Source organism: Pinus tabuliformis, chromosome 9, assembly GCF_031772625.1.
Source record: "Pinus tabuliformis cultivar Carrire ecotype Pingquan chromosome 9, CPIR1, whole genome shotgun sequence".
Lineage (NCBI taxonomy): Eukaryota > Viridiplantae > Streptophyta > Pinopsida > Pinales > Pinaceae > Pinus > Pinus tabuliformis.
In genome coordinates, this window is record NC_142307.1 from 727323052 (window position 1) to 727467230 (window position 144179).

A 144179-nucleotide genomic window follows, 5' to 3' on the forward strand; every position below is an offset into this window, starting at 1 on the left:
TATGATGGTCAAGCCACTCTAGCTGGTTTCACATTCATTTTAACACCAGAATCTATTTCACTAGCAATCGGTATTCCTAAAATTGGAGAATAATGGAACAAGAGGTAGCAAATTGACAGGCATCATTATGAACCATACATCAAGCTCGGTTATTTGAGACAACTTAGCAGAGTTTTTCCTTTTCGGTACCTCAAATATTCTTATGCTCCTTGTTGTTGGGAAAAGTATCCAATATGGAATGACCCTATCCCACTCTAAGGAGTGATAGTACCTCAGCAACAAACAAGAAAAAACTATCTAAGTGTTCTTCTTTATGAAATGTAAAGAGAGGAGAAGGAGTTAACTAACCGATGTCTTCTGCTAGTTTGTTGATCCAATCTCACTCCTTGCTGCTTGCCCCCAGCTCCTTGCTCCTTCACTGGCCCAGCTACACCAAGTTCCTGCAAAATGGCAAGAGAGGGAAACTACAAGAAGCATACATTCATAACTAGTTTAAGGATTAGAATAAACTAAATATGCAAATACAACAAAACATCATTGAGATACATGCATATAGAAGAAACTCAAATGGCTTTATTGATAAAGAAATAAAGTTCAGGAAGTGATACAACCATAAGAGGCCCAATCCAGCATCACCTTCCCAGCAGAAAGGAATCTCCTCTTCACCTCCTTCAAAGCAAATCGCCCAATAGCTCTAAACTCAAACCAACAGCAATTCTTTGCATTCACAAAATTCCAGCCTCTAGATCTCATGGGAGAGAGATCCATATATAGATGTTTGGAGAGAGGATGAGTCAGCCTGAGATGTGACTAGTGTCCTCTCCCTCTTTCAGTTCTTGATTCCACTTGGAGGTTCTTGCTTCCACTTGGAGATTTGGAACCTCTTACTCATCACCAGTCGAATTCCCTAAGGCAAGTGTCATTTTGGAAGCTTCCTGGGCTCTGACACCTTGAGAAATGAACTTGCCACTTGTCCCTTCTCACTCAGCGCAGGTAGCCAGTGTAGCATTTGACATTCACGCAGGTAGCCAGTGTTGGCTTTGACATTCAGCGCAGACAGCCAGTGTAGCCACTGAAATGATCCTAAATTGACTTGTTCTGATCAGTTTTTGGTGGAGAACTTCTCTGAATTGCTGTGGTTTTTTGGCCTTGTTCCTCTAGGGGTAGGAACAACATGTTTAGGGACTTTGGATCCCTTAGATTATGGACATTTCATGCTCAATGCTGTAAGGCACAAAAATGTCTATAACAGTTGCCCCCTAAAGTATGAGGCCGTTTATCGGGTGAAATGCTTTATCAGGAGGATCCGAAGTTCATCCAATGCTGGGAGGAGACCTGTAATAAGATACAATACAATACATTATTTTTCATACTGCTTTCATGATCTAGCTGAGGCGGGCATTCCCATGCTCAGCTTTATAAATTGATTTTTCTGTACATAGAACAGACAATCGTCTGATGGTAGACTAATAATTTTTGATGAAATTATCATCCTTTGAGTAGGATGATCATCTGCTGCACATGTCAATGTCTTTATTTCCTGAATATATATCGCAGCCCGGATGGATGAAACTAGATCCGGGGTCTTCAATCTCGTCCGATCTTCACTCTAAGTACAAGTCTATCCACGTGAGAATTTTTTGAAGTCGAACGTGGAAAAACATCTCTTGATTACCAGTCAATGATGTAAACTGTTAACAAGCGCGAGAGGAATCACCGATAATGATGATGACCCTCAAGGTACTGCAGTACAATTCACGTGGTGTGAATAAAGGACTTGGCGTCGAACACCACGTAAAATATTTCGGTCGAAGGTCATTGATGTATACCTGTCGCCGGAAGTGAGAAACTTGCCATTGAGGCATGAAAGCTTCAAAGTACTGAGGGGGGTGTCCCTAGATCAACTTCTTGGATAATGAGCTGATGTCGACAAGAAGCGATCTGTCAAAGGAGGGCCTTAATGAATCCCACATCAGTGACATGGAACGGAGCTAATGATTGTGATGGAGGTGAAAACGATCTGTGACATATGATTCAGGGTGGCGGTCATGAAAGGATGAAGGATAATGTATGGCAGTGGATGGGACACGGTTGACTCTTTCTGAACAACATCTCTTGAACATATGGCGACACTGATGCGATGGATCGGTAGCATTACCCAAAATATGGATGGTATGGCGAGACCATGGTGATGTGACCGGTGAATGAAACAACCCAACCCGATTGTGGTACGGAGGAAAAGTGTCATGTTCAAGAGCGACTTGCTACCATCAAAGTTTCTTTGAGTTTCTCCCAATTTTTCCCCAGTCATTGCTGACCAGTACCTCTTTATTTTTGTCAAGCTTGAGGAGGATAACATATGCTTTTTCTATAACCTGCCCTTCGGGCAAGCCCATCGCCATGTTTTAACGAGCCTAGCGATAGGGAAACTCGTTCTCGTCTAAAGACAATTTTGTCGCTATTTAATGTATTTAACAAGTCTAGCGACAAAGACAACTCGGTCCTTTTCATTTTTAGAGAGTCTGAAAAGGTACATAAAGTTAACTCCAAAGGTCCTTTTTCGTCATCTAATCCCTTAAGTCCGAAAAAGTATAAAACAATACAGAAGAGATGAATTTTCGATAGTTTTAACGAGCCGAACTAAACAAGCGCTCGATCTTTTTGTGCAATAATCCCTCAGGTCCAAAAAGATTAAAATCTAGAGGAGGGATAGCTCTTCCGGTCGCTTTAACGAGCTGGAAGGTCAAAACTCGACAAACTTTTCATATTTTATGAGTCAGTGAAAAGAGCTCAAAGAAGACTCGTCTTTCGAGGAACGAGTGATAAACAGGGATAGCAGCAGATTCCAGGTATAGGTTGGAATTTTCCAATCACGGCAGTGTCACAACGATGGCTAGGTGAAATCACTCTTCGCAGCTGTTCCTCAAAATGGGTAAACAATCAAATGGAGGTGAACGATCGGCCAAATGAAAAGTGGAGGTGACGGTGCAAACACGACCAAGGCTTTTAATGGCTGATGAATTTACGATCACAATGGTTATTTACCGGTTCATTTTTTCTAGATGAGCTTGAACTCTAGGGGAAAGCTTGCTCACAATCGCTTTTCTATTTTTTAACGAGCATAAATTCTGCGGTAAAACTGCTCGATCTTGCGTTTTTTTTTTAACGAGCATGAACTTGTGCTAAAACCGCTCGAATCTTTTGCATTCCCCCAGCATCATAATAACGCATGTCAAGGTGCATGCCCCCCAAGCTTCATTGCATTCAACTTGGTGGTTGGAATGAAGGTTTACCTTTGAGATTTGAAAAGGGGATTTGTTTCATTTTTTAATGAGGTTGACATAGTAAAAGAACTATCCTCATGACTCCTTGTTTCATTTTTTAACGAGGTTGACACGAGATAAGAACCGTCCTCAGAGCCCACTGTATTTACAGTATTTCAATTAGGGCGATGATCCATGCTGACAAAATGTTTAGGAATCTTTCGAATCCATTAGATATAGAAGATTTCATTTTGTAGGTTTCCACTGTGGCCACTTCCGCCAGATTATTTGGAGGCGGTAGGGCAAAAGTACCCATTAAGGCAGGGTCTTTTAGGAGGCCTACCCCAATATTTTGAAGCGAATGATCGCTTCCATGGATCATTAGGATGCTTCCCGTAACTTGTGAACTATTGGGGAGAAATGTTTGTTGGTCGACAATTGTAATTCTTCCTTGAAAGGGAAATGCAATCTTCCTGAAGTAGGTCGACACGACTGCGGCCATGGCATATATCCAGGGCCTTCCCAGTAGGATGTTGTAATCGAGGTTTCCGTCGATTACTTCAACATCAAATTCTACTGTTTTGCCCCCCAGTTCAACTTGCAAGTTACTTAAAATCCCGTATGGAGTGTATGATCGTCCATCAAATGCTTTTAATGTCGTTGACGATCTAGACAAGGGTGGTGAGCCTAATTTTTTCCAGCAACTCATCGACATAATACATGTAGATGCCCCCTCATCAATAATTGTTCGATGAACAGTTTTGTTGAGGGCTTTCACTTGAATAAGGAAAGCTAGTTGAGCTGGCAACTGAGGGTCATATCCTTTATGATCAAAGGCCACAAGATTGGAATCCATTGGGCCAATCCCACTTATTGCTGATAATAAAGCTTGCTCTTGGGAGGGGCAATTTTGCAGTACCTCAAGTGTCGACATAACGGATGACGATTGAGCCAGGTCCTCTATTATATTATAATTCTGTGCTATTTTTGCACGAGGATTAAATGTCGATTTGTGTACTACTCCCTTTGGCGACTTTATCATTGGCTCAGGAACGATGGGTGGCACAACTTCGGTCAAAGTTGTTGTTGAACTACTAGGTTGTTCATTAGCCTCGTTGTTCAACGGCTTTGGATTCCCGTAATCTTTATTCCTCGTCAAAGCATCATTTTGCTGCTTTGATATAGACAACATAAGAACTTGGGATCGGGAAGCATTTTGATTAGCAACCAGTTCGGTTCCCGGGTTTGGAAACAGATCAGTCAATACTACTGAGGTTTTTGAACTCTTAAAGAGTTTCTTAACTTCAGGTATATGTGGACAATCTCTCGTCCAATGATCCTCATCGCATATATGACACCCTGCAGGGGGTTTCCTTTTTCTCCCTTTCTTTTTCTTCTTGCCCCATGGTTGCTTCAGTTGTTTGCCCTTGTCGGTCGACATGACATTTACTTCCGAAGCAAGAAGTTCCTCATTTGCATTTTGACTAGAAATATTACAGGCCTTTTTAGATGTAGCCTTTGTCGATTGCATATCTGTTTTTGCCAATCACTCCATTGACGGCGTGAGAGTCATTGTTTGATTTAGGAGGAGGAGGAATTGAGAATTCCGGTCTAGGGGCATCAGGTATTTTGTCGTAGAGCGTGCCAGACTGAGTATAGAACAAGTCCAGATATTGCGCACGAGCGATGACTTGCTCTTCTGTTACGACTCCCCCTTTTGCCACATCTTCTGTGATGGCTGGAAGTAATGACTTGATAAACCATTCAGCTAATAGCTGATCGGGGACGTATGTTTTTACCATCCTACGATGACGTCGCCACTCATGTATATGATCAGATATGTGGGTGGTGGTCGTCTGTTTGAAGTTGGTAAGGAGTTCTGTTCCCGTTTCATACCTTATCGGTAATTGAAAATGGGTTAAAAAGGTTGTGGCTAAGGTACTAAAGTTATCGAACGAAGCTCTAGGCAATTCAATGTACCATTTTGCCGCTGGACCCGTTAACGTCCTCTGAAAGAGGCGAAGTCTTATCGAATCATCATTCAAGGTGTTTGATGAACACCATAGATGGAATGTCATCACATGATTCGACGGATCTTCACCCGGATTTCCATTAAATTTAGGAATATCTGACGGAAGTTTATGCGGAATCGCTGGCCACCAAGGGGCATAAGCAATTGGATCATTCGTCAGCCGGTTTAGATCTGGTAATTCTAGAGTTGCTACAAAGGGAAACTGCTGATTCAGGTTAGGCGAAGCATACCCAGGATAAGATGGGATCGTCTGAGCAATGGGTCTTTGTAAACCAGCATAATGCTGGCAACTTTGACAAGGTTTATGGGCATAACCATTATAGTATGTTTGCCCATTACTTACAAAGACTTGTTGCTCAGGTCCTTGATATGATTGCTGGAATGGCGTTTGTTGAGATTGAACCAGCTTTGGTTGTTGGACCATTTGCTGTTGACCAATATTGGATGATTGACCAAGATGAGGAGTCACAGTACTTGTTTGAGCCTGAGTCGCTCCAGATAAGGAGGCACTAACCTGAGATTGTGATTGAGTCGTTGAGACAAGAGGCTGTTGTATTGCAACCTAAGAAACTTGGGGTTGACATACAACAGGTAGCGCTTGTACTTGCGACGCATTGACCATAGCAGGTGTGGTGGGAATATTCAACACAGGGTGTACTGGTTGCATTGAATATACAACCCCTGGTTGTTGAGGTAGTATTGGTACCCAACCGCTGGATGTAATTCCAGTTTGACCTGAACTTTTTTGTCAACTCCCATATGGTTGTTCTCTAGGAGGGAACAATGAAAGAGTATACTGCCCTCCATATGGTGGAAATCCAGTACTTAAAGGGTAAATTGGCCTTTGAAGACACATTGGATCAATTTTTTGAGTTTCAACATAAGAAATACCAGATGATAATCCGGATGAAGAAATAGGAACTAACCACGTCATCGTCCTTGATTGGACTCCGGCTTGTTGTTGATAACTTGCCGGGACAGATGGTATACCGGCGTACATTGTTGGAATAGCAGCAGGAGGTTCTGCTGCTGCCGTGTCGGATGACACAGTCCTAGATGTCGATGTTTGTTCAGACATATTGAGTCTATCCAATAGATTTCCTAGCGATTCTACAGGAACTTCCACTGGTGATAGACTAACTTCTGATGTAGAAGGAAATAGAGTGACCCCTACTCCAAAATGTGTTGGAGTAGTTGCTTGCGGATCTTCTACAATTTCCTCTATCGCAATCAAACCAGGTGGAAGAGGAAGACCGTCAGGTCTGTAAAATATTTCTGGTGCCGAAGAAGGGGTTGATTCGACAGCGACAGTTGTTTGAGGTGCAAGACTCTCTGAACCAATCACAGATGGAACCGATTCAGTAACGCAAGTATTTGCTCTCAGACTAGGATCAGTGTTACTGTCCCTCTACGGCTGTTGAACTTCTTCAATAGAGGAAGGGTTTCCAGAAATGTTTGGAGTAACCGCAATCTCAGATGTCGTTGGAACACCTGTTCTAACTTTGATAGGATATTTCGAACCGATTAAACGAGTCCGCTTTGTCCGTACTGTTTTTGATTCCGGAGACAAAGACGGTTGATTCGTAAGCCTCCGTGAACGACGGGGTTTCAATTGACTTTCTTCCACGATTGCGGATTACTCGATCAACCAGAATACAAAAGGGGGAAAATGTGTTTCCGAATTAAATGAATTTTTTAGACGCTTTTAGACACAACTTGCTTTTTCACTTTTAAAGAGTCGAGAAAAAGCTAAATATGACTCTAGTCTCCTTCGATGTTTTAACGAGCCTGAAGTGACAAATGCTCGGATGGACTTTTTTTGTTATAGAGTCTGAAAAAGGCCAAAAGGAACTGCTCTGGAGTTCTAGGTAGAAGGTGTGCCAAACTTTTCGCAAAACCGCAGAATACTTTTTAGGGTACGGGCGGTCGATCTTCCTGAATGCTGTGTTCAGTGCATTGCGATCAGTAGGGCGGCCGACACGGCTTCCTATGGATAAAGGCTTTATTCCTATAGGGGTCTCCCAATATATACACGACGGTATGTGGGAGCACAGTCCGTATTGATACTTATCGCTTCACCGTGGAGGAATCACCCAACCACTCAACGGTAAGATATCAGGTTTAACGACGCCGGAACACATCTCTAGCCTAGACCTCTATGTGTGCGTTATGTTTCAAAGCGTTTTTATGTTCATTCAATTTATTTTTGGTTGATCTTGTTTAGAATTTTGCCTTTATGGATCACCACGAGATGTATGGTACAACTCCTAAATGCAGTCTAAAGATGATAAGCAAGCTTTTTCTATCTTTTCAACATATGAAAATCCTAACTACTGAGGGAAAAGAAAGACATCATCTTTTCTCACAGAGCATAGAGCACACAGTAATGCACTTTTCCCTAAATCAACATGCAAGCTGTCAAAATGCAAATGCACAAATGCAGGTATTTCTTTTCTCTTTCTTAATATTGATGTTTATATAAAGAAAGCTGTTGTATAACTTTGAATTCGATTTCAAGTGAAAACACAAACAAGTTCTTTGTCCAAAATCAAAAGACACCTTATGATTTACTTGTTTCGACACTAGAAATGCATAAATTCAAACCATATGACGAAAATAAAAGCTAAATCAACTGTGAACAGCAAACAAACTTACTCCTAAGATCAAAACGACACTTATGACAGGTCTAGATCTAAGAGGCCACAGTAAGACTAGTTTACTTTCGTAATGGGAAACTGCAAATGATGTAAGAAATACACAAAGAACAAATACAGTTTCTTTACACAACCGAGGCAGAATTGAGGCAAAGAAAGGTGGTTTCAGATAGGTACATTGACTGATAACAGGCTGCAAAAAACAGGGATGAAAACTGAGCAAAAGACACAGGGAACCACAGCTGCACAAGGCAAGGACTGTTTCAGCGCAGGTCTAACACAGAGGTTTTGACATTCAGCGCAGGTAGCCTTCACGGGACCTGCGTTGAAATGCAGAACCTCTTCACTGGGTCTACGCTGAAGCAGAAACGAGAATTGTTTATGGGTTTTGAGCTACGGTTTGCAGTTAAAATCACAATTTTTGGCCAAATCAAAGCTAGCAATCAATTACAACCTAAAGGATGATTCAAAGGAGGATGAAGATCTATCACTAAGAGCTGTTAGAGCACTTGTGGATCAACTCTTTAGATCATAAACAAGCCCAGTTATTGGACTAGAGTAGCTGCCCTCTACTTTGCATTTGAAAAATCCAAATGCAGTTTGATTCGGTACTCCTTGAGTTTATGAATTGAATAGCAAAAACACAAACAAACCAACAAGATACGGTCCCCAGCGGAGTCGCCAATTTGTTGGCGACCACAGTGGGAGAAGTATCCAATACGGAATGACCCTATCCCACTCTAAGGAGTGATAGTACCTCAGCAACAAACAAGACAAAACTATCTAAGTGTTCTTCTTTATGAAATGTAAAGAGAGGAGAAGGAGTTAACTAACCGATGTCTTCCGCTAGTTTGTTGATCCAATCTCACTCCTTGCTGCTTCCCCCCAGCTCCTTGCTCCTTCACTGGCCCAGCTATACCAAGTTCCTGCAAAATGGCAAGAGAGGGAAACTACAAGAAGCATACATTCATAACTAGTTTAAGGATTAGAATAAACTAAATATGCAAATACAACAAAACATCATTGAGATACATGCATATAGAAAACTCAAATGGCTTTATTGATGAAGAAGTAAAGTTCAGGAAGTGATACAACCATAAGAGGCCCAATCCAGCATCACCTTCCCAGCAGAAAGGAATCTCCTCTTCACCTCCTTCAAAGCAAATCGCCCAATAGCTCTAAACTCAAACCAACAGCAATTCTTTGCATTCACAAAATTCCAGCCTCTAGATCTCATGGGAGAGAGATCCATATATAGATGTTTGGAGAGAGGATGAGTCAGCCTGAGATGTGACTAGTGTCCTCTCCCTCTTTCAGTTCTTGATTCCACTTGGAGGTTCTTGCTTCCACTTGGAGATTTGGAACCTCTTACTCATCACCAGTCAAATTCCCTAAGGCAAGTGTCATTTTGGAAGCTTCCTGGGCTCTGACACCTTGAGAAATGAACTTGCCACTTGTCCCTTCTCGCTCAACGCAGGTAGCCAGTGTAGCATTTGACATTCAGTGCAGGTAGCCAGTGTTGTCTTTGACATTCAGCGCAGACAGCTAGTGTAGCCACTGAAATGATCCTGAATTGACTTGTTCTGATCAGTTTTTGGTGGAGAACTTCTCTGAATTGTTGTGGTTTTTTGGCCTTGTTCCTCTAGGGGTAGGAACAACATGTTTAGGGACTTTGGATCCCTTAGATTATGGGCATTTCATGCTCAATGCTGTAAGGCACAAAAATGTCTATAACACTCCTTTGATGAAATTGATAATGAAGTATTTCAGCTGTGAGGGACGGTTTTCCCGCTTATATGCCTACCATATCAGGCTGTTGATGCATTTTACTAGGGTGAGGATGATGAACCTCCCATACTTCATGTGCCGAAATATTGAGAAAATGACCACCCTAGTGCAATGCAAGACTCCTCAGCAGACGTTCAACAATATCTACCATTATGCGCTCATTAAGATTGTGGTCATCCATTAGCTTGGTATGCAGGGCATCACTTGGGAGGACATTTCTCGTGAGTTTTTCACAGCTCCTCAGGGACCTCCCAAGGTTTTGCATGAGATAGGTGAACCTTCATATCAGCATGAGGGTCATGAGGCACAGACCGCTAGTATGCTAGTGTTTATCACTTATTAGAAGGGCACCAGACGGTTGTTCGCAGTAGCTAAGCGAGTATTATCTCCATCCGGTGTGGAGGGGGTCTCGCTTCTGTCATCAGCACAATAGGTTCAAGACAAAGGCTAGAGGCCACTACAGGATGAAGGACCATCAGGTGAGTGGGAGACTGATTTCATTCTCATTGAGGGTGATGATACTAATATGGGCTCGCAAAGCACAAATCTCAAAGAAGTCATTCAAGAGCAGCAGGCGGACATCAATGCCTTGTCCCTCAACTTGGAGAGGGCTAAATGGACAATAAAGTACTTGGAGCAAAGAAATAAGCAGCTCGAATATCAGCAAGTGATTATGGAGTTGCAAAACATTCGGGAGAATCGCCAAGCTACACAAAGGAGGAGGGTGGAGCTCACGTCACTTGAGCAAGAGATCAATGCCGATCGGGAGTCATGGCTTGAAAGAGCCAATATCCACTTAGAGAGGTTGTTGGACAAGGCAAACAAGGAGAAGAAATTATTGAGACATATGGCATATCATTACATGGCGAGAAACAAAGTCTACAAGGCGAGAATCAGGAGCTTAAAGGCAAAATTGGAAAGGGCATCAAAGAGGCGAAAGGAGCATGATAGACTTCATATATTATCTGAGGCCTCCTTGGCCCAACACAATGCTTGATGGAGAAGACTCAACCCAAATTTCAAAAAATTTGGGGCATTTTTGCATTTTTGGAATTTTTGGAACAAAAAACAGGATTTTCTGCTCTATGTGCCATGCCACCTGGCGCTCATTCTTGATAGGAGCCTCCAAATGACAAAAAATTAGCATTTTTGGATTTGGCATGGAAAAATATGCTTTCCTACCAATGTACAAGAAATTTGGATAGGTTTTGAGCCCTCAAAAATGTCAAAAACACTCAAAAAATGACCTTATTGCCCCTATTTTGACACACAGGAAGCGGTGTTGGGAGAACTGACCTTTGGAGGGGCAAATGGAGGCCAAATTGGAAATTCCACTTGGGTTGGAAATTAAATAGGCATAAATTTCCAACAAGAACACTTGGAGTGAATTAGGACACCGGGAAGGCCTTCAAAAGTGGCTCCAAACAGGCGCTACGCATAGAGAATCAGGTGCAACGCATAGAGGAAATTTTTCGTAGTTTGACCAAGTATACTTTGTTTTTCGCCTAGCTCTTGCTAGTTTGACTTATTCACCTTCTTAGTGTAAAATTTGTGATGTAATTTAATGTACATTGATGGATCATGATGTAAATATGTCAAATTTTCACTTATGGAGGTAGATTCATATGTTAAAAAGTTGTTTGAAACTGAATGAATCAGTTCCCTTGTTTCTAGAGGCATGCTGTTCCACTGCCTAATTTCTAGTTCTCAATTTAGAATTAGTTGGAACAGCTGCTAAACATGTGTTCTCGACCCCTAGAGGATAGGATGAGCTATGGTTTGTCTATATTATGTGGTCTTTCAGTCATTAGCATGGTTGGACTCTTGAGAAAGCAAGGAGCTTCATTGTACACCCATATTAGCATTTTGGCTAAGGAATTGAGACCAGGGTTTGCAACACTCTTTGGGATCCCTGTGGCATTTTGTTTTGGTATAGTGATTTTCTTTGTAATTTTGAATTTACTTATGTGTTATGTATGAAACTATCTAACTTGTTTCTTCCTAACTAAATCAAACAAGAGTGAAAGTAGAATCCATTGAAATTGCAGTGCTTTACTTGAGGTTTGCTTTAGTTTCTTAATGTTTTCAGTTGTTTGGAGAGGATCCATGGATTCTCTTGCCCTCTTCAACTCCTCACCTATCTAATCCCTCCATCTCATTCGATTTCAAGTGCCAAAATCAGTTGCCTACCTTGCCCCATTGAGATCTCTGCAAGACTGAACCTCATTCTCTGCACCCAAGATCTGCCTTTTCATTAGAGCCAACAAAACATCATTTTATTCAATAAAACTATATGCACTTATACCTAGCCTAATATTAGTAGTTATATCAGTCATCTCAAGCCTTGAGATATTTTGCTGAGATTGACTAGGAGAGAGCCCTCTCCCGACCTAGTAGGGCTAGCTACCAGGTTAAGCGTGGTTTGATGTTGGCCCTGGATCCTACCTTTCTCAGCCTGGGGTAGATTTAGGCTCTAACAACTATGACATTAACATTTTTTTACAACGATGAAATGATGCTTGTGAATCTGCAAAATAACTTACATTAAACATTTAACCAAATACTACAACAAGAAATCATTAATACCAAATGTAGAAATCCAAAGAAACAAGAACAAGAGATGCATGTGTATAAGTAGTGAAAAGAATAAAAACAAATTCTACAAAAGGGATGTGAGGCTCTTGGGATGGCCAATCTCAAGGAAACTTAGATACCTATGGAGGAGAACAAGATTTAGAAGTTGAACATGACACCAGTCTTAATTATTTTCATCAATACAATTACATCCATGCAAGAAAATACAATGGAGCTACAAAAATATGAGTTCTCTCCACAAGAAGACTAATATAAGATCTCCCCCTAGAGGAAAATTAGACTTGGTACTTATAAAAAATGTTTAGGAATCATTCCCCATGAAAGGACGACACTTTACCCATCAAAATCCCTTCATTAGTGGATCTGGTTCCAAATGCTAGGAATCTGCATTAAATGGGAGGGAACACATTCCTAGATTTTCTCAATCATTTGAGTTCCACAATTTGTTCCATAATTCTATAATATCTTGTTGATTTATTATTTAATATTGATCGTCCTGTAGTAGGGAGAAAGTCCCTAAATTATCTTGCTGCCAAATCTTCATAATCTACCCAATATTCTCATAATATTCCACACAAATAAATAATATTAGGCACAAATATGAAATTATTCATAAACCTTACTAATGAACATATTAAAGTTAAAAATACATAATCTAATGCACAAAGGGAGGTTTAATATGATGAAAGATGGTTAGATAGGCCTTAATTTATGTCTAATTTAGAGGCCCATCACTCATTTCCCCCCCTCTTGTCGGTGCTTTAACTGCATCAATTGGCCATTCCTCTTCTCTTGCTAAGGCTTTAAATTTGTTACTATTGGCACTCTTGTTTGGCATATTTCTCTGTCTTGTTTGTGTTGAGGCATTTTGGTTGCATTTTTATTAACCACTGGTTGAAAACCCTCCTCATCCTCTTAGGCTTTTCCTTTATTAGCGTTGGCTTCTTTCTTTGAGATGGCTAGTTGATTCAACAAGAAATATCTAAAGAGATGACCATATTCGTGAAATCACTGACATCAAAAGAGAACATGTTCCTAATCTAGTGGTTGTTGGCATATTTGATCCTCATACTCTAGCTCATTAAATTTAGGGAGCACCTCTATGATGTTCATGTATACATAGATGCAGGCATAGGATCTGTATCTACCCCTCTTGGTGGATTTTACTACTTTTATGAATCTTTCAATGGAATTTCTAATCCATTCTAAGATCTACGAGTCCCAAAAAACAAGTAAGGATAATAAACAAACCCGTATTGAGGTAGCTATGAGATTCTCCTCACCTGTGTTGTAGCATTCCTCCTAGAAATGCATGAACAAACCTGCATTGTAAAAGAAATATGGTTCATTCCCAAAAACCCATTATTTTTCCTCCATATTGGTGAATACCACTGTGAAGTATCCCCTTGCTCCTAGCTTCATGTTGCTTTTTCCTTTCAGTTGTCATCTGGTTGGATCCATTTGATCAGCACCCTTTCCAAGCGCTATATTCCAATGAATTTACAAATTAAGGCATGGTACGTCATGTGCTTCTTGTAATTTTCTAGTTTGTTGCTTGGAATAACATATCTAGGCTTCTTGGTGGCTGTCAGCAGGCATTAGCCTTGCCCCCTAGCATCCAATTGTGCCCCCATTGTTGATGCTTCATTTTCTCTTTCTGAAGATTGGGCACTCTTGGCCTTTCCTCCTTGTCCCCTACTATCTTCCTTTATGATATTCCTCTAGGAGGGGATATCTCCCCTCCCTCCCACACCACTCATTCTATTTTTCAAACCACGATGGATTTAGGGTTACTGCAAAAAGTTGTTAGATCTGCAAGTTTACAACATGGTTCAGCAGTAGTAGAGCATGACCTAGGGTTTCTCGAAAAGACAAAACTTTTGTTTATAATAAAAATATAATTAAATTACTAAAATAAACTAATAATAATAAGCTATAAAATAATTATTATTAATATTTTAATATATCTAATAAAACTTAATATATTATTAATATTATTAGAATAATAAAACATTATTATTATTATTTCAAAATAAATAAAATTATTATTATGATTATTAATGTTGACTAATATAAGTAACCAAAAATATTATTAGTAATTACATTATTAATTATCACAATTATAATTATGGTATTTCAACTTTTCCAAGCTCTTGAAAACATAAAAATAAATAAAATAAAAATTACTTTAACCAACACTTACATCTATACATTTAAAAATAGGCCTTGCATATGCAGTTGCATTCCTTCCAATCACATTTGGAAGAATAGGATTCATAGGGAATTTTTAGATTAAAATCATTGTTAAAGGACTTTTACATGGTTTTCTTAAATTAAATTCTCAAATGTTGTTTCCCATAGAACAAATTTTATGTTGTTTACATTTCATTTCGATAACTGCTTAAGTAGATTAGCTTTGAATGGTTTTCATAAGTTAGAATTCTTAGCATTCAGTAGATAGAATTTCAATTTCCATGCATTTGATAAATATGATTTCTTTCATTTCTTGGGAATAAATTCTATAGTTCAACTGTTAAATTTTTCATAGAATAAATTCTATGTTTTCCCATGGTATAGATCTATATTCTTTCATATAATAAATTTTCCTTCCTATATTTCAAAAGTTTTTCTACAATAAGTTTCCTATTTTCCTAGCTTAGATTTATATCATTTCCTAGAAAGCATAATTTCATGCTTTCATATATTAAAATTCTGTGTGCTTTTACTTGTATTAATTTCAATTGTTTTCCTACAATTAGACACTATTTCTTTTCAGATAAGCATTTCCATCAATTTTCATAGATTAATATTTGATTTCATGTTATGTCCTATGCTTTCCATCAATTTTCATAGATTAATATTTGATTTCATGTTATGTCCTATGCTTTCTTAAGAATATATTTTATGTTCTTTCATACATGAATATATTACTTCTTGTCACTCAAAAATATAGGTTTTCTTTTAGTACCATAATTCAAAGCAAAACTCCTAGCACATACTCTTCCACGTAATGCAAAAGAATACATACCTATATTGATAATTTAATGCAATGAAATTTAAAACATAATTAAATTGAATGGAATTTTTGGCATCATCGTTGGGGAAGTATACATAGGGTTTAGATTTAAATTTATATTTTTCTAGTCCCGTGTTCACCAAATACATGAATGAACCCACAAGCTGCTTGTAAATGGTAGCCTCCACTACTTCTCATAAAGTATCATCATATTTTCTCCACTTTCCTAATGGAGAAGTCTCTTTTGGTTTACGCCTATCAATGTCGAACCTATGAAGTGTCTTGTTCGCATACTTTCCATGAGAGACAAATAGTGTCTGATATTCTTGCGATACTTCCAATTGAAGTATTGCATGATTCCCATGTACATCATCTCAAACTCTCTTTCAAGGTCCTCCTTGCAAGATCTGATCAGCTGTTCAACACCAATAAGGATCAAGTCATCAAAATATAACATAGAAATCAATAATTTACCTTTTGCCATAATGTGATAAATGTTTTTATCTACTTCACATTTGGTGAAACCCAAACTGGTGAGATATTGATTAATCCTAGTGTACCAAGCATGGGATGCTTGCTTTATTCCATATAGTAGTCGCTTGAGTGTGAACACATGCAAATCTCTATCAAAGGTCTCAAACCCCTCTAACTACTCAATATACACCTCCTCCTCAATAAATCCATTGAGGAATGATGTCTTCACATCCATCTTGTGGATCTTCCACCCCATCTGTGTTGATAGTGCTAGAATTGACTTCATGGATGAGTACCTTTCTATTGGAGCAAAGGTCTCCTCATAGTCAATTCCTTCCACCTGAGAGACTCCCTTGTCCACAAATACGTCCTTTTTTTCTCTATGCTTCTTTTTTCTGCATGTTTTACCTTGTAAATCCATCTCGAACCAACTAGTAATTTGTCTATTGGTATTTGGACCACATCCCAAACACTATTTCTGATAATGGAATGATATTCATCTACACTAGAATCAACCCATACTATTTTCTCTAAAAGTTCCTTGAATGAGGATGGCTATGTCTCTACAATCTCTCTTATCATGGCCATGTAGCTAATGTATTGATTTTTTGACCTCCCTTTCCTACACTATGATGTGGGTTCTACAAATAAATCATTGTGTTGCATGATTCAACCCATAAGTGTAGAGGTAGGCTTTATTCATGCAACATCATTCATGTTTCTCCCGCAATACTTCTTCTCTTCATATGAGCTACCCCATTCTGTTGTGGGTTATGGATATTCTCAACTACTATCCATATGGGAGCGCAACTCTCTCTGAAAAGTAATTGTAGCAATACCGATCAAGTTATACCTTACATCATCTACCATATTGATATGCATAAGGAGATCCTTTTCCTACAAGTCACTAAAAAATTATGTCTTTCCTATCATGTGGAATTAGGCACCTTGTTGAGATACCACACACTACCCATCACTGTGATTTTCATGAATTCATTGAGAGTAAAAGGAAGTTCAAAATATGAAGCCAAGGCTTCACCCACTGCTCCTTCTATGTTATTATTTCTTTCTTTCTTGTGTGGAGACTTAGTTGTATAGTGCCCAAATTCATGACAGTTAAATCACTTGATTCTCGGAAAGTCTTTATTCTTTGCCCTTGACTCAAATTTTCTTTGCATTGTGATTTCTTCACCTTGCCTTTCTTTTCCTTTCTAGCCAAGGCACATTTTTATATTCATCCTCATGCTTGCATGAGGTCCTATCTTTTTTTCTCCATGCTATCTCCTCTTATCCCAAATAAAACCAAAGGCATTCCTAATTTGGTAGCTTATCCCTCCCATTTAGTGAATCTTGGTAGTTGTGCCAACTTTTGGGAAGGTCTAGAAGGGTTAGGCTCACCAGATCATCCTCTACTACAGTAATACCAACTTGAACAAGTTCATGATGGCACAATGTGAACCTGCTCAGGTACTATGGAATGATCTCCTTCCTCTTCATCTTGGTATTTCGAAGCTTGTCGTTGAATGCCAATTTCCTGTGGTGATTACTATTCTGGAAGAAATATATTAGTGCTTCCCACATCACATACATAGTCTCTTTCCCATGGATATTAGAGCCAATATGGTCTTGTACTCCATCCAATATGACCCTCCTCGCCTTCATAACACACTTCTTCGAATCTTCTATATTATGAGCATCAATTGCAGTTGATTTCAGAATATCATTATCAATGAATTCCTTCAACCCATTATCCTACAGCATTACCTCCAAGCGGTCCTTCCATGCAACATAATTTGAGTTTCACATAAGGTAATACTTGAGTCCTAGTCCATTTAAAGTGATGTTTTGAGTCACGAAGAAAAAATGTAACTTGATTTGCAACCTCGAACCTCCTCGAATGAGAACTTTGAAATCTCTATTGTACAATGATTCCATCTCTAATACCATGTATAAATTAATGTGTAGATTCAAAATTGCTCATGAAATTTACTAAATCACAATGCTTGAAGCTACTATACTAATATTCAAAAGTTAATTCACCATCTTAAACAAGAATGATTGACATGAAAAAGTAAACATCACACGTACACAAATATTTATTTAGGGGAAATGAACATCTCAAAACGCCTTACTATATATATTTCATTAATCAAAGAAGAGAGAAGAAATATAATGCTTGTTTAAGCATGAGAAAACCTTGCAAGTGTATAAACTATCTCTCCACCTGACTGACTAAATGTGGCCCAACACTTAGCCAATTTCAAGCCTTCAAAAACCCTTATTTCCTTCTGTTGTTCCCTTGGGAAAATTTTCCTATTATTTAGGAATTTCACACCAATGAATTGCACAATACCATAGGCCAATCCTCTGATAGAATGCACCACCTGTACAGCTTGGATTAGTTTACAACTTTTAATACACTTCCCTTTAACTCTAATCCAAACTGGGTAACTCAAATTCTTTGCATGCAATGATTAGTTTGGACTGATTGACCAGTTAACTAGGAACCCCATACAGAAATTACCTGCATACGAATTCTAAAACACATAAAATAAGCAATGCGAGAGCATAACACATAAAACACATATACACAAAGATTTCCCCCTGGATCGCAAAACCAGGACTAGCAGCTTGATTTTTCATTATGTTCCTATCAATGTTACAATACATATTTATACATGCCGAAGCATCTAATACCATGGATCGAAAAACATCACATCAAAAAACATGGACTGAAAACCATTGCATCCAAAACCATGTGTGAAAAATCATGCATAAAACCATAGGTAGGTCTGCCCAACCTAATATAGGGTCCAAAAACAAAATTTTCCGGGGCTTTGCCTTAGACCCCATAGAGTGGGGTTACCGACACCCCTCAAACCCCCTGTGACCCCCCCCGCTACACAATCAGAGCAAAAACGGTGGGGGCTCCACCCCCCTTCTAACCTCTCGGTTAACTATGTGGGCTAGTCATCGAAATAATATAACAAAGCACAACATAGCTAAAGTTCCACACCCACAACTTGACCTCCACTAGTTCCTTTGATAGTGATAACTAGCTAAACTGATAATAATTCAAATTAACTAAAATATATTTTTAGAAATTAGCAATCAATCATGTATCATTTAACTCAAGTGTCTCCCACCTGAATTTACCGAGTAAAATGAGTGACAAGAGCTATGTCACTTTAGTTAATTACCTCTAAATATTTTGCTGAAATTGAAATTCGAATTTAGTCTAATTTGACTGAGGCAAAGTCAAAACTAGATTTTCTTGATGCATTTTCAACATACGTAAGTTAAACATCATTAATTTTGGAATGCATATATAGTGAAAGACACTCTAGAGGTAGATTTGTTAGAGGATGAACTTCAAGAAATCACCTACCACTCCCATTGGACCAATTGGTGTACTAAGGGGCACATCACCGTCCACATCACAAATTCCTTCTTTTGTTGGTAGAATAAGATAACTAGAGGCACAAAGATTAGAAATGGGAGCTAGAGAGAAGACAACTTCTTCTGTAGAAGAAATAGTAGATGAGCCTACATATTTAGTAGAGGAATTCATCATTATTTCTTCAACAGGAGAGAAATTTCTTGGAGAAAATCTTAAGATACCAACTGAAGGAGAAGAAGAGGAAGAAGGACATGGACTTCTCCTTAGAAGACTAGTGGTAGAAGAACTAGAAGAAGAGAACCCAAATGAAGAACCTTATTATTTTAGCTCAAATAAATCAATGGAATAATGTGAAGGAGAATTGTTTCCTCCCAATGGTCATGAAACGTTATTGGGAAGAGGAGGAAGAGGAGAAACACCACCAAAATTAGGTGGTAAGGGAGGAAGAGGATGAGGAGAAAAGGCAGAATATGGTAATGAAGGAGATCCTTCTATATTTCCCATTCAAGATATTGATGTGAATGTCAATATGAAAGACATATCTCCATCTCTACTTCCAAATTCTCACAGTATGAGAATATAAGACCTATAAAACTTTTTTTATTTATTTCAAGAACCTTGTAGATCATAAAATTACATAACTGATGCTCAAAATTTTAAATTGTATACAACATGATTTTAAAGAGGAAACTTTTGAAATGACTCAAAAAGAGGATGAGATTCTTGAGGATCTCATAGAAATATTTGTGTATAATGTTAAGAGGGAAAAATTGAATAATTTAGGATGCAATATACTAAAAAGCCTCTTACTTAAACAAATAAACATTAGGTCCAGTAAGTCAAGCTGAGCCTCCAAACATACTATATAGTCTTAAAACATATGTTCTTGGTAATATTAGTTGAAAAATAGGTATGTTCAGAAACAAAAATATGAAGAAAAACTAAAAATGCTTATTGTTCTATATTTTGTCCTATGTGTAGAAATAAACATGCAGTAAGAGAACACCCACTTGATAATATTGAAATATGTGGCATTGTTGTAGAATCATAGTACAAATACTAGCCATCACTACAATAGATGAAATAAGTTTTCTAATAAGATAGCAGAGAAAATCAAACACGGGAACAACTTTATTTCTTTGGCCGAAAGAGATCTTGGCAACCTCATCAACAAGTTAGCATGTAACTTCCTAATCCATAGTTTCAAACTTACAAAAAAAATTATCAAAATAATTTTAATACTCCATTCCTAAGAATATTTGGCCTCCCTAACGGAAAATTCCATCTTCCAAATAGTGTTGGCAAGGATCTTATGGAAGGAATCCACCATATTACCCACCTTTCGCTCACTATCCTCAATATTCCTAATTCCAATAACCATACCATCCACCTCATCTATAACCCTAGTTACACCCACAATTGAATCCTACTCAACCTCTTCCATTACCACCTAAAAAAGCACTTCAAAGACCCACTTAGCTACCTACAGGACCACTTTAAAACCTTAATACAAAACACATTAGCCCACTTATAATTTTGGAGTGAATTTTGTTCAAGAATACATGATATCTCCTCTTTATTTTAATGATATACATCTTATATTAGGGATAATTTTTCATGAAAAGGATCCCCGTGTTGTCATTAAGTAATGTAAATAGGAAGAGATTCCTGCAAAGGAAGAGGTTCCTTAAAGGGAAAATAGATGACACAAAAATAACACCAACTACTCATACTCCCTTAGTAGAACAACCCTCTATATCCTTACAAAACCCTTATTTATTTGAGGTATTACAAATAGATAAATGTGTATAGAAACAATTGATTTTTCCAAAATATAATATGCTAGATTAATTAATAAATATTTGCATTAAAATTCCTTTACTACAAGCAATAAGTGATATTCCAATTTATACATAAAAATAAAGGAGTTTTGCAATAAAAAGAAAGAACAAAATGAAAATAATTTCAAAGAGTTCAACTCACTGGAAAATAGCTAAAATCATGATGGAAAAAATAGATGTAGAAAAATATCTTGATCTAGGAAGTATTATTGTGAAAATTCATATTAACGATCTAAAAATCCTGAAAGCATTAACTAATTTAGGTGCAAAAAGACATGTTATAAAAAAAGTAACTATGGATGAACTGTAACTAACAAACATTCAATTACTATATTGCAATTAATAGACATGTATACTATAAAATGAGAGGGCATATTAGAATATGTACTTGTATCTCAAGAGTCATGGGAATATGTAGTTTATTTTATGTTGTTGACACCGAAATCCAATCTAAAAGGTCATCCATTGATATTAGGTATGCCTTGGTTAGCCATCGATGATGCATTTAATAGTTTTATATCTGGTGACATGAAAATTAGTAATGGAAATTCAATAAAAGGCTTACATTATATCCTCCAATAAGAGAAATAATTGTATTTTGAAAGGAAGGATTGATTGAATATGATGAAGAAGAATATGCATATGTACAACGTGTTCTAACTCTCCTACAAGAAATTTCTATTGAGAAAAATGAAGAGGAAGGTCAGTTAATGAATCTGATGAAAAATTGTGACTTTTCTCAAAATTCAAAACAAAACTATTGTGTGCACAGGTTAGAAAAACTTTTTCAAGAAAAAATGCAAGATTGAATATTTTTTATCATAGAAATCTATTTTATCACCAAATAATATGGAGAAACTCTTGGTATTACTTGTGTGGAAATTAGTATACGAAAAACTTTGGTATTAACAATAACTTGGAGAATTTTCCAAGATATCAATTAATTAAAATGCTACAAAAAGATTCCTCTACTTTTTCCTGTGACTACAATGATATGAAAGGAATAAAGCCTCATATTTCCATCCATAATATATAATTTCAAGAGAATTCTAAACACATAACAAAACCTCAAAGGATGAATCCTAGTTTGTGGGAAATATTGAAGGAAGAATTACAAAACTTGCTTAATGTAAAATTTATCTATCCAATCTTAGGTATCCACTAGGTTTCACTATTGGTTATTGGGCTAAAGAGAAAAGGTAAGTTATGAGTTTGTATATATTATAGGGAATTAAATAAAGAAACTTTGGAATACCATTTTCCACTTCCATTCATTGACTAAGACTTTGATACATTAGGAGTGAAAAAAACAATCTCTTTCCTTAATGGCTTAATTGGTTATAATAAAATCCAAGTAGCACTAGAAGATCAAGATAAAACTAAATTTACATGTCCTTAGGGAACGTATGCTTACAGAGTACATCTTTTTGGATTATGTAATTCCCCTAGTACATTTCAGAGAGTAGTACTAGGTATCTCCTCTGACTTGATTCATGGTTTTGTTGAAGTATAAATGGATGATTCTACAATTTATAGAAATACTTTTGAAGAATCTTTAGCAAGATTAGAAAACATCATTATTAGATTACAATAAAATAACCTTTCATTAATTAGTGAGAAATGCTTTACGATGTTTAATGAAGTTATCGTTTTGAGGCATCATATTCAAAGCCTTAAAATCATAGCGCACTTACAAAAGGTTGAAGGCCTTGCAAAAATTTGCGTATCCATATATCAAAAGGACATAAGAAGTCCTCTTAGATTTGAAAGCTGTTATAGAGGTTTTATATAAAACTTTACAAAAAAATATTCACCACTTTTTAAGTTACTCAACAAATATTATGTATTTCTTTGGGATTTTTCATGTCAAATTTCTTTTGATTAATTAAAATAGAAAATATCTCAAGCACATATATTAGTAGGGCCAAATTGTTCCCTCCATTAAATATTTAGGGGATGTATTAGGACAAAACAAATATAACTCCATCTGCAATTTTTTTAAATGAATTATATTTTCTTTGATGGTAACTTGTTGATCCTAGGAGTATTTATATGCCTGTCTCAAAGATTGAACCATTAATGTATAAGTATTATAGAAGAAAAAAATTAAATCCTACCAAGTTGACTTATACAACCATTGAAAATGAGTTCTTAACAGTATTCCATGCCATCAATAATCTTAGATATTATGTCACTACATATGAAACTTTTATTCATATTGATCATTCCCCCATTAGATATTTAATGAATAAACCTATAACTAATAGTAGAATTAATCACTGGATTTTATTATTAGAGGAAGTCAATATTTATATGTTGGACAAACCTAAAAAAAAACACAGTTGTTGACTTTCTTTCCATGATGAAAAATACTACTATAACAATTCTTGTGGATGATAGTTTTCCTAATGAACATCGTTTTGAAATTTCTTCTAAATCTCCTTGGTTTGTAGATATTGGTAATAATTTGGAAATGGGAAGGTTTCCTCCTTAATTATTAGAGAAAGAAACATGAAGGGTTATTAAATATAGTACACCTTACTCTTAGATAGAAGGATAATTGTATTGAACATGGCAAGATCTAATCATTACAAGCTGTGTAAAAGAATGTGAAATACCTAATATAATCAAGGCACTCCATGATGTACCTTATGGAGGAAATCCAAATGATATAAGAACTACATACAAATTCCTTTTCCATGGCTATTATTGGCTTTCCTATTTTAAGAATGCAAAATAATATGTCAACAGATGTGATAGATGTTAGAGAATGAGTAAATGTGTTCAAGTAGGTGAAATGGCTCTAGAACATCAGGTATTCATAGAGCCATTTTAAAAATTGTCTCTAGAATTTATAGATCCAATTAATCTATTTTCCAAGTAGAATATCTACATTCTTATTTGCACTGATTATGTCACTAAATTGGTAGAGGCTAAAACATTGATTTTTTATATTTAAAATGTTGTTGTAACACTTGTTTTTAAGGATATTTGTACCTGTTTTGGTGGCCTAAGAGATGTTTTTATATATATTGGAGCACAATTCAAATAAAAATTTATTCATAATATCATGGAGTAGTACAAAATCAAGCATCATATATCCACTCCATATCATCCACAAGAAAATGGACAAGTGGAACATATAAATAAATTTCGTGAACCCATATTGACCAACATTATTCATCCAGATTAAATGGAATAGGTATATAGACTCTTTTAAGAACTAGAGAAATATCAAACCACATATAAAAAACCTACTAGATACAGTCGTGATTTATTTATGTAAATAAAGTTCTACATCCTATTGGTTTTCATGTGGAGACATATAAAACAACAAAAAAGTTAGGACTAAACATTTCTGAAGCCCAAAAAAAAATATTGGCACAACTTCATGAGTTATATTAAATCAAGGAAGATGACATTACAAGGAAAAATATCATTCAACAATACATATTGAGATAACAGGACAAATTTATCAAGATCGAGTAGTTCAAACTAGGTATTCGAGTCCTTTTGTTTGATTCAAAATTTACCGATTTTCAAGGGAAATTACAAACACATTGGTTACACCCTTATGAAATAGAAACTATTTTTATAATGGAGAAGTGAGAATCAAGACCATTGAAGGGTAAGGAATCACATCTATTGTTAATGGGAATAGACTAAACCTCTATCATAAGGCCTTAGAAAGAGAAGAGTTCATTCATAATTTAGAGGAGAGTATATAATCAAAGTTGGTGGAAAAATAACATTATTATATTTCACCACCAATTTAATGCCATTTAGCTTACTTTCTCTAAAACAAAAGACAGATTAAAGAGAATACAAATATATAAAAATTAAAAACTTAAGGTATAATTATGAAAACTAACATGTTGGCATAACTATACAAAAAACCTAAATGAAAACCAAGTTCTTGCCAGCCAATATTTCCCATCTTTCTTTCATATTTGTAGATTTTTTATCCAAAATTATTATCTTGGTGACTGTTATGAAACCAGCTCAAGAAAAGATAGATCAATGCCTTATAATTCAGCCTCTTCGAGGGGGCAACCTCCTTTACATTACATAAATGAACAATTCTTGGATGATTCAAATGACAAAACCTCCTTTCTATATATAGGAGTCACAATATAACCCAACCGACATAACAATAATAATAAAAAGCCACAAAAATAACAATAGAGGGATTCTATGGGGCACAATAATAACAATATGGGGATAATAGGGGAGCAACAATATTAATAAGGGATGCAACTACAATAGTAATGGGGTAATCACTAGTATTATAGGAACCCAAGATGCCCCTCTCCTTCAAAAAAATGTTTTCCTCAACGCTTGAGTAGTTCTAGATGCTTCTGTATAAAATTGTCATCCTCCCATGTGGAATCTTCAGCGGATAAGTTCTTCCACTTGATAAGATACTTCGAAATTGATCGATTTCATAGCCATCGAGTTCTTGTTTCTGTGACTGCTTCTGATTCCAATATAATTTTTCCTTCCTCGTCAAGTTCTGGCAATATTGTTTGAACTGGGAGCTTGTTGCCTATAACTTTCTTTAAACATGAAACATTGAAAACTGGGTGCAATCGAGAAGCTGCAGGAAGCTCCAATTTGTATGCCATAGTACCAATATTTTGCAACACCTTATATGGACCATAATACTTTGGTGATAATTTATTATCCTTCTTAGCTTGCTTGAGGGACATTTTCTTATATGGTTGTCGCAGTAGGAATACCCAATCACTTACATCAAAACTTCTTTTGTTGTGATGTTGATTTGCCTATTGTTTCATTTTATTCTGTGCCAACACGAGGTTATCCTTTAAGAGTTGAAGGACTTGTTGTTGATGTTCGATGTGATGTTCCACTGCTTGAACCTTAGGATTTTCTCTCAAATATGATGTGATGGATGGTGGCTGATATCCATAAAGTGCCATAAATGGGGTCATTTTTGTTGCTGTATGGAAGGAAGTGTTATACCACCATTCAACCAGAGGCAACCATTTGACCCGTTGTGTCTGTTTATTAGATACAAAGCAATGAAGATATCCTTCCAAATATTTGTTTACTATCTCAATTTTCCCATCAGATTGAGGATGATAAGATGAGCTATGAGCTAACTGAGTACCAAGACAAGAAAATAATTCTGTCCAAAAATTTGCAGTGAAAATGGGATCTCTGTCACTTACAATAATCTTTGTGTTTCCATGTAGCTTTTGAATTGTTTCCATAAATGCAGTAGAAATTGTACTGGCTTTAAATGGATGTGATAATGCACAAAATTGTGCATACATGGTAAGTCTGTCAACTACCACCATGATGATACTCTTTCCCTCAGACTTGGGTAAACCTGGGACAAAATCCATTGAAACCTCCTCCCAACATTGGCTTGGAATGGATAAAGGTTGTAATAGACCCGGTGTCTTAATTGTTTCAACTTTATTTTGTTGGAAAACCAAACATTCCGCCACAAATTTTTGAATATCCGATTTAAGGCCATCCCAAAAAAATTACTTCTTAACCCTGTGGTAGGTTTTTAAAAATCCTGAGTGCTATCCTAAGGGATAAGTGTGCAATTCCATAAGAATATTTTGTTTTAGTTGGGAATTCTTACACAGGTATAAGCGATATTTGTACCATAAATAATCATTTTGCCAACTAAATGTATCAGACGTACTGGAATCTTGTTGTAACTTTCGAATAACTGCCCACACTTCTTCATCATTCTTCCATTCCTCCCTTGCTTCGTTTATCCAATCTAGTTGGATAATAGAAGTAACGCACAACAATGCTTCCACATCCTCATCGTTTCTTGAGAGTGCATCTGCCACCACATTTTTCTTCCATTTTTTGTAGATGATTTCAAAGTCATAACCCAACATCTTTATGACCCAGTTTTGCTGCTCTTCAGAGGATAATCTTTGTTCTAAAAAGTATTTAAGGCTATCATGATCTTCTTTTACCTTGAAGTGTCTTTCCATTAGGTAGGGTCGCCATTTCTTAAGTTCATGGAGTATTGCCAACATTTCCTTCTCATAAATAGCTTTGTGTAAAAACTTTGCGTTGATTGGACGACTTTCAAAAGCAATGGGTCTTTCATCTTGCATTAAAATAGCAGCAATTCCATTTCTTGAAGCATCACATTCCACTATAAAGGTTTTTGTGAAGTCCGGTGTAGCTAAGACCGGTGCTTGGCACATTGCCTCTTTAAGATGTTCGAAGGCCTTTGTTGCTTCTGGAGTCCATGAAAATGCATCTTTCTTCAATAATGTTGTTAGAGGTGCTACTATTCTTCGATAATTCTTAATAAACTTGCAATAATACCCTGTCAACTCGAGAAATCCTCGCAGATGCTTTATGGATGTGGGGATTTTCCATTCCTTAATGGCTTTAATTTTGCTAGGGTCTACATTAACTCCTTCATGAGATACAATATGACCCAGATATTCCACCTCTTGTACTCCAAAGAAACATTTGGATCTTTTTGCATATAATTGTTTCTCCTCCAATAGTTGTAGCACCCTGTCAACATGTTCAACATGATCCTTCCAAGACTTGTTGTAGATTAGTATATCATCAAAAAATACTAACACAAATTTTATAAGGAATGGTTTGAAAATGGAATTCATCAAACCTTAAAATGTTGAAGGTGCATTGGTAAGGCCAAAAGGCATGGCCAAAAATTCATAATGACCCTCATGAGTTCTAAATGTTGTTTTCAGAATGTCTTCAGTATTCATTCTGATTTGATGATATCCTGAATGAAGATCCAACTTGGTGAAGTAAATTGATCCATGCAATTCATCCAGTAATTCATCAATGATGGGAATGGGAAACTTATCTTTAATAGTGATCTTGTTGATCTCCCTATAATCCAGACACATGCGCCATGATCCATCCTTCTTGTGCACTAATACCACTGGAGTAGAGAAAGAACTTTGACTCTGTTGAGTTATACCAGCCTCTAGCATTTTTGCAACCATACGTTCAATTTCACTCTTTTGGGCATAGGGATATTTGTACACCCTGATGTTTGGAGGAACACTTACTGGAATCAAATGAATATCATGATCATGATCATGAATAGGTGGGAGACCTTTGGGAGTCTCAAATACCTTGGAATGATTGTCCAAGACTTTTGGAGATCTGGAGAAATAGATGATTGCAATGTGGAAACATCTAGCGAACATAATTGTGCAATTAAACCCCTTTGTTCCTTTTTTAGAATCTTTGTCATACCATTAGAGCTAATTATCTTTCCCAGATTCCTTGCAATACACCTTAATTCAACTTCCTTTCCTTCCGCGGAAAATTTCATGAAAAGTTCTTGAAAATTAAAAGCTATTGTACCCAAGGATTGTAGCCATTAGACTCATAGTACAACATCAGTACCTCCCATTGGAATGGAAAGCATTGGGCTAGTCAATACATATTCTCCCATCGATAGCTTGATATTATGGCACTTTCCAGAGAAATTTATTGTTCCTCCATTGGAAACCATGACTTGACACTCTGGTGCTGGATATAAAAAGCAATTCAATTCTTTTTCTACCTTACAGTGAATAAAATTGTTGGTACTTCCTGAATCAATCAACACTATTACCCTTTTCTTCTTGAATTTTCCTTCTATCTTGATGATTTTAGGAGTGGTAATTCCCACCAATGCATTACAAGATATGGTAGGATTCATTTCTTCTTTATCTAGGCTTTGTTCTTGGAGTATATCCTCTTCTTTTGACATTTCTTGCTCATTTTCTTCTTCCTCTTCGAAATCTATGTAGAATAATTTCTTCTCAGTACACTTATGACCTTTAGTGTATTTTCTATCACAACTGTAACAAAGCCCTTTTTCTCTTTTTTCTTCCAACTGTTGTGGTGTCAACCATATAGGTTGTGGAAGACTAGGGGCAACCACAATTCCATATTTATAGTTGTGAGTTGTATGCTTCCTGGTTGCCATAATTTTGCTTTCCATTTTTCTTGCTAACTTGAATGCCTTCTCTAATGAATCAGGTTCCCAAAGGTGAATATCATGTTGGATATTATCCTTTAAAGTCCCTATGAACACATCAATCCTATGCTCCTCTGGAATATTTTTTACACTTATGTTCAATTTTTGGAACTCCTCAATGTGCTCCATTATTGAACCCTTTTGTTTGAGACGTATCAATTGGCTAAAAAAATGTTGTTTTTTGTATCCTCATAATGTGCTATCAATTCTTCCGTAAAAATTGCCCAAGTGATAATTTGTTTACGAGAGAAAAGCCATTGATACCATACAAACTGATTTAGTTCCAAATATAAAGTTGCAATACGTACCTTTTGTGTGTTTTGCACATTATTGAGATTCAAAAATTGCTCCATTTGTAATATCCATGTTGTGGGATCCTTGCCATCAAACTTCCTCATATCGATTTTTGGAATATGGTGGGTCTTTGATCCCACATTAGAGTCTAAGAAATCATGATTAACATTTCTTTTGTTCGCATCATGAGTTTCCTTTACTACCTTTCCACCATTAGTAAGTATTTCTTGTAGAAAATTTGTCAAATCTGTCTTCAAATCTTCCATGCCTGTCTTCAAATTTGTGTTCAAATCTATCTTCAAGTTGTCCTTCTTAGCTTCCATGCCATTCATCTTAGCTTCCATGCCATTTATCTTAGCTTCTGTTAGCTTTTGTGAGAGTGACATTTGTTGCACTTGTTCTTGTAATTTTGATATATCATGTAGCATTTCTTCCTCTTCTTCATGAGTCATGCTAGAGCTTTCAGGTTGCTTACTTGGTGTTTGAATTTTATTTCCTCAAGGCATCAGTTACCGATAATAATTCTCTACTATGCCCTTTGAATTCCTTCAAAGTAATTTTTTCAAACCAAGCTTAAGCAGAAATTTAAAAAATCTACACACCCTTTTTCACTTTGTAGGAGCTCGATATTTCCTCTGATGTATCTCTGTACTTTCTGATCATCTAGTTCTAAAATTGTGACCTACAGTAGCCCTCTGTGTCCTCTTTCTAATGCCACCAGTCTGACCCAAATTAGATTCTCCAAGGAAGAGTTATGCGAAATCTCCCACAGTGACTTGGTTATAGACTAGTTCAGTAGAGCGAACTTGTATGACATGCCACAAGTCACTGTTTTGAACTTTGGCTTTGGAAAATATCTACAAGAAGATATATTCCATCCTCTTTCTATAACTTCTTACTAAATTTCAATCCAATGCTCAAAGAGAAAGTTATGACGATTTTCCCCAGGTCACCTGTTTGGAATGTAATTCAGGAGTCTGCAAAAAGACCAACTTCCTCATATCATATCTCCACAAATATAGCGCGAAAAGCTCTGAAATTTAGATCCGATGTTTAGCACGATGTCTTCTCAAATGGGTTTTTTTAAGCGTCTGAAACGTCGCATAAAAAAAGTTATACCGAAAATGCCACGATGACCTATTTGGAGCAGAGAAACCCTAGAATTCAAGGCTCTGATACCAAATGTTATGAAACCAACACAAGAAAAGATAGAAAAGATAGATCAACGCCTTAGAATTCAGCCACTTCGAGGTGGAAACCTCCTTTACATTACATAAATGAATAATTCTTGGATGATTCAAATGATAAAACCTCCTTTCTATATATAGGAGTCTAAGGAGTCACAATATAACCCAACCGACCTAACAATAATAATATAAAGCCACAAAAATAACAATAAAGAGATTCTATGGGGCACAATAATAACAATATGAGGATAATAGGGGCAAAGAAATATTAATAAGGGATACAACTACAATAGTAATGTGGTAATCACTGGTATTATAGGGACCCAACTGTGACTTTGTTTCTCTTTTAGTAAATATCATAATCAGTTCTAGAAACATCATCAATTTATATTTCAGAAGATGTATAGCAAATTTCTCAATATTCTTAGCATGATAAATTTTCTAGCTCGAGAAAAAATTCATTGGCTAGCTAGTTTTGTCAAAGTAGCAGTCATGGTGCAATTTCCAAATCAATATCAATTTCATTAGCTAGAATTACTTAGACAACGTGAGAGGTAATATAAGAAACACATGTTAGTATTTTTTATTAAAGTTAAACTAAAGGCCTAGATTATTTCAACTTATCTTTTATTTTCTAACTTAGCTCAACAAAGAAGATTATTTTAATTAGCCCCATATTAGATAACGATGGTAAGTTTTTTTTCATGTTTCTTACCCCTTGAATCATAATAACCCTAATCCCATTTAACAATATAATCGTAACCAATCACTGTATTATTTACAAAATCATTGAGATTTTGTTAAGGGATTATGTAATAATTATGGATTAGATATTCCTATCACTAAACCACCACCTCTTATAAATATAATAATTTGTCTCCTTTCTCATTTAATCCAGTTACTCCCAAACTTGTTTGAATATCCATTACCTTTACCATACCATAATGATTCATGTAGTATTTTAGTGAAATTGCATTCTGAAGCTTAGAATTCCCAACAATTGAAAATGGTTGTTGTCCTTGATTTTGAATCTATAGGTTAGAACTTTATAGAAGATTTCCCAAAGTGTAAGAAACAATTGCAAAGAGTTTTATGGGTGACTTTCTTTGAAGAAATAAATTCTATGATGTAGAGGTGATTAATGTGTTTGCATGGGCCTTTGATGGAGTTGAAGTAGAGATTAAGTATATTAGAGTAAATGTAGAAAAATAATTTTTAAAAAAAGCTATAAGCCTTCAATGATATGAGAAATTTAGTTAAGAGTTAGTGGATTGTTGGAAATAATACTGAGAGGGGGGGTGAATCAGTATTATCAGATCAATCAAACTTTTCAATGCTCAGAAACATATACGCTACTTCAGTTAAGTGAACCAGCGTGTACACGCTACTGTGACTAAGTAAAACAGCGTATAAGAAGAAAACTCATAATTTAGTTAGCTTATTCTTCAGTTAAGTGCATCAGGACATTATTCACCACATTAACAGTAAACATGTGCAGTATAACAGAACAGATCAAAAGCCACACACATGAACACCAAGATATAAGGTGGAAACCCAATGTGGGTGAAAACCACCTGCTGCAAGTTGTCTCTATCTTTCTTTAATATGAAACTTCAGTTTACAATCTTTTGTACTGGTGCAGCCTTATACCAGTACGCAGGCTACAACCTGCAGAAGGCTACAACCTTCTCTCGTTCTCCAAACTTCCTTGGAAGGGAGCTCCAACCCCCTTTGCTCTTGTACTAGCCAAGATACTAGTACGTAGGTGCTGACCTACAATCTTCTTTCTTTCAGGTATCACTTTTCATACATTTTCAGACTTGGATATTCCTGAAGCACAACATTACAATCTGAAGACCACAATTCATTCAATTTCCACAACAGATCATTGAAGCATAAAACAACCAAACTTTGAATCACTGAACCACTGAACCCTGTCAATCACCAGTTACCAGAACACAGAGCAGACTACAGAACTCTGCAATAACAGTCAGACCCCACTGTAAACCCAAAATCAAGCTTCAAAAGATATACGCTACTTCAATGAGCAAAACCCGCGTATACACGCGCGTTTACCGAAGCCAACCTGCGTACAGATCTAAAAATAAACTTTCTCAATTTGCAGCTGTACCAGACATTAGTTAGACCCAGAACATAACATTGCGACAATATGCAGATCTAGAAATACGCATAATCAACCATATCATGATAGTGCATTTCAAACCATTAGATCCCGATCTATCCTTAGATCTAGTCTTCCATCAACCGATGTGATCTCTCCTTGGCTTAGATCAAGCAACCCAGAACCTGCATATCAGATCTCTTTCTCTCTTAGATATTCAAGCCTTGTCAAAAGATGATTTTTCCTAATGATCTTCTTCTCCTTATATAGTCTTAGGCCTAGCTCAATACCAAGAGCCAAAACCATAGTAACACAATACCATCAACTTCAAAACTAGGGATCGACACGCCCGTCGAGACACAATGGTCCGAAATCATAGGCACAACTTCCAAGGACTAACCACCATGGACCAAAGATACTTTTCCACATACACGCGCTTTTTATGAATCCAACTAGCGTGTACACGCGACTTGGGCTTAACGAACATGCGTATATGAACTTCCTTGGCATGCTGTACTAAGATCTGTCTTCTGATTAAGTTGCCATCACCTGTACCAACCTCTGAGCACCTGTACCAACCTCTGAGAGAGTTGCCATCAAGGACAACACTTGAATCATAATGCCAACAATCTCCCCCTTTGGACTTGATGGCAACCACCACACCAAGTCACTCTCCCCCTTTGACATCAAGGGCAAAGGGCTGTGCTCCCCCTGAGGACATGCTGATACCTCTGCTTGGCTGTGCTGACTCGTGCTCCCCCTGACAGTAGGCCAGATCTGCAAAAGATGTTCTTCAACAAGAACCAAGACTTATACACCATAAGAGACCTTACTATCACCAAAAGACTCAATACATACATCCATACTCCCTACCAAGAGGGGACATATCAGAACCAACAAATTATATTACAGCATTCATCCCAGGCATAGAGGGGAAACCAACATAGGCCGTTACATGACCTTGACACCATAAAAGAGATATGACAATAGAGATACATGACATAGAGACAACAGATCTAGACCAAGACTTAGGAAAGGCACCAGCAGCATCGGATAAACATCTTGTTAGATCAGCAACCAGGATTTCTTTCTGAGCTCCTTCTCCTGAAACCAACAACCAAAACATCTGAATGCCAACAATGCTTTATGAGACTTTTAAGCTGCTCCCCCTGAACCTGTGCCTGTTGCACCCCCTGAAACTGTGCCTGAAGAATTCTGACATTCCCATTGCTGTTCAGAACTCCAGAGTTTTCCCTTGTTGTTCAGAACTTCATATACACGATTTCTCCTGCATAAAACAGCGTATGTACGCGGATATAATTTCTGCAACAAGCGTACACCTTACACGCGACTTTCCCAGCAAAAATCCGCGTGTATACGCGTATATACCTTTCGTAACTTGCGTATACCAACTTTTCTGTAGAACAGACAAGCTTCAACAGCAGGATGAAGCATCAACTACTCCCAGCTTTTGTCTGAGATATTCAAAAGTTTCCCTGGGCAGTGGTTTTGTGAGAATATCAGCAACTTGTTCCTTAGAAGGAACATACTCCAACTTGACTTTCTGTTCAAGTACTTGTTCCCGGAGAAAATGGTACTTGATTGGTATGTGCTTGGTCTTTGAGTGCATGACTGGATTCTTTGAAATGCTGATTGCACTAGTATTATCACATAAGATAGACACTGGTGGAGTGCAAGTGATTTGAAAGTCCTGCAAGGTCTGCATCATCCAAAGAAGTTGTGTGCAACAAGATGCCGCAGCCACATATTCTGCTTCAGCTGTAGATAAGGCAATCGAACTCTGTTTCTTGCTGAACCAAGATATTAATCTGGAACCCATGAAGAAAGCACCACCACTTGTGCTTTTCCTATCATCCACACTTCCAGCCCAATCTGCATCTGTGTAAGCATGAAGAGTGAGATCTGTATTTCTAGGATACCATAAGCCATAGTTTTGGGTCCCTTGAAGATATTTGAAGATTCTTTTGACTGCCTGAAGATGAGTTTCCTTTGGGTTGGCTTGAAATCTTCCAACCATTCCTACTGCATGTGTAATATCTGGTCGAGTACCTGTCAAATAAAGCAAACTCCCAATCATGGATCTATAAGTGGGTTGGTGAACTGCTGCTGATTCATCATTAGCACTGAGGCTGCATCCTGTAACCATGGGTGTACAAACTGGCTTTGACTCTTCCATGCCATACTTCTTCAAGATCTGCTTGAGGTATTTGGTTTGAGACAAGAAGATACCTTCTTCATTTTGTTGGATTTGCAATCCAAGAAAATATGTCAATTCTCCAAGAAGTGACATTTCGAATTCTTTCTGCATAACCAAGGCAAAGTTTTGACTCATAGTCTCTTCATTGCTGCCAAAAATAATATCATCTACATAAACAACAAGAATTAGCAATTTGTTATTTTCAACTTTTATATAGAGATTGCTATCTGCTGATCCTTTTGAAAAGCCTTGTTGGTGAAGATATTTGTCCAACCGATAGTACCAAGCCCTTGGAGCTTGTTTGAGCCCATAGAGTGCCTTTTTCAATCTGCATACAAGGTTTGGATCATTCCCAAGAATGAAACCATCTGGCTGCTCAATATATACTTCTTCTTCTAAGTCTCCATTCAAGAAGGCTGATTTCACGTCCATTTGAAATACCTTGAAGTTTTGAAAGCTTGAGAGAGCAAGGAACATTCGGATGGCCTCTAGTCTTGCCACAGGAGCAAAGGTCTCTTCAAAATCTATTCCTTCTTGCTGTGCATACCCTTTACAAACAAGTCTGGCCTTGTTTCTAATTACTTCTCCATTTTCATTTAATTTATTCTTGAAGACCCATTTTGTTCCTATTACATTCTTATCTTTTGGTCTAGGAACTAATTCCCAAGTGTTGTTCTTTTCGATTTGCTCAAGTTCTTCATCCATTGCTTTGACCCAACATTCATCTTTGCATGCTTCTTTCACATTTTGTGGTTCAATGGAGGAGAGTAGAGCCAAGTAGCTTGAAGCTTCTGCAAGTGTCCTTCTTGTTTGTACTCCTGCTTCTTTCTGCCCCACAATCTGAGTTTCTGGATGATTCTTTTGGACATATCTGGATGGAGTCTTCTCTTCTATTCTTGTTTGCTCCTCTGGTTCTTCTTGAGATTCTTCTTCTTCTTGAGGTTCTTCTTCTTCATCATTTCGTCTTTGAGAGTAACCTTCATCTTCTTCAATGTCTTCATGATGAACTTGCCTAGGAATATATCCCTTCTCATCAACCACTATATCAATACTGTCAACAATTCTGCCAAGTCTTTTATTGTAGCACTTGTATGCTTTGCTATGTGGAGAATAACCAAGAAGAATGCCCTCATCTGCTCTAGGTTCAAGTTTGTCAAGTTGCTCATCAGTATTCTTAATATAACATTTGCTCCCAAAGATTTTGAAATGCTTCACGGAAGGAGTTTTACCACTCCAAAGCTCATGAGGTGTTTGAGTGCTATTTACTCGGACATTTGTTTTGTTAAGAATGATAACAGCAGCATGTGCAGCTTCACCCCAGAAGGTTGCAGGAGTACCTGATTCATCGAGCATAGCACGAGCCATTTGTTGGATATTTCTGTTCATTCTTTCCACAACCCCATTTTGCTGAGGAGTTCTAGCTGTAGAGAATTCTCTTCTTATCCCATGTTCATCACAGAAATCGAAAAATTCATTTGATGTGAACTCCCCACCTCTGTCAGATCTGAGGCACTTAATTTTGTGTCCTGATTCATTTTCAGCCAATGCTTTGAAGGATTTGAATTTTTCGAATGCTTCATCTTTGTGTTTCATAAGCCCTAACCAAACAAACCTTGAGAAATCATCAATGAATAATATCAGATATTCTTCTCCTCGAGGTGTCCTTTTCCTAAATGGACCACATACATCTGTATGGACTAGCTCAAGAGGCAAGCTAGCTGATCCTTCCTTCTCTGGAAAGTTAGTTCTGGTTTGCTTTCCAAATTGACAAGATTTGCATATGGTGTTGTCTGGAATTTTGATATCTGGAAGATCGCGAACTGCCTGATATTTGCATGCTTTCCTTATTTGTGAGAAGCTTAGATGTCCCAACCTTCGATGCCATAACCAGTGCTCTTCATCCTTGCTAAGATAGCATTGTTGTTGTCCTTCTTCAAATATGTACAGATTATTTGGAGTTCTTTTGCCTTTGAGAACTGTTTTACCTGTATCAAGATCACGAACAAGACATCCATTCGATCTGAAAATAACCTCGGTTTTTTGATCACACATCTGGCTGACACTTAGTAGATTATGCTTCAATCCATCAACATACAAAACATTTCCAGCCTTGACCTTTTCTTTCAAAGGAGCAATACCTTTTCCTTTTATAGTTGCAGGAGTATCATTTCCAAAAGAAACTTTCTTTCCCTTTTCTAAAGTAGAATAAGATTCAAGTTTTTCTTTATCACCTGTCATATGTTTCGAACATCCACTGTCAATGTACCATAGATTTTCCTGTCCTTCTGCATAAAAAGCTATCCCACATCTTTCTGTCTGAGGTTCCTTTATTCTCCATTTTTTGGTGCTCGTGGCTTGTTCCTTTTTCTCCTGAAACCTGCTCCTGCATTCAGATTCTTTATGACCAAAATTATTGCAAATAGAACATTCAACTTCATTTTCAAGAACCGAAAAGTTGTTATAGGTCCTCTTTGTAATCCCTGTCATACTTCTTTGTTTTTGAGCTTCCCTAGTCATGATTGTTTTATATGCAACACATTGAGCTGCTTTGTGACCAAAGTTATGGCAAGAAAAGCATTGTCCATTGAAGAAGCTTCTGCGGTTATTGAATCTACCAGCCAACTGATTGTAATTTCTATTTTCATCTATTCTTGTGCCAAACTGAGAAGATTTTACCTGTGGTTGGTTGTAGCTTTTGTTCACCCTTAAGAAGGATTGTCCCTGATAGTTTCTGTTTGTAATTCGTCCCTGCTTTACCTGATTATCTTCATTGTTCTTCTGCTCATTTCTTCTTGCTGCATCAAGATAACTTTTTGAGGTGGATGCTTGAGAGGTTTCTCCATTATAGCCCAAACCTGTCTTGTTTAGAGGAGACCGCTGCACATTGATAATCTCATCCAAAGTTTCAGATCCTTTGACAAACTTAAGATTAATAGCTTTTGTTTTCTCAATTTCTTTTCTGAGACCAACAATTTCACCTTCTAGTTTTTCAAGATGTTTTTCCTTTTCATCAATTTGAAATTGCAAAGTATCAATGATCACACTCTTTTCTTCTATGCATCTCTTGAGTCTAGTAATTTCATTATAGAGATTATCCACATCTACAGCATCCTCATAATCATCATCTTCAAATGCCATTAACAGCTTATATTTATTACCTTGTTCATCTTCATCACTGTTTGATAAGCCATCACTATCTTCATGGGTGTAGTAGCTTTTCTTATTTGCACTTTGTTTCTTGTTCCATCTAGCAGGTTCTTTTCCTTTATCCTTAAAAGGACATTTTGCAGCATAATGACCTACTCTTCCACAAGCAAAGCATTTGAAAGGTAGCTTACCTCTGAACCTTCCAGCACCCCTTTGAAGATTTCTGACAAAATTTTATTCTTCTTCCTCTTCTTCTGGAACATGGCTTGCTTCATAGTAATCTTCTTTTCCTGATGCCTTAAAAGCAGCTTCCCTTCTGTCTGATGGACCTCCCTTTCTCATTTCATAAGCAGTTAGAATTCCATGTAGCTGAGACATAGTGAGAACTTTGAGATTTTCCTTTTCTTCTATTGCAGATACTTTAGATTCAAACTTGGGGGATAATGATCTTAGAATCTTTTGAACTACTATAGTCTCTTTTATTTCTTCACCCAAATTTTTCATACAATTAACAATCTCATCTACCCGAAGAAAATAATTAGCCACACTTTCATCATTATACATCTTGAGAGTCTCATATTGAATCCTGAGAGTTTGAAGTTTAGCTTGCTTTACCTGTTCATCTCCTTCATAGCTAGTGATCATTTTGTCCCATATCTCTTTTGCTGATTTGAAGTGCATGACCTTCATGAATTCTGTTTGGGATATACTTCCTAATAGAGTACTGACTGCTTTTGCATTTGTTTCATATGTCTTTTTCTCAGCTGGATCTGTAGGAGTAGCTGAAGGAAAAGCATAGCCTGTTTCTACAATGTCCCAAACTTCTGTACCAAGAGATTGAAGATATGCAGTAACTCTTACCTTCCAATAATTGAAATTTGTTCCATCAAAAACCGGTGGCCTGATTGATGCTTCTTTCTCGTAGTTGCTCATGATGAATGATCTACCTTCAAGCGATCAAGCTTCTCTGAAGGACCGGCTCCGATTCCAATTGTTGGAAATAATACTGAGAGGGGGGGTGAATCAGTATTATCAGATCAATCAAACTTTTCAATGCTCAGAAACATATACGCTACTTCAGTTAAGTGAACCAGCGTGTACACGCTACTGTGACTAAGTAAAACAGCGTATAAGAAGAAAACTCATAATTTAGTTAGCTTATTCTTCAGTTAAGTGCATCAGGACATTATTCACCACATTAACAGTAAACATGTGCAGTATAACAGAACAGATCAAAAGCCACACACATGAACACCAAGATATAAGGTGGAAACCCAATGTGGGTGAAAACCACCTGCTGCAAGTTGTCTCTATCTTTCTTTAATATGAAACTTCAGTTTACAATCTTTTGTACTGGTGCAGCCTTATACCAGTACGCAGGCTACAACCTGCAGAAGGCTACAACCTTCTCTCGTTCTCCAAACTTCCTTGGAAGGGAGCTCCAACCCCCTTTGCTCTTGTACTAGCCAAGATACTAGTACGTAGGTGCTGACCTACAATCTTCTTTCTTTCAGGTATCACTTTTCATACATTTTCAGACTTGGATATTCCTGAAGCACAACATTACAATCTGAAGACCACAATTCATTCAATTTCCACAACAGATCATTGAAGCATAAAACAACCAAACTTTGAATCACTGAACCACTGAACCCTGTCAATCACCAGTTACCAGAACACAGAGCAGACTACAGAACTCTGCAATAACAGTCAGACCCCACTGTAAACCCAAAATCAAGCTTCAAAAGATATACGCTACTTCAATGAGCAAAACCCGCGTATACACGCGCGTTTACCGAAGCCAACCTGCGTACAGATCTAAAAATAAACTTTCTCAATTTGCAGCTGTACCAGACATTAGTTAGACCCAGAACATAACATTGCGACAATATGCAGATCTAGAAATACGCATAATCAACCATATCATGATAGTGCATTTCAAACCATTAGATCCCGATCTATCCTTAGATCTAGTCTTCCATCAACCGATGTGATCTCTCCTTGGCTTAGATCAAGCAACCCAGAACCTGCATATCAGATCTCTTTCTCTCTTAGATATTCAAGCCTTGTCAAAAGATGATTTTGCCTAATGATCTTCTTCTCCTTATATAGTCTTAGGCCTAGCTCAATACCAAGAGCCAAAACCATAGTAACACAATACCATCAACTTCAAAACTAGGGATCGACACGCCCGTCGAGACACAATGGTCCGAAATCATAGGCACAACTTCCAAGGACTAACCACCATGGACCAAAGATACTTTTCCACATACACGCGCTTTTTATGAATCCAACTAGCGTGTACACGCGACTTGGGCTTAACGAACATGCGTATATGAACTTCCTTGGCATGCTGTACTAAGATCTGTCTTCTGATTAAGTTGCCATCACCTGTACCAACCTCTGAGCACCTGTACCAACCTCTGAGAGAGTTGCCATCAAGGACAACACTTGAATCATAATGCCAACATGGATAAGAGATGATTCATGGAGAACATTCGTTAAAAACCCTAGCATGGATATTACAAGTTCAAGGAAGGGGATAACTATACTTGCCTTCAAGAGAAAAGGGAGAAATTATTATTCATCCTTCAAAAATTCATAACTTGCAAGGTAATGTATGGTACAATCCTTTTCTATCATATTAGACATATGATGCACTTTCTAAAGTGCAAAGAAATCAATTTGGATCACTATTTCATTAATAGCCTTTGAAACATGGCATTTAATATCCAAAAAAATCTAGGAACATAGATAGATCCCTTTAACATTTATGGCTTATCAAATTCCTTGTATAATAAGAACTAAAGCATAGAAATGATAATTGGAAAAGATTTTTGATACATAATCATTTCAAAGAAATTTTAGAGGATGAAGAAAATAATGGCCCCGAAAGAACAAGAAGATGAGTTAGGGTTTTAACTTCAAAGCCTAACCCTACAAATTAAAATATAAGAGTCAAGGAAATGGTAGTGCAAGAGACAGAGGATATTACACACATAAATAAAATAAATATTCCTTTAGAGATAGAGGATTTGACAATAATAGAAGTTGAAGATGCTTTTGAAGTCACCAAAACTCCAAATCCTGACATTCTTGAAAAGGGAGAATCATCAAAGATAAATCATGTAGGGAAGCATAGTAAAATGTCAAAACAGTAAAATAAAATTCATAGGAAAGCATTTTAAAAACTAGTGTGAGAGACAGTAAAACCAAACAATAGGAATCAATAAAAATTTAAATAGAATCTCTCTATTATACCTACATCTAAGAAGAAAAAAATAAAAGAAAGGATTGGATTCCGAGGAAATCAAGAATTCAGAAGATAAAAGTAAATGCATAAGGGTTGAAAGGATTATGACAAAGATAAATAGAATTGTTTCACCTAAAAAATTAGAAATTGTATCACCAACACTGCAACAAAAGAGAGTCCCAAAAGTTAACAAAATATAGTAGTAGGTTTATGACTATATTGATTCCTTAGAGAGAGCAGTGCATAATAACAAGGTGAAATAATACTCTCAAACTCATAAACATTCTTTTCGTAGTTATTCAATAGCATCCTCCATACTTAATTTTGGATATCACTAATATAGATGGGGTCTCCCTGATGTTAAGTCCTAGATAGGACTCACACCGTTTTGAGTAAGAAACCCATCCGTAGTATCAGCCTAGCCATCATACCTATAAGGATAATCTTAGTTTCAATGGATAACATAAGAGATTATATACATAAACCTTGAATACAAGAGTAATTTGACATTTTGAAACACTTATTGCAATCTACAAAAGGAGAATTTCATGAGGGGGAGACGAAAAGGGAGCTTCTAAAAGGAAGTAATAGTACTAACCTAAGACATAATGATTATTTAGTGACTACGACATACATTCAATAACATGAGTATCGAAGCCACCAAAATAGTTCAATTTCTTTAGTTAATATAAATACAACATATATCGTAAACAACCCAATAATAGTCCTAAAACATTTATGATACATGCATGAAAATGTGTTGGCTCATAGAGCTTCCATATCAGCTAAAAGATTCAAGTACATAGTTACAATAGTGAGGCACCAGTTCCAATAGTGGAACATTAAGTCACTTATTTCTTATCTAAATAATAGTTTTCTTTTAAATGCCAAGTACAGAAGTCAAAACTAGATTTCCAAAGATTAAGCCTCTAAAATCCCCATTTCTTATTTTATTAAGTTGTTATTATAACAAGAGGAATGACCTCACATATCCTCATGACTCTTGGATTGCCCTCATGACTCTTGGACTTCTAATGTGTCCTTTGGATCTATAAATAATTCTTGAACTTGTAAATGAATTTTTGATTCTGATACAATACTTGTCCATATATGGCTATGTGAGTCTTCATGTTCCACATATGACTCTTGGACTTCCACACATTACATTTTGTCCTTTGCTTTGAAAATACATCATTATTCTCTACATGATTATCTGGCATGATACATGGACATGCATTGACCACTATGATGACACTTGTATAGGATAGAAGTTGACAATGATGACATGGACTTGATAATGATATTTCAATGCCAAGTTGTCTTCTTTGCTGCTTCATCTTTCATTCTTGATGATAGATCTCATATATGACTTATATTCACGAAAGATACACTTTGATGTGTATATTCACCCTCCATAGGGCCTTTGGTCAACATTATAATCCTTTGAGTCATTATGCAATGTCTTCTTCCCATTTTGGTCCATGATCCTCTTCATGTCTACATGATAGCTCTCTTTTGATTCTCTTCTATGTAGGTGTTTATTTAAGCTTTCTCCTTGCTATCCTCTCATTAGCATTACCTTTTCATTCTAGAAAGGTACTCGTACCAATGAAAAATTTTCATGAGAAGATGAAATCATCCCAGAAATATTTATTCTATTGCTACCTAGATTATGGATTTAGTTTCTCATGATAAGCTCGTGGGAGGGTTAAATGAAGAAGGATTGATTATGATGGAACAATTAAAGTCATCAAGGTTCACAAGCGGCCTTCAAGGTGTGTTACTTCACTTAATAAAGAGAGAGAGAGAGAGCTCAAGTGTATAAGGGTGGACTTCGAAGAGAGGAAGGAGTGAAGCTTGAAGCCTTCAGGCCTTCAAGGTGATCTCATGTACAAAGGGCAAGGGGTGTGTGTTAGAGCATGCTAAAGTGATGAACATAAAACATGAAGCCTTAGAGGTGTACTGATGTGCTCAAAGGGAAGGATGAAGCTTCATTCTTCATCGATGCGACATGCACTCTAAGGATTCATGTTTCTTAGGTGTGACACACACTCTTAAGCGGGGTGAAATTCTTTGAGCCGAAGGAGTGCACTCAAAATATTTAGGCTTGAAGAACGTGACATGCACTCAAGGAAAAGGAGGGCACACAAAAGAATTCCAAAGAGATGAATGGAAATAATTCAAGCATATAAGGTGCACTCGTGCACTCAAAGGGGTTGTAGTTCTTCATTCCGAAGGAGTGCACTCAAGATTTGTGCTTCGTGAGTGTGACATGGACTCAACGGGAAGTATGAAGCTTCGTGCTTCATGAACATAACATGCATTCTAAGAGGGAGAATTTGTTTGTGATGAAGGAGTTCACTCCATATTTTTGCTTCACGAGGGTGATATGTTCTCTAAGAGGGAGCATTTTTTTTTGTTAAAGGAGTGCGTTCAAGCTTCGTGATTCATGAATGCGACATGTGATAAAAGGGGAGGATGAAGATATGTTATTTGTGAGTGTGACATGCACTCTAACATGGAACATTTTTTCATGCCAAAGGAGTGCGCTTAGAGTCTCAAACTGTACCCACAATTTTGAACTGCACTCAGGCTCTCAGAGTGTGCTTTTCAAAGTAAGAGGGTCCTTGCTTGTCTGGAGTGCACTTTTTAGGGGAGAGAAGGTCCTTATGCTTATGAAGTTTGATTTTTCACTCAGATAGACATAAAAATATAGGTGAATTATCCTTAGGAAATACTAATGCATTGTCTAAGGAAGCATACATTAGAAATTGATTAGTGTGCATGGGAGGAAATATGGGTCAATGAGACTAATGGATAAGTTGCGGTAATTACATAGTAAGAAGGTTAATGCATCTACAAATTTCCCTAAATATTAGGAAAAGGAAAGGGCTTAAAAATTGCTAAATGTGAGACCAATAGAGTGAAAGAGAAATGCATCCAATCACAACTTCAACTAGGATCACACACATGAATGTCATTTATGTAGGCCAAGGGAATGTAGAGGAATAATGAAGGACAATCATACCTTGAAATGATAGAATATACCCTTAAAAAAGTTAAATAAATTTAATGCAACACATTCCAAAGTCAAGATAACATGATTATGGCACTTGTTAAGGAAAAAGCAAGAAAAATTGAGAGGTATGAAAGTGAAAGCGACACTTAAGAACACAGAGGTGCACAAAAGCAACAGTTGAGAACACTCACAAAAATAGAATACAATCGCAATAAAGGTGTGGGAGACCATAAATAAAGGTGCACACTTATTTTCGACGTAAGTTGAACATTACAAAATCATTTTCTTGATGAAAAGTGTCATGCCTCTTCAAGCTCTCATAAACATCGTGTTCTCATGAACTCATCAAAGACTTACCATGTGTGTGAAAATGGATTGAAAGTTAATACTTGGAAGAAGGCTTAAACATTTTATAAAACACCAATTAACCATGGGATGATAGGTTGTGGGATCCTCAGTAGGATCCAAAATTCAAGTGTGGGGAGAATTTTGAAGCATGTTGATCGCAACATCAGCACTTGGCTACACACTAGTAGAAATCCATCTTCTTTGTTTAGGTTTCATTCTCTATCTACAAGGTATCAGTATTTTAAGAAGTATTGGTTCATCTTGTGGCTTACCTAATATTCCCTACTTAACCCAATTAGATATATAGTCCCCTTGATTCCCTTACTCAGTTAAACACATACCAAGGCTCGCTAAATCACAATTGTTTTGATCTAGGAAGGGTAATATGTGCGGTGAGTTTAAGATATTCAGAGTATGAGTTTCATCTCTAGTGTTGTTCTGGTGCCAACAAGCTCAGACAGTACCAGACAAAGTGACTACAGGGGCACAAGCATTTCTTGGCTTCTAGCAAGCCTAGATAGTACCCCAACGAAGTCACTTTCTTCACCTCCATGCGCAAGAATCCTTCCTCTTATTTCACCCTTTACTTATTTTTTTTTTTAATAGGACTATGATTTCTCACTTATTTATTTTACGGATGGAACAAGGATCCCGATTTATTGTTAGAAAAGGGGGCTTCCCTTCAGAACTCTGATATTTGTTTGCTCTCTTTAAATTTCCCCCTTATCCTTTCTCTACTTGATTGTATCAACAAGAAAAACACTAATTAGTTATAATACCAAGTTGAGGAATGAGAAACCTAGAATAGATATGGGACTTATGGTTCAACCAAAGTTTTTCCTTTTGAGTGGATCATATTTTTGATTCAGACATCATTGACTTTAATATACATAAACCCAAGATAGAGAAGAGGAAATATATAAGACGAGAATTGTTCGTGATCACAATTTCCCTTTTCAAGTTTTGCCACATGTGTTTTGAGCCAACAACAAAATGTTTCATGAAAATTCTTATTACAAAAAATGAAGAAAGAAAAGGCATAGAAAAACAAAAAGCAGAAACAAGAGATAAAGAAAATGTAGACTGAATCGAAGAGCATCATGTAAGATAAAAATATGAAAAAAATATATGCAAAGACAAGATGGAGAGCGTGAAAGAATATGGATGCATTGCAAAGGAAACTAATTGAAACTAAGCCTCCTCCTAACCTAACCAGCTAGAAGGTGAGGGATAAGTGTAATGATATTTACAATGAAGCCAACATAGTTTATCCCCTCCTACAATCACAAAGATACAATCAATGAAAGCCAATATATGATAATCTACATCAAAAAAGATAAAAGGTTTAATATCTTGCACAACAAATAAAAGGTATTTCTTAAAGAAAGAAGGATGTGTCATACCACCTAAATTTTCCCAACGTGCCACCTTACCTTTTCCATAAAAGTAGAAAACATACAAACCTCTATAAGTCCTTATGAAATCACCTACACATATATTGTATCCCTTAGTAAACCTCAAGAGAAGGAGAAACTTGTTTCTAGAAAATGGGCTTGCTAAGATGCCTCAAATTGATTACAGATTGGATCATGAAATTCAAAAAAATCCTCTTGAGAAAAAAATATTCCTTGAAATGATAATTTATTTATTAATGGCATGGAATTAGGATAAGGATATTGTGAGGGAAAATATATCCGATCAAATTCAAAAGGCTTGTCAAGGGAGTGAGGACCCGACATAACCATCAGTAGAGGCTAACGTTCCACAACTACTTCACAAGTATATAAATATTGAGATCATAAACCATAAATGTTAGCTGATGTAAAACAACCATCACTATGTACACTAGTCGGAAAATGATCAATTGAATGACATTTGTTAGAACATGAACCATTATTAGATTGGTTGATTAATACATAAGATTCTCAATTGGGAGACAACAAATACAAATCAATTTGGACAAATTTACAAATGCTTCAAATGAAACAATCATCTTCCATGTATGTTGAATGTGACAAACCATCTACTTGTGGCCATCTACAATAAGGATTGGCATCATAATCATTAAAAAAGAATGGAAATATGTCAAACACATGAAATCACTCGAGAGGTAGCGAATGAAAAAGGGGAGCTTGATTCAAAAATTAACAAGAATCCATTGACACTGAAGAGGATAGCTCATTCCATGAAGAAAATGATCATTATTAGGATATTCACAAGAAGGATCCGGAGATGATTACTTTGAAAAGAATGTGACAAGTATGAATCTTTTAGCCAAAGATAATGTTTATAATCAAGAAATTCACAACTTTTCTCATCCATGAAAGGTATACATTCCACACCCAAGTTTGATACAAGAGATTTACATGAGGAATGATTTATCAAAACATAATCTCTAGTCCAATAAAAGACCACATATTGAAAGTTGAAAGAGGTAAATTCAAAATAACAAACATATTTCAAGAAGGAATTTGGATTTAGTGAAACCATGCAAAGAAAATAATTTAGCGAGAAAATCCACATCTAACGTAGCTCAAGGATCTTAAGAGAGTTGCGTGAACCTGACATAACCATCAATGGAAGTTGAAGTTCCTCGACTTCCTAATAAGTCCTTGAATTTTCCAAGATTGTAGAATAAGATATTGAATACTAGATCAGATCATGCATGGTATATGGACAACTACCGTTACTAATTTCAAAATAATCAATATTATCCAAATGGTAACCATCTACATCACTGATTTGATCATAAATTACATCTTCAATAAACATATTACCCAAATCAAAAGATTCTTCGAATTTCACATATAAATACGGATAAATAGGAAAAATATCATGAGGAACCTTGATAGAAGTATTTTCTTCATGAAAAATAGGAAATGATAAGGAATAGAAAGGATACTTGATAATCTTCTTGCCTTTTTCTTCATAATGGATGACCTCACTACCGTGTGTCAATTCAAAGTCCAACTCATTAGATGTTGAAATTGAAGAGCATGGAGTATATTCCTACGAATTTAATTCATCAAAAAAAGTATAACACGAGGGATAGTTGGGTGAAGTGAAAGTTTACATAAGAAAATTTTATTGGACCAAACTAGCTTTGAGGTCTAAACCTTCCAAACCAAAATCTTCTTTAGAAACAAAAAGATCAAATGGTGCACTTGTGAAGCCATCATTTCTTGCAATAATGAAATCAAAATCTTTAGTATGTTGGTTGTCAAAGACTTCTGATTTATTAGGCCAATCAATTCCATTTGAGTCATCACTGAGATGGCTAGATTCAAAATCAACCAAGGATGGAAAGGCCTTATCTTGACATGGATGATTTTGAAAAGGGAAGAAAGATTGAAAGAATCCTCACTTTCCTACCACTTTACCTACAAAGAATGAATTTCTTGCACCTAATTATTTTTTTGATTAGAAATTTGAAAATACAAAACCCGAGATTTATTAACGAGATAAAGGAAGTGATCATGGGAAACAAATAATGGAGGATAGCAAGAATTCAAATCAGATTGAAGATTTTAGTTATGAGTGCTAATATCATCTTGAGGAATAGGAGGATTAACATTTACATGAGGCTTGATGAACTATTCAAAGGTTTCCTCTGTTTGATCTCAATCATGGAAAGTGGGAGAAGGTTGAGAATATGGTTTAGGAATTTGATTTCTAGATTTCCAAACTTAAACATTATTACCGGGAGGCACCTAAATTGGTACTCAAAAAGCAGGAGGATAAGGAATAAAAATAAAAGTAGGTTCCTCCTCTGGAATTAGATGTGTCTCACAATTTACAAAAGTTGGGGAAATATAAACATTAGAGTGTTTAGATTCGTAGTGTAAAGAGATTCAAACAAAACTTTCAAAGTTCGCTTTAGGGAAATCCCATTCCAAAGTTTTCCTGGGAAATTCATAACATAAGTCAATGAATCCATTAGAAAAATATTTAATTGATTCATTAGGATTAATTCTAAATTGATTGACTCTGTTAAAACTTCTCGGTAATCATAGATATCCAAATCTTGATGAAGCTCATTGAGTAATTGATCAAAAGAATGGAGGGGACAGATGGTAAGGTATGACACCATCGATTAACATGACCTTCTTGTGTGAGGAAGAAAGACAAACAAGAAAATCAGCCATCATAAATTTCGTAATATTCATAGAACTTAGGAAATTATATATGTGCTCAGCTATGGATGTTCTATCCTCACCATCAAATTTGAATTGAGACAAGTCCTAAATAGACACATTGGGGATTAAAAGTTGGCTACAGAGACATATACTAGAGGAACACCCTAGGTGTATGATTTGAGGATGATCCATTAAAGATAAGAGATTCAAAATAGAATTAATGGGAAAAAATTGTCATCTGGCCCTCCTTCTAGTGCCAGAATGTTAATGGTGCTCAATACCACCAACATATAGGGGGTATCCTCGATTTGAAGCCCCAATTATAACTCACACTGTTTGGAGTAAGAGCCCCATTCGAAGTATCAACCCAACCACACTAACTGTAAGGATCGTCTTGGATTCAATGTATAACATAAGACATTATATACTTAAACTTTGAATAGACAAGTAATTTGAAATTGTGAAACACTGATTTCAATGTGTAAAAGGAGACTTTCACAAGGAGGAGACAAAAAGTGAGGCTCTAGAAGGAAGTAAGAGCACTAACCTAAGATAGATACATGAGAGCATGAAAAAAATTCATTAGATAAATAGTTTAAATAATGAATATTAAGTGAATACAACATATATTTGACAAGATGAGTACCAAAGTTACCGAAATAGTTCAATTTCTTTAGTACATGTGAACACAACATATATCATAAACATCCTAAGAATAGTCTTAAAACATTTTTGATACATGTAGGAAAATGTGTTAGCTCATAGAGTTTCCATATTAGGTGAAAGATCTGAGCACACAATTACAATAGTCAGGTGCTAGTTCTAATAGTTGAACATTGAGTCACTTGTTTGTAATCCAATGAATAGTTTTCTCTTGTATGCCAAGTAGTGAAGCCAAGACTATCTTTCCATAGCTTAAGCCTCCAAAAGCCCCCTTTCGTTAGTTATGAGGTATATTTTACAACAAGAGGAATGACCTTTCATATCCTCATGAATATTAGATTACCCTCATGAACCTTGGACTTCTAGTGTGTCCTTTGGACTTATAAACAATTATTTAACTTCTAAATGACTTTTGGACTCCTATGCAATCTTTGTCCATATAATACTATGTGACTCTTCATGTCCCTACATATTACTCTTGGACTTCCACACATCACATTTTATCCTTTTCTTTGAAAAGACATCATCACTCTCCACATAATGATGTGGAATGACACATGGACATACATTGACCACTATGATGAATCTTGTTTATGTTACAACTTGAGAATGGTGACATGGACTTCATAATGAGATGGAAATGCCATATTTTCTTCCTTGTTGCTTCATCTTGCATTCCTAATGATAGATTTGATCTATTATTTATCTCCATGAAAGATACACTTTTTTGCTTATTTTAACCCTCCAAAGGGCCTTGGATCAACATTTGAATCCTCTCAGTCATCGTGTAATGCCTTATTTCCATTTTGTTACATGATATTCTTCCTAGCTACATGATAGCTCTCTTTTTTTCTTGTTCTCAACAGGTGTTTCTTTATGCTTTCTCCTTGCTATATTATTTTGAGCATCACCTTGTCATTCTAGGAATGTACTCCTTCCAATGAAAATGATTCATGCTGAGGTGAAATCAGTCTAAACACATCTATTCTATCACTACCTAGCTTATGGAATGATTTAATTAGGATAGGCCTCTGAGAGGGTTCAAAGTCGAAGGATTGATTATGAGGGCATATTTAAACTCATCAAGGTTCACAAGGGACCTTCAAAGAGAACTTGTGCACTTAATCAAGAGATAGAGAGCTCAAGTGCATAAGGGAACACTTTGAAGAGATGAAGGAGTGAAGCTTTGGGCCTTGAGACCTTCAAAGTGCACTCATGTGCTAAAGGACAAGGAGGGAACACTCGAGCATGTCAAAGGGATGAAGGAAAATCATTCAAGCCTTCAAGGTCAGCTCATGTGCTCAAAGGGAAGGATGAAACTTCATGCTTCATGGGTGAGACATGTACTCTAAGGATCTATACTTCACGAGTATGACATCCTCTCTTTAGGAGGGCGTAGTTCATTGAGCCAAAGGAGTGCACTCAAAATCTTCAGGCTTCAAGAGTGTGCCATGTGATCAAGGAAAAGGGGGCTGTATTGGAGCATGTTGAAGGGATGAACATAAAACATTCAAGGGATCGAGGTGCACTCATGCACTCAACGAGGGTGCTATTCTTGATGTTGAAGGAGTGCACTCAAGCTTCGTCGTTCATGAGTGCGACAAGTGCTCAAAGGTAAGGATAAAGCATCATGCTTTGTGAGTGCGATATACCTTTTAAGAGGTAGAATTTATTCATGTTGAAGGAATGTTCTCAAGCTTCTTTTTTCGTGAGTGTGACATGTTCTCTAGTACGGATCATTTCTTCATGTCAAATGAGTGCGCTCAAGATTCATGCTTCATGAATTTGACATGCATTCAAAGGGAAGGATGAAGCTTCGTGATTCACGAGTGTAACATGGGCTCCAAGCTAGCACATTTTTTCATGCAATAGGAGTGCATTCATAGTCCTGAAGTGTGCTCACAATTTTGAATGGTTCTTAGGCTCTCAAATTGCAATGTTTAAGGCAAGAAGATCCTTGTTTGTCTAGAGTGCACTTTTTAGGGGAGAGAAGGTCCTTGTTCTTTTGAGGTGCACTTTTTCACTGAGTGAGGCATTAAAAGGCTAAGTCACTTATCCTTAGGAAATAATAATGCACTGTGAGAGGAACAAGATCTTAGAAAAGGCTTAGTGAAAAAGTATGGGAGGAAATATGGGTCAATGAGGCTCATGGATAAGTTGTGCCCATTACATAGTGAGAAAGAAAAAACCTCTACAACATACAGTGAATAGTAGGAACTAGAAAGGCCTTCCAAATGGCTAATTGTGAGACGAGTAGAGTACAAGAGAGAAATGCATTTGGTCACAATTTAAAAAAGGATCACACACATGAATGACATTGATTCAATGCAAGGGAATGCATACGCCTCATGAAAAACAATCACACCTTGAAATGATAAGAAAGCTACAATAGAAAAAGTTAAATAAATTGAAGGCAACACATTTTGGGTGTGTGTTATATTCTTTTCACGAATACGAGCACGTGTGTGTAGGTCAAAGGGGGCAATAGTCCTCCATGTTGTTTTGTGAATGCAAAATAGGGGTCATCGGGATGCGTAACCCCACCCGTTTCGTGAGATTCTATGGGGGTAGTAGCCCACCTAAACAAGGACTACAGGAGCATCCCGCGAATGTTTTTTTGGACCCTATATTAGGTGGGCAAATCTACCTATGGTCTCGTGCATGGATTTGCATAAGGTTTTGGTCGTGATGGTTTTATGCCCATGGTATTTTGTAGATTCAGTAAAGGGAACCATGGTTATGTTCTAATCCAAGGTTTTATGGATTGGGGTTTATGAATGTTGCAAAATGTATATATATGTATTGTAACATTGAAATGAACATAATGAAAAATCAATTTGGTAGTCCCATTTTTGCATGTAGGGGAAATATCTATGAATTGGTTTATATTCTCTTCTTTGTTTTTTCAATTTGCCTGCAGTTAATTTATGTACATGATTAAAACCTACAACACATGCAAGAGTGAATATAACATTAGTATAACACCTTTTAATGAAAAATCAAGCAAAAGTGACAATCGCGAAAGTGAAAGCGACACTTGAGAACATAGAGGATGGCAAAAGAAATAGTTGAGAACACTCACAAAAATAGAATACAATTTCAACCAAGGTGATGGAGATAGTAAAACAAAGTGTGCATTCGTTGCCCACATGAGTTGAACGTTACACAACCATTGTCTTGATGGATGGTGCCATGCCTCTTGAAGTTTGCATAAAGGAAGTTTTTCTCATGAACTCATCGAATACTCATCAAGTGTGTACCAGTGACTTGACACTTAGGACTTGGAAGAAGACTTAAACATTTTACAAAATACAATTTGGCCATGGAATGACATATTTTGGGATCCTAAGTAGGCACCAAAATTCAAGTGTGGGAAAATTCTTGGAGGGTGTTGATCGTAGTGTCAATATAGTCCTAGACATGATGATTTACCTTTTAATATCTTCATGGAACAAGACATCCTCGAAGCATTGAGAGAAAAAGTAAGTGAGCTCATAATCTTAAAAAGGCATGTAAAGAGGGAAAATCAGATTCCTAATGATTGAAACCATAAAATTTCAAAAAAAATGTACCATTGGTATGATAAGAATTATAGGCTCAAGAGATCCAATACCGCACTAAAGAAAAAAATCAAAAGTTTGAAAAAAAAGTGTTAATGACAAAACCAAGGGGGTCTATTGTTATGAAGAAGAAAGACGCCAAAAGCAAATTGGATACTTTGATCTAAGCATTAGAGACCATCCTTTCAATGAAGAAGGTGACAAAATTTTGTAATTTCTCCAACATGCATGAGGACATGCAACCCTCTAGGTGTAGGAAATTTTAGGCCTAAGAATCAAAACTTTTTTTTTTTGTAGTATGATACTTTAGTTTTATCATTTACACCTCGGAGAAGCCTTCATAATTAACCTATTTTTGCAGCATCTTCTCACATTTTGCATAAACATAACCATAAAGCAATAATTCCATTATTTTTATGGTTCTATACATTGTTATTTCAAATTTTAATGTAATTTGTAAATATTACAAAAATTAACATTTCTGGCAAAATCCCAGGATTCTATGGTCCTAATGTGGTGAGGACGACTTCAGTGACTGTTCCCATACATGTCTTTATTTGATACTCAACGAACCACAGGAATTAGATTTAACGTTCCAATGGGAGACATCGTCATTCAACTTTTCTAATTTGTAGCAACATCATTCTGAGTTAGTTTAAAAAGTTAGTTATTTTTTAAAGACATTATAAATTGACACGCTGAAAACCGAGAGGTAGAAAAAGATATTATATAATTCTGAGCGTTAGGTAAACATAATTATTTCTGGTTTAATATCACGCATTACCTTTTTGCTACTATTAGTAGTTTGTGAGTCGCAGAATAGTTCTCTGCATTTTCTTAATCTTGTATGATCGCATGGAAGGCCCTGTTGTGGCGTACGATAATATTATGCTATAGCCTTTTCATTCTGGCTCTATTTTACTTAGTTTTTATTGTAATATAGTTATATGTTCTATTCTTTTACGTTCAGTCTCACAATTTTAATATGGTCTTTCTCATTTTTTAGGTTTAGATGGAGTGCTTCAAAGCATTAAAAAAATACAAAAAAATTATTTCAACCAACTTACATTTGAGAATAGATCTTTGATTTCCAGTTGCATTCCTTCCAATCACATTTTGCATAGCAAGATTAATAAAGAATTTTTAGATTGAAATTCATTGCTATACAAATTTTACATGCTTTTTGTAAATTAGATTCTTCAAATGATGTTTTTTATATAGTAACTTGTATGTTGTTAATATATTTCATTTTGATAACTACTTAAGTAGTTTAGTTTTAAATGCTTTTCATAAAGCAGAATGCCTTGCTTTCATTATATATAATTTCCATGCTTTTGATAAATAGGATTTCCATGCTTTCTTATGAATAAATGACCTTTCTTTTATAATTCAATTGCTAAAGTTTTTTAGAGTACATTCTATATTTTCCATAATATATATCTCTTTAAGTTCATAGAATAGACTTCTCTCTTTCATAGAATATACTTTCTTGCTTCAATTTCAAATTTCTTTCTAGAATAAGTTTCTTGCTTTCCTAGAGTTATATGCTTTCCTAGAAGGTAGAATTTGATGCTTTCTTAGATTAAAAATAGGTTTCCTTTCTAAATATAAATTTCAATTTTTTCGTAGAGCTAGATTTTATTGGAGCTTTCCATATATAAATTTCCATTACTTTTCATAAATTAATATTTCATTTCATATTATTTCATGTGCTTTCATAAGAATAGGTTTTATTTGGTTTCATACAGCAATATGTTATTCCTTCTCATGTATAAAATACAACTTTTATTTTAGTCCCATAATTGAAAGCTAAACTCCTTGCAAATGTTGTGTACTATACTCATAAGTTTACCTTCCTAGATTGACAATTTAATTTAAACATAATTTAAAGCATAATGAAATTGACCAACAATCACTACTACAATAATGTTGTGACCTTATTGTTGCAACGCTATGGATTCTACAAGATTATTGCAACACTTTTACTTTTTCAATAGTAATGCTCTAACACATCATAAAACCAACATTGCAACACTCCTTCCTCAGTGCTACAACACACTTGTCTGGCATTGTAGCTTACTTAAGGGTTGAGCACGCAACTCACCTGAGGTTTGATGTTGTGAATTGCCTTAAAATCCTTGTTTCAACACATTAATAGATATTTATTGGACACAATTGTTATAACCTCTTAGAAAAGGGCGTAGTTTTGTAGTTTGTCAACTTCGAATTATGAATAATCAATTTCGCAACAAGATGTGTACCCAACAAATGAAATAAAGAAAGACTAAGGATCATCTGAGAAAGGAAAGATGACCACATGAGGAAAGTAACCCATTTATGACTTGTTACAAAACCGAGAGAGTTAGCATTTGGGTCTTTTGTATTTTTTGGAGAAATAATTTTATCAAAGGAAATAGCTTGAGAATCTAAAGATTCTTATTGATGTACCTAGATTTATTAGAAAAATTAAGATAAAAAAGGATATGTATAAAATGCCATCTCCACTTGAGCCATAAATGAGAGACATAGAGGATATAGACAAAAATAGTTGATTTTAATATACATTATAAATTCTTAATATAAGTTGATGTCCCATTTCCATTTCATCTACTTTAATGGTTTGATGATTAATTAACATTCTTCTACTCTAATATCTAGTACCTTTAGAAAATTTATGGTATTATTATTGCATGGCGGAGGAAAATCATTTAGAGGAAGTGGAGTGAATATGTATTTATAGTTTCCTCTAGAGTGTAGACCTTGTTGATATTTTTTTTGAGTTTTGACTTGGTAAAAACATGCCAATGATTTGAAATATATTTCATGATCTCAATACTTTGTATTTTAGAACTCACTTCTTGTCTGCAATCCTTAATTCAAGTTGTCAATTAGAAATAAACAAGCCTAATTCAATGTGGGAGGGAACACATCACGACACGGGTATCTTATTACTAGGATCGGCCCTAAAAGGAGCACACACATGCATTCAAGTTGTCAATTAGATATAAACAAGCCTAATTCAGTGTGGGAGGGAACACATCACGACACGGGTATCTTATTACTAGTATCGGCCCTAAAAGGAGCACACACATGCATCATCCACTGGAGGAATTATCGAGGCCTATAGAGGAAGAAATTTATGAAGTTGAGGGAGAGGCATAGACACACTAACCCCTCTCTCGGACATAGAAGTATTAGTAGAATAGGCTAATTGGATCCCTAATATTGAACATACTAATGAGGGAATTCAACAAGTACATAGAAACCTTTGGCATGCATTTGAAAACGAAATTCTTATTAGGATGTTAGCTCTTTGACAGATAAGAGCATGTGGAGGATATCCTTCATTCATTAGAGCACCTTTAGTGCCACTTAGGGAATGTGGATAAAATGCTAGACCAAATAGAGTAGCCCCTTGGGATAAGGGGTATGATGGAACCAACTCATGAAGTCTCAATAGATCTTATTCAAACCGTAGTCTTAAATTTAGATACCTTAGAATATCCATCATATATTTATTGTTTTTGTGTCATGTGACATTAGGAGTTCTAGATAATGTATCCCACAACATGCCTCGAACTATTTTTTTCTTTGTATAATCTCTTTTTGTTTTTAGCTATCTATGTCTTCTCTACCCAAATTTTTTTCTAGCTATCGTCACTCTGGAGACAGAAAAGACATGATGTAATCTATTCTTCTTCCACTTAATAAAAATTCACTTTACAAGTGAAAAAATATAACATTTTTTAATTAAATTGAAAATAAAAAAGACGAGAACTATATTGGCCGTAAACCTAAAGTTTATATCCTAACTACTATTAAAAATATTTCTTAGAATAGTGCTTACATCTTTGCCATACATTTATTAATTATTCATGATTAAATTAAAATTTTATAACTTTATTCTAAAATAAATATACTTATTAATATAATTAGAATATCTAATAAACTAAACAAATAATAAAAATATTAATTTTTAATAAGTTATAAAAATATTAAAAACACATTTCAAAATAACGTTAATTATAAAAAATTCAAATAATTAATATTTCCATGTTAATTTTAGTTTTAATGTCTCGGATCTTTAATGAAATGATGTTGATATGTCTTTAAAAGCTTTGGACGTGGACTGAAGAGCACAGAAACAATTTCCAGAAGGAAATCTACAACATGGCCATTAACTTGGAATAATAAGCATTGGAATAATAAGCATTGATAATAATTTAAGAATATAAGAAATATAAATTTATGTTTTATTGAGATTTGAATTTTGCTTTATTATTAATATTTTTTTCTAGATTAATGATCATTCCGAAACAATGAAATTTAGGTCTTGTGGAGGTGGCTAATTTATGAATTGTGTAATTAATCAACAACTAAGCATTAATCTATTAACACCATCACATTATGTTTTTAGACTATCTAATAAAATGTAAATTGTTTAGGAAGATGGTATTATTATTTTTCCCATTATTCTTTTCCTTAATATATTTATATATCATCAAAGCATTAACATGTAAGTTTAATCTATGTATTTTTATTGATTTTTTGAAACTTGGAGCTCTCCATTAGCTAAAATTGTAATCCTTTCTTATTTTTCATAAACATTTTTTCCAATTAATTTTTACAACATATTTAATACCAACTGGTCTTCAAAGTGGTAAGCATAATATATTTTGTTATAAGTTATTGAAAATTTAGGAAATAACATTTATTATAACCTATGGTTTAATAGAAAAAGCGAAAGAAAAAATTATTTTGTTTTAAGTTATGGAGAATTTAGGAAATAACATCTAATGTTGAAACTAAAGCTTAAACTATGAAAATATAAAATAATTTTAATTATTTCCAATGAAGAACGTAGAAAACGCATTATTTTATCTTTTAAATCTATAAATAAGATTCCTATAATACATCGAAAACAAAATCATAAATGAATTACTTAAAGAAAATAAAATAATAAACTACATAAAGAAATTAAAACATTAATTATGATTTACTTTAAAAATAACTTTAAAACATATAATTTAAAACAATTTGAAATAATAATAGTTGTGGGTGATATAACATGATTGATCTTGAACAATTAAAGGGTTGGGCAAAATATTGAGATAACAATGACGATATACAATTTTACAATAGTTATTATTAGATATACATAATATGAAAAATATTATGAGTATAAGTTCAGTGATTCATTAACCATCATCAACTATCATAGTTGACCATGGTTGACCTATGAATATGAACCCTTAGGTTGATAAACTAAAGGAATTAATATTATAAACTCAATGGATTAATAGAAAAATCCCAAGGGATTATAAACCAAAGAGAATAATATTAAATCTAAGTTGTTAATATTATAAACTCTTGGATAAATATTATAAACCCTAAAATAAACATGCTTAGCAATGGTTGATTTTCATATTGAGAAAATCCTTGTCACACTGAGGAGTTGGAGCATAGTTGACCATGATTGATCTTCATATTGATACAATCTTTGTCACAATGTGATGCTCGACAATGATTGACCATAGTTTACCATGCAGTATAAATTGTGAGATAAATATTATAAACCCTAAAATAAATATTGTTGACCATGGTTGACCGTGGTTCATTTTCATATTTAGACAATCCTTATCAAAACGTGATGTTGGACCACGGTTGACCATGATTAATTTTCATATCCAAGAGATTTATGTCGCATGGTAAACTAATCACACAAAGTTTCACCATGATTGTTTTGCATATTGAGACAATCTTTGTCACAACGTCTCATTAGACCATGGTTAACCATGGTAAACCATAGTTGACCATTATTCCCATGGTTGACAATGGTTCACCATGTTTTATTTTCATATTGAGACCATCTTTATGACAATGTAACGTTGCACCATGGTAGCCCACGGTTGAGCATGATTGATGATAGTTGACCATGGTTGATTTTCATAAAAATAAAAGCGTTGTCACAACATGACATTCAACCATGGTTGACCATGGTTGACCTAGGAAGATGAACGCTTAGATTAATAAACCCAATAATATTAAAACAAAGGGATTAATATTGTAAACCCAAGGTATATAAACCCTAAGATAAATATTATAAACCCTAAAATAAGCTTGGTTGACCATGGTTTCTTTTCATATTAACACAATATTTGTTACAATGGGAGGTTATACCATGGTTAACCATGATTATTTTCATATTGAGAGAATGTTTGTGACAATGCGACATTGGATCTTGAATTGACCATAATTTACCATGGTGCATAAAACCTAATATAAATATTATAAACCGTAAAATAAACATAGTTGACCATGGTATTCCATGTTTGATTTTATATTGAGTCAATCCTTGTCATAATATGATGTTGGACCATGGTTTATGTTCATATTGAGACAATATTCGTCATAATGTGATTTTGGACCATTATAGATTTTCATATCAAGAAGTTACTATGAAAAACACTATGATAAATATTATAAAGAAAGATATATAAATCATATAATAAATATTATAAATGCAAAAATAAACATTGTTGACTATGGTTGACAATGGTTTATTTACATATTGAGATAATATTTGTCACAATAGGACGTTGAAACATGGTTCACCATGGTTGACTATGATTGCTTTTCATATTGAGAAAATCTTTGTCACAATGCGACATTGGACAATGGTCAACCATTATTGACCATGATTAATTTTCATATTGAGACAATATTTGACACAATGGAATATTGGACCATTGTTTACCATGGTTGTGACAATGTGGCATTAGACCAAAATACCATATTTGTCACAATGTGACCATCATTATTGAGCATGGTTGACCATGACTTATTTTCATATTCAAACAATGTTTTTCACAATGTGATGTTGGACCATCCTTGACAATGGTTGACCATGGTTAATTTTCGTATTGAAAAAATACTACGATAAACCCTAAGATAAATATTATAATCCAACGTACATAAACCCTATGATGAATATTGTTAATGGTAAAATAAATGTAGGTTTTCACCCTGTACATAAACTACCTACATAGTACGAATTCTAAGAACATAAAATAAACAATGGCGAGAACATAAAACATAAAACAAATATACATAAAAAATTTCCCCTCGATCCCAAAACTGGGACTACTAGATTGATTTTTCATTATTTTCTTTTAAATGTTACCATACATATATATACATGTTGAAGCATACATCAACCCCAATCCATTAAGCCTGGATTAGAACATAATTTTAGTTCACTTGATCATATCTACAAGATACCATGGGTAGAAAAACATCATGCCCAAGACTGTGCACAAAACCGTAGGTAGGTTCGTCCACCTAATATAGGCTCCAAAAAAAAAAAACTCCAGGGTTGTTGCCTCGAACACCATACAAGGGGGCTACCATCCCCCCTAAAACCCCCTCTTAGGAGGGGCTGTTGCCACCCCCTCCACCCCCGTGCATGCGACTATTCATAGAAATAATATAAGACACACCCAACAGTAAACATAGTTGACCATGGTTAACTTCATATTGAGACAATATTTTCTGCATTGTGACATTGGGCCATTGTTGATCATTATTGATTTTTATATTGACATAATATTTGTAACAATGTGATGTTGGAACATGGTTGTTTTTTATATTGAGTGAATTTTTGTCTCAATCTAACATTGTACCATGGTTAACCATGATTGACCATCGTTGATGATGGATAACAATGGTTAGCCACATTTGATTTTCATATTGAGACAATCTTTGTGAGAATTTCGTGTTTGACCATGATTATAAACCCAAGGGATATATATTAAACCCTAGGATTAATATTATAAGCACCATGAATGATATTTTACCCTAGGAATATGAACACTTAGATTAATAAAGCTAAGGGATTGATATTATAAAATAAGGTAATAACAGAGCCCAAGGTGTTAATACTAAAACCCCACAAAATTATAAATCCAAGGGTATAATAGTAAACCTAAGGGATTAATATTACAAGCCCTAAAATAAACATGGTTGACCATGTTTGATTTTCATATTGAGAAAATCCTTGTAAAAATATCATGATGGAACATGGTCGGCCATTTTTTACCATGATTGACCACTTTTGACCATTTTTGATCATGATGGATTTTCATATCATGAAAATCCCATGATAAACAAATAGATAAATATTATAAACCAAGGTATATAAACCCTATTATAAATATTATAAATGATAATGTAAACATCATTGACCATGTTTAACCATGGGTTTTTTTATAGATTGAGACAATCTTTGTCACAATACAATGTTGAACAATGGTTCCCCTTGGTTGACCATGATTGATTTTCATATTGAGACAATATTTGTCACAATGCGGCATTGGGCAATGATTAGCCATGGTAGACCGTGGTTGACCATCATTAACCATGATTGACCATGGCTGGCCATGGGTAATTTGCATATTAAGAAAATCTTCGTAATAGTGTGACATTAGACCATGGTTGACGATGATTGACTATGGTTGAGGTCTACCTATGTGTTTCGATTATGATCCATATTTCTTTGTGGCATAAGTGATATGGTTGAATGTGTAGTTTCGATTATAACCTTCAAAAATCACATATGCATATTCTATAGCATCACAATTCATATACATTGGTTTGTGAAAAATATTGTAGCTTGCATGATTCACTATTATGGTTAACAATGCTTCATACCTTTGAAGTCTCACACATAGTGACTCACATTATTTAAAATCCCATTACAATGGCTTGATATAGATCAAGTTGTTCAAGTTTAATGGCTCATAAAGCTTGGTTATCTTCCAACTTTCACTAGTTCTTTGGCACAAGAAACATAGGATCAACTATGATTACAGTGGTATCACTCCATATAGGTGGCGGCTTTACAATGTTATCACTTTTCAAGTGGTCCTAATATTGTAAGGTATGGCTTGTATTATTTTTATGAGGCTCGATCTGTATAGTTTGTTGACTAATTAAACATTGGCATCACTTAATTGTGGCATCATATTAGTGAATTTGCATCGCATGGTATACTACGTGGATTAGATCATTGATTAGTGATATGAAAGTGGGGCTCTTAGGTTTGTCATCTAATCTACAAGAACCTCTCCCACTCCCAAAGCTTGAATATTTTCCCAAGTCTTAATGATTAACCATTTGTGGAATTAACTATGTGCTTGAAAGTGTGGGTGTATGCTTGCATTTTTTTCAACTGATTATTTGTTTTAAAATATGTTGTTGTGTTCTAAGTTGAGGTGCTCAAACTGATATACAAATATACATAACAATAAATAAAGCAGCAGAGACAATGCAACAATAAAGCAGACACATGAACAACAATATTAATTTGGATTTCACCAACAACTCTTGGGCTACATCTCCGTGAACTCTAGTTAATTCAACTAGGCTCTCTAGGATTATGGTATTAGTCTTTTTTACAAGCTCTTGGCCCAACTCCTACTATTTTTACACAAAAATAGTGGGTTCAGACACCATTTAATCCCCTGGCTATTGAAGCTCTAGCTCTTGGCTCTAGTTCTTGGCTCTGGCTCTTTGGCTCTTGGTTCTGGATCTTTGCTCTAACTTTGGCTCTTTAGATCTAGCTCTGGCTCTTGGCTCTTACTCTAGCTCTTTGGCTCTTCGCACTTCACTCTGGCTTCTTTCTACCGTTTATAAGAAAAACAGTCCTCTTTGCTTTTCACCTGGCTTGAAGTGACCCCGTAGACTACTATTTTTCTTCTACACTGCCTCTTGGCTTCTGCGCTGCCTCTTTTGCCTTAGCTTCCTACTTTGGATTTAGCAAAAAAACCCAACAAAAATCGACAACTACTCAGCAACAACTCAGCCAACCCCTCTTTCTTTCACATTCATGCCTTAAAATCCAAATTAACGTTGTCTGTTAGTTTTCCCTTTCAGTCTCTCTGTCCACAGTCCGTTCAAATCCCATCTCTAAGCATTAGCAATCATTGCTAAACACCCTCAGGGATGAATGCCACCTATGTTATAACAAAAGGGTGCATCAATGCTTGAAATCCTTCTGAAACAATCATTCTATGTTAACACAGGAAAACACTGCAATACATGGAAAAATCTGCAGAAAGCATAGTTCCGGACTCCAAAGTTTGACAACTGCATCTTATTTTCCTATCGGGTCCACCCATGAGTCACTATCACATGTCACAATGCCTGCTCCATAGGTTTCCCTTTTGCATTTTTTTTAAAATACGTTAACAAATAGAAAATAACACAAATATGGTTTTGGGCGGATTTGAAATGTTATATATTTTCATTCCGGGACCCTTTCGGGTCTGGTTTACATCGCATTAGCGCTCCCTTTTGTATTTTGCTTAATAAACGAAATACATGAAAATACGTTAAGAATTCCATTGAATGGATTTCAAAATGTAGTAAATCTGCCGTATCACCCCATCGGGTCCGACCATCGCATTGCGTATTTAACATATAACGTATCAGTCGTGCTCCATGGTAATGTGCCAACGTGATATTGTGATGCGACAAGTCATAATCGTAGATCACGCAGGCCCGAGGCCTTTCCCATATGGCATCGTTTATGCCAATGCCAATTGCGATTCGCCGATAGCGACGATCGCGGTATTGCATCAGCCTGGTCCCATTGCATTTTATGCCTCCGATGTCCACTGATTGCCACCGCCAATTGCGATTGCCAATCGGATCTGGATCGTTGATTGGCCAGATCTGACGGCTCCTGTTCAACCTCCGATATGCCTTTTTCATTTTCTCATGTTTTTAGTTTCTTTTCTCAAAGAACAAGGGGAGCTTCTTTTCATGATAACTTCTTCATCTGATGTCCATTTTCGCCCATTCAAGTTGCATTGGATTCAAAATGAGAAGATCTTTCCAATGAGACTATTTCTGAAAACAGCCTACAACTTTCATTTTCCTCTGATTTACAAATGATTTGTGCCATTTAGCACCTTTTAATTCTTGCATGAAGTATTTTAAACTTAGAGGTTTATCCAAGATCCATTTTTGGATCACGCCTTCCCACTAAAATAACTTTTGGTCTCCAAAATACTGATATACTAATTTTAATAGTCAATGAGAGTGACTCACCCTCTTCTTTTAACCTCCCTACACTTTCCTTCGCATAGTGCCTCTGAACCAAAGTTTCTAACCAGTTCCCTTCTTGGTTGGGCTGGTCTTCTTGGGAAGAACTATCTTCCTCCTTGCCTTCCTCCAGAGCTTCTACTAAAATGGCCATAGAAGGTAGTTTGAGCTTCTTTTCCTTGATCATTGATCCAAGGTGGCTCAACGAATGTGAAGTTCATCTACTCCACAAAACTTTCATTTTCACCTGTTTGACAAGCTGCCAACAACAACTCCTAACAATAACAGGCATAGAAACATCAACTGGATGGACTAACTCCTGCTTCAACAAAAGAAACATATTTCACATTTTGTGAATGTTGAAAATGGCAACAAGAAATGCTAAAAATAGAAGTGCTAAAAATAGCACTGCTAAAAATAGCAATCGGGGTACCCGTGCTGGATTGGGAAACAAGGAATGAAAAATGGAAGTGTTAAAATTAGAATTTCTATTTTTAGAAGTTCAGGATGGATTCCTATTTTAGTCAGTCCCTGGACTAAACATAGGAAGTAAAATTTGAATTTGAACTCAACAGTTGTTTGAAAATAAATTAATTAATTCTCCATGAGTTAATTAGTTGTGGAAAATCAAACATGAAGTCTATGTGAGGACATGCAATAGTTTATCTATTAATTGAGGAATTTATCCATCAATTAAAGAGATCAGGATGAGCTCTAATTTGAGTTGTAACTAGTTGGCTCAGTTAATCGAGTCAAGTCCAGTTATAATTGATTTAAATAGTTTGTTTAAATTAAGTAAGTTCAATTATTTAATGCATGCATGCATATAATTGTTGCACTTTAGATAACTCAATATTCTCTCATGAATAACTCATGCATGCCAGTTCAAACAGAGACCCAGTTGAGATCAAAGAAGGGGCAATGTACTATCAGTTGGACAAAATATTTCCTATAAAGGAAGCTCATCCATGGAGAAGGATTTATCTCCTTCAAGACTGCCTAGTTCGATGAGAGGTTAGTGAGTGTGTGAAGAGGCCAATTGACATACGTGGCTACACTGGACCCCAATCAAAATTGTTCAAAGAAATAGCAGCCTTGGAGGGAAGACCAAAGGTTAGATAGAGGCCTTTGACTATCTATGAGCAGCAAAGGTAGTGCAAAGAGAGCAGGATATGTTTTGAGATGATTCTTTTTGTAACATTGGCTATATTTCCACTTGTATGATAATACAGAGTTGGGGTTTTAGGCTGAGGCTTTCCTAGGGTTATATCTTCTGTGTTATGTGTGATTGATTTCTTCTTATCAGTTATATGTGTTCAATTGATCTTGCTCAATTCGATTAAGCTTCCGCATAATTGTTTGTAGAAGTAGATAAAGTATTTTGCTTTAATATATTGCATTATCAGGTGATCTACAGGCGATAATTTCTATATGGTATCAGAGCAAAGGTGATCAAAGGAGAGAACAAGATACTGAGAGGAGATTTCAAAGTTGAGTTTTGGGCTGAGGGTTTGCAGAGAAGATCTAAAAATTTATGTACAAAATCTTCAGAAACAAATAGCAGATTTGGATTCCTTGCGGAAAAAGACCCAATTTCAAAAAATATTGGCTAAATCGGAGTTCAGATGAGGGAGATATCGCTGATTTAAAATCAACTCTTTTTTTCAGAAAATTTCATGACAGTGGGAAATATGAGACATATTGGTGTGCTAACCAAGAACCTGTATGCACTTGAGGTACAAGATCCATGCAAAACCTTGAGGAGCAAGACAAAGGTTATATGCTTGGTGGTTGAGAGGGAGAGTAAATTACCTCTCAACATGCAGTGCCATAAGAAGTCTCAGACAATTGTGGAGGAGCCACAATTGGTGAAGCAGCTTCAGGAGGTTGTAGAGAAACCACAACTGGGGAAGCCAAGAGGGGATAGAGTGGAGGCATCACTCATGCAGAGACCTCCAGTAGGGGAAAAATTCAAGCTAGGTGGGTAGAGGGATCATATGCAATCATACCTCCAGGTAGGAGGTGGGGCGATGTGGAGAGATTGTCCCAAGGAGGAGGGGCAGGATCCTTGAGGTACCCAACCTCTTTGATTTGACTTTGCTACAGGAGCCCCAATGAGGAGTAGTAGCACTGACTAATTGGGTAGAGACAGATATGGATGGAATGGTAGGTAGAGCTACAGTGCAAGATTCCCAGGACTGTGTAGAGCTAGTAGGCTGCAACAATGCAAGAGGCACAGGAGTGTTGCACCAGTGCAAGATGGCACAAAGAGGTGTGAAATGGTGTGAGATGCATGAAGTGTTGCAGTAGCTCAGATATCAGAGAGGGAGCACTTGTCAGCAGCAGGTAGCGCTTCAACATCAGAGTATGGTTCTAGCCCAATAGAGAAGTCAGTGGGGAGTTCTTTTTTGTTCTCAGAATTGCTGGAGTAACCACACTTGGTAGAAGTGTTGCATGGAGAACATTCCAGAGGTACAGGATCAAGTTCGAGTTGAAGCCTTTCTTGTTGAGAGGGAGTGTTGAAAATGGAAACAAGAAACACTAAAAATAGAAGAGCTAAAAATAGCAGTTTGGGTACTAGTGCTAGATTGGGCAACAGGGAATGAAAAATGGAAGTGCTAAAAATAGAATTGCTATTTTTAGTAGTTTAGGATGGATTCCTATTTTAGTCAGCCGCTGGACTAAAAATAGGAAGTAAAATTCGAATTTGAACTTAACAACTGTTTGAAAATAAATTAATTAATTATCCATGAGTTAATTAGTTGTGAAAAATCAAACATGAAGCCTATGTGAGGACATGCAACAATTTATCTACTAATTGAGGAATTTATCCATTAGTTAAAGAGATAAGGATGAGTTCTAATTTGAGTTGTAATTAGTTTGCTTAGTTAACTAAGTCAAGTCCAATTATAATTGATTTAAAGAGTTTGTTTAAATTAAGTAAGTTCAGTTAGATAATGCATGCTTGCATATAAGTGTTGCACTTCAGATAACTGAAGATTCTCTCATGAATAACTCATGCATGTCAGTTCAGACACAGACCTAGTAGAGATCAAATAAGGTACAATGTACTATCAGTTGCATGAAATATTTCCTATAAAGGAAGCTCATCCATCGAGAAGGATTTATCTCCTCTAGGACTATGTAATTGGTTCAGAGATTAGTGAGTGTGTGAAGAGGCCAATTCACACAAGTGGTTGCATTGGACCCCAATCAAAATTGTGCAAAGAAATAGGAGGCTTGGAGGGCAGACTAGATATTAGATAGAGGCCTTTCACTGTCTAGAGTAGCAGAGGTATTGCAGAGAGAGCATGATAGCTTTTGAGCTGATTCTTTTCATAATACTGGCTATATTTCCTCTTGTATGATAATACAGGGTTGGGGTTTTAGGCTGAGGCTTTCCCCAGGTTATATCTTCTATGTTATGTGTGATTGATTTCTTCTTTACAATTATATGTGTTCAATTGATTTTTCTCAATTTGATTAAGCTTCTGTATAATTGTTTGTAGAAGTAGATCAAGTATTTTGGTTTAGTATGTTGCATTATGAGGTGATCTACAGGTGGGAATTTCTACAGTGAATACCTCCATGTCTTAAATCTGCATACAAATGACGGACTAGACAAAATCCCAAAAAACATGCCTTTAAACAAATGACCCTTCAAGTCAAGCATGTAGAAAAAGACAATTAGGACTCTTTTTCAAAAGATGAAACTTTCATCATTATCCCCATTTGGAGACCAAGTTAACTTCTTCCAAGTCAACATGGCATCACATGCATGTCAAAGCAAGCAACCCTGCAAGTTAATTACACATACATGTTCAAAAACAAGGAAATCATCAACATCCCTGCATTCATGCATCTCAAGCTCATGCATGCATTTCACCTTTCAACTTTCACTTAAGCACAATGTACTCTTGAAGCTGTAATGAAATATAATGTAGATGCATCAATAGACATGCAATCTCAATTCAATAAGAACTCTAACCATTCCTTACCAATCCCTTTCAAAGGTACTATCTTTGTCTACACATGAGCATCATCATGTGAATCATTCTGAGATGCATCATTAATGGAATCTTCACTTCCATTTCTGCCATATTCTCTTTCCACTTTTTTCAGCTTTGGTGGAAGCATTATTGGATTCAGTGTCCAACATATTGCAGCAAGATGTCCTTGCTTATGGTAGTAAGTGCACTGCATGTGCATCCTCTTAACAACATGATTTGCCTTGTCCAATGGACCTTTAGCTTCTTGCTTCTTTTCCTTCTTCTTCTTCCTATATGTGGCCATTCTCTTCTAACATCTAGACACATTATGGTTATCCAAACCACAAAAGGAACATGCAACTCTTTCCTCATACTTATGTGGAAATTTATCATGCTTTGCTCAATCAAAAGGAAAATTTTTAGAACCAGATTTATACCTTTCTCTTTCACCTTTATTGCTTTCATGAGGAGTTGAAGCAAATGAGGAAGTGGCTCCCTTTGGAACACCATCAAACTCTTCAAGGCTATTGGAGTCTCCCCAACTCTTTGGCTCAAGTGCGTGCTTCTGAACACTTGCATCCTGCAACTGATGTTTCAAGATATTGTATTCCTCTTAGATACATCCTTCACAATTCTGAGGCAGAGGACATGAACTGAAACTCCTTCTTGGGGTTGTTTCAATGTCCTTCATGGCAGCTTTGGAACTCTGTCCACAAGCCTCTCCATAACCAAGACCCAAATACTTAGGCCATTCCTCAACCATTATTGGTTCAACAACACCTTTTGCATGCCTTCCCAAGCCTTTTCCTTCATAGCCCATCTTGGACATTAGCTTGAAACATATCCCTTTAGTATTTTTTTCAAAAGAACCAATACAAGCATTCTCAGAAGAATTTGAAGACAAACTAGAATGGTTTACCTCTTCTTCAAGCTGATACTTGAATAAGGCTTCTTGGGCAAAAAGGAGCTGTGTTTCCAACTCATGCATCCTCTTCAGGATCATATTTGCGATATGAAGTTTCCTCTCCATTTCCTACAGTCTGTCAGCAAGAAACTGCTTCTCTTCCTTCATGGAATTCAACTTCTTTCTAAGCATGTTGCTCTTCCTTCCATCCTCATACATTTCTCTCACGATATCCATCATGGTGGAAAAATATTGCTTCATGTCTTGATCGAAGAATTTTTTGAAGAGAGCAGAATTCGAGGACCCACTTGTAGAAGTTGTCATTATGCCAATGAAAAAAAAAAACTTCAACAAGATAGACAAAGAGCTTATTTAAGAAACCTTTTGCAATGAACCTCTTATGCTTTGGATTGCCTTGAGGTCCTTGGGATAGAAGAATGCCTTCATCCCCTCTCCCTATTTGTCCTTTCTGGACTGAGTTATCAACAAATTTCCCTTTACCTCTGCAAACTCAGCAAATAATCAGTCTGCAAACAAGAATATAATCAATCAGACAATCAATCCTTGATTGCCCAAACACCTTTCAGACAAGCAATCTCTGCTTTGTCAATCAAGCATTCTGATATAACCTTCTTAAAGGTGTGGTTAATCAATCTTAAGCTCTGATACCACCTGATCTGAAAATGGGTCTCTTAGGTTTCTTATCTAATCTACAAGAACCTCTCCTACTCCCAAAGCTTGAATATTTTCCCAAGTCTTAATGATTAACCATTTGCAGAATTAACTGTGTGCTTGAAAGTGTCGGTGTATGCTTGCATTTGTTTCAACATATTATTTGTTGTAAAATCTATTGTTGTGTTGTAAGTTGAGGTGCTCAAACTGAAATACAAATATACATAATAGTAAATAAAGTAGTAGAGACAATGTATCAATAAAGGAGACACATGAATAATAATATTAATTTGGAGTTCACCCACAACTCTTGGGCTATGTATTTGTGAGCTCTAGTTAATTCAACTAGGCTCTCTCGGATTATGGTATTAGTCTTTTTTACAAGCTCTTGGCCCAACTCCTGCTATTTTTACACAAAAACAGTGGGTTCAGACAGCATTTAATCCCTTGGATCTTGAAGATCTGGCTCTTGGCTCCGGCTCTTAGTCCCTTGGTTCTGGCTCTTAGCTTTGACTCTGGCTATTTGGCTCTGGTTTTGGCTCTTAGCTCTGACTCTTGCTCTTCGGCTCTAGCTCTTTGGCTCTTGGCTCTTGGCTCTGGATTCTTTCTGCCTTCTATCAGAAAAACAGTCCTCTTGGCTTTCCACTTGGCTTCAAGTGACCCCGTAGGTTGCTCTTTTGCTTCTGCGTTACCTCTTCGCTTTGCGCTGCCTCTTTTTCCTTAGCTTCCTGCTTTGGCTTCAGTAACAAAACCTAACAACAATCGAAAACTACTGAGCAATAAATCAGCCAACCCCTCTATCTTTGACATTCATGGTTTGAAAGCCAAATCGGCACTGTTTGTTGGTTTTCCCTTTTGGGCTCTCTGTCTTCTTGCCACCATCTATTCAAATGTCGTCTCTGAGTGTTAGCAATGATTGCTAAACTCCCTCAGGGCTAAATGCCACCTATGTTGTAACGGAAGGGTGCATCGACGCTTGAAATCCTTATGAAATAGTTGTTTTGTGTTAACACAGGAAAACACTGCAATACACAGAAAAATCTGTAGAAAGCACAGTTCTAGACTTCAAAGTTTCATAACTGTGCCTTATTTCTCTATCGGGTCCACTCGTGAGTTGCTATCCTGTGTCGTAGTGCCTTCTCCATAGGTTTCCCCTTCGTATTATTTTTAAAATACATTAACACATGGAAAATAACGCAAATATGGCTTTGGGCAGATTTGAATTGTTATATATTATCATTCTGAAACCCTTTCGAGTCCGGTTTACATCGCATTGGAACTCCCTTTTGTATGTCACTTAATTAAAAGAAATACACAAAAATGTGTTAAAAATGTCGTTGAACGGATTTCAAAATATATTAAATTTGACTTATTGCCCCATCGGGTCTAGCCATCGCATCGCATATATAACATAAAACATATCGGCCCTACTCCATGGTAATGTGCTAATGCTATATTGTGATGCAACATGTCATAATCGCAGATCACACAGGCCCGAGGTCTTTCCCATATAGCATGGTTTATGCTAGCACCGATTGCAATCTGCCAATATTGGCAATCGCGGTATCGCATCGGCATGGTCCCATCGCATTTTATGCCTCCAATGTCTGCCAACTACCACCGCTGATTGCGATTGTCAATCAGATCTGGACCATTGATCAGCCAAATCCAATGGCCCCTGTTCAACCTCCGATATGCCTTATTTCACTATTTTCTCATGTTTTTAGCCTATTTTCTCAAAGAACAAGGGGAGCTTCTTTTCATGATAAATTATTAATCTGAAGTCCGTTTTCGCCTATTCAAGTTGCATTAGATTCAAAATGAGAATATCTCTGCAATGAGACTATTTCTGAGATCTACTTGTGACTTTCATTTTCCTCTAATTTACAAATTATTTGTGCCATTTTCCACCTTTTACGTTTTGCATGAAGACTTTTAGGCTTAAAGGTTTATCCAGGATCTATTTTTGGATCAGTTAGTGGCTTTGTTTGACTTTTTTTGAACAATGGCATTGTTTTCTTCATGATTTTCACTTATTTTATCGGATGGCCTAGTGACACCATTATATAATTATGGCTTGGAATTTAGTTTCACACCTATAATTTGTTACACTTATTTGTAGCATGACTCTCACTCAGTGGCACTTTGACATAGCATTAATTTATCTATTATGGATCAAGCCTCTACCTATGGTTAGTCTCGATCTATCCACTGTGGCTGTTATATTGAGTGGATGGCCTTACACTTATGATAAATGGTCACATTTTTATGGACACTACAAGGAAAGTATTTTCTTTTGGAGGATTTTGGTGAGACCCCTATAAAAATAACCCAAAAATATGTTTGTAGCAGAGGTCACTTTGGGAGGTGGGTGGGTGGATGTTTTAGTGGATTTTTCTTTGATGATGTCTCTAAATTATTCAACTTTGCTAGCTCTTTACCCTCCATACAAGCACACGAGTTGCATATAACACGGCGCAGGGTGAAATTTGTTTTTTCTGAAAAATAAAAAACCAAAAATTACTAGTTCTTGAATATTCTCTTCGACTATACTAATCCTTCTTATAGTAAAACATCCTAGCATTATTTGGCAATGATTTGCTTGTGTGGTAAACATATAACAATGCTATGGGCATCTTATAAAGTGTATTAATAGATGATATTTAAATTCTAAAAAATTATTGGTGCTATTGTAAAACCATAGCACCGGCGAATTACAAGTAGCATAAATACATAGGGAATTTGAATAAAGCACCATGATAGTTATAATTAAAAAAAACATGGTTCTTTTGTGTATATCCTACCTGAGTGTGCTTTGCAAAATGCACCGAAGGAGGGTTAAATAAAAAAAAAAAACTCCTAGCTGTAATTTTCATTTTAACCATAGATAGTGCGGGAGAGATTTGAATCACCCTTGCCACTCTTGGAACATGAAAGCACTCTGATGCTAGTGGTTCTCTTGGTCACCGCCTTTTCTTACCGTGGTAATTTTTTGAGTTTCCATTTTTTTCAAATGGTGCACGAAAAATTATTTTTCTCCATTACTTGCCCACAATGCCTCCTCAATGACCAAATGCCCAGATAACGTCTATGTTTCTTTCTAATTTAATTTTTTAGTAGTTTAGAATTTAAAATTAACTTGAATTATTATTTTTTATAAAGAAAATCTAGATACGTGTTGCACTCGATATGTTCGGCTTGTGCAAAGAGTGATGCAATGAGTAAATTTATAGGGTGCACCATGTTTCAATGTGTGAACATAACATTCAACTATTGTGGTATTGTGTTTTGTAAATAGAAATGAATTGGGAAATACGTGACAAATTATATGCTAGTGCATCACTCCTATTGTGTCTATATCTACCAAAAACACCACAAATAAATATTTAAAATATTCCTATAGTTGAGTGCATTCGATAGCTTGAACGTACCATACCAGTGCCAACATGTTATATGTGCACACTCACATACAATTAATTCACACCACTGTCAAAGGTTAAATTTATGAAACACCCTCGGTGTATCATACTTATGTGTGAACCATTATTGGTGTGATTATAGTTGAAAGTGCACTCAGTCGATGCTTTACTGTGTTTTTAGTGCACGGGTAATTTATTTATTTTTAATTGAATGTTATGTTTCCATAGTTATAAATACATGTCTGATTTAACAAAAAAATTATATTTTATATATGAGGTTGATTTGTTTTATATTTCAATCATGTAGTAGAGACATTAGTAGAGGGAGCATCAATAGGAGAAGGAGTAGTAGGTAGACCCATACAATATGGTTTGACCATTGTAGCTCGGAGAGAGGGAGAGGAGATTATACCCTCATCCTATTATTGTAGAGAGCCGAACGCTCTTGATGAATGTAGGATTCCTCAAGTACTACGAGAAGGGTACATCCCTTAAGGCGCACTTTTTCTTATTGGCACATTTTCTCTGCTCTTAAAGTATCCAAGGGAAAGATCTTCGTGTTGGTCCTAAGTTGTGGTATAGGCCCATTGAGGAGGACATATACGTTATCAGTGGATTGTACATGGGAGGGGAGGATTTTCCCCAATTCCCTAATGTCCCCCATGGTTTTCCAACTGTGACTCATCTTGCATAAACTTAGGGATATTTTGGGCCTTATGCAGTACATCCATCAAAATTTCAAGGTCTATGGTGCACAACTATAAATTTCCTGTTTTACTACAGAGGAGGTTAGGTGCCTCTCATTATTAGACAACCCCATTGCACATTCTTCTAGGGATGGGAACCACCTTAAATTCCCTCTTTGTTATTATGTTGATTCTTTGATTTAGGTGCCACATTGCATCATACAGTCTACCATTTTTCAAGACAGTTTTACACAACATTAGATAGATTTCATGCATTATTGAGATAGGGTAGGGAGACCTTCCCAATCTCTTCTAATATTTTTTGTTTATTTTTGGATAAGTTTTGAGGATTGAATGCATATGTGTGGGGATATGATACCTGAGAGACGTATGTCAGAGTTTATGGCCAGGATTTCGACCTAGGAACTGACACTACTCGTCAGTGTGGATGACCATGTTTTTGTCATGTCAGCATATCTGTACATGGGGATTGATTCTTAAAGTTGTCCCAACATCTTCTTCACAATGGTTAAGCCTCAATATCATAGAGTTAATATTAATGTTTCCTTTAAACTAATCTAGTTTCATTTTCTTGTTTTAATCAATTAGAATACAATTTGTTCTAGCACAATTTTTAAATTTTTTTATTACATTATTTAATGAAATTGTCTGATTATTTGTGTGTACTATATATTTTGTAGACATCATCTCATATGATGGGGACATGCCTCCTCTTCCACTGCTAGATGGAGGATATGAGGAGATGAGCAAGGCCCAAGAGAGTGAGAAAATTCCCTAGGGGTGCATGGGCATCTGAGGGGAGAGTATTGTTATCCAATTTCAGATGGACTACTATGATATATCAGTGAGATTTTTGGTTCAACAAGGAATCCTCCATGTGACGCATCAAGATATCAGTCTAGATTTGATGTCCATGGATCTCTATAGAGATTCTCCATGGAATTTGATGTCTCTTATGCATCATGCCATTAGATCTAGTACTTTACTCGCAATGATGATGGTTGCAAGGCATCATGCAACAACACATCCATCAATGAAGGTGGTCATGATGATGATGAGGGTGATGAAGGTGATCATGATGATGAGGGTGATGATCATGATCACGGTGATGATGATGCTTTTGGTGGAGCCATCCCATCAAATCATGGCTTTTAGTTTGTTGGTGATCCTTTCGGTAGTACACCTACTCATTAGTCATCTACTGATCAACCACCTTCTCGTGTCATATGTTTCTTCTGATAGAGAAGACTCACCACATTCTCCTACATAACATCCACCTTCGAATATAGACTAGCCACCTCTTAGTCTTCCACCACAGTTGAGTTTGGTAGATGTACTTGGTCAAGTAGTAGTTGACAATCCATTATTCTCTACTACAAACCAGGCTGCAGGCACTACTACATCTATTGTATCAGATATTTGATTGCGATTGTTTGACTTCATGATGTAGTTATTTGACTTTATATCTATATATATATATATATATATATATATATATATATATATATATATATATATATATATATATATATATATATATAGATAGATAGATAGATATATTGATGATATTAAATTACAATCTCTGTGTTTTGTTAGATGTGATCACAATTAGATTATTAGACTTGTATGCTAGATAATGATACTTATATGTGCTACTAAAAGTGTATATAATTAGGTGATGGTAGTGAATTCAAATGTGTATATTACATGGTGTGTATATTTGTTCAATGATTATCACCATGGTGTTTATTTTTATGAAATAATGCTTATTATAGATTATGAATTGGTGAATATAGATATATATATTTGAAATTCAAATATCTTATTTATAATTCACATTTTCTATATTAAAATGCTAAAATATGCCCTGTCATATTTTTTTCATGTATGTATACATTTAATTATTTTTATTATTAATATTTTCTAAAATATTACATATCAAATCCATATTAAAGATTCAAAATTTTACAAATGTTCCTTATACATTAAATTAGAAAGAAACTATTAATGGAATAATAATTCTCTCAACCTTTCTCACTAAAGAGAAAAAAAACCAATTTAAATTACTTTCTTTTCTATATATAAAGTATCTATAAAATTATGTCATTTAATATGGACATTGAAACATTTTACTTATAATTGTGAGTAACATATTTTCCCTACAAATATACTTTTGTTTTAAATATCACACATAAATAAAAAATAGAAAGAATTACACAGAATGTAATATCAATAATACTATTTCTTGTCATGTGAAAGAATTACATTTTTCCTTCTAGTAAAAAACAAATTATATTCTTTTACTCAATACATTTCCTCACACTAAAACCATTTTTTTAAAAATTTAATTTAATTTAATTAATTAATTAATTAATTAATTAATTAATATATATATATATATATATATATATATATATATATATATATATATATATATATATATATATATATATTTATTTATTTATTTTTTTCTGTTACACTATACCTCTATATAAAGTTATATGAGATTAAGGTGTAAATAGAAGTACAATAATAATGGCCAACATTAATTTCCTTTCTTATTGCTATTTTTTTTGTTAATTTCAATTATTAGTTTACTATTTTTAAATGTAACGTTGTGTGACAACATCTCTCTCATATTTAGTTGTAGAGCACCTCTCAATGCAAATAATTTAGATTTAATACAACTCAATATATATATATATCTATATATATCTATATATATATATATATATATATATATATATATCGTTTTATTACTAAAGTTTAATAATTATAGCAACTCCTACTAATTTAAATTAAAAATTTCTCTCTCTAAAGATGGGGATAAAGAAATGTAAAATAAAGCATGTGATTAAGTTACTTGTATTTGAGGATTTTCTCTCTCGGAAGTTCCCCCTTAAAGAGGCAAGTGCTTTTTTCTAGTAATAAAGATATAACATTTTGTTGTTATTTTGATTCTTTATTTGCTATTGAACTATTTTAAATTTACCTATTTTTAATAATAAATATGAGTTAAATAATAAAAAATAAATTTTCACAATATTTTCATTAAAATTCATGTTTTTCACATTTCTCCAAGCTAGTATTACATCATGTTCATAATGATAAATTCATGTCTATTTTAAAGAATTTAATTACAAATGCATAAAAAATAAATATTTATTTTAGATAATATAGACACGTAACAAAAACACATCACCAAGTCTATTTTAAACTCAAACAAATACCTCTTAATCGCCATCATAAATGTGGTGTGCTAAGTATGTTATGCTCACACCGGTGCCATCATATTTACCCAAAGCACCACCTAAAAAAACATTTAAAAATATATCTATATATATTGGCGCGTTCAATAATGTGAATGTTTCATCCCGGTTCAAAAATTGTATGAGTGTGCACCATCTATATGTGTGACGCATTGTTATGAACATTTAAATTTGTGAACCAAAAGTGGTGCGTCTAGGTATGTGTGCACCATCTATGGTGCGGTTGTGTTTTACACAGTACCAAAGTCGGTCCATCATTGTGTTTTTAGTGAATCGATAATGTTTTTTTAAGTGAAGTTTATTTTTTCATATTAATAAATGCATTTTTCATTAATTAAAAAAATCGTATTTTATATATGAGGCTGATGTATTTTATATATCAATGATATAGTAGAGATGTCGTAGAGGGAACAACAACAATTAGAAATACTTAATAAAATAATGAAAACAAAAAATACAAGAATAGTATAAATGATAAAATAACACAAGTACATATCACTCTCCATTGTCATCACCTTCATTATCTTCCTTAGTGCTTAGAATGATAACACTGTTGTTCCCAAAAATATGTTTTTATCTAGGGTCATCTCTTAATAGGAACCACTAATCCCTATCTAAGACATCTCAGTAAAAAAGAACTTGGTTGCAGTGTTTTGGGAAAAAATAAGGTTGCCTATATTCATGCCACATCTTTCTAGAGTAGATATATATCAACCCATTATAATGATCTTCCTTTACATTATTCTAACCAAATGTTTCCGACCACTTGAACCCAAAAAATAACACCTTTGAATGAAGAGAAGTCCACTTGAACTACCTCTTGTATATTTCCAACATAAACTAATGTCCCCTTCATTATGTTTTGATTACGGTGGTTAACAAAACTAGATTGGTTGAATTCCACTTCCACTCCATAGCCTTGTGTCATGCATCAATGATCAACATCCTCCATCCAAAAGTAATGTCCTTATATCCACATAGATGGGAACAAATGCACCTATAAAAAAGTGAAAAAATCATAGTGTCATGTGTCTAATAACGCGAACATAATTAAAAGTATAAAATATATTTATGTTATAATTCAAAGGCATAATATAAAGCTAAAATTATAGATAAATGGATTATAATCACAAGGCTGCTACACCCAACCCCTATGTTTAGCTCATCCTTTTTAGTATGCAGGTAGTGATGAAATACACTGTATTTCTCTCTGACTCATTCAAGAACCAAGAAAGGGCATGAAATTGAAAATTTTTAATTTAAATGAATAGGATAAGCCACACTTGTACCATTCAAGCATTTGAATTATTTCATGTCACTCTCCAATTTCCTCCTCTTCTCTTCGTACAATGCGACCCATGGTTTTGTTGGTTCCATATTGTCAAGAATGAATTTGTTGATGGCTTCAATGTTTGAATTCACTGATGAAATAAAACCAACATATATATATATATATATATATATATATATATATATATATATATATATATATATATAGAGAGAGAGAGAGAGAGAGAGAGAGAGAGAGAGAGTATGCATGACATCAAAATATGCATTAATATAAAGTTCAGTGTGAATATTTATTATGTAGTCATCTGACAAATGATAACCTTGTCCTTACTCTTTATCATGCACCTCTTTCCATTTTTTTCGAGAATCCCCCCTTCTCTTTTGTCTTCATCCCTTTCATCATTCCAAATCACCACACCTGGTGTTTTATTGATCTGCTTTATGTACTCACAAGCATAATAGAAAGGATCATATGATATATATCCCTCTACCATAGACCCCTCAGTATTTTCCCTTTGTCGACCAAAACTTTTCAATTTCTTCATGTACCTCTCTAAGAAGAACATCCAATGAAAAGAAATGACCCCAAATAATTCAACCTCATCTACTAGGTGAAATATAAGATTAGGATACAAGTCCATGAAACTCATTGGAGTTCCTTCTCAAACATAAAAATAATATTAGCTATCTCTTGATGCCACCGTGGAATGCTAGCCATACAAATCTCCTTTGAAGTGATCCAACATACAAATGAAAATAATTTAGATATGGCACATCCTAGGTATTTGTGGAATTCATGGTTCACACACTCACACACGAGACTAGGATATTGACACTACATAATAAATGGTACATTAAACACAAATTAATTATCAAATATCCCATTACATAAAAATAGGAAAATATAATAAAATCATGCTTTTGACATACATACTCTTAGAAGGTTCAAATATTCATGTGATTTCAACCTCAACAAATGATCATCCATGGGGAAACAACATTGTAGTTAAGAGTGATATAAATAGGGCACCCTCACACTCATTATAACTTCCTTGTTAAAAGAATGATCATATTTCTTTAAAATCCATGGGACATCACCTTCTTTGAAAGACCAACAAGGGCCAACCTCTTGTCTACTTTCCTATGTTGGCCAATGTTTCTTTTAAGATTTTGAAGAAATAAGATATCACCTAACAACGAATTTGTCACTTTATTTTGATGGTATGTGCCTCCATAAATAAGATTAAACATTTTTAAATATATGCATGTGATCTAGCAATTGGGAAATATAAATATGCTCCCAATATGGGAGATCAAAAAAGAGAAATTCCATTTTCATCCCAATGGGAAATTTTTCAACATAAGTGTGGAAGAAATCTAGATTATCAAACATAGGATCCCCATTTGATTCAAACATTTCTTCAAAATATTTCTCCTTCTCTATCTCATATGTTGTAATCCATCTAACTATTGTCATTATTGCAAGCCTTTAGATTCTCAATCATTTACAATTGAAAGAAGATGTTTCTCTTCTGTAAGGGATTTCTTTTGAGAGGAATACCGTGGAGGAGCCAGACACGAGGGAAAATAATTAGCATGACTTTCTCCGTCAGATCATGGCATGTCCATAGCCTTTAGAGAAGGTGCACAATATTTACATCCATAATCCCCTTTTTTTACAAGACATGTGAAATTATTGTGTACAAGTACATGTTAGTTACCATGAAGATATGAATAATATCAATGAATTAAATTAATATGCAAAACAATATTGTTACTAAACAAGTATAATACAATGTAATTTACCATAGCAAACTCCTAAGCCTCGAAAATCATGTATTTTGTAAGCACATATTCCTTACAACATAAAACACCTCTCTCTTGTGATGGGTATTGATACATACTGTGCATGTACACCTTCCCATAATTCTTTAAATTCATCTACCAATGGTTATAAATAGAAATCCATATTCTTCACTTATATTCTACTAGGGACTCTGCGATCTAACATAAGATGTTCATTCTTCAAAGACAACCATGGTGGCATATATTTATCGATCACTACTAGAGGCTAAACAAAATAGTGGGTCTTTTGCACAAAATATGGGTTGACGCCATCCATGGCTATGATGAGACATAGAATTTGTACTTCATCCTTCAATTTTTCAGGCCATGTATCCTCTAGATTCTTCATCGATATTGAGTCAGTTGGGATTCAAATAACTCGTGAATCACTTTTGTGTGAGGTATGTCATCCCTGTTAGAGTCGGTTTGGTCAGCCCTCCGTCAAAGATCAAAACTCTTTGTGCATTTCAATTTTAGGTGTCTCGCTCCATTCACCCAGCTGCATTTCACTAAGGACATGCCATGATCTGACGGAGAAAGTCATGCTAATTATTTTCCCTCGTGTCTGGCTCCTGTTGGCTCAGGTCTTTCTCCATAATCACTGAAGTTCATGACAGTCAAGGTCTGGTCCTATTATAGGACAAAGTCATTTTTATGTTTGGGTCTAGGAATTCATCAATTTGGTCTTTGAAAACATGTCCAGAACAAGCCATGCAGGCCAGAGGGAGGCCTTACACAGCTACGGTTCAGAAAGCTTCATCATCACCTCAAGAGGCATCGACTCTTCTTCAAAATTTGTTTTGAAGAAAAGTCAAACAAAGTCAATTATGAAAAAAATTTCCAAAAAATCACCAGTTGACTTTTCAGAGGAAGCTATGATTTACATGGCCAAATGCTCTGTCGTACAGTCCCTGCAAAGAGGTGCCAAAAATTTCATCATTTGAGCCCAACTGTCAAAGGGAAAGCAAAAATCAGTGTGTTGGAAGGTCAATGAAAAAGTGCAAAACTCAACATTAGAAAAGGGGGTTTTCAAAGAGGAAAAAATCAAACCCATCTCCTCCAAGGCTATAAATACATGTTTTTCCCCAAATTAAAGCCATTGTGCTCTTGCAAGCTTTGGAGAGACATTGCAAAAGTGAGAAAGCAAAATTGTGAGCGATGACTGAATGAGAGTTGGATTTTGAGGGCGCCACGCATACACCAAGGAGCGTGGCGCACACGCAACTAGCCCATAGTGGGAAATTTGCAAGGGCGCGATGCACACCCAGCGCGGGATGCACTGGGCTTGGCGCGCGACGCACACAGCCAGGGGCATAAAAGCATTGCAAATCATTTCGAATCTCGGTGAAGGCTAGAAAATCAAGAGGTAGGCCCAGCTGACACCTCTTCTCTCTCAAATTTTTCAATGATTTGGTGTGCATAAGACGTTTAAATGGTACCCCAAAAGTACAAGGTCGACCACGAAAAAATCATCAAGAAAAACGATAGATGAGGTTACAAGATTGTGACGATGCCACCAAGGTCGACCATGAAAAAATCATCAAGAAAAACGATAGATGAGGTTACAAGATTGTGACGATGCCACCAAGGTTTCACTTCACTCCATTTGGCCCCTCACCCCTCATATTTCTCATCTCCCCTTCAACACTTTTCCTAAGAAACCCACCTTAAATCCACCTCTAAAACCCTCCCCCTATTCTTCCTAGCAAGTCAGGGAAACTTTGGCAATGCGCGGCGTACACACGAGGAGGCGCGGCGCACCCAGAGCGCGCGGCGCACTGGGAGCCCGGCCGCAATGTAAAATTGCCACTGGTGCAGCACACTCAGAGCACATGGCGCACTGGGCAGTGTGCGCGGTGCACAAAGATATGAAGCCCAAAAAACAATAAATTTGCCTAAAAGCTTTGGATGCTCATCAAATTTGAAAAGATAGGAAACCTACATATACTCTCGCATTTAACTTGGAAAGTGTAAGATGGTTTAAGAGTATGAATCAAATGCAAAATTCTTGATAAAGCCAACAAAAGAAGACATAAAGAAAACATGGTCCTAAGGTTTCTCTACAGTGACAGTGCTACCAGGGTATTCTCCTACCCTACCCCATCAATACTATACCCAAAACACTCCCAAATTCCTGATAAATCTCTCCCTTTATCCCCTATTCCCATTTCATCATTCCTCTCCTAATACTCCTTGTTTTATTGTCCCCTTGGTGACAGATTTTCAGAGCATCTACCGGTTCCACTGGATTCAGAGGGAAGCATAAAACTCAGGGTACAAACAACAGTAATGGCATCAGAAGTTTCATCAGAGTATGAGGAGGGGACCCACAGTGACACATCTTCAGGAGAAAGGGCCCATAGGAGACATCACCGGAGTGGCAAACATCTTAGAGATGAGCCAATCAACCTCACTGAGTTGCAGTCATGCCCTCTTGCCATGTCTTGTTTCCAGCACTTGGCATGTTATGAATTTTGTCAAAGGGTGGCAAATGTCAGAGTCCATCATGAGTTGGCCCAACTTTTTGCACTTCATCTACAGGGAGGTCGATCTATCCTGGCTGGGGACACTTTCACCTTGACACCGGAAACCATATCAGTGGCAACAGGAATACCAAACATTGGGGAACAGTGGCATAAGAAAAAGAAGGTGGAGAGGCATCATTATGAGCCTTACATCAAGAACAGCTATTTGAGCCAGCTCACCAGAGTTTTTCCATTTAGATTTTTGAGGGATGAGTATGCCCCGCTCATGAGGTTGATCATGAAATATTTCAGTTGTGAGGGAAGGTTTTCCCGCCTCTAGTCCTATCACATCAGGTTGCTCATGCAATTTACCAGGGTGCGGATGATGAGCCTCCCATTTTTCATTTGCGGGAACATAGAGAGGATGAAGTATTTCATGCAGCACAAGACCCCTCGACAGCAGCTAAACAGTGTCTATCATTTTTCTCTCATCCAGATTTTGGTGGACCATCAGTTGGGATTGCAGGGTATTGCTTGGGAGGACTTCATCTCCCGTGATTTCTTCAGTGCTCCACCGGTGGTATCAGAGGCAGAGCATGAGGTGGGGGGTCCTTCATGTCAATTTGAGCGCCATGAGATTGCCACCATGCCTGTATACATCACATACCAGAAGGGCAGTAGACCGTTGTTTGCAGCAGCAAAGCGAGTGTTATCTCCACCCGGGGCGGAAGGGGCCTCGCTTCCGACATCAGAAACATAGGAGCAAGGTAAGGGCAAGGAGCAAGTGCAGGAGGAAGGGCCATCATGTGAGCGAGAGACCGAGTTTGTTCTCCTCCAGGATGATGAGACAGATGCAGAACCAACAAATACAGAGCTTATAGAGATCATCCGGGAGCAGCAATCAGAGATTGAAGACTTGTCCATTGATTTAGAAAGGGCCAAGTGGAACATGAACTACCTGGAGCAGAGAAACAAATAGCTTGAGGACAAACAGACGATCATGGAGTTGCAGAACATCCGTGAGCATCACCAAGCTGCTTAGAGAAGAAGGGTTGTGCTCACTTCTTTGGAGCAAGCAGTCAATGAGGATAGGGAGGCCAACCTTGAGAGGGTCAACATGCATTTGGAGAGGCTACTGGATAAATCTGACCGAAACCTTACTCTATTGAGACACATGGCTTTCCATTACAGCGTGCGAAACATGACTGCACAGGCCCGGATAAGGAGTTTAAAAGCAAAATTGAGGAAAGCAACAAGAAGGGTAAAACGGGCAAAAGGGAAAGATAGGCTTAGAATCTTGGATGAGGCTTCATTGGCTCAACATGGCACCCCATAGAGAACTTTGAGCCCAAATCTCAAAAAATTTGGGAAATTTTTGGTCACAGGGAAATTTTTTGGACAAAAAAACAGGGATTTTCTCCCTGTGCGTCACGCCACAAGCCCGACGCTAAAATTATAGGGCTCCAAACGAGAAACGACTTGCAGATTTGGATTCAACATCGAAAATTACAACTACTAGTGTCCGGGAAAGATATTTGGGCAAGATCTGGGTCTCCGAAAGGTCAAAAAACACCCAAAAATGGCCTCTCTGCCACTCTTTTGACACACAGAAAGTAGTCTTGGGAGAATGAAGATTTGGAGGGGAAAATGAGCACCAAATTCAAAAATTCCAGTGGGGTTATAAAGTAGACAGGACAGAGTTTCTAACAAGTCTACTTTGGCACATTTTAGACACTTGCAAGTGCCCCAAAATAGGTCCCAAAGTAGCGCGATGCACAAAAAAATGGCGTGGCACACAGAGGAAAAAATTGCCAATTTGCTTTCGTTTCGCGAAATTTCGGGTCGCAACTTCTCCAAGTGGGCCTGGTCATCTACACTTCGGTTTTTTGGCACCAAGGACGGCATTTAAAGATTTTTTTCTCCAGAAGGGCTTCTATCCAAGTGGCGAAGGAAGGCAAACGGTCACCCAAAGCTAAATGTCATGTTTGCAACGCTACACCTGTAGCTGATGGTTGGCTCTCCATCTCCATTTCGCAATGATTCGAGTAACTCCCCAACCCTTAGTCATTCTATCTCTTCCTCACACATTCTATATATTGTATGCAAGTTATTTGCAAAGGGTTGGCTTGTAACTTCTGGGAGACTGTGGGAAATAAACTCTGTTTCTTCACTGTACATTTTTGACAGAGAATTAACGAAGGCAGCGACTTTGTTTCATGAGATTCTTGTGGTTGTGAGTGTAGAAAATGTATTTCTTATGCATTCATATGTATTTAGTTATGTTTCATAATTCATTTCATGCTCATTCCAGTGAAATTTTCTGAGTGAGATTACGTAGAATCCAATTTTTATTGCTCTGCCTGTGGGAAAATGTCATGTTTCAGTGTTATTCTTTTGTTGAAAAGGATTCATGTCACTATGCCCTTTTTACTTTCTTCAGCAATCTATTCATGTCGTGGTACCTCAAATTAAATTGTTACATTTTCTGCCTACCTTGCCTCACGGAATAATCTGTGCCTTCATATTCAATTCTCTGCTCTTTTGCTGAGTGCCGGTCCCATAACATCCCAGAAGCTTGGTCATTTCATAAAACTATTTCCAGAATCCCTATTCACTTACTAGCCTAAGGTAAACATGCATTGTAAGTCATCTCAGACCATCTTCGATCATTTATTCACTGAGCGTGACTCGGAGAGAGCCCTCTCCTGCTTTGGTAGAGCTATCTACCAGTCTAAGCGTGGTTTGTGGTTACCCTAATTTTTGCCTTCCTTTCAGCCTAAGGTAGATTAACGTGCTAACATAGTGGCGACTCCACTGGGGACAAGTTGAAAATAAAATCCCCTTGTTTCATAATAACTAGGCTTCTGGATGATGATCTTAGGATTGGAAAGGCTGAGTAAGTTGGTTGTGTCTCGTAATTTCTCTAAATAGCACGCTGGCTTCGAGGCAATATACCAAAGAAAATCCCGACCCAGACCCTCCTCATATTTACGAAAACCCCAATTTGATCCCAAGACTCCTTCATCAAGAAAGCACCATAACTCCCGTGTTCAAATCCCATTCATGTCCCGACATTTTTGAGTATCTTCAAGAGCTTGAGTTTGACGAACGATTTGAAATATCTTTGTTTGAGTCTAAATCTAAAAGGGTTGTTGACTATACCGTCCCCAATCCACAATTTCTTGTAGACCTTGAAACAGAAAGAGCCAATAGATTAATTGATAATTACATTGCAACACAACCCGAAACTCCAATTGCAAGCCCCTTGCAAACTGTGCACACTCCTCCAACACCTCCAAGGCCAAATCCACTGAGAATGACGGTTGCCCGTTTAGCACCCCTTGTTCTGCCCCAAGTCCTAGATGACATGCCACATGATTATCAAAGTAAAATCCTATTTTTTGATGGCATCCTAACAGCATTACTGCTCAGCAACATATAGACAAAATGGCAGAATTCTATGAACTTCATGAGATCGATGCGGAGAACGTCGCAATGAGGCTCTTTGTACAAACATTTATAGGTGATGTGAGGAAATGGTTCAGAGGTTTGACAGCTGCAAGTATCACTACCTTGGCTAAACTACAAAGACAATTTTTGAACCGGTGGGAAGTGAAAAAGAATCCCCTTCAAATTCTGGCCGAATATGAACAAATCAAACGGAATGCCGGTGAGTCGGTCCAAGATTATTGTGTTAGATTTAATGCAGTCTACAACGAAATTCCAGACCATCTAAAGCCACCTGTGGGACTAGCGATGATGAAGTTTCCAGATGGTTTTGATGCTGACATGGCGTACCAATTAAGAGAGAGAGAACCGGCTACAATGGAAGACATGCAGAAAATTGCAGTCAGCGTTGAGGCAAATCTGCTGTCCAAAAGTGCTAGAGAAAAAGCAAAGAAGAAAACCACTATGAAAGAAGAATCTTCTTCAATGGATTAGCTTCTAAAAAAGGTAGAGCATATGCTTGAAAGGGTAAAACTTGACAAGCCAGAGTCACAAGTTACGAATCCTAACTTTCGTGGCCAACAGCAGCCACAATATAGAATAAGACAAAGAGATTAGCGAACTCAAGAGCTGACAGCACAATCGTCGGTACAAACACCTTTGCAGCAGAATTTTGTGCATGGACCAGAGTCAGATGAGTACGGGAATGTAATAGGCGAAGAAAACCATCTCTTTACTCCAGATGAGCTACCTACTTACATCACCGAAGAGGAAGAATGTGCAGTGAATTCAGCTGCACACCAGGACACTAATTTTATTCTAGCAAGCGACACCATGTTGGAAGAAGAATCAGAAGAATATCAAAGGGGGTATATGAATACTCTGTCCGCACAACAGCAGCGATATTCTCTTAGAAACAGAGATGTGTCGGCCAAACCAATTCAGAAAAATAAGGAAGGTGAAATAACAAAAAATTATTCATCAGCTACACAAAGAAAAGGAAAGGAGGCGGTTGGTCCAGAGAGCAGCAAATCAAAACCAGTAGAACAATCACAACAACCAGCCACATCAAAAGAAAAGGAAAGGAAAGAGATCCCAGTCAAAGAGGTAGAAAGAACTCCCGCTTTTAGCCTAGAGAATGAGATTTCTAAGTTAAAGGTATCCATCCCTTTGACTGAAATAATGAAGAACAACAGTTATAGAGGACAGATTTCTAAAATGTTGAATTTGGACCCAATGTCCGACATGGTAAATGTAGAAGATGATCAGCCTGAAATGATTTTTGGACTAGCAACAAATGGTGAGTCTCCTGATAGCGATATGCCACTCTTCTATATCAGTTTACGATTGCATGATTTTGTGTTACACAATGCCATGTTCGATTCCGAAGCTTCTCACAATCTCATGCCCAAGGCTATCATGGATAAGCTTGGTCTGGACATCACCCGCCAATATCATGATCTCTATTCATTCGATTCCAGCAGAGTAAGGTGTATAGGACTCATCAAAGACTTAGTTGTGAGTTTGGATCAGCTTCCTATGAAAAATGTTTTGATGGATGTGGTGGTAGCAGATATTCCTCCAAGGTTTGGCATGCTTCTTTCCAGGTCTTGGGTAGCGAAATTGAAAGGGACACTACAGCTGGATTTCTCCTATGCAACAATCTCGGTGTTTGGACAAATGTGGAAGTTATATCAGGAACAAAAAATGAAATATATGATCACAAGCAAGGAGAAACCTATGAATCATCCTATCAACTATGTACATACAGACTTGGATTCTTTTGTTCTGTTTTCAGATAGTTTAAATGAGATAGATAGTCAGATAGTAGAAGCAGACGACATACCGAAAATAGCAAAAAATTTTAGAGAAATTTTGAAGAAAGAAAGACAAGAAAAGCAGGAAAACGCTGGGCAATCAGCTGAAAGTGATGGACAACAAGTAGACAAGGCACGACAAACAGATTTCCAGCACTTACAAGAGGAGGAAGAAGGCTTGTGGACCATGGATTTCGATGGAGCAGTAGGGAATGATGGTGCTGGTATTGGAATTTGCGTACGCAGTCCTTTCGCTGCCCCAAACAAAGTGCCTAGCAGCGTGAGAGTTTTCTCTTACAAGCTAGCCTTTGAGTGTTCAAATAATGAAGCTAAGTATGAAGCTCTGATTGCTGGCCTGAAGATTCTTAGAAATCTGAATGCAAAGAGGATTTCGATATATGACGACTCCAAGTTGCTAATAAAACAGGTCAGAGGTGAGTATTAAGCAAAATATCCTAGGATGCAGGCCTATCATAATGCATTTTTAGACATCTTGAAGTTATTTTCATAATACACCTTGACATGTGTGCCTCATATACAAAATAGTATTGCTGATGCTCTTGCCAAGGCAGCGAGCAACTTCAAGATCCCCATGAACTCCAGCAATAAATTTGAAATCTGTGTCAAGCATCGTCCAACCATTCTAGACAATCAGTGATATTGGCAAGTGTTTCAAGACGATGAGGAGATTAGGGATTTTCTGCTCAACAAAGGCAAGTTCAAAGAAACCTCAATTGATGTGGAAAACGATGAGGGCAAAGGGAATGGTACAGAAGAAGTGCAGATCGATCAAATGGACGTATTATAGCTGAAGAATAACATCATTCCTAAAGGCTTGATACCCCTAGAGGAACTTTTTGATCAGGATGATGTAGCCCACAAGCTAACATTACAGCCAATGGAGAAAGGTGTAGAAGAAGTCAACATCGGTACAGCTGCCAATCCAAAGTTGGTAAAATTATCCAAAGCATTACCGCCAAAGATCAAGGACAAATACATCAGTTTGATGGCTTCATTTGCAGATGTATTTGCTTGGGATTATTCTGATTTAAAGACCTATGATACAAATATTATTCAGCACACAATACCTATCAAGCACAATCAAAAACCATTTAGACAAAAGCTGAGAAGGATAAATCCAAATTTTCTGCCATCTATTGAAAAGGAGGTAAATAGGTTGTACAAGTCAGGTATCATTATGCCTATCAGATTTTCAGATTGGATATCTAACTTAGTGCCTGTACGCAAGAAGACCGGTGAGATCCGCCTATGCATCGATTTCAGAAATATAAATAAGGTCTCATTGAAGGACAACTATTTGCTGCACAAGATGGACCATATACTTCAGCGAGTAGTGGGGGCATCTCGTATGTCATTGCTTGATGGTTATTCCAGATATAACCAAATTTCTGTCCATGAAGATGATAGAGACAAGACAGCATTCACCACTCCATGGGTAACCTTTCACTATGCCAAAATGCCTTTCGGTTTAAAGAATTCAGGTGCCACATTTCAGCGGGGAATGGACGTGGCATTTGCAAATGAGAAGGATGTGTTTTTGGTGGTGTACTTGGATGATTTGACAATATTTTCCAAATTTGATGAAGAGCACATGCATCACCTGAAAATTGTCTTCCAAAAGTGCAGGAAATATGGTCTATCGTTGAATCCTAAGAAGAGCCTATTCGCCATGGAGGAAGGAAAATTACTTGGGCACATCATTTCAAAGGATGGCATTCGTATAGACCTAGCACATGTGCAAGCAATTCAGCAAATCGATCGGCCTAGGAACAAAAAGGAGATACAATCATTCAATGGTAAAATGAATTTTTTGTGTCGCTTTGTGCTTAATCTTGCGGAACACTTAAGAGAAATGACCAACATGCTTAAGAAGGACAGCCAAGTGAAATGGATAGATGAGGCTGTAAAATCTTTCAACTTGGTCAAATTGACCCTTTCTTCAGCTCTAGTTCTAGTCAGCCCAGACTACACTCAGGATTTCATATTGTTTTCATTTGCTTCTGAGCACACTATGGCAGCGGTATTATTACAAAAGAGAGATGATCATGAAAGACCCATTGCATTCTTCAGCAGGGCTATACGGGATGCAGCTTTAAAGTACAACATCATTGAGAAGCAAGCCCTGGCAATTGTAAAGGCATTGAAGGTTTTCCGGGTCTATATCCTACATTCTCACATTCTAGCCTATGTCCTAATACTACTGTAAAATATGTTTTAGTGCAGACCGATCTGGAAGGGAGAAGAGGCAAACGGATCGCAGGCTTGCTAGAATATGATGTGGAGATAAAGTCCACCAAGCTGATCAAAGGATAGGGGTTGGCGAAGCTAATGGCCAAATCAAACTTGCATGCATTAGACATAAATCTGATCGCTGCCATGTTTGATGAGAATAAGGAACGTCAATTCAGGTATCCGAAATGTTTGCTTTGTCCCCGTGGTATTTAGATATAATATATGTGCTGAAAAATCTGTCACCACCGCCCGTCATGACTAGAAACAAAGCGAGAACACTCAAATTGAAGGTTGCCAAGTTTTGTATTTTGAATTATGCACTATATTGGAAAGATCCCGATGGCATTTTGTTAAATTGTTTGGTGGAAGAGGAGGCAAAGAAAGTCATGGAGGATTTCCACGGAGGAGAGCGTGGAGGTCATCTTTTTGGAAGTCAACAGTGAACAAAATTTTGAGATCAAGAAAAACGATAGATGAGGTTACAAGATTGTGACGATGCCACCAAGGTTTCACTTCACTCCATTTGTCCCCACACCCCTCATATTTCTCATCTCCCCTTCAACATTTTTCCTAAGAAACCCACCTTAAATCCACCGCTAAAACCCTCCCCCTATTCTTCCTAGCAAGTCAGGGAAACTTTGGCAATGCACGGCGCACCCAGAGCGCGCGGCGCACTGGGAGCCCGGCCGCAATGTAAAATTGCCACTGGTGCGACACACTCAGAGCACATGGCGCACTGGGCAGTGCGCGCGGTGCACAAAGATATGAAGCCCAAAAAACAATAAATTTGCCTAAAAACTTTGGATGCTCATCAAATTTGAAAAGATAGGCAACCTACATATACTCTCGCATTTAACTTGGAAAGTGTAAGATGATTTAGGAGTATGAATCAAATGCAAAATTTTTGATAAAGCCAACAAAAGAAGACATAAAGAAAACATGGTCCTAAGGTTTCTCTACAGTGACAGTGCTACCAGGGTATTCTCCTACCCTACCCCATCAATACTATACCCAAAACACTCCCAAATTCCTGATAAATCTCTCCCTTTATCCCCTATTCCCATTTCATCATTCCTCTCCTAATACTCCCTATTTTATTGTCCCCTTGGTGACAGATTTTCAGAGCATCTATCGGTTCCACTGGATTCAAAGGGCAGCATAAAACTCAGGGTACAAACAACAGTAATGGCATCAGAAGTTTCATCAGAGTATGAGGAGGGGACCCACAGTGACACATCTTCAGGAGAAAGGGCCCATAGGAGACATCACCGGAGTGGCAGACATCTTATAGATGAGCCAAACACCCTCACTGAGCTGCAGGCATGCCCTCTTTCCATGTCTTGTTTCCAGCACTTGGCATGTTATGAATTTTGTCAAAGGGTGGAAAATGTCAGAGTCCATCATGAGTTGGCCCGACTTTTTGCACTTCATCTATAGGGAGGTCGATCTATCTTGGCTGGGGTTACTTTCACCTTGACACAGGAAACCATATCAGTGGCAACAGGAATACCAAACATTGGGGAACAGTGGCATAAGAAAAAGAAGGTGGAGAGGCATCATTATGAGCCTTACATCAAGAACAGCTGTTTGAGCCAGCTCACCAGACTTTTTCCATTCAGATTTTTGAGGGATGAGTATGCCCCACTCATGAGGTTGATCATGAAATATTTCAGTTGTGAGGGAAGTTTTTCCTGTCCATATGCCTATCACATCAGGTTGCTCATGCACTTTACCAGGGTGCAGATGATGAGCCTCCCATTTTTCATTTGCGGGAACATAGAGAGCATGAAGAATTTCATGCAGCACAAGACCCCTCGACAGCAGCTAAACAGTGTCTATCATTTTTCTCCCATCCGGATTTTGGTGGACCATCAATTGGGAAATCAGGGTATTGCTTGGGAGGACTTCATCTCCCGTGATTTCTTTAGCACTCCACCAGTGCTATCAGAGGCAAAGCATGAATTGGGGGGTCCTTCACATCAGTTTGAGTGCCATGAGACTGGCACCATGCCAGTATACATCACATACCAGAAGGTCAGTAGACCGTTGTTTGCAGCAGCAAAGCAAGTGTTATCTCCACCCAGGGTGGAAGGGGCCTCGCTTCCGACATCAGCACCACAAAAGCAGGGTAAGGGAAAGGAGCAAGTGCAGGAGGAAGGGCCATCAGGTGAGCGAGAGACCGAGTTTATTCTCCTCCAGGATGATGAGACAGATGCAGAACCAACAAATGCAAAGCTTATAGAGATCATCCGGGAGCAGCAATCAGAGATTGAAGACTTGTCCATTGATTTAAAAAGGGCCAAGTGGAACATGAACTACCTGGAGTGGAGAAAAAAATAGCTTGAGGACCAACAAATGATCATGGAGCTGCAGAACATCCGTGAGCATCGTCAAGCTGCTCAAAGAAGAAGGGTTGCGCTCACATATTTGGAGCAAGCAGTTAATGACGATAGGGAGGCCAACCTTGAGAGGGTCAACATGCATTTGGAGAGGCTGCTGGACAAAGCTAACTGGAACCTTGCTCTATTGAGACACATGGCTTTCCATTACAGAGTGCGAAACATGAGTGCACAGGCCCAGATAAGGAGTTTAAAAGCAAAATTGAGGAAAGCAACAAGAAGGGTAAAACGGGTAAAAGAACAAGATAGGCTTAGAATCATTGTTGAGGCTTCCTTGGCTCATCATGGCACCCCATAGAGAACTTCCAGCCCAAATCTCAAAAAATTTGGGCAATTTTTGGTCACAGGGAAATTTTTTGGACAAAAAACAAGGATTTTCTCCCGGTGCGCCGCACCATTGGCGCGATGCTGATATTCTAGGGCTCCAATTGAGAAACAGCTTGCAGATTTGGATTCCACATTGAAAATTACGACTACTGGTTTTCGGGCAAGAGATTTGGGCAAGATATGGGTCTCCGAAAGGTCAAAAAACACCCAAAAATGGCCTCTCTGCCACTTTTTTGACACATAGAAAGCAATCTTGGGAGAATGAAGATTTGGAGGGGAAAATGAGCACCAAATTCAAAAATTCTAGTGGGGTTAGAAGGTAGACAGGCAGGCTTTCCAACAAGCCTACTTGGGCACATTTTGGACACCTGAAAGCGCCCCAAAACAGGTCCCAAAGTAGCGCAACACATAGAAAAAATGGCGCAGTGCACAGAGGAAAAAATTGCCAATTTGCTTCCGTTTCGCGAAATTTCGGGTCGCGACTTTTCCAAGTTGGCTCGGTCATCTACACTTCAGTTTTTTGGCACCAAGGGAAACATTTAAAGAGTTTGTTCTCCAGATGGGCTTCTATCCAAGTGGCGAAGGAAGGCAAACGGACAGCCGAAGCCAAATGTCATGTTTGCAACGCTGTACCTGTAGCCGATGGTTGGCTCTCCATCCCCATTTCGCAATGATTCGAGTAAGTCCCCAACCCTTGGGCGTTTTATCTCTTCCTCACACACTATATATATTTTATTCAAGTTATTTGCAAAGGGTTGGCTTGCAACTTCTGGGTGACTGTGGGAAAGAAACTCTGTTTCTTCACTGTACATTTTTGGCAAAGAATTAATGAACGGCAGCGGCTCTGTTTCATGACATTCTTGTGGTTGTGAGTGTAGCAAATGTATTTCTTATGCGTTCATATGTATTTAGTTATGTTTCATAATTCATTTCATGCTCATTTCCAGTGAAATTTTCTTAGTGAGATTAGGTAGAATCCAATTTTTATTGCTTTGCCTGTGGGAAAATTTCATGTTTCAGTGTTATTCTTCTGTTGAAAAGGATTCATGTCACTATGCCCTTTTCACTTTCTTCAGAAATCTATTCATGCCGTGGTACCTCAAACTAAATTGTTACATTTTCCGCCTACCTTGCCTCACGGAATAATCTGTGCCTTCATATTCAATTCTTTGTTCTTTGCTGAGCACCAGTCCCATAACATCCCAGAAGCTTGGTCATTTCATAAAATTGTTTCCAGAATCCCTATTCACTTACTAGCCTAAGGTAAACATTGTATTGTAAGTCATCTCAGACTGTTTTTGATCATTTATTCACTGAGCGTGACTCGAAGAGAGCCCTCTCCTGCTCTGGTAGGGCTAGCTACCAGACTGAGCGTGGTTTGTGGTTACCCTAATTTTTTCCTTCCTTTCAGTCTAAGGCAAATTTAGGTGCTAACAATCCCTACAACATAACTAATTCTTTGCAACAAAATAACATTTGAATTATTGGGATTATAAGAATTTGCATCAATATATTATGAGGATAATGATGTGATTTAATGGTTTATTTTTAATTATGGTACTCATCAGCCCCATATTTCAGACCTACCTCTTTGTCTGAAAATTCTCCTCTATGTAGAATACAATCATTCAAACATGAATGATATGATACGTACTTGATACCAAAAATTTTCAACAACTTTATCTCTTTGTCACTACCTTGTGACACATTATCACTTAGAATAACCTTATCTTTGAATATCCTATAGTTGGTGGGGAATAGAATTGTACAATGCCAATATTTCACATTCATAAAATTGACCATTTTTAAATTTGATCTTGTGAAAAAATATAAGGAACTTGATCATCCATGGAAGTCAATTACCTCAATATAGACGAGAAACATGCATTCAAAGTGCCAAAATATTCTTTCACATTTTACAACAACATCGTTGTCCCCATCTGAGTAGACATTGACTTCCGTAAGGCCCAAAGAGAGGGGCAATGGAAGAAGATTTTAGGCTTTTGATTAAGGCATGAGTGATATGAGCATCATCCTCTATATCATTGTTCTATTATTCATCTAATAACATTAACTCTATGGAAGTAATATCCCGTAAGTAATCATGCATACCAACCACGATGTGATTGTGTCCATTGCCAACTTGTGATGAATAACTACTATTGTATTCATTCCTAATTGGCGAATATGAACGTAGTGTAAATTGAATAGGTGGTTGATTCAACCATTCTATGTATTCTTCCTGTCTATTATTTACCTTAATGCAACTTTCTCTCGATTTTAAATTGTAGTGGGGTGCGCCAGAAGATGGTAGTTGGTTCGCTCATCATCACTAGGATCCTAGTTTCAAAAAATATTTAACATCATTACTACAATACCAATGATATTAGTAATCACATCAATGCAATTGGTTTGTCAAAATTTTAGTATACCAAACAGTTATTACCATCATTGATCGAGGATTGTGGGTAGAGGATGTGATATTCCAATTGGTAGGGTGGAAAGCTTGTCAATTTTCATCTACCAACTAGCTATGATATTATTCTCTTGATAAGAGTTTCTGATGGTTTTGAAAATAATATGGAGTATTATTTTTTGCATCTGAACTTGATTATGAACATGGATCTTACAAATATTTTTCATAAATTTCTATTCAAATTAATATGCATAAAAAAAATCAATTAGATAATTGAAATATAAATAAAAATTGAACTTACATGAGATGGAAAGGGAGAACTCCATGAATGAATTTCATCAACAAATATGGAATTAGAAATAATATTTTGTGTGAATAAATAAAATTAATCTTGAGAACCATATAACCACAATATGAATTTAAATATAGTTTTAAAACCATTTTTCAAAAACAAGGTGACTTTAAGCTAAAAATGTATACTATTAACTACTATATTTCATGTGGATGTGTCCTAAAAGATAATTTGAGATTAATATGCCATTTTATGTGAAAATAAAATTTCAAATAATTATTAAACCGCACTAGTCATAATAAATTTGCACTAATTTATTTGAATAATAAGAACACTATGATGTATAAATAATACCTACATCGGTTTCCAACATTCCCAAAAAAAAGTTATCATATTTGTGCTCTTTTACCCAAAAAAAAAAAAAAAGAAAAAAGAAAAAGAAAAAAAACAGCACTCGTACGTTTAAATAACAAAACAACATCGATACACAAATATTTGTAAAAAAGAATTCAACCATCTTAGTACTCTTTTAAATATAAACCACACTATTGCATTAAAAGAAACAATCGAACCATTTGGGGATTTTGAAAATGAAAAAGAATGTAATCATGTTAATACATTGAAATACTATGGCACTTCGGAAATGTCAGTGAACTTTTTATATAAATTCACTGCTACTCTTAACAATTGAATGCGCCGTTGTGTAGAGAAATTGAATAATAAAAAATACGTTTTTTCCTTATTTTAAAATTAAAACGCCACTCTTAACGATTGAATGCGCCGTTGTGTAGAGAAATTGAATAATAAAAAATATTTTTTTTCCTTATTTTAAAATTAAAAAATGAATAACAATTGATTTTTTTCATAAAGTAATTTAAATAATAAAAATTTATTTACCATTTTATTATTTAATCCAAAATAATAGTTTTGAGTAATAAAACTATTCAATATATATATCAAAAGTTAGAAGGTATGGTGATTCACTTAAAAACTTTCCTAATAGATTTTAAATTTTATTTTTTATTTTATTAAAAACAAAAATACCATTTATGTTCAGATTTAATTAAAAAAGAGATCATTTGCAACACAAGATTAGATCAAGTTTGCAAAATATTTTGGATTTGTCAAAAGATTAAAAGTTAAAACTTATAGTGATATACTGAAAACAAAAGAATCTTAAATTTTATTAGATTTATTTCAAGTTCAGAAAAAGTTAAAAAAAAACATATTATAATAAAACCATTACTATAGATTTTACTAATAATTTTTTTTAATGATCTTTGTTCCTATTTAAATTAATTTAAATTTAGTTAAAATTAAAAAATATATATATATATATATATATATACTTGCGTTAAACCTGTAATATACCGTTGTTGTAGTATCGTTCTAATTAAACTGATTTATGTCAGAAAGAATGGAAGAAAATTCATCAAAACGATCATTGGAATATTTTTTAAGTCAATATTTATTAATAAATAAATAAAAGAGATGTATGATTTGGGAACGAGATGCTTAAAGATGTGAATTTTTCTAAACATAGAAAATAAAATCTCATTAGTAAATAAGATTGATAATTTTTTTTATGATAATAATTTATATAAAATTCTAGATAATCTTAATAGATGGGAGAAGAATGTGGATTAAGTTATTTCACTGGAGAAAAATGTTAAAGTTTGGAAAATCCTAAGTTATTCCATAAAAATATCCACAAAAGAAAGACACCACTTAATGAAATTTTATCGTGAAAAAAATGTATTAAAAGGAGTTTATTCCTTGGCAAGAAATTGTAGAACCATCTAATGTTAGTAACCATTCATTTGATGTTAAAGTGAAATAACAAAGTTGTAGGTTCATATATTAAATCCCATGGTAAACCCATCAATTGCAAGACATAAATTATTGATCGCTAGATCTGACCTGAAAGGAAGCCATGGTTAAAAACCAAGTATTTAAGATAGAAAAGATCAAGGTCGAATTCTGTTATAGATTTTTTCCTTTAGGATATATATATATATGTCAGTAAAATTCAAATGTTTCACATATATCAAGGCAACATAATAACCAATTTTACTTTTGAGTTGTGGTTGTTGATAACATAAAATCTGTTGAATTCCTTATATAACGCTTGGATAAAAAATATCGTATTTTCTCAAAGAATCATGAGTAAACGCCTTGGTCATATAAATTTCCAGGAAGAAAATAAGTCCTTGTGAATATCGTGGATTTAACTATTCTCATTACAACTGTAATGGTTATTTTGCAGAAAACAATAGTTGTTACTTCTATCAGAGTGTAGAATCTTCTTTTTATTTATATGGGAATAGGAGTACCCTACTTCCATCATATAATATTGTTTTATTATATAATTCATGATGAATCTGAATATCTATGTTGATACAAATATAACATATGGTTTAGGAAAATGGAAACCAAAGAAGATATAAATTTCTATATTCAAGTAATTTACATCGTACTACCGTCCATGGAAAATTTTAGGGGCTAATGTTCGCCCAGGGCTAATTTTCCATGATTTTTCCAAAAAATGATTCGCCAATTTCCAATTTTTATAAAAGATGATTCGCCCAAATTTTATAATATAAAATTATTTTATCTTAAAAATCGCCAACATTATATAGAGACTATATATAAAATCATTATAAATTTGAATAATTTTGCAAATATATCATTAAAAAATTTATAGTTTGCATATTAGGGATTAGTGAGATTCGCCAATGTTTTTAAACTTCAAGAAAATTTTCCATCCTTAAAATTTTCCTTGCTACGGTCTCACCCCAAAACAGTGGAAGTGGATATATAATCTACCATCTTGGTGTCTCTCCTATTTATAGTGCGGTAAATTTTATTTCAAAACAATGGAAGTGGATATATAATCTACCATCTTGGTGTCTCTCCTATTTATAGTGCGGTAAATTTTATTGAAAGATTGAAGTCGATAATGCAAATGGTTATTAATTAGGTATATTTTACGGTTTTAAAGGAAACATTAACCTGAATAATGCCAATCCTTCAACCGCTCATTTCATTTGTACAGTATCATATGTGTTTTTACTTATGCTAATAATGTTACATTCCATATGACAAGCCTCGCCTTGGTAGATATTACCAAAAAACAATGAAATCCTTTCCATCAACGCTTAAGTTTAGGGTACTCGTCCAAATGGTTATGGAGTATAGACCTATTCACTACTAATTGATTGTTGCATTTGAATATTAGAAGATAAAAAAAACTAATATTCAAGAGATATTAGGGGAAATAAGTTTGAGTTATCGTAATAGTTTGAAATTTTTTTATAGATGAAACCTTTTCAGAGTTTCGCGGAGATAAATTCAGGATAAAAATTGACAAGAGAATTTCATGGTGGACATGAACAAAAGAAGATTCACCCATATTTCGACTACTAAAGTATTTAGGGAATGTTACATAAGAAAATTATTGTTTTCTTTCTTTCAAAAAATCCAAGGGTTGATCAAAGCGATGGTTGAGACATCGTTAGCAAGCACTAACGTAAATAAAATTGGGTGAAACTATTCTAGATATCTATATAAGTATAAATTGCTAGGTGTTGGTCTAAATTGACCAAAAAAGTATGCACCACGCAATGTTTATTAGAAATTATACTCGTGAGATGATTAAATTGGGACAAATGATGTAAGGCGCATGACACTAAAGAGTAGTGAAAGTCCCTCAACTCAGTGACATGTTCTGCGGAAAATCTGCACATCGAAGAGGAAAGAGTTTTGATACATGAATCATTAGTAAGTAGGGGAAAGACAAGATATAAACAATAGTATACAACATTGATAAACTAAAATAGGATCATTAATGGCATTGTAATATAGAAGTTTTATACAATCAGTTTTCCATGATTAAGATTAGAACATAAAATTCACTCTAGGTTCTCATAGTAGAAAAAGGTAAGAAGATTTTAACTAAGTGGTGAATGGGTAACTGCTAGTCCTAATTTATGGGAGACTTAGGATCAATCTTTGTAGCTGCCACTATAACACTAAGAGTACATCCAAGTACATGCAAGTTGATATACTAAAATCTTACGATCTTATGATTTTAGCAAAGCAAGACGCTCGTGCTGCCAAGGCCAGGTGGAGGGGGGCAGGAAATCTGCTCTTGAGCCGCTACCATAGCAACCACAGCAGGTCATGTACTCAATGAATTTCAACAATGGTCTCTTAAGCTTCGCCCATGTATGCTTACGGTTAAACCATATATGGAAAGATATAGTTGAATTGGTGACCTCTTAGAGTGAGGAAGTTAGAAAAATTGCTTGAAGATTAATAGTACAAATAATCATAATAATAGGAGTACACAGTGTAACCAATGGAAAAAAGTCTACATAAGAAAATAAATGACGGTGAGTAAGCCACATTGGTAAGAACCCAACAAGATGTGAGAACTGTGAATAGCGTGTTCTACACCTAAAGGTGCAAGAAATTTGCGTAGTTGATATGAAAATACCGAAATAATAATTGTAAGGTACATTAGCTCGTAATAGGAGCTAAGAAACTCTGAATTAGCAGGAAGGTTAAGACAGACACAATCTCAGAAAAAAGGGACGGTGTAACTCATTGTGAGTTATATTATGTTGGACCAATCAGGAATGGTGTAATACTCATGGCTATTAGTGTTAGTGACTATGAATAAATAGGAATATCAGAAAAAAAAAATAGACAAGAATAGACATAGATAAGGCACTCAAAGTTTATTTTAATCATCACATAGCAACCATGAAAGAATAGACATAGATACGGCACTCAAAGTTTATTTTAATCATCACATAGCAACCATGAAATTGGATAAAATAGTATAGGCACAATTAACACAATGTTATCTAAGTAATATGCTACAAACAACCCTAGTAATTTTTATCTTTATGTGGGCAATGTAAAAAATTATGTATGTTGAAGTTAATAACTACATAATATTCATGATAATTATTATGGACATTGGGTCTATTGCATTAATATATTAATGGTGTTGATCTTGTGGGGTGCAAGTGGAACGTATGTTGAGTGTAGGTGAAAATTAAAGAAGCACATATTTAGCATGTATACCAATCTGCTAGAATGGGAATAGGGCATAAACCTAATAGTATGTTTGCTTCAGAATTGAGACATCACACCAAATGAAATAAAGTGTTGATTTAAAGAGTGAAAGATAAGAAGTATTTACCTTTCAATGTTAACAACATTTTAATATTTTCATGTATAGTTACCAAAAGGATACGTACATGATAACTTCCATACTTCCATCTAATTGAGAGGAAAATAATACAGGTAAAGACAAAGAGATTATGTCGCTACACCATTGTTCCTTAACCTACAAAGAGATACAGTTCCAAAATCCAGTTGGCGTTCAGAATAAAAGTGCAATAATACAAGTGAAATGATAAATGAGTGTAAGAAGAAGAGAAAAAAAAAATTATTATGCAAGTTTCAGCCATAAGAATTTGGATAACGAACATCGATGATGGTGTTAATAAAAGGGGAGGAGAATGTAATATCCCTTTATTTTTGTAGTATTTATCTGATTAAACTAATTTATGTTAGAAAAAATAGGGAAAAAACATGAAAAAAATATTGGAATAATTATGTAAATGAATATTTGTTAATAAATAAGTAAATGAGATGTAGGTACTTGGGAATGAGACACCTAGACATGAGAATCATGTGAAAGATAAATAATAAAAATCATTTCAATGAGATTGGATAATTATTGGATAATTATTTCATGATAATATTCTAGACAATATTAACAATGGGAGAGAAAGATCGATTAAGTTTCTTAGTTAGAGAAATATGCTAAGCTTAACAAAACATAAAAGCACCATATGATAAAAAGACCGTATTTTATAGAAATACCTAGGCTAATGGATAAAAATACCCACAAAAATAAGACAACTAAAGAAAAATTTACCGGAATGAAATGTATTAATTTCCTAATACCCACAATAATACCCAAAAAATAAGACACAACTAAAGGAAAATTTACCCGGAATGAAATGTATTCATTTCCTTTACCATGAATGAAATGTATTAAACACATGTTGAAGGGAGAAACATGGGACGTGATTCCTTGGAACTAAATTCTCAGCTCGGGGGTGAGTTGGAGGATACAGTTATACGTCCGCCGATGAGTAGGTATGGATTTCCAAGTACTCCGACTATGTTTTTAATTATAATGAATATGATTTATGTCATTCATCCAAACGTATTTGTGGCATATTTGTGCTTTCTAAATTGTTTATGGTCTAAAGAAAAATTATCTATGATATATGATGAGTGATAGTGATACTAATATACTAGAGTAAGGACGTTTTGATAATAATAATCCATCACCATAAAATAAAAATGGCAATGTTCTCTCTAATGAACGTACTTTCTCATTTATTAAATTCTTTTTGTTTTCTGGGATTATACAACTTACCATTTCTTGCAAAATATGAATACCGCTAATGTAGTCTGAACTCTTTTATGATCAACTTACTCTAGGATCAGAGAATTAATTTAGTAGATTCAAAACATATTTAGAATTTTACTACAGTAAACGCTAATTTAGCAGATTTGGGATGTATGTGAAAATTAGAGTATGCAACTAATTCATAACCAGCATTAGTTTAGGGAAAAAAATTTCCATCTTAAATATTGGTTAGAAGGTTCTTCCTACACCCTTATTCTTTGTTAAATATTTCATTTCTGCTAAAATTTCTTTATGTATTTAGCATCTGAATACTTCCACATAGTACTCACCTTCTAATGGTTATGTATGCTTCTAATCTATGGAACTAGAAATGGATGGAAGATATAATATATACTTATATACCCTTCATTGAGGACATTTGTCAGGGTGTGGGAATATTTTTTATAATTTGAAGTGGATTTCTTAACTAGTTGATAATTGTTGTTATTTGAAGATATTTTGTCCATTTATAGGAATTGTAAATAGTATGGAAAGTCCCTTGAATTTAAATTATGATATCACTAACTACCAGAAGTGTTATGAAAATCAATTTATTTTTTTTAGTAAATTGTTGTAAACCAAGAGATAGTTTCACAAAGCAATTGTGATTAAATTACGATAAGTTTTGAGGTAGTATATAGGTCGTATGTTCTAATATACTAGTGAATAACTTAAATCATCAGAGTGGTGAAGTTTCTTTCCAGTAACGGTATCATGAAGACACCTTATTTTTTATTATCTTTGATGTTTTTTTCATTAAGATAGAATGTAAGATTCTGCTTGTAAGGATAATTAATGACGTGCGCTCATTTTGTGACAAAGTTAATAAGGCAGAAAGAAAGGATTTTTTTAAGAAAATGTTGACGGTGCTGGACCCTCCAACCTGTCAAGGGGATCTCCTCGGTAATAAGTCCCAATTAGACCTCAGACTGTTTGGTGTCAAAGTCCCAACAGTGGGTCGTAAGGTAATGCCTTCACCACGATGCCGCACAAAGGCAAGTAAGATAACCCTATCAGTAGCAAGGGTGTGACCCCTTTAGTGAGTCAAGGAAGGTGTATGAGAGGTTCTAACATATAATGGGGAGAAAAGGGTGACAGTGAGTTCGAGGTTGAAATGGATGAGTCCCAACTCAGCTAGGAATGCACAACACAAAAGGACATGCATAGCATCCGACAGAGCAGTCCACTCCGCTGCAGTAGTCACAACATACAAAGTAAGATAATGCGTACAACACTCATGGATCAGTCCAAGACAAGTGCAATGGTTGTTACAACAAGGGCCATGTGAAAGTTTTGTATGGTTTCTGGCATAACAGTCGACAAGGACGGTGACAACATTAACAACATATACAACACATTAAGAACAAGATTCATATAATTCCATGTGAATCAATTCATACACAAATGTGTAAGCTAAACAACATATAACATTAAAGCGACTAGAGCAATCCAACTACAATAGCAACATATGCATGAAAATGTGCTGGCTCTTATTATATAAAAGTGTAAGTTCCAATCATACAATACATCCATGTAAACCTACTAGCCCCATCAGTGAAATGTTATAGCCACATTTTCTTTCTCCTCCAAAGAGATGAACTAGATTTGTGCAGTGGAGAAGCCAAGGCGCGTTACAACATTTTCGAAGCCTTCTTCAAGATAGTCTTAATAGAAGCTTGGCTGACTAAAAGACTATACAATGAGGTATGAGGGACTATTTATAGAAAATGGTGGGGTGACCCTTGACATTCTTGTTTGTGACAGTTTAACTACCCTCATGACTCGTCACCTACTCTATGACTGTTACGTCCAACTGTTGACACTTGAATTACACTTGACATGATTAAACATTACAATGCACATGTACTCATGTTAGACAACATGGCTTGAGCAAGCCTTACAAGACATCACTAACGCTCGGTCTGTTGTGATGATACCATCTCTTTCACATGCTTGTGATGGTGAAGTTGGTGAGTTGATGCCTAGCCTAGTCATCCGTGATGGTGTGCATGCACCTCATGGTGACATTTGCAGAAGTGAACTCTTGCCTTTGTTGTAGTCGGTGCATTGGTTTGACTCTTTCATCCAATTCATCTGCTAACATGCGCATGGTATTCTTAGGTGTGGTTGAATGGGGAACACACTAATGCATAGTGTCTGTGCTGATCTTCAGGTGTGTGCCAGTGATCATGCACATCAACTTTTTGATGTACCTGTTCAACTCCAGTTAGACTTGCTTCTTGTCTTCGCCTTGGTGAGTGTGTTGAATGGGTTGGTCTGCATGCATGTGCTTAATGACATGGATGATGTTGAATCCCTTGTCTACGATCAACAACACTGCTTACCATGTATGCTCCATGTAAGCTACTAGGATGGATCTTTAGCTTGTACGAGTGCAGTTTCATCTGTGAGTTCATGTTGCGCTCACTGTTGTTCCTATTCCTGCTACAACTCATTCATCTGTCTATGCAACTTCATGTTCTTCTTGAGTTGCTACTTCAACACATACAACTCCTTCGTTGTTCCATTCTCTATCTCTGCATGATCTTCATGTCTTGTCGTCACCTCATAGTTGGAGTCTCTAAAGTTGGTTTCATCATCAATGGATTTTCTTGAGCATGTAACCTTGTTCCGCCTCCGTGTTATGAACAACCCTCCTCTTGAATTTTTTGCATTTGGTATGTTGTCTTTAGCTTCTATTCATGATGTTGCTCACTGTGATACTTCTACTGTCATGTCTTAATTTCCTTCTCTAAAAACATCTTAATGTCTTCATGGGTAGGCAAGTCCATAAACACTTGATTGACTACATCCCCAAGTGTGCTCTAAACAGAGTGTTTGTTTGTGCTCTCCTACCTATACTGCTTAGAGGTAGATGAACACCTGTGATACCTGTAGACATGGAAACACTCATGGAAAGCAATCTATCAGTTGAAAACCAAAATGGACATGAGAATTGACTTTCAACATACCTGGGTGAATGATCATGAAGGTTGGGCAATTTCGACTGGGAGGTTAGGAGACCGACTGCCAAGATTTCACAAGGGACATTCTAGGCTTCTAGGACATTGTCTGATTGCTAGAACTACAAAATTCATAGTCGAGTCTGGCTTATAACTATTGGGATTATGCAATGTGCAATTCCAGCTCGGAAGGATTGCTGGCCCAGGGACAGATTTGCGCAATTTCTTGGGCCAAGCAGCCAGTGTCCTCCATAAATGCACAAAACATTCCTGGAGGCCAGTCATGGGAAGCAATGCACATTTCTAGAGAGGAAGGTGAGCCTTCCTTCCCCAGATTGTGCAATGCAACCTTGGTGGGGGTAAAGTCTATGCCAAGGTTGGCTCGACTCGCCGATGGGCAACTGAAAGCAAATAAGACAGTAGATGCATGGCGACACTAAGAGATAGCAGAAGTGATTGATAGTGCATGCAAAACATGAATGAAAGATTCAACAAATAGAATAACATGCATGTGGGTGACGTTGTTAACCGATTGGGCAAACGTCCGTGCAAAACAACTTCATGCATGCAACAACACTAAGATAGCAATGAAAACTAAAGGAGAGCTAGGAAAAGCTAACATTTATGTAAATGACAACAATCACTCAAAGATATCAAGCAAATACTACTCCCACAAGTGAAAACACAAAAAGCGACAGAAATGTAGCACAGGGCATGGGAAGCAGGCTTACCCCAAAACAGCTGAGTGGAATGTGCCGACTGGTCCTAGATGTGATGTGTGATGTTAGAGCTACAAGGTTGATTTTAGGAATGAGCTTCGTAGTGTCCAGTTGATGAGTTTTGATAACATCGAGGTTGTGACGTGCATGCCACGAATCTAGGGGAAGCGACACTTGGTGGGAGGTTTGAAATCGGTGCTTGCATGTAACCTCCAATTGCTAAACATAGATCTCTGAAACAAGGGATGCCTTTGTATGCTACCTTGGGAGAAGTATCCCACGCATGTATGTCTGTTTTTCTCAGTCCCAGAGGGAACTGATCAACTGAGTTGCACATGCAAGAGACCGCTCGATTGTTGGAGAAAATGCACATTTTCGGTTGGGAGATGGGCTGGCTACCCAACATATTTGCATAATTTCTGGGCAAAGCGGCTAACTAATGCCTATATTTGCACAAATTATGGGCTGAGCAGCCTTGTTGGGAAAATTTGCGCAAATCCTGCTGGGAGTGTTGGTAGCCAGGATTGCGCAATATTAGAGCCCAGTACACTGCCGGAGAGGATTGCACAATTTCTGGAGGGAAGGTTGATTTCCCTCCAGAAATGCACAATATTCAAGGGAAGTTGCTCATCTTGTAGCTAGACCAAGTTTGGGTGAACAACATATGAGGGGAATGGATCAAGTTGTGACCGACAGGCTGCCTTTATGCAAGAAAGATATCGAAGCTTGTGAACTTGATGAAGCAATGGGAGCTACTATGAAGGTTGGAAGGGAGGCTCCAAAATGAGGCTAAGGAAAAATTTTGGAGGATGGTTGTTGTCTCTACAACACTTGGTGACACACTGGTAGAACTCCAACTCTCTTAATGGACCTTGTTTGTGAAAAGAATGTCGAACACCTCCAGAAGTATTGTTTAGTTTTCAGCTCATCTTGGTTTCATACTAATTTGATTGTAAGATGTAGCATCTGTGAAACCATTGGTCTATTGATATTCATTCCAAGCCAATTCAACATAGTTGTTTCAATTGGGGTTGAGGGGTATATATGTGCACAAGCAGTATAGTTGTCAGAGTCTTAGTTTCATCTTTGGTGTTGCTCCATTGCCAGCAGGCCTTGATAGTACCCTAGTGGAGTCACATAGGAACACTTGAATGGCTCCACTACTAGTGAGCCTGGTTAGTACCCTGGTGGAGTTACTTGCATCACCCCCCTATGTAGGGAGCCTTTCTCTTCTTTCACCGTATTCATTTTTCATTTTGAATTTTTGACTTTTCATTTTTTCATTTTTCATTGTGCATAGAACTTATTTAGTTTAGAGGTGGAAGAGGGATCTCGACTTATTAAGAGCAGAAGAGGTTGCTCTAGTAGAGAATTATTTTATTGTATCTCTAACGTGCCTGTTAAGGTTTTCCCCCTTATATTACTCTACTTGACTAAGCTAAGAAGGGTTAACCCAAAAAGAATCGACTAGAGAAGGTGACACTAGTTAGCGTGCAAGCATTGTGTTTACACCAAGGTTCACTTCGAACAATATGTATTTTCCTTCTCTGTATCATGGACTAAAAGTAACAAGCTCATCATATAGAGGGAAGATGATAGGTAACAAAGTAGTGATAGTTGTAAAAGCCCTCTTGTACTTTACTAAGCTCGCTTCAGGAGTCATACACGGTTTCATGCAAAACTAACCTATGAATGAAACAAGTGAACGAACTAAAAATCAACAAAGAAAAGCAAGAGTAGAAGCAAAAATGAAAGTGAAGCAAGTAAACAAACAAGCAAGCAACCAAACAAGAAAAAAAAGCACGTAAGAAAACAAGCATGCAAACAAACAACCAAAAGAAAACACTACTCCTACTCCTACACTAATGGTGCATGGTCCTAATCACGTGAAGTGATACTTCCAATGTAGCCATCGGCACATTGGTAGACTGATGCTGGTGAAGGCTTGGTCCGCGAGCAACCTAGTTGTGTGAACCAGCAAGCAAGAAAGATATAACAATGAAGATAGCCACACTTCATGTTTCAAACTACCCATAGGACATAAGTGAGTGCATGTGCATGATGGGTTGTCTGTGGACTTACCATGGTGTTTTGTGACACCACGTGCAACTTTGAAGCATAAGCACACTCTTGACTATGACATGCAAGCAAATGAAAGAAACAGATATAACTTGCATCATGCATGAGTGCTTGCAATGTAAGACTCCTCTAATGTATGAGCAATGGGATCATGCAGTTCAAGTGGAGGAAGTGTGATGTGTGTGTGAGATGGATCTTCAATTCATATAGATGATTGATGAGGATCCTTGAGTGTTTGAACAATTTCCTGATCGGAATCGAAACCAACCTCATGACAGTGAGGGCCTGACATAACCATTAGCTTGGGCTGAACTGCCTTGACAGTCTGTGGGGTTTTGAATTCGTTGACAGATGGATCTTCGTAGACCAGTGGCTTAGACAGATTAAGAATGAGTGAATCAACATCGTGATTGGATGATGAGGTGAAGTTATCATGACAACCAAGATCAGAAAATTCAAGATGTTGGTCGACATCCTCATGGTTTGATGAATCAAAAAGAGGGGTAGATGAGAAGGAAGGACCTTCACCCTTTTCATTTTTGGAAAAGTCAGATGAAAGATCAAGTGGATTTCCAATGAATGATTTGACCTCTCCGTTGTTGGATGATGCGCTAACATACGGTGTGTCCTACAAAAGATCAACAAGGGGTGCATCCGTGGATGAAGACACACATGCGAAATCATGGATGGCAGGTTCACCAACGAGGATAGGAAAGAACAAAGAGGGCTTGGATGGAAGGGAGTCGTCCTTGACTGAGTGTTAATGCTCAAGCTCCCACTCATATTATTCATGAATGATATCACATGTTGGTTGTGAAACACCAACTCAGTCAGTGGGTTGTTCCTCATTCACAACAAGTGAAGAGTCTAGAGTGGATGAACACAAGACAAAATCATCTTTAGGAACACCTAGGTGAAAAGACGGAAGTCATAGAAAAGAATGCGTATGAGGACACGAAGGACTAACAAACAAATGTGTGAAAAAATTGAGTGAAGTGATGTTGGAAGGGTGTGGAGGATGAACATGTGTGTGTGAGCATGATCCGCAACATCACTGGGTAGTGGTGGAGCTATTGAATAAGAGGAAGGCGGACAGTCAGTTGAGACAGTGCCCACTTCCACATGAGATTGGGTAGCTCCATCAACGAAGAATGTTGAGTGAGTCTTGATATCAAACATTCTCTTGGGACGGGCATATTTCATAAGGAAGTACTCAAACCGGTCCTAAAGATAAGAAAATTTAATCTAGCTCCCCGGAGCTTGAAACTGCAAGTCATAGAAGCGCTGCCAAAAATCAATAACAGATTCATTTGGAGCCCTCCATTGCTGTAACAATTTTCGGTCAAGATGGTCTGGATCAAAATGATAGAACATGTCTTTAATAAGATCACATAAGTACTCAAATGAGTGCATGGTGTCAATCGGTAGGCTGAGCACCCAACAAAATGGAGATTCGCGAAGTGTGCCTACAACCAACAAACCAACCTGTTTGTTAGAAAACTCATCTTCCTCATGAATCATGGAAAGAAAGTTATGCAAGTTCTTAGGCCAGGCCACTTCACTTTGACCATCATACATGTGAGTGGATAAGAGATCGAAAAGCTTTCCCAAGATGGAGATATCTTCACGATTCGAAAAACACCTCGAGGGAAGAAGAGTGCAAGACTCCATGAAAGATATGAAAATGTTCAAAACTGGATGAGAGGACACAACTTGTCATTAAGCCCTCCTTCTAGCACCAGAAATGTTGATGGTGTTTGACCTGCCAACATGTTAAGGGGATATCCCCAGTAAGAAGTCCCATTTAGACCTCAGACCATTTGGTGTAGGATTCCCAACAGTGGGTCATAAGGTAATGTGTTGACTACAATGTCGCACAGAGGGAAGTAGGATAACTATGTCAGTAGAAAGGGTGTGACTGCTGCAGTGAGTCAATGAAGGTGTATGAGAGGTTCTAACACATAAGGTGGAGAAAAGGGTGAAGGTGAGTTCCAGGTAGAAAGGGATCAGTCCTAACTTGGCTACGAACACACAAGACAAAATGACATACACAGCTTTCGGTGGAGCAGTCCACTAGTCACAACGTATAAGGTAAGATACCATGTACAACACCCATAGATCAGTCTGAGACAAGTGCAACTGTTGTTACAAAAAGGCTCTTGTGAAATGTCCATCTAGTGTTCATGGAGTAGTCGACACAGATGGTGACACCATTAACAACATATACAACACATTAACAATAAGATTCATATAATTCCATGTGAATTAGTTCATACACAAATACATAAGCTAAACAACATATATCATTAAAGCAACCAGAGATGTCCAACTAGAATAACATCATATGCATGAACATGTGTTGGATCTTATTGTATAAAAGTATAAGTTCCAATCATACAATACATCCATGTAAACCTACTAGCCCCATCAGTGAAATGTTATAGCCACATCCGCCTGTTCCTCCAAAGAGATGAACTAGCTCCATGCAGTCGAGAAGCCAAGGGGCATTACAATCCTTCCCAAGCCTTCTTCAAGATAGTCTTAATAGAAGCTTGGCTGACCAAAAGCCAATACAATGAACTATGAGGGACTATTTATAGCAAAGGGTGGCGTGACCCTTGCCATTTCCCTTTGTGATAGTTCAAATACCCTCATGACTCTTCACATACTCTATGATTGTTATGTCCAACTATTGACACTTGACTTATACTTGATATGAATTAACGTTACAATGCACATGTACTCATGTGAGACAACATTGCATGAGCAAGCCTTGCAAGACAACACTAACACTTTGCTTGTTGTGATGAGACAAAATCTTTGACATTCTTGTGATGGTGAAGATGGCAAGTTGATGCCAAGCTTGGTCGTTCATGATGTTGTGCATGCACTGCATGGTGACATCGTGCTAAAGCGAACTCTTACCTCCGTTGCAACTGGTGCATTGGTTCAGCTCCTTCATGCAACTCGTCTTCTAACATGTGCATGGTCTTCTTGGGTGCAACTAAACCAGAAACACACTGATGCATAGTGTCCATGTTGATATTCAATTTTGTGCTCATGATCATGCACATCAACTTGCTGAAGTACCTGTTCAGCTCTAGTTGGAATTGCTTACTGTCTTCACCTTGGTGAGTGTTTTTAATGGGTTGGATTGCATGTGTACACTCAATGACATGCATGCTATTGAATCCCTTATGTGTGATCAACAACACTGCTCACCATGTATTTCCATGTCAGCTATTCGGATGGATATTTAACTTGTACGGGTGTAGTTTCATCCATGAGTGCATGTTGCACTCAATGTTGTCCCTGTTCCTCTTGCAACTCATTCGTCTCTCTATGTAGCTTCATGTTCTTCCTGAGTTGTTCCTTCAACACATGCCACTCCTTCTTTTTTCCATTCTTCGTCTTGGCATGATCTTCATGTCTCTATGTCACCAAGTGTCATTGTCGAATGATGATGGTTACTTCCTAGTCTTAGAATTACCTCCCTTGCTAAGAGGGAGTGTTGATTTTTGTGTATCTTGGGAGGTACTCCAAGCCCTAGTGTTTGATGGTTGGATGTGAAAGCACCATAAATAGGCTTTTGGGATTAGAACCCAAGCTTGGGGTGTTGCACCCAATCATGTTTGGGAAATTCTAGAAGCACATTTCTATATGTGATGACATGAGAAGATAGATAGAAAAATGGGTAGTCTAACACTTCAAGAATCATCAAATTCTAAGTTGTACACTTGGATAAATGAATTTTTGAATTTGGAAAATAAACATTGGTTCTCAAGTCATGTAGGCTTGTAATAAATTTAGCCAATAGATTCGTCTCTTCACTAATTCATTGGAGCCCCTTTATTGGCTATAAATTAAGGTTTATTTGATCTGTTGTAGGAATCCATTTGTGCAACATATTCTCAATAGAAGGACTCGTTCGAGAGAGGAGACTGTCTAGCCCCAGCCGCAATAAAAGAGAATGCCGAGATAGTGTGAAGGAGAGGATCGAAAGTCTGTAGGGGAGGCCAAGTAAGCAGGCTGGTGTGGAATGTATTTGGGCTATCTAGGTTGCTATTTTGAGGGTCGATGAGGCTTGATGTGAGGCTGAGTTCATGAGAGGCAAGGACACTATTTTTCGAGGGTGTTTGGGCATTATTTGAAGGGGTTGGTGCTACAGGAAGGTTGTTGTGGTAAGCCGTAAGACATAGCACACAACTAGGAGTTACGTAAGGGATATCAAGGGTCGACCATGCCCTAAAGAGGTAGTGTGGAAAATGACAAGCCTTCTTAAGGTATGTCGCAAACCTTTAAGGGCTTGTTTGCAAAATTTCAAGTGGATTTATGACTACAATAAGTTCCCTAACTAGGACAATTATGAACAAGTGTAAACATCAATACAACAATGTTTTTGGAGGGATGTTGGGTCAAAGCGTTTGACCAGTGCTTGGATCAACTTAATGGGCAACTTGAGGAAAATTTAGGAGTTGTTTGGAGGAGACCACATGGACTATTTGGAAGTCTACGAAGCAACTAAGGTGATAACAGACACGCTAGATGAGGGATAAGAGGAAAGCAACATGGATAGTTACAGGTGTTCCCATGGATGATGGTTGGATTGTGTCCTATGATACGACATGATTGGTGCACAAATTTGTGTAATAACTCCTCTATTGAAGAAGAAAATGGTATATTCATGAAGTATGTGGGTAGCCATGTGTAATGTTTTGATAGGTTTTGGAACGTCCTAACTAGGTGCAGATGCTACAACGTGCACTTGACCTCTCGTGGATTGTTAGAGGGTAGCGTGAGAGAAGACCAAGTGTGGATGTGATTGGGAAATTATCATCTATTGGAAGATAGTGTGATAGTTTCCAAGTTGGAGCGTGGTGAGCAACACTTAGATGGACAAAGATGGTTGCAAGAGAGGCACTTGATGAGGTAAAGGGTTTGATCAACTAGGAGTAGTTTTTGGAGCCCAAGACTTGTGTGAGGAGAAGGACATATATAGCAGAAGATGGGTAGTCCTCCTAGCTCTTGTTCATTATGGAAGATGATGTCTTGTAGTGATAGGTGGCAACCCTCCATTCCCTGTGTTGGTCTTCATCTATGCAGTGTATGAAGGCAATGGTGGGTTGAATGCCCTAAGTAGTTGAGGAGCAATAGTGGGTAGTTGAGAGTTGTTTGCAAGTGGAGTTGTGAACAACTCTAAAGTAGTATCGATGTGTTACGACCTTGATGGACGAAGGAACAACTAGTGATCCAATTGGATAGCGAAGATTTAGCGGCCAGATGGATGTGGAGCATTGATAAAGGCAAGAGCTACAAGTCAGGAGTTGAAGGATGGGTAGGTATATGGTACGACTAAGAGAAGCTACGAGAGTTGACTTCATCAACCAAATGGTCAGAGTATCTTATCGAAGGTATATTAGTCTTCAATTAAATGACACCAAGCCCTAGTTTGTATCTTATACTAGTGGACATATGAGGGCCATTATCCCTGGTATGGGAGCCCTAAACTATTGTATTATATGTTTTTTAATATAACGAAGTTGGGTTAAAAATTGTAAAACGTTTTCTATATTCTATGCATGTGTGATTTAATGTTGTTTATATTCCGCTGTGTAAAATATTATCGTTGAGATTCTTGGTTTGGCATCATCATAGATTTTAAGATTCTATCCTAGATCCAAGGTCATGGAAATTCAACACATCTCTCCTCGCCTCCTTGATCAAATGATGTCCCTCTCTCTTGATGTTATTCCCTTCATGCTAAGGCCTTATTAATATAGTTTCCTAGCTAGGCCTCTTAGGAACGCTCTAGAACTTGTGAGTTTTATCCACTTAGACCTTAGGAAATATTAATTTTTCATTTTAGTTTTATTTTAGGTTTTAGACCCTATCCTAGGTCCAAAACCCCTTCGCTTGGGTTCTTTTCCCACAAATCCTTTAGTGACCAGACTCACAAACCCATATCAATAGGCTTGTGGAGTACCTCCCTAGCTACACAATTCAACAACATAGTCTAGTTGTAGTAATCGTAACTTGGTCAAGCTCTTGTAGTCAAGAGAGGATGTGGTTGGCTTCCCAAGTTTCAAATTAAGTAATGGTAGTTTGAGGCATGGGGGCTTCACAAAATGAACCTTTAACATATCAAGTGCATTCGTGGCATACTAAATAACACCCCTAATTTGACTACATATTTGAAAATACCTCTAAAAATCACATTATTTAACCCCCTACCAATGCGAACCTAATTCACTCTCCAAATTTGAAAAACCCCTACTTTCACCATGTATTGTAGGTATCCATTTTTTCATTAAAAAAACTTATACTCTATATCTTTTTATTAACTTTGAGCTCCATTTTTTACACCCGCCAATATAAAAACCATTTACCCCCTATATATCCCCCAATATATTATGCAACTTTTGCCTCAATATATACCCCCTAATACAAATTCATGTGGTATATTATTGCTCCTCTAATGAAGTCCTTGTGGTTTGAGGGCATGATAGTCAGGGAGGGTTATGGCATGCCAATGAATGAAAAGGTGTCCTAACACATGCCAGATAATGGAAATGCATGCTAAGGAGTTTAGGGAGTGTTGAGGCATCACAAGGGAGAACTAGGTTAAAATGCATGGAAATGAACAGATAAGAGTGTGTGTGAGGGAGTGTTAGTAAATTCAAGTATGCCAAGGATGAAGTGTGTTTGAAGAAATTCATTATAGGATTATAGGAGGTAAGACCATAGTTGTGATAAGGGGCTCAACACAAAAGTTTTAGACAAAGGGAGACTTTGTGTTGGGCATATCATTGTTTTTCCTTTATCTATTATTTTTATATGACATGTGGCACACTTTGGCCGAATGCTCATGTTTTAAACTATTTCTGATAATTGTGTATTGTACATTGTTGTGTATAAGTATTGGGGCACTCAACTTGTGTCGGCTTATATCTTGTGTGTCTTGTGCATCTTATGGTTCTTGCAAATTCTCAATTAATGCTCTGTTGTTTATATAAATTGGACATACATGTGAATGTGTAACCTATGTTCCTTAGTTTTTTTATGGACATGGCTAGATGTGATCCTTGTGTTGTTAAATTCTTAAGTGGGACACATTGAGCTTCGACATGAGTGGCCTAATATGACTTACAAGTAATTATTAGGTGAAAAGGGAACAATCTACTTGTAGTAGGTGTAATTGGTCAAGTCGTTGAGGCTGAAGCAGGTCAATGTCACATGAACTACACTAGCTAAGGACTTGATTAGGTTCTTAAGTCATGAAAAAATGTAAGGCTAGTTGTGAGGGCATGTGTGCTAATGTGTATTAGGGAATGGTAACATGTGTTAGATAGTTCGAAGGAATTTCAAATATGCTAAGATGTGTCAATTGTTAACGCATGCCAATATGTGCAAGGGTGTGACAATGCGTTCCAAGGACTGCCAATGAAACAAAAAGGAGAAACAAGTTAAACTACAAGGAAATGAACACAAAAGAGGGTTAATAAGTCATCAAATTACCTTTCCCAAGAGGGGCATGCTACGCATACCAACACTAGGTGCCAATAATTGATCTCAAATAGATTTAATATTGAATGATGCCAAAGCCTACCAAGGCCTCTCAAAGAATGTTATACATGGTAATCCTTATCAAGAGTTAACACATTCCAAGTGATAATTTGCGTTAGGGAATGATACACATGTTATGAAGTGCTACGAAATGTCAAAGAGTGTTAAGGTGTGCCAGAGTGCTAATTCATGCTGAGGAGTGTTAGGGAGTACTAGGGAAACACAAGGTAGAACTAGATCAAAATTTTGTAGAAATTTTGTAGAATTTTTCTATAAATTAGCTAGATCTGATACCATGTAGAACTTTTTCTACCTGTAGATCACCTAGTAACGCAATGTACTAAAGCAAAACACTTGATCTACTTCTACAAAAAATTTAGCGTAAACTTAATCAACCATGAGCATCATCAATAAGAACACATATAACTGATAAGAAGGAATCGATCACACATAACACAGAATATATCATTGTGGAAAGCACCAACATAAAACCCCAACACTCTATTATCAATCAAGTGGAAATCCTCAACAACATACAAAAAGAAGCAGCTCAAAAGCTATCCTGCTCTCTCTGTACTCTGATGATCTTCAATCAGAAGATGAAAATCATGGACTACCTAGGCCTCAATATATAGGCTACAAGTCCTCCAATCTCCTATAATAAATCCTTCTCCATGCAAGGAATACCTACTAGAAATATGCAAGCATCTGATCGTACACTGTCCCACAACTGATCTCAACTTGGTCTCTGACAGAACTGACATGCAACAATTATCCATGAGTGAATCCTCAATTATCTAAAATAATAGTTGTCACATGCATGCAAGCATTAACAAACTATATTTTATTATTTTAACAACTTGTTAAAATAATCTAACTGGACTTGACTAGTTAGAACTAAGTCAACTGATTCTCTCATTATTGAACTCACTCTTATTCCCTCAATCAGTGGAGGAAATTAAGGATAAATTCCTTAATCAGTGGGACAAATCATGTGCATGCTCACAAAGACTTCAAATTCGAATTTCCTTAACTAATTAACTCAACTGAATTAATTAATTAATATTTCCAATTGCTGTTAAGACCAAAATTAATTTTACTTCCTATAGATAGACTAGGGACTGCTATAAATAGGAAGGGACCCAGAAATGTTATTTTTAGAACTTTCTATTTTTAGAAGTTTCACCTCTCACCCAATGTGGCCAATGACCTCACTGACCAAACTGCTATTTGTAGACATGTTATTTTTAGCAGGTCTATTTTTTAGCACATTCTAAATTTAAAATTTCTTGTTGCACATTTTTCAACAAATTCATGGAAGTGAATGAATATGAGTGTCTACCATGGAGTGTGAATGAGTGCTAGCTAGGATATGAAGGAGGGAGTGCCAATTTTTATTAAGCATTCGTAAGGCATTCTAAGGAATACCAAGGCATATTAAGAAGTTCCAGTGTGTTCTAAGGAGTTCCAGTGTGTCTTAACATGTGCCAAATATTTACAAGGCATGTCAAGACATGCCAGATGCTAAGGCATGCTAGGATGTGTAGGGTGTCAACGTATGCCAATATGTGTCAAGGAGTTTCAAGGAAGCAAAATGAAGAGCCAAGCTAAAATGAAAGGAAATGAACACATAAGATGGTTAATAAGCCAATATTCTATATTTTTTAAAAGGGGCATGCTAGGCACACTAATAATAGGTTCAAATACATGGCAAGTGCCAATGTGTGCCAAGTGTTAATATACGTTAATGCATGCCAAAGTGTTCCATGGAATGGTAGGGACTACAAGGCATGCCAACACATGCTATGAGAGTGTTATGCTATGTCAGGGCTTCCCAACAGGTTCTTGGGTGTTCTAGTCATGGTAAGATATTCTAGGTAAAAATATGTTCCATGACATGCGAGGTGCTAAGGAATGTTAGTGTGTGCCAAAGCATGTTAAGGTGTGCGAATAGTGTAGAGGAATGTTAGGTATATCTCATTAATAGAATTGACAAAGTTTGATTATGTATTAACTAATATAGTTCCTACACACACTAGTGGAACTTTATCTAAAGGAATTTTGTTAGATAATAAACCTAATAAAGATGAATCATGTATTGACTCATAGGAAAACTATATTCTCATTAATTGAGGGAAATTATGCACACTAATTACTTCTTAACAAATTTAATAACTCTAACCACTATGGTATTGCACACATAATGAAAATCGCTCCACAACAATGGTCTTAAATTGTTATCCTCTAACAAAAAGTATAGTATCATGCACATTGCGTCATCAAAAAATTATTGGAATGATCAATGATGACAAACATTTTTTGACCATCACAAGTAACCAAAAAGAGCATTGGTGAGTGTCAATAAAATATCACCACTGGAAGTGCCACCAAAGAGAGAATTAGTGACGGGACTTTAACAACCCTCAACAAAAGTGTCATTGAAAATGGCTTTGGTGACAAACCTTAAAGGACCATCACTATATGCACTTACAACAACACTTTTTTATGTACGGTCACCATATGTGACATTGGTGATGGACCTTAAAGGTCCATAAGAGGCATGGACCTCACCAAAGACCTTTTTTCTTACAATGAAGGTATTATTGTTTCTTATAGCAGTAATGAAGGTTTCCCAAATGGAAGGGAGACCGCTAAGAGTTACAATCACCAATTCCCTATGAGGCATAAACTCCCCAAATCTTTGCAATTTATCTGTAAGATGAGATATACTCATAATTTAGGATTTCACATACTCTCCTTTATTCATCTTTATATCTTTGAGTTGATATTTCAAGGAGAGAATTTCATTCAAATTGTTGACTTCATACATACCATCTATCTTAGCATACATGTCCTTGGACTTCCTCTAATTTCCAACATATCGAAGTAAAATATCTTGTAAACCATCAACTATAATATAATTTTATTTTAACTCACATTTAGTGTGCTTGTTCTTGGTAGCAACGGAAGAATTCTCCAGAAGCTCAGGTACTTCTCCTTGAATGAATTCCAAAATATCATTGTTATCAATTATGATCTCCAACCTTATTTTCCATGCAACAAAGTTAGATGAGTCACTCAAACTCTAATGTTCCTTGAAGAAAGATGAATACATATTGACTTGATTAGATAGGCTCCTTCAACTTTCCAAAGATGATTAATTTAATTATTATCTTATTTTGGGCTAGTCCTTCACCTAATATTTGATACCATGCTAAATTTGAGATTGTTCTATGTTGCTTCAATTACTTTAGCCCAATTAAATTATTCAATGAGCAATCTTTCAACAATGATTAATATTTGCAATCAAAAGTAATTGAATATAGAATAATAAATGCAATTTCAAAGAAGACAATGAACACATCGACAAGAGACGCTAGATTTGGTCAAAAACAAAGGAAAAACCCATTATGGGGAAAACCCTTTGGAATTATTCTTCTTATTAAATTGTCATAAAATGTTCAGCAGCGAGTAGAATGAGCTTAATACGAAATTATCCAACAAAATTAACCCAACAACATTCATATTTATGGTCCCAATATCAATCCATATGAGATTCAACTTGTCGTGCCTTTGGTCAACTACTGTCAGGTGTGTTCAAATGTCATAATCAAACCCTAGTGCTCAACTACATGGAGTAAGAGATATGTGCATGGTTGAGACCTTCCAACTACACATACGAGCCTTCCACCCTATGGTTGTAGCCAAAAATTTCCTATCTATCAAAGCCCTAAAACACATCCTAGCTATGGACCCTACAATTTCCAAGTCCCAAACTTAGAACTATGTGAGGCAATCAATGAAGAATAAAAGAATAATATGCTTGGTGATCCCCAAATGAGCTTGAGGTCACTTATATTTTTAGTCTTCCAAGGGTGTCTAGTTTCTTGTTAAGGGTGACGTGATCTAATGTGATATTGTGGGCCTAAATTCAAAAATTCACTATCCCTTGTCCAAATTGAGTGATTCAATGGTCAAAATTGGTTCTCTTAAAAAGAGGAATCTAACCTCATAGTTGAAATTTTTCACTAAGCTCTGAAATTAGCAAATTATAGACTCAACCATACATTTCTCATTTGTGCACAAAAATAATTACATGAAAATATGGAAATAACAACCCTCGAAGAGAGGGGAATGTCTTATACATTCAATAACAAACTATAGGATAGGTAAGTAAATAGATTATAAGAAATGGAAATTTCACTTAATAATGTTTACAAAACTTCCACACACAAAGGAAGTAGTAGTGTGTTGCGATTATAGGGCATTGTTTCCAAGTTAAAAACCATAGTATACAATACAACTAATCAAGGATAAGTTAGAAGGTCGTCATGGTAGAAAGGACCTGACAGAGAGTTAAGGGTTTAATAATCACCTATAGTTGTTGAATACAACTAAAAATAAGGGAAAATAAACCCTAGACGTCCTTCCAAGAAGAATTCACTCATATTATCTTGATCGACTCATATGTGTGATGAAATTAAGCAAGTCAATAACTGTTTCAAATTTCTAAAATAATTCATCATAGGGAAAGAAATTAAAAATTAGGTCTCAAAGTAAGTATACTGATGGACATAGAGCTAAGTTGCCATATTCCTCGGAGAAAAGGAGTATTTAGTCCTCATCAACAAGCCACAGGAAGAAATAAATAAAACCATTAAATATGAAAACATTACGGTTAGGGTTTTGGTAAATTTACCATGAGGAAACTCATCAAAATAAACCTCCTCAAATGGATGGAGTCAAACTGAAAGCCATGTTCATGTTGTGACTAGAAATGCTCAACATTGAGCTTTGACTAAAACAAGTGAGTGTTGGTCAAAGTGTAATTTCACAATGATGTGAGGATAAATTAAACCCCAAAATGAAATCAAAATAGAACAAAAACTTTTGAGAAAAACTTACCAAGAATGTGAACTAAAGCCATGCCAAAACCATGCATGTGATTGCATTTAGACATGGTTGGTTTATCCAAGTGAAGCCAACCAAAATTTGAGATTAATTTGTTCAAAAAAAGTGTAAAGACTACATTGGTTATAGAAGGGAGTGAAAGGAAGTTGTAGAGCTCATTTTCAACTAACTCAATAACACAATGAGACAATGATGGTGTGGCTTGTTATGACAGTTACCCTAACGAAAACCTAATCAACCTTCACCTTCGATCAATCATCACAAAATCTTCACCACTGAAAAGAAGTTCCATGTAGGAAGGGTGGACCCCAAGCCAAAAAACATACCACTTTGATGCTCTCCTATGTCAGAACGATCATGGACTGGGAGAGTAGGATCAATTACACCTGCATACCAAGTATAATAGTGGTTCCTTAACCATGTTTTGGTGGGTGAAGGCACCAATGCCTTGGTGAGTGAAAAATATTCCAAAAGAAACCTCATAATAATGTCTATGAATATAAGTGTGGCACTCGTGATATGCGTAACCTTAAGAGTTAAGGAGCTATGTGCTAGTTTAATAATGTAAGTGGCAAATAATTGTATGGAGGAAAAGAGTTAAAGCCTATATTTATGGCAACAAAAAAAATAGGGCATCAAATTATATATATATATATATATATATATATATATATATATATATATATATAGAAAGTGGCATAAGGAACATGACTATATAATTATAAAGAGAATTTTTGGGTTTAATAATTGAGAAAAAGACTCTTAGGTCTTGGTACACCATGACATAGCATTCATTCCAAAGCTTGAACAAGAATAGACAAGTATGTACAAAATATATTGTAATAAGTAATGCAAGATTTGTTAACCCAAGGGGCCACCTCATAAAATGATAGTTTATGTAATTGTGAAATATATTTACCTTATAATAATAATAATATTTTGTATAAGATGGGAAAGATGTTACACATTAGAAGAAGGAGAATTTGCGATGACTTCATGATGTATCATTGATGTGATGCTTACTTTATGATGCATTGTTCTATTTATTCATATGCTGCAAATGGTTATGGATTATTGTTGTATAAGCTTTTTGTAAAGAAATATTGTGAAACTAGATATTTAAAAGAATTTGTGTTTAAAAATCCTTAATTGATGGGTTTAAATAAACAACATTATTAAAAAGAATACACCACTCAAATCTATAAAAAAATGCTAGCATCCTCTTTTGTGTGCTTAACTACTATGGATCAAAATATCAGATAGTTATTATTTTTTAATCTATTATTTTAAACCCATTTAAAACCATTAAAAACAATCTCACAAACGAAACAAAATTACATTTCTTAAATACTATACTTTTTTCATTGAACGTTGTCGATTACAGAAAATATATCATAAATGTAAATGTGTTGACAAAACTATATAAAAAAAATTGTAATTGCAATAACATGTACTACTAACGATGGCTTAGTGAGGGCCGACCGAAAATTCCCCTTTTAAGGTTGAACGTTCGACAAATTATTTGATCCTACTTTTAACGTTATATCAGGGTTTGCTTTCCTTCTGTCTCCCTGCAATTTACTCGGCAAACATCTTGGTATTTGGATTCGTAACAGTTGTAATCTGGGCAATTCTTTGTACATAACTTTCACAAATGATAAATTGGGAAGGGAAAGTAGGTAAACGTCTGGTATGGAATTCTGTTGTATTGTATGTTGATATATTCAGGCTAACCACATCAAATAAAACGCAAGAAATATATTTCCTAGTTTAAATATATTATTTAAGAAAACGTCATTGTATACATATCCTGTGGAACGAAACTGAGCGCTCACATTAGGTAACTGCAACAAACCAAGGATCTCCAGTATGCTCGGCTCGACTGTATTATTTGGTTGATATAATTAACTACCATAACAATGAACCACGACAATCTAAAATCCATAACAATAAACAACATAATCTTTCTCAGGTGCAAGTGGACGGTTTTCATACATGACGCTGGAAAAGGCAACACCCAAAGAAACAAAAATTCTTCTCCTCTTACTGCTTCATACGAAACACGATTCACTAACCCCATTCTCCTCTTTCTTCTCCTCGTTTTCACTTGACGTAGAAAAAAGAAGCACCCAGCGGGCAACCAAGTGCATTATTCTCAGCAAAAAAAGTGGTACTGAAGTTTTCCCGGGAGTCTGGTGAATCCATGAGATGAGATTCATTAATTTGAACATTGTGAAAACAAACATGCGGGTACCCGCTCTGGGAGGTTCATAGTCAACCACATGCATCTGCGGCGATCCTAATACTGTAGCACATAGAAACAAACGTATTCCTGACGGTTAACAAACACAATTGATGTATGGATAAATGTCATGGTCAAAGAAAGAAACACAAACATCATACCTACAACATTCTGGGTACTGCATATGAAACCCACAAAAAACCTTCACAACGTAGCGATTAACACCGTTATGATGAAATTAGTTAATTAGTTAAGCGATTAACACCGTTATTATTCGAAATTAGTTCTGAGTTCAGGCGGATTATAACATACCAGTGCAGGTACTCGCCTCCAGGAGCCTCAGGATCCGTGATCATCTGATTACGGTTTTACGAAATAATTGGTAAGATATGAATTTCAGTTTAACGAAAGACAGGTGAATAGATTATTATTCGGGGACATCTTCATTAAATTAGGAATTAAACTTACGCATGCTACTAATTTCGGGTTTCTGAAGATTTCTGGTAGCTCTAGATCACCACAATGTGTTTGACAGCCAGTAGGAGGGTCTTGCAGTCGAGCAGAGGTTACTTTATCACCTATGTTGATTCGTGTATCGCCGAAACGTAGAACGATCCTCACACGAGGATTGAAATCCTGGAGAACGCATCCGGTAACTCCCGAATCCATCAACCTCCACCTTACATACTCCATTATTTTGCGCAACACAAATCAGAAGGATCCCAAATGAAAAAGAAAAAGAAAGAGAATGAACACCGCGTCTGAAAGCTCTGCAGCCGAAGATGCGAAATGGAGAAGAATGAATGAAAAAATGGACAGGACTTCCCAGCGGCACCCTTTTTAATGGTGGGGAAAGTGGGTCCCACGAAGAAAAGTCAGGCATCCCTTTTAAACGCGGGGAAAGTGGGTCCCATGATGAAAAGTTAGTCCATGTTTGTGACATAGCTGAGAAGTAGATTTGTTTACTCAAGTATAAAAATAAATAAACAAATGTTTTTGTTTATAAATTAGAGTAAAAAAATATTATTTTTATATATAAAAATAAATTAGAGCTAAAAAAAGGTATTAAAGATACTTAGATCAAAGTAAATTAATTTTAATGGCCACCATTTCCGAAACCGTCATTTTAATTTTATTGTGTATATCTTTAGTGTTTAGCTCATCTATAGGTTGATAGATAGACCAATAATAAATGCATGTTCGAAAACAAACCAAGATTTAGAGTTTATTTCGAGTTTTGTTATAGATAGACACCTTAGGAAAAACTTTGTTATGCCATAATTTGGTTATGGATTGATAAGTATATATCAAATACATGTGTACTCATATCAATATGATTGATTTTTCTAAAAGTTCGATAGATTTGTAATTAAGGCAGCACATGTATAAACAACCTGTCATTTTTCATTGTGTTTTCAAATTTTAATTCGGCAGTGATATAAGTTAAAATGATTTAACCATAAAAAATAAAATTATTTTTGATGGCTTAGTATATAAAATTATTTTTGATGGCTTGTTATATATATATTAGTAAGTATAATCATCAACAGCATGTGTTTCTTCTTAAGAGGTCACAAGTTGATAATGATAGGGGGATAAAGTATGTATGCCTTAGTAGACTTAGTAGTCAAAATATATTTTATTTATGTTTGAGACTGAGGCTGATATATTTTTCTCACATCTCTATAGTATAGCTAGTGATAGTGAGATTGTTGATTTTTTATAATACTTTTAACTAAGCAAGCCAAACAAGTATACTCATTTTGTCTTTTTATTATATCCCAAGTGAAATATTTTATTTATAATTGAGAGTGTGAATAAAATGTTTTGACCACTTATCTTGAGCATATTCAATGTCCTTAACATATCAAAAGTAAAATTATTAATATTTTAGAATTCTTTTAATTAAATAAATCAAACAAATATATTCAATTTCTTTTTATTATATCCCCCACATATATATATATATATATATATATATATATATATATATATATATATATATATATATATATATATATATATATCGATTCCAAATAAAAATAAACAAAATTATAAATATTTTTAATCATTTCAAACCATTTAAAAAATTAAATTTAAAAAATTAATATCTATATATTATATAAAATTAATATCAAAATTAATTATACCTAAGAATATATATATTTACCATCTTTACAAAATTATTCCTCCAATCCGTCGCAAAAGTATATTGGAATGGTTTTGTAATAGTTATTTGCAATATATATAAAAAAATAAATTCTACAAATTTTATTTGTCATATGTTATATGTTAAAAGTCGACATGGTGATCATTCTTTCCTACAACCATTGTAACATCATACAAATAAATCGCTCAAGCATATAATAAGAGAAGTGGAATTTGAATTTGTTTCTTTCAAATCATGTATGTGGATAATAGAAGTTGTATGGGGTAATAGAAAATGAAAATTAAGGCCATTTATTATTTATTATATTTATATTGATAATTAATTATATTTATATTCGTAGATTATTATTTTTTTATTTCGATTAGAACGGATTTAAATTATTCATGGTAAATTTTTATATATTTATATTTATATATATATATATATATATATGTGGTATATATTATTACTAAATAATAATAACAAAATAACATTATTAATTTTCCATAATAATAATATCAAATAATAAATAATATCAATTATTTTAAGTTGTAAATTTTGGTAGTTGTAATTTATAATGACAGTAAATTGTATTACACAGAGTTAAAACATTTGACATTTTGTTTGCACATCTTATTTATCATTAAGGATAAGAAGAAAAAAATATAGGTGAAGAGAAAAAGCTAGGCAACTTTAATATATAAGGGTATTGCTTAAAAAATGTTAAGAAAAAGACATTAATAAAAAAGAAAAACAAAGAAAATAATTTTAGTCTGATTAATAAATAATAATAATAATAATAATAATATATTATTAATAATATGATAATACTAATTATTCATATTAATGTTACTAAAAGTTCTTTAGAAAACTAAAATTTATTAATAATAGGTTAGGAAATAATAATTATTTATATTTTAATATAACTAATTAGATTTATTAACGATGAAAATATTATTAATATAATAAAAAAAATAATTAATAAATTAGCAAATAATAATTATCAATATTTTTATATAACTAATAAATCTAATAATATTATTAAAATAATAATATATTATAATTATATTTAAAAATAAAAAAATTATTATATTGATGTTAGTTGATATAAAGTAATTACTAATATTAAATTTAATGTTAATATTATTATAAAATAAGTAATAGTATTATTATCAATTACATTATTAATATTCACCATTTTAATTACAGGTTTTCATTTTTTCCTGGTACTTTAAAACAATAAAAACATTAATACAAGAAGATTTAGTTTAATCGACATTTATATTTATACATTTAAAAATAAGTCTTGCATTTGAAGTTGCATTCCTTGTATTTGAAGTTGCATTATTTTCTATTACATTTAGCAGAATAAGGTTCATAAGGCATTTTTAGATTAAAATCACAAGACGGAATTTACATGTTTTTCCTAAATTACATTCTTCAAATAATTTGGCATTTTTAAGATCAAAAGCACCCGGAGTTTACACACTTTTCCTAAGTTACATTTTTCAAATCATGTTTTCCATAGAATGGCTTTATGTGGTTCGTATTTCATTTTGGTATCGATGAGTGGATGTTTTGTATAGAATAGCTTCATGTGGTTTATATTTCATTTTGATAACTGCACAAGTGGATTAGTTAGAATTTTGACATCCTGCGTTGGATTCTTTTGAGTTTTTAAGGAATAAATGTCTTTGTTTTTATGATCGATTATGATTGAATAGTGGGATATGATTGACTACAGTGGATTTTGATTTCAATATAGTTGGATTATGGTTAATTATAAGTATTTATGGTATATTATTGTCATACACTATGATCAAATACAATTCATTAGGTTAACAATAGGTTATTTATAAATAGACCATAATACCATGGTTAATTAGTATTCACCATAGTTGTCAAGTTGATTTTTGCTGACTATAATGCCTACGTTAACTATGATTAACCATATTAACAATGCTTAACAATGCGCAAAAATACTTAACATATATTATTGTATAATTTAATATATAATTAAGACATTATAAAATGTATACACTAATATATTATTAATGTATGATTAATCTTATATGAAACACTTATTAATGTTATTAATGAAACACTTATTAATGTTATTAATGTTATATAAACATTATAGACATTTTATTAATGTTATATATATATGAAAATTAAATATTAATATTACATTAAATATCAAACATTAATGTACTTATTATGTATTAAGTATGTATGGTATTAATAAACTAATTGTTGAAGAATTAATGTTTTAATTTATTAATAAAATTAGTAATATTTTATTAAATTATTAATATTTTAATTTATAAACAAGTAAATTAAATATTAATGTGTGCTATATTGATGTTAACATTACTATATAAATATAGTAAATGTGGTTATTAATTTATTTTTTAACATTAACATTAATATTAATATTAATAGTCATTTTTATTATTAATATATATTAAATTAATGTTAATGTTAAATTCAGTATTACTAATAATATTATTAGCAAAATTAATAAAAAGATGAATTAAAATATTATTATTATTATATCAATAATATGTTTATATTATAACTTATAGTATAATTAATGTACTTATGTAACAATATTATTGTTGTTGTTGTTATTATTATTATCGTCAAAGGAACTTAGCTTAATTGGTATGGTTTATGATTTGTGCCTCAAGTAGTGTTGGTTAAGTCTTCATAGTTATGTTGAACTTTGTGGCATTTTTGAAATATTGGTTAGGTGAAATAGTGGTGGTCGTTCCTACGAAGTTACCCATTATATCTAGTTATGCCTAGTGAAATGTAGTCATTATTTTTAAAAAGAAAATTAATAAAAAATATAAATATAAAAGATGAAAAACTCAAAATAATGAAACTATGTAAAAAATATTACATTATTATATGCAAAAAAATATTTATCATAAAACAATTAAGATTTTCCATAAATTAATGCTTTAATTTGTTCATATATCTCTTTGATGTTTAATAAATGCATATGCATATATTATTATAACTATATAACAAATTGATGATAGAAAAAAAAAAAAACTAGCATTCATTGTGAATTTTTAGTTTTGTCATAAATTGACGCTCTAGGAATAATTTTGCTAAGCAATTTCAAAATATAAAGATTAGCACAATCACATTAAGTAAATATGATTACTATATGTCAATAGGTATATACCAAATACATGTGAAACCACATTAATAAATATGATACTACATCAATAATTATTAGATGTATGGTAGACATTTAATATTGGGATTTTAATATTGGTTATTAATATTAGAGTTTTAATACTTGGTTTTGTTATTCGGGTTTTGATTTTGGGTTTTATTATTGGGGTTTTAGCGTTAGGTTTTAATATTATATTTTATTATTGTGTTTTAATGCTAGGGTTTTAATATAAGTAAGCAAAAGTTAAGTATTCAACTAAGTGAGTAAGGTTTAATTAACATTGCAACCCATCTATCAACCCTAATATTCATATTAATTGTTTGACATGTTTGACTAATTTGGGTAACTATATTTCAATATTAACATTAATCAATAATATTAAAGCCGATTATGTTTTACCATTCAAGAGTGTTGATTATAAACACAATAATTTATTGTCAATTACATTAATAAATGTTGTTGACCACTTTTATAATATTTCAATATAACATTGGATAAAGTGCATTATAATGTAACATTGCTACAACATTTGTCTCATTACCATGTTGGATAATCTTTTTGTCATTTTGATGTCACAGCATGTTTGTCACAGTAGCATTCTTTTCAAATTAGTTCATTTGTCAGAATGTGATGATAGCTTTTCTCATTATAGTGTCAAAGCATTTATCTTCAAAATAGTTCCATTGAATGTTTGATCACAGTAACCATGGTTGGCCATGTTGAGCATGGGTTGAACATAGTTTTCAAAGATTGATTATGGTGGATATGGTTGACCAAGGATGACAATGATTAAAAATGGTTGACATAAGATGCCCATGGCTAAACATGACCAACCATGGTTGAAAACATCCAACCATGTTAACTAGAGTCATCAATGGTTAACAATTGTTGATGATGATGATCATAGTTAACTACCATGAATTATAGTTAATAATAGTCAACTGGGAATATCATAGTTGATGATGGTTGATTTTTGACAGACTATGGCTAACCATGTGTGACAATTATTCAACATAATCTACCATGTTTTGACGATGGTCAATGATTATTTGACTATGGTTGACTAGAGACGTCCACACTCACCCTATTTAAACATCGCTGGCCATATTTTGAATATTAATGTGTAATACACGTACCTTAGAAACTTTGGCAAAACTCATATAATTAGACGAGTAGAAATAGTATTACTATTTCCAACAAGAATAGTTAGAAGTTAAAATGAGTTCTTGATAATCACTTTGTTTTCTTTATTCGGGGTATGGGTGGATAATTACTTGAATATGTACTAATACAATGGTTCTCTATAAATATTATTATTCCTTGATGGGATTGAGAATCAGGTTATAAATATTTCATCCCTACCAATTGCAAACTCTAGGAGCTAAATTGTTTTGCAGTATGTTATGTTCTACATTACAGGACAGAAGGGAAAACAACCCTATCCAAGGAAGGAATCGCTCTAGAAAGATTAGTAATTGACGAATGAGAGGAAGTTTGGTTGTATCTCAAGGGTTTGTTCCAACCTCTCCATGTTTCTTCACCTACAAAGTAAGTTTCTCATTCATATGTGGTCGCAATGCATAAAGATGGGGCATGTCACTAAGTGTATAAATCTCTCTTTTCCTTGTTCTTTTTGGATGTCTGTGGTTGTGACTAGATGGCCTGCATAGATTTTTTATTTCTTATTGTGGGTGGCGACCTTCTTGGAAGGATTCCATGGATTCTCGTGTGCAAATGAGTAATTTTTGCTTGTTTTTTATATTTTTTTTATAATTATAATTCACAGAAATGTGCAATATTACAAGTATGGTTATTGGATAATGTTAATCTCACTTATTTCAGTCGTTGAAAAAGACATATGCCTTTGGATAAAAACCTTCTACAAGGAACTAGGGATTTGAAATTAAACAGGAATGCAACAACTTATAGATATAATCATAAACACAGAGATGCATTAGAAAAGCACTTCATTTCATTAATATAAAAATATTTAACTATGCCTACAAACAAAATGGAAATAAGATAGCTTGGGCAATGAGGCTCAAGGGCCTATTTATTATTGGAAAATATGAGAAAACCCTAAAAAACCAAAAACCTAACCCTAGGAGATGTAACACCAAGAGTTTGTGGGTCACGTTGGGGTTAGTTGGGCATGAAACTTCCGAGCGTTGTAACTTGGTCATATTATCTCCGTTTGGTGCATATGACACCTTGTTGGAAAGGTCTCATCGAGTACTACAGTTTTCACCTTATGATCTTGCCTATGGATATGGGCTTGCTGTAGACCACAAAAACGCCATTCAGGGGGTCAAAACTACTTCGGAATTTCACTGATAATGTTTATATGGTTTACTATCTAAATTAATAGGGGGAAGAGTGGTAAAAGACAATTTCACATTCCACAAAGTTGTGGATAGTTGTGAAATCTCGTGAGGCCTTGGGTTGATGGAGGTTTCGTGCCTAGAGCACTTTATGGTTCTTTCTTTCCAAGATTTCCTCTCCCTAGAGAAAAGTTAATCTCAATAAGGCAAAAGAGTTGGCCAATATGGTAAGAGGGGAAAGGCATAATGAGAGTCTATTGATTTATATCCTATTAGATGAGTCCCAAAATTCCTCACACAAGGGACAATGTTCGAGGAATAGGAAAGACATTGCCAAGAAGAATCCTATATTAGACTCTATGCGGTCATTGGAATTCTTGAGCTGGTTGGCGAGTGGAATTCTTGAGCTAACTACACCTAGTATGGTTTATGTCAAAGAAGTGTCTAAATGTGAAAATAGATTGATGTGATTGTGGAAACCAACTCCCAGTGGTTTGGAGCATCATTCACTTTCCATTGTGGTTCTCATAGAAGAACAAATTAGTTAATCAGTTATATGTTGTGTTAAAAATAATGTTTCTATACAATAGTGTAAGAATTTTGTGTACATCTTGATAGGAAAGAAGCCTATTGTTTGATAAGGAATTACTAGAAGTGTAGTTCCTTTATTATATTACCAATCTTGGGAATACCTTAACAGGGGCTAAGATAATTTTCCCTTGGTGAAGTTATTGATTATTTTGACAATTAGAGAGTTATGTGCTCCCTAAGTACTTTTAGAAGTATTCACAGTGTGCATTTGGTGTAGTGATTTATCATTTTCATGATTAGAGGGTTGCTTCTCTCTCAATACTTGTGGAAGTAATATGGCTAAAATATCACTTGACATTAATGAATAATTCATAGTTAAAAGTATTTCATTTGATTGAAAATATTGTGACTAACATGGTTATGTTAGATTTGTTAGTCATACATTGCGGGTGCTTGCCATAAAGTGTTGATGGGTCATCGAACCTTTCTTTAAGTCTTTCCGCAAAATTGACCATGACTTCTCAGATTAATTGGTAAGTAGTGGTAATTTGGTTTAGAGAATTTGTTTTTATTTTGTTAAATTGTATAATGGCTAAGTGAAGGAAAGTAAAACTTGCATTTTTTTTAGTTACAAAATTCTTATGAAAATTGTTAAAACTTTTTTTTTCTTCCTATGAGTATATCTAGGAAACTAGATCCCTCATTTTGAAGAGGTTATATCCATTTAGGATTGTTTACATTGTTATATTGTGAGTAAAAGTTAAAGTTCCAGCGAGAGATGAACACTGATGATGGTGTTCTCTTTAAGTGGTGGAGTATGTAATACAACTACCTTAGAAGTTTTGATAAAACTCATATAACTACATGAGTAGAAATATTATTATCGTTTCCACCAAGAAGAGTTAGATGTTAAAATGAGTTTTCGCTCACCATTTTGTTTTCTTTATTTGGGTTATGGATGGACCATTACTTCAATATGTAATAATATCGTGGTTCTCAATAAATATTGCTATTCCCTGATGGGATTGAGATTCATGTCACAAACATTTCATGCTTTCCAATTACATAATGGGCATGAGAATTCACTTTCATAATGAATTATTGAGCTGGTTGGGTAGTGGAATTCTAGACTCAAAAGATCTATTAGAATGTGAAAATCGCTCACTATGGTCGTGGAAAATAGTTCCTATTGTTTGGGAGGAGAATTATTTTTCCATTGTGGTTCTCATAGTAGCACAAATTAACTAGTCAGATTTTTCTTGTGCTAAAAATAGATTTTCTATACAATTGTGTAAGAATTTTATGTACATATTGACAAGAACGAAGACTAGTGCTTGATAAGGAATTATTTCAAGTGTAATTCCTTTATTTTATTACCAATCTTGTGAATGTCTTGAAAGGATCTAAGAAAATATGCACTTGGCGCAATTATTAATTATTTCATTATTAGAGAGCTAGGTGCTCTGTGAGTACTTTTAGAAGTACTGACAATGTGCAGTTGGTGAACTGATTTATCATTTTGATGATTAGATGGTTTCTTCTCTTTGAGTACTTGTGGAATAATTATGGCAAAAATATCACAAATTGCATGAATTCTTAATACTTAAAAGTATTTCATTTGATTGAAAATATTGTGACTAATATGATTATTTTGGATTTTTTATTCATACATTACATAGTGCTTTCCATAATGTGTTGATGAGTCGTTGAACCATTCTTATAGTGTTTTCATAAAAATGACTATGAATTCCCAAAGTAATTGGTAAGTAATGATAAGTTGGTATAGAGACTTTGTTTTTATTTTGTGAAAATGAATAATGGCTAAGTGAATGAAAGTCGAACTTGGATATTTTCTTCTTTTTTTTTTGGCAGTTACAAAATTCTTATGGGAATTGTAAAACATTATTTTGTTTTTTCCTATGAGTACATCTAGGAAATACAATCCCTCATTTTCAAGAGTATGTATCCCTTTTGGATTGTTTACATTGTTATATCATGAGTAAAAATGAAAGTTCCAGCAAGAGATGAACACCAAGGACAATGTTATCTTTAGGGGGAGTATGCAATACACCTACCTTAGAAGCTTCGATAAAACTCATACAGCTACATGAGTAGAAATATTATTACCATTTCCACCAAGAAAAAATAGAAGTTAAAATTAGTTCTTGATAAATATTATTATTCCTTGATGGGACTCAGACTCATGTCATAAATATTGTTGTTCTCAATAAATATTATTATTCCTTGATGGGACTGAGACTCACGTCATAAATATTGCATGCCTTCCAATTGCAAAATTTGGGAGTTGAATTGTTTTGTAGTACATTATGTTTTACATTACAAGATAGAAGGGAAAACAACCCTATCGACGAGAGGACTCACTCCATAGAGACTAGTAGTTGATGAACAAGAAGTGTGGTTGTATATCAAGGGTTTGTTACAACCTCTCTATGTTTCTTTACCTACCACGTAAGTTTCTAATTCATTTTCTATTTCCATGCATAAATATGGGGCATGTGGCTAAGTGTATCAAGCTCTCCTTGTTTTTTTTTTTATTCTTGTGGTTGTGACTAGATGACGTATGTAGAGCTTGTTATTTTTTACTATGGGTGGTGACCTTCTTGGAAGGATTCCATGAATTCTCATGTGAAAATGAATAAGTTTTGGTGGTTTCTTTTAAATTTTTTTAGTTATAATTCACATAAATGTGCAATATTACAAGTATGGGTACTGCATAATTATACTCTCACTTAGTTTAGTCATGGAAAAAGAAATATGCTTTTGGACAAAATCCTCCTTCAAGGAACGATATTGATATCCATAGAATAATCTCGACCTCTAATCTAGGTTTATTCAGTTATTTATAGTTTTTTTTAGGTTGATGGTAAATGAGTTTAGTTTAATATTTCTTATAATTGGCATGTTTCTTGACAAATATTTTGAGCCCATAGTTTACAACTAGTATGACAGTTTTCTTGAGGTTAAGATTGTGTGACTATATGCACAAGATTAATATCTAGTATGTGAGATTTCATTTGGAAAAGTTATGCATTTCATGCATGAAATAATAGCAAATATATTCTTTATTTCATGAAAGGAAATATTTAATTTCATGCGTGAAAGAGGAGCTACCATGAATTATTTCCTTGTATGTTTTTTCTTTTGGAAAATAATATCAGTTTAGGTGTACAAATCAATAATTATGATGTTCATTTATTTGAAAGAGTATGTGTCATAGGCACACACAAGAAATGTTAGCTATCATTTCAGTTTTTGGGAAGAGAATAGTCGTTCCTTCTGGAAGAGGTCATGTTGCTTCTTGGATGAAAATATTAATTTCTTCTTGGGAAAAGATTCTGGTTTTTTAATGTATGTTGTTCTTTCTAAGAAAAAATAAGTGATTATGAAATTTTCTTTGGAAATCATGCTATAAATAATTAATTTGGTAAAATACCATTTCAAAAGAAACATTTATTTTCATGTTTTGTGGCATTAGATTTTTTCAGAAAGAAACTTGCCTTTGGATGCATACTGGGTTGATTTTCTTTGGTTGCACAAAATAAAACTATTATGTTGATATTTATGGAAAAGAAGTAAGTTATTTGAATGCACAAAAATATAATTATTAAGTTTTATATTTGTTGAGAGGAAATAAGTTATCTGCATGCACAAAATAGAAATATTATATTTAATCTTTCTTGACAATATGGAAACAACAACCCTCGAAGGGAAGGGAAAGCATCATACATTCAATAGTAAATTATATGACAATATGGAAACAACAACCCTTGAAGGGAAGGGAAAGCATCATACATTCAATAGTAAATTATAGGATATGTAGGTAAATGGATTATAAGAAATGGAATTTTCACTTAATAATGTTTACAACATTTCCACATGGAGAGGAAGTAGTCTGTTGTGAGTATAGGGCCTTGTCTTCAAGGTAAAATCCCTAATATACAATACAACTAACCAAGGATAAGCCAAAAGGTTGTCATGGCACAGACCTGACATAGACTTAAGAGTTTAATAAGCACCTACAGTTGTTGAAGAGAAGTGAAAATGAGGGAAAATGCACCCTAGAAACCCTTTCAACAATACTGAACTGAAAAAATCTTATCCCCGTGGAAGCATATCTGCGATGAAAATGAGAAAGTCAATAATTATTTCAAATGTCTAAAATAATTCATCAAGAGGAAAGAAATTAAGAGCTAGGTGTCCAAATAAGTATATCCATGGATATAGAGTTGAGTTCCCATATTCCTGTGAGAAAAAAGAGTATTTAGTCCTCACAAACAAGCCACATGAAGAAATAAATAAAACCCTTAAAAATGACAACTTTGGTGTTAGGGTTTTGGTAAATTTAACAAGAGTAAACTCATCAAAATAAACCTCCTCGAATGGATGGAGTCAAACTGACAGCACCTATAAAAGTTGATGTTGTGACTAGAAAATGCTCAACTCTATGATTTGAAACTTGACTAAAACAAGTAAGTGTTGGTGAAAGTGTAATTTGAGGATGATGTTAGGATAAATTAAACACCAAAATGAAATAAAAAGACAACAAAAAATTCTAACAAAAAATAACCATTAATGTGAATCAACACCATGTCAAAATCATGCATGTGATTTCATTTAGACATGGTTGGTTTATCCAAGTGAAGCCAACCGAAATTTGAGATTAATTCCTTAAAAAAAAAGTGTAAAACCCACATTCCTTATAGAAGGGTTTGAAAGTAAGTTATAGAGCTCATTTCAACTAGTGCAACAACACAATGAGACAGTCATGGTGGGGCTTAGTATGTTAGTTACCACAATGAAAACATAATTAACCTTAAGCTTGAATCAATCATGACAACATGTTCACCATTTACCACAACAAAAACATAATTAACCTTAACATTAAATCAATCATGACAACATGTTCACCATTGAAAACATGATCCATGTTGGAAGCGTCGAACCCAAGTCAAAAAACATACCACTTTGATTCTCTTCTATGTGGCAGTAATCATGGAAAGGGAGAGTAGGATCAATTACACATGCATAACAAGTATACTAGTGGTGCCTTACCAACGCTTTAGTGAGTGAAAATTATTCCAAGGAAACCTCATAATAATGTCTATGAATATAAGTGTTGCACTGGTGATATGCATAACCCTAAGAGTTAATGAGTTATGTGCTAGTTTAATAATGTAAGTGGAAAATAATTGTATGGAGAAAAAGGGATAAGGCCTAAAGTTACAAAAACAAATAGGGCATCAAATTATATAAGTGTATATGTATATAGATTTATATATAGACAGTGGTAGAAGGAACATGGCTATATAATTATAAAAAACATTCTTAGGTTTAATAATTGAGTAAAAGTGATCTTAGGTCTTGGTACACCACAACATAACATTGATTCGAACACTTGAACAAAGGTAACAAGAATAGATAAGTATGCAGAAAATATGTTGCCATAAGTAATGCAAGATCTCTTAACCCAAGGGGTGACCTTGTACAATGATAAATTATGTAATTGTGAAATATATTTAACTCGTGATAATAATAATAAAACTAAAATATTTTTCTTAAGATGGAGAAGCTGTTACAAAGCATTAGAAGAAGGAGAATTTGTGGTTTCTAGTGAATACTTGTGTCTCTTTCTCTTGATGTGATGACTTCATGATGTATCATTGATGTGTTGGTGGCTTTATGAAGCATTGCTCTATTTGTTGATATGCTGCAAATGATTATGGATTATTGTTCTATAAGTTATTTTGTAAAGAAATGTTATGAAACTATAAATTTGGAAAAAATATATGTTTAGCAAACCCATACTTTATATATAATGGTCCATTTAATTAACAACATTACTGGGGAGAACGCCCCACTCAAATTTGTAAGAGCTTCTAGCATGAACGCTTGAATCACAGTGTTAGATAATTATTATTTTTTAATTTATTCTTGTAAACACACATAAAATAATATGGGAAATGAAACAAAATTGTATTTCTTAAATATTTTTAAAATCATGTTTTGTTTGGCGATAGATATATATATATATATAATTAATTTGGCAATAATTTTTTTTTACTCAGACAAGTGGTTTAGCAATTTCTTAAATATTTTTAAAATCTTGTTTTGCTGAATGATATATATTTATCTATATAATTTGGAAATAGTTTTTTACTCATATGAGTTGTGTAGCATTAACGCAGTAATATAAAAATTGTGAAAAATAAAAAATGCAAATTTACTATTTCAATAGAGTTTTAATTACTTACAAAATTGATAAAAAAAAATATATAAACAAAATAAATAGAATTTAATAATGAAAATATTATTATTTTTTATGGAACATTTTCGATTACACAAAATATATTATAAAAGTAAATAGGTTAAAAATAAAATTTGTTTTACTATATGAAATAAATTGTAATTGCAATAATAGGTACCTACTAACAATTGCTTAGTCAGGGCCAAACGGAAAATATAAACCAAATAAAAAGAATTTAATAATTAAAATACTATAATTTGTTCATTGAATGTTTTCGATTGCAAAAAATATATTATAATGTAAATGTGTTAACAATATAGAAAATTATAACTGCAATAACATGTACCTACAAACGATGGCTTATCAGGGCGGACCGACCATTCCCATTTTAACGTTGAATTTTATACAAATTATTTGATCCTAATGTTAGACAAATTATGGTATAATTCAACTTTCTAATTCTAATTAGCAGTAGTTCAACTTTTAGTTATCTTAATTGTAGTATTTGTGAGTTTAGCTTATTGCTCTCTTAACTGTAGTATTTTTTATGGTACATTGACTCTTCAAGAAGGATCGTATCAGAGAGTGGCCTATAAAACCATGACATTCAAATTGTGAAAGGATACAACTGACTCAATAGACCCTACCTTACACGAGGCTATGAGACCCTACCTGGCACAAGGTTATGAGGAACTCAGAGGACCCCGACTGTTGTTGGCCGGGAGAAGAAATAAAATGAATAGGTTGGCTAGAAGTCAATGTAGGTAGAGTTACTAGTAGGTTGGGAAAAAAAATTGCCTGGGATAATACTCAAGACCATACACAGAGAGATGACATGAGCAGGAAGAAACTATCTCAGAGCAGTCGGTGAGACTAAAACCTGAGATTCTAGTTGTCTAAAAGGAAAGAGACCATGACTGTGAGCTAGAGAAAGATTGACCTGAATTTAACCCTATGCACTAGGGCTATGACCGTGGTCTCCCTTAAAGAAATTGTTTAATCCATTAAAGAGGGTGAATTCTGAATTTAAATTTTTAACGTAACTCCTTAAAGGAAAAAGAGTAAACCTGAATTTTTATCCGTGTAGTAATGTTATGAGTGTGACTCTGACTATCCAAAGGATTGACATTCAAAAAGTCTAGAGTTGTTTGCACTACTGATTCCTTAAAAGATATGGATTTCTTAGAAAATTCAAGTTTTTGGACTCAGCTCTCATTCTACTTTAATATAGCGTATGTATTTGTTGGGAATTTCTGATAATTCCAAACAAAACTGACCAAAAAAGAACAGTACTCTGTTTTAACACAGCGGAAACAGAAAAAAAAATCGCTTTGCTGAAACTGGTGTTTCAACAACGCAGTTTCGTTAGTTGCTGATTATAGTGTTTCAGCAACCGTGTTTCAGCAATGCTGAAACTCGTGTATCAACAACACTCTGTTTTGACGTCAAGACTATTTTCTGCTTACAGTGTATCATCAACACTCTGTTTTGACGTCAAGACTATTTTCTGCTTACGGTGTCTCAGCAACACTCTGTTTTGACGTCAAAACTATTTTCTGCTTACGGTGTTTCAGCAACACACAAAAAAAAAACTTCTATTTATAAACAGTAAACCAACTGATACAAATTCGTCTTCCTCACATAGAGGGATTTTCAGAATTGCTATTACAAAACATCTTCCTCTTAACAGAGGGATTCACTAATTTATGTTGAAGAGCATCTTCCTCTTGACAGAGGGATTCACCGGAGACTATGCTGAAAAACATCTTCCTCTTGACAAAGGGATTCACCAATGACTATGCTGAAAAACATCTTCCTCTTGACAGAGGGATTCACCAATGACTATGCTGAAAAAAATCTTCCTCTTGACAGAGGGATTCACTAAGGAACGCTTCAGTTCCATACAAATAGCATCCTCCTTCTAACAGAGGGATTCTCCAAGATGCCTTCTTCAGAGGCACTTCAAACTATCTCTTACATTCATTTAGCACATACGCGCTGCAACGTATTGACTTTTGTTTTCTCAACAGAACAACTGCAAATATTTCATGCTGCTGTGTTTTCTACCCTCTGTCACAGCAAACAATCACAAAACAAATTACATTCAAATCTACATTGTTGTGCGGTTCACTATTCTGGAAGCATTTTTCTTCACGCTGCTGCGTGCTCTCCTCTGCTCTCTATATCATCTACACTGATGTGTCTTCACATATATAGTGCAATAGGGGTCATAATAGTCCATCAACCGCTTCAACTCTCTGACAGAGTCTCTGCTGCAATCTGCTGCTCATAATGAACAAAATCTGATCTTTCTGACATTTTGTTGTGCTTCTTGAGTCGGTTGTGTGGAAACCCATAGCTGATAAATGCTGCGGCTAGCTCGAGGCTGGTTCTTTCCTTCTCGGCCATGCTTCTTCTTTAATGGTGTTGGTGAGCTGTTATGGCACAAAGCCCAGATATGATCTTCCTCCTCCTTTGGGAACACAAACAGGTAAAGGGTGAAAAGACGGTAATGGCGGTGGCTTAAAAGAATGGGAATAAATGTGGGGCGTTGGATCAGGACAAATGGACGGCGACTGCTGCTGTTCAACTGTTCACTGCAGTTGAAATTATAATTTCAACACTCCCCTTTAATTTCAATTGATGGGTTATCAGTCATACCCAGACATTTCATCAAAAATTCAAAACTTTTCTGATCCAATGGTTTGGTCAGAATATCTGCTACCTGCTCCTTCTCTGCTCTCATGGGAGATTTAATTCCATATCTCTCCCCTATACGAAGATCCATATGATAGAGTTCTACCAGGGTCTTCATCAAATCTTCAATCTCTTCCTCTGTCATATTGACAAGGGTGTTAGCAGTGAAGCCCATCTCGGCCATCTTGGCAAGAGTTACATATCGAACTCCGTACTCTTTAAACATATCTTCAAGGAACTTCAATTCCTTTCCCTCGTTCATGGGTTTTGTCAATTTCCTATCTTTAACTCAATCATCTAAATGAACAGGGTCATCAACATGACTAGATAAAGCAAACAAAGAATTCGTACCTCCATTTGTTGCTTCTTGTGGTGTGCTTGGAGAAGCACATTCATTTCTCCTCAAGGGTGTCTCTTGCTGTCCTTGTGTTGGTGCTGCTGTTTGGGGATGTGCTTCAGCCATCTCCTCATCATCTTCATCATGAGACAAACAGTTTTTATCATTCACTATTTTGTCTAAGCTTTTATCACAAGCTTCCTCCTCAATGAACTGAGGTTTTACTGTCTTCACTTTCTCCATGCCTTGATAGGTTGTCTTGAGAGTTTGTCATGCTTCTATGGATGTCTTGGTTGCTGCTATCCTTGGAAACACACTCTCATCCACTACTCGATACAAGAAGTAGAGGGCCTTAACATCCTCCTTCTTATAGTTCTTCAACCTCTCTTTCTCTGCCTGAGTTAAGCTATTATACTCATTTTCATTTGCTGGTTCTTCAAAACCATCTTCAACAAATTCCCATAAATCTTCTGAGAAAAGCAAAGCTCTCATAACTATTGCCCAATAGTCATAATTTTTCCCATTAAGTAGTGGGAGCTGAGTATTAAAAATACCCATGCTAGTGCTGGTGCTGGCCATTCTTGCACTCTTCAAAAATACTTGACTATGTATTAAAATAACTGACTGTCTTCAATAGTAACACAAAAAAAAAAACTTTGAGAAATACCTTTGAATCTTTCTTAACTAAGTCTTCACTCTGCTGGATAATTTGCTGCAGCAAGAAACCTTCCTTCAGCTTCTTTGACGCCTTCAAAGAGCCTGGACAAGCTCCGATACCATGTTGGGAATTTCTGATAATTCCAAACAAAACTGACCAAAACAGAACAATACTCTGTTTTAACACAGCGGAAACAGAAAAAAAAAAATCGCTTTGCTGAAATTGGTGTTTCAGCAACGTAGTTTCCTCAGTTGCTGATTGTAGTGTTTCAGCAATGCTGAAACTCGTGTATCAGCAACACTCTGTTTTGACATCAAGACTATTTTCTGCTTACGATGTATCAGCAACACTCTGTTTTGATGTCAAGACTATTTTCTGCTTACGATGTATCAGCAACACTCTGTTTTGACGTCAAAACTATTTTTAGCTTACGGTGTTTCAGCAACACACAAAAAAAACTTCTATTTATAAACAGTAAACCAACTGATACAAATTCGTCTTCCTCACATAGAGGGATTTTCACAATTGCTATTACAAAACATCTTCCTCTTAACAGAGGGATTCACTAATTTATGCTGAAGAGCATCTTCCTCTTGACAGAGGGATTCACCGAAGACTATGCTGAAAAAAATCTTCCTCTTGACAGAGGGATTCACCAATGACTATGCTGAAAAAAATCTTCCTCTTGATAGAGGGATTCACCAAGGAACGCTTCAGTTCCATACAAATAGCATCCTCCTTCTAACAGACGGATTCTCCAACATGCCTTCTTCAGAGGCACTTCAAACTGTCTCTTACATTCATTTAGCACATACACGCTGCAACGTATTGCCTTTTGTTTTCTCAACAGAACAACTGCAAATTTTTCATGCTGCTGTGTTTTTTACCCTCTCTCACAGCAAACAATCACAAAACAAATTACATTCAAATCTGCACTGTTGTGCAGTTCTCTATTCTGGAAGCATTTTTCTTCATGCTGCTGCGTGCTCTCCTCTGCTCTCTATATCATCTACACTATTGTGTCTTCACATATATAGTGAAATAGGGGTCATAACAGTCCATCAACCGCTTCAACTCTTTGACAGAGTCTCTGCTGCAATCTGTTGCTCATAATGAACGAAATCTGATCTTTCTGACATTCTGCTGTGCTTCTTGAGTCGATTGCGCGGAAACCCATAGCTGATAAATGTTGCGGCCGGCTCGAGGCTGGTTCTTTCCTTCTCGGCCATGCTTCTTCTTTAATGTTGTTGGTGAGTTGTTATGGCGCAAAGCCCGGATCTGATCTTCCTCCTCCTTTGGGAACACAAACAGGTAAAGGGTGAAAAGACGGTAATGGCGGTGGCTTAAAAGAATGGGAATAAATATGGGGCGTTGGATCAGGACAAATGGACGGCTGCTGCTGCTGTTCAACTATTCACTGTTGTTGAAATTATAATTTCAACAGTATTGATGACTATATTCAAAGGTTTAGCGAGGCTGCAGAGAAAGGGAAGGTGGAGCTACCATCTTCTTCTCAGACAAAGATTGATCCACGATTGATCACGAAAGCTGCATCTAGTGAAAATTATTTAAATGTTACAAAAAACACCAAGCATGCTTACGAGAGTTCATATTTCCCTTAACTCGCATGGTTTATATTTTTTTGCGGGAACGAAAACATCTGTCTTACCATAGACATTTCGCGCAAGAAATAGTGAGTAATATGGAAAAAGGTGGGCAACTATTTACAGATTGAGAGGCAGGGAAAAAGGAAAACCCTATACATTTCATGACACACAACATTTAAATTGAAAATATGACATCTGGTAGAGGTGCCAAGTGCAACGAAGCACATGCATGTTGGAGAACGATCAACTATATACATGCAGATAGTGACATAAGAGGGCGTTTTTCTTGAAACAACCCATGTTGAAAGTTACAGGACACACGTGCAAGGGATTTTTGAATTCCTCCTGAAGAATATTGAGAAAATAATGGTAGTTACGAGGGCATTTTTCTGAAACAACCCATGTCAAAATTTACAAGACACATGTGGAAGGGATTTTTGAATTCCTCAAAGAATACTGAGAGAAAAAAAAATGGTAGCTGCAATATAATTTCATTAAGCAACAGATTTGAGAGAGGATTAGAAGATGAATGAATTGCTAAAGTGAACACATACACAATATTAGCATATGCCTAATGGAGATCCCACATGTTGTATCCCAAGGGTGGATTACAAGATGAATGAATTGCTAAAGTGAACACATATACAGTATGAGCATATGCTTAATGGCAATCCCACATGTTGTATCCCGAGTTCAAAAAGCAAATTGCTGAAGCATGTGGCTGGGTATTATGGAATTTCCCTGCTAGTTGAAATAATGCACCGCTCATTGGCTGGATGTTTTTTATTATCTTTGTTAGGTGAAAGAACAAACCCGTCTGCACCATATATTGGTGGTGGAAGCCGAGCCAACTGCCTCAAAATCCACCTCATAGAGCAAACCCAACATAGAGACAACTAAATGGGGAAATTAAATGCAGGGCATGCCAGTCCAATCCAATAGATAATGCTGCTCAGGTTTCCACTTATTCCAAGACCAAGGTTGACATTTTTTGTTGCACAGGGAAAAACAAGGAGGAGATAGAAACAATCGAAACACTCATTGTTGATTGATTTAGTTACTGGCTCGATATCAACTCAGAAACCAAGCAGTCACTGATATTTTTACTATTTGATTCCCAGTTCATTGGTTGACAAATTGATGTGTTCAATCTCCTTTAGTCATTGAATAATAGCTATCTCTTCTTCCGAGGTGAATAATTTCATGATGCATGCTATGCATATTCATAGAATAGTGGTTGATTGAGATTTGATAGGTTGTTTAATGACATTTCTATTTGTCGTTTCATTTATTAGTTCGATAGTTATTCCATGGCCATAGGTGTACAATGGTCATGGCTATTCAATGCAGGGAATAGTCAGTGGGAGGAATGTTGAATACAAATACACTGAATGAATGCATGAGCTGAATGAATGGGCTAATATGTTATTCTATCACGAGAGATACCGAGTACGATTTGTGAATCAGCAGATCTGTGGTGGGAGATAGAATATGTTTTTATTGAGCTCAAGAGTCTTAACAGGTAAAATTGCAAGTATCCCTGTGTTCTAAATGTCATTCTCCAGCCCACTCGCAGGTTCAAGATATAACCCTACAATGAATGTCCTTGTCCCGCCCTAGGTTCCATATATAGCCCTGCACTGCACCCATCAAAGGCACATCAGTAACACCTATAGTTCACCTTATGCAAGGACAGTTTATCAGAAGAGATCTATTCACTTAACACCTCCTACTCATCAATGTATGCTTCCTACTTTCTCTGGGTGAATCAACTATGGTAGCATGGTACAATATTTGATTTCAATTA